The sequence below is a fragment of the Archocentrus centrarchus genome, chromosome 21 (assembly GCF_007364275.1).
Source record: "Archocentrus centrarchus isolate MPI-CPG fArcCen1 chromosome 21, fArcCen1, whole genome shotgun sequence".
NCBI classification, from domain to species: Eukaryota; Metazoa; Chordata; class Actinopteri; order Cichliformes; family Cichlidae; genus Archocentrus; species Archocentrus centrarchus.
In genome coordinates, this window is record NC_044366.1 from 34,473,086 (window position 1) to 34,615,150 (window position 142,065).

Consider the following 142,065-nt stretch of genomic DNA (forward strand, 5'->3'; position numbering starts at 1 on the left):
GCAGAGGTTCAGGTCCACAAGAAAAGATCAAGCAGCCATTTTCTTGGTTATTACATGCTGACTTTGTTTTATGCAGCAGTTCAGTGACCACTGCCTTTGTTAACAGAGCACATGACTCATTAAGTCACGTGAAAAGTTTGATCATTTTCACAAAAGTTGTTGCCTTTCTTGATACATTATGACAAGCAAACATTTGATCCTGAAACAGTGAATAATAATAATAAAGGTTGTATAGTATACTAAAATAAACAAAACTTCCCTAAATATATCCCAGCTATAAATCCATAAAATTAGGAGCTCTAATTTTAGCATATTAGCTCTGCCTTATAGAGAGATGTGAAACCAGTCTTGAAAACATCCAGGGTCTGCAGTTCTCTTTGCTGTTGAAGACTTTGCCATCATCGTGCCAACATCTAAAGAATTTTCTAAAATCCTCCACAGAAAAAGTTGTGAATATCTTGAATTGGAAATTGGACCTGAATGGGAAGCTGTGCTACAGGAAGTGTTTGCTGTTGGAAAAGAAACTGGATATATGCAGTGGAGCTGCTCAGCCAAAGTATCAGCAGAAATGACCAAGGCAGCTTCAGAAGAAGAACCTCACGAGAAGCATGGAGGTGGAAATAATCTGGCTTGGGGTTGCTTCACTACCTCAGGAACTGCATAGGTCGCAGACAGATTCAACTATTGCGTCTGTGTTATATTACAATGTTTGCAAGATGATGCCCGGGGAATGGTTAAGAAAGCAGGAGTGGAGGGTTAAGGAATGGCCTAGTAGTTGAAAGGAGGTAATAAAAGTGCTTTGTGCACAGTTAACGTAGTGCCAGTCCATTTACCGTTAACTTATACACTGTATGATATTTACCTTTTCCACAGAATAACATCTGTTGATGTTTTTGATGAATAAAAACTTCATTTTGGTTAAAGTCCTCTGCGATAGGCAGTTACATCAGCTGTGCACAAACACTTGACCAAACAGCTACATGAGTTATTAAACCCTGTGTTACAGCCTGTCGATATCAAAGAGCATCAAGAGTTTACTTGTCCAAATGTATTTAAAAAGCCAACAGTTTCCATGGAATATAAATTTTTTTTTACATGATAAGTTATTCGAAGGATAAGCTTAACATAGCCAGAAAAACCCTAACCCCTGAAAACTGACTTCTACGCAGGTAAACTCAGCAACCTGCTTTACTGCAGCTCCTTACCCAGTTGTATTCTTCGTGTCAGCAGGCGTATAAGCAGCAACACAGTACTGTGGTCTGTTTCACTGCAGCTCATGGAGCATGAGCATGCAGAGAGATCCTTCCTGCAGTCCTGGACATGTGTAGGAGGTCAGTGTCTCATTTAAAAACTTGCCTCTGGGGGGCAGTGATTCTCCACAGAGAACCTGAATCAGCAGTGACTGAGAACCAGTTTGCATCATCGGGTCAGGAATTAGGGCACCGTGGTATGGTGACAAACATAAGCACTCCAACATAAACTCACATCTTGAAGGCTCCAGTGAGTCAGAGTGTTATTAATAGACCCAAACAGCAGGCGCTGTCACCGTGTCTGCTGCTCACAGCCAATTATGAAGCTCTGCAGGTGTGCCCACCCAACCACACATGCAACCAATATCAGCCACTTCTTCTATTCTGCAACCTTTGCTCTCTCTCCATTATTTGTTTTCTGCTTTGTGAAGCCTTTTCACAAGCACAGGGAGACACACACACACACACACACACACACACACACACACACACACACACACACACACACTCACACACACACACACACACAGAAAAACATGGAAATGTTATTAGGTCAGCTTCCTCCTGTGGCTATGACTCAGTATACCAGCTCTGTCACTGCCCCCCTGGAGTCTCTGGGAGAGCAGCAGGAACAAGAGGATGGAGAGAAGTAGGGGGTAAGAAAGAGGTTATTACAAAACACGGCGGACTCATTCAGAACATACAGTAGCCTTGCACATGCACTTCAGCACAGGGCTAAATAACCCTGTGTTTCTCTTTATATCCTGTCAACTCTAAAGACACCACCAGCTGTTAAGCTTCAACATTTAGCCATGTTCAACCTACCTGCTTTCCTGAAAGGCCAAAATAAACATTCAAAATGTCTCTCTATTCATAAGTTGCCTCCTTCCACCTTCAAATACTGCAGCTGTTGGAGGTGGAAATGAAAATGTTCAGCTTAGCGGCCTTGGATTACGATCGCACGTCAATCCAGCAGAACTAATCTATTTTTTTAGTAATCATTTCTATGTCATCACAAACAAAAATGAAGGAAACTGTTGTTGAAGGGTACCTAAAATATTACGCTTTTCTCTGTCTTTTATATATATATTTTTTTTTTCCTCTTTGCATGGTTCTGTATGACAGAATATCAGACAGGATATCTCTAATATGATCAACTGAGGCACAGAAGCTCCGCCCACCTGCTGCTCAAATCTGCAACGGCCAGCTGATCAGAAGAAAGTGAAACGACTTGTTTCAGACAGAATGAATTGAAAGGCTGCAGCAAGGTCCATTAAAAGACAAATAAGGATTATTTTGAAGTGTAATTGATGTAAAGCAACTCTAGCAGAGTTCTAGAATTAAAAACTTGGAGCTGGAAATGAGCATTACCAGGTCCACTTTAAGACATGTGACCCTTAGAAAAAGCTTGATTTAAGGGTATCTGGAATCATGTTAGTTTGGTCCCGTGTGCTGCTTGGCCTCACCTCTGTGGAGTTTGGTTAACACACAGCATTACCAGAAGAAAGTACAAAAGCAGAGTTTAAGAACAAGTACCAGCACACACTAATACTCAAAGACAGAAGAATACCATCACTGAGGCAACTATGAGCAGCCCCTGCCACACATCATATTTGTTTAGTTGATTCCTTTTACTACTGAGTTGTGGAGTTAATTCTATTGTTAAGTTAAACAGTCTCTGTTTATTATTGTAATTTAAAACTATTATTGCTACATCAATACAGTAGACTCCATGAAAGCTGCAGGAACCCGTTCTTCCTGCATGGACTCTGAGCTTTCATCACACCACATGTCAGTATAGTGAGGTGGTAACAAGATCCACCCACGACTACAGCAGACATGTAGTACTACAGTATCAACACACACACACACATCCTCTCCAATTACCGCACCAAGCCCTCTCCAGACAGATCTGACAGTCCCACAGGCCGTGGTGTGGAGATAACAAGAACCTGTGTGTGAGCGTCTGGTGTCTTCTTTGCACAAATACAGAAGTCAGAAGGGGAAATGTGTGAGTGTGCTCAGAGTTACGAGGGCTTCTAGTAAGTGCATTAATCCTCAAACAGGCCTGATAAGGCCTACAGAGCTTAAGAGATTGGAGTCTGGAAAGAAGTGATAGATAAATCACACAAATGTTTGGATGGATTTGACCTGCAACCTTTCCACACTCCCAAACCTCATTAATAACTCCTCATATATGAGATAAGGTCCTTTTTCTACATCTGAAACTCATTTTGTTCAAAAGCTTTGAAGAAATTTCGCTGGCACGGCTATGCTTTTTTTAGGATGGAGAACAAGCCAGAAAAGGGAAACTTCAACCATTCAGATGAAGGAAAACTGTTACTGATCACAACAGTACCCGTCCATCATGTTAGTATATACTCTACTTGATCTGCGGTCATCCTAACAGGATTAAACCTCTAGTTTTCAATAATAAGCAACTGCAATCTTTTCTGCAGCTACATCTAAAAACAAAAGTACCATCAATTTTTGTGACTGTCATAAAAAGTCTAGACTCTCCACCTGTGAGGGTTTCTCCACCTGTTATTGCACCTTTCCACCATTCGCAATCTCGCTGCCTTCCCGAGGGATAAGCCAATGTAGCGGCTCTACAGTCAGCTCTACATTCACTCTGTTCCACAACTTCACCTCTCAAATGAAACACCAGTAACGTGGCCGTAATCATTAGTGGCCCTACTGTCACAAACTACTAATGAGGTGTCTTTGATTTCCTCTCTAGTGAGGAAACAACTGCTGATTTTAAATGCTGAATTACACTCTCAGAAAATTAAGCAGGAGCCAAAAAAGTTCCCATGTGGAGTGTCTTGTCTTCCACTGTAGACATTCATGAGCATCTCTGTAGGCTGGAACTTCAGAACTCACCATAAGGCTTTAGTCTAGTTACTTACTGCGCTGTATAAAGGAATACACAGTCTCATCTTTTGCTTTTCACACCCAGGTTTTTCATTTTTTCTGTCTCTTCATCTCTGCTATCCCCTGTAATTACTCTTTCCACTCCCTTTTCATCTTTGGCAGTGTGTTGGACCCGGGGTGTGGGGGGTGGGCAGGTGGGTGTCAGATGCGTCCGTTGCCGTGTGTGCTGCTTCGGCGGCCGGACAGTGGGTGGGAGGAGTAGTGCAGCTCGGCTGTGGAGAAATTGGAGGATGAGGAATTGGAGGAAGAGGAGGAGGAGGTGAGTCCACAGGCTTCACAGGCCAGTGCCAGCTGTCTCAGAGCATCCAGGGAATCCATCTTCGCCCCTCGTAACAGATCGCTCTGGCCCTGCAGCACAAAGAAAGACGTGAGTCGGACTCACACCTGCAAAGTAATGAACTTCAATTAAAGCAAAAGGTAGCATTTAAATCTGTTTTATTGTTCTCTGGGAGGTACGTGTGCAGGAGGTGTTCTTCTTGTATTTAAGAATTTAAAGCTGATATAATCTGCTCATTTCACGCTCCGTATGTTTATTCTTGGACTCTGCTATCGTGGCTCTTCATGATTCCCAGGTCAAAAGAAATCCTCATTTATCTTGTACAGGGCACTGGTGCAGCTGCTCAGTTCAGCTCTATCTGAACCAAGCTGCCTTGTGGCTCAGTCGCAGTAAAAATAGGAAAGCTGCCTCCTCACAACTAGGAAAATTTGGTGGTTGCTCAGTGATTGCACTGAATTTTTTTTGTATTCGACAAACAAAGGCAAAAAATGGCACACGGACATGCCCTCAACTGCACCCTCAAACTCTGGGACCACCTTTGCATTTACACAGGTTGTATGGTGAGAGCCAACCAGCATGGTCCAAATGACTGCAATCACTCTCAGACAGACTGGTGGAAGTCTGCAAATAATTGCCATCTAATTTATAAATGCAGAGAGTCAATATGAGTCTGCACGATGAGCGTAATTGCATTTCTCTGCAATAGGGGACTTGACTGGTTATATTCTGATTATATTAATATATAAAGCGAGGTGCTTGTGTCATTTTGCAGTTAAATCGTGTCCTGCAGCAAACACATCACCGTTACTGGAGGTATGTCTGAATTTCTGTTTCACATCTGGCTGGACTTTGAACGTGAATTCCTGTGCATGTAAATGGCAGCAGATTTGTCATTTTCTCCAGTTTATCACAGTTGATCACCAGATTATCACAAACTGCATGTAACTGCCAACCTGACTACATTCAACCACAAAGAAATGGCAGTAACCAAATAAGACTCTGCCTTTTGCCATTTTATTGCCATCTTAATGCACCAAAATCACTTTGAAGACAGCAAATGACTTCAAGTGGTTGCAAACCTGGCCCCCATTTCAAAGAAAGCAATATGGCAAGTTCATTGCACATGGCTGCAAAAGTTTGGTTTGTCTTCCCTACTGTGACTGTAGCATCTCTTCCTCTCCCTTTAAGTCAACTTTCTTCTGATTGGCTGTTTCTCACTGACATCATGCAGAACTGACACAGAACCAAGCAGAACTCAAACTGACATATTTTAATTGTTCTAAGACTTAAAATTTTAATATTAAGGGTATGGCTACTTTCATTGACAGTTGGGCACCAGACAAAGCTAACTCTCCAGCTCATCCAAATATGGTCACTTCCTGCTCCAGAAACCTTTTTTTTTTTTTATAAAAGAAGATGGCAGTAACCAAAATGTCAAACTGAGGCTTAAACATGGTAGTTCATGTTAGCATTGCTGCTGTGAGCAAAGCTAACATGATGATACGATGATTGATCAGGTCAGTGTGAGTTTTCATATAATTATGTGATATTCCCATACCTTGAGTACAGTAATGTTCCAGGTGAAACTCTCCACAGCTTTGTTAAGCTTCCGACCCTTCAGTCCTTCCTTCTCTCCAAGTCGAGAGAGATCCTCATGGAAGTCCATTCCTGTGAAACACACAACCAGGTGCTTTCCATCAATTCAGAGGCATACAGCAGTCATTTGGGAATCAATCAATCAAATTCAGGTGAACTATAGACGTCAAGCCTGAAGACAATTTCTCTCAGCTATCTTTAGACTCAGATAAAATGTCTAAGGGCCAGTTTCAGCGATGAGTGTGTTGTCATATACTGACATGTTTGCATAAAAGCAGAGCACCCTCCTTCATGACATTCACATTGACAGATAAAGGTCAGCAATCATCCACAGCTGTGGGAGGCTGTAAAAATACACTGGATTGCCTTTTCTTTTCACTGCGAAGGATGCACAGCTGTCCTGCTGTTAGAAAATCCGATACAAATGTAAGAACGTTTCAAACAGAGATACACTTCCATAGATACGTGTCTCAAGGGAACCCCATTTTGAAAAAGCCCAAATATTAGCTTGTCTTTGGTTCTTTCTAATCAGACATCCACACAGAGAGCGCTACAATCACCACATGCAAAGCTGTTTACTGACAGCCTCATTCTCTGAGGAGTCACCCTCATTAAGCCTTCCTGTTAGATGTTTCAGCCAGACTTGCTCATTTGATGATTTGTTAGAATTTGGGCATATCCTGTGCTACAGATGTTTTATTCATGAGAGCTGATCAAAACTACACTCACATCAGCCCATACAGCCTTTCATCCATCTCTGCATACTTTACCTTCCCTCTGCACCTGCGCGATCCTCTCCTGTACTCCATCTGCATTCTCAATCAGCTGTTTCTGGGCAGCAATCATCTGAACAAACGACAATTTCTGTGTTCAAACTTGCAGAACTTTTTTTTTTTTTTTAGACAAACAACAGGTATACTGTATATGGACAAAAGCAATAAATTTTATTTCTACAGCAGCTTTTTAAACCAAAGTTACAAGATGCATCACAAAATGTAAAAAAAAATAGCATCATTAAAACATTTAAAAATACATGAAATTAATAATGGTAATGATAATACAGTCTATAAAACAAGAGACAAAGAAGGCTAGAGTAAGAAGACAAACACAAAAGCTAATCTTACAGGTGGGTACAGTGACCTTTATAATGTTTGTGATAAAGACACAATTTTTGTAGAAAGTCTGCACTTCAATCACTGTGGTGGTGATTGAAGTGCAGAACTGTTTAAGAATTCCACCCATTTTTATCCACAGGCTCAAACTTAGTGGGACACCTGACTGACAAACAGCTTCAGGCCTGCTCCCCTGGTATCTCATGACAAATGAATCAGACGTAACATCTGAAGTTGATTCAAAGTTTTGAATTTGCATTTTATAGCTTTTCAATAATTTTAATGTCATTTTAAATATGAGGCCCAAAGTTAGTTAGTGCAAGTGAGGGAGGCTACAAACCCAAATAAAACCAGTCAGACAGTGAAAAACTTGTCCAAATCAACAGTCTGCTGCATTGTTAAAAAGAATGACTGCAACACCAAAAAGGCCTGAAAGAGCACAGAAGACTAAAGTGCATGATGGCAGAATTATTTCCATGGTTAAGAAAAACGGCTTCAAGTCCAGAAGACTCTTGAGGAGCCAGATGCGTCACTGTCAGAGTCTACAATCATGAGCTGCCTTCATGAATGGAAATCCAGAGGAATTACAACAAGGTGCTAAACTCTGATTACACTCAAAACCAGGAAGGTCAGATTAGACTTTGCCAGGAAACATCTGAAAGAGCTGCACAGTTCTGGAATAAATCTTTGGGCAGATGAAACCAAGGTTAACCTGTACCAGAATGATAAGAAGAGAAACGCATGGACGAGGAGAGAAACAACTCATGACCCAAAGCATGCCACACCATCTAACATGGTGGTGGTAATGTCATGGCATGGACATGCGTGGCTGCCAGTGGAACTGGATCACTAGTGTTTCTTGATGATGTGACTGATGATAGAAGCAGCAGCAGTGATTATGAAGTGTGCAGGGCTGTACTCTCTGCTCAGATTCAGCCAAATGCTGCTAAACTGATCAGAAATGCTAATGGATAACAACAAACTGCAAAAGCCACCCGAGAGTTTCTCAAGGTGAAGAAATGGGACATTCTTCAATGGCCAAGTTAGTCATCTGATCTCAGCCCAACACAGCATGCTTTTCTATTATTAAATACAAAACTGAATGCAGAAAGACCCACAAACAAGCAGCAGCTGAACGTGGCTGCAGTAAAGGTCTAGCAGAGCAACTCAAGGGAGGAAACTGCATTTGATGATATCCATGGGTTCTAGACTTCAGGCTGACACTGGCTGCAAAGTTTTATCATCCAGTTATTAAAGAGTTAAAATTTATGTTAATTTATGGGACTGTGTATTAAAATGGTTGTAATTGATAAACGGTTCATGCAGGAATTTTATAAAACCTCTCAAATTAAAGTTGAAAGTCTCCACTTCAATCACATATTGATTGTTGGCAAAACTACAAAAACTGTGTCTTTGTCCCAAACATCATGGAGGGTACTGGAAAAGTTCTTTAACGCTCCCACCCCCCGGACACCTACTAGGGGTAACCCTTGTTTCTCTTTTCTAAACTGAGTGGTTTCTGTCATATTTCAGGCCTGTTTCCAGAAAAAAATGGCTCTGTGTTAGTGAGGGTGATCTCTGCTTATACAGCTTACTAGGGCTACCCTTGGAAATACCTGTAGCCTATTCTAATGGTTGTCAAACCATGTCTTTATTGGCAAATTTTGTCTTTATGGGGGAAAGAGTTAAGATGGGGAACTGATTGTGCTGACCTAATGGCAAAAGGAAGTTTGTTCCACAGCGCTGGGGCTAAAACAGTAAATGCACGCTCTGCCTTTGGTTTACATCTGGGCTGTGGAACCTGTAACAATTATTGATTCTCCAATCTGAGGGGTCTGGGGTCAGTATACATTTTTAGGAGCTCTGAGATATAAAGTGAAGCCATGCCATGGAGTGATTTAAAAGTGATCAATAAAATCTGAAATTGGATCCTATAACTGATAGAAAACCAGAGTCTTTCTGCAAGTGTTTGTGACGAGCCTTGCTGTCATGTTTTGTACTAACACCTTATCCACTCAGTGAGGGTGTGGATAAGCTGTTCAACTATATTCATTCAGAAGTACTGGTCTGATCTACTGGACAGTATTTCTAAACAATCAAAGCAAGACTAAATTTTGGATGTGCTCGTTGAAATTGATGATGTCCACCTTTCTAGCAGATTGCCTTGAGTCAGTTATTAGTTGTCCAAGGTGGGGAGTGACACCACTAGAAATATGATCAGGACCAGTAACAAGGACTTCAGCTTTACTGGAGTTCAGGTGGAAGGAAAAAGTCACCCAGTCCTTAGTGGCAGTAAGACCAGAATACAGATTTGAATGAGACATGATGAGATAAGTGAGTGAAGTGAGTGGCCTTCTATCTGGGCCAACCTCATTTCTAAGTCTGTTGAGGAGAATGGTATTGTTACTTGTATCAAATGCTGCAGCCAGGTCTAATAAAATGAGAACAGTATAATTACCTGCATGGATTCAAATGTCATCAATAACGCTAACATTAGATGATTCAGTGAAAGCAACAGCTCCTTCACACGAAATTGGTGGACTTGAAGTTTAGATTTCTTCCATCAGCCTTTCTACATTCTCTTTTCAGGCTTTTATTCATCCAGGGCCTTCTGTTCAAAGGACGACACGGCCGAGCTTTTACAAGAGCTGCAAAGGAGAAGCACTGGGCTACCTACACACTACACTACAGGGGCTGTTCAACCATGAAAACCCACAGTGTTTGCACCTCATGTACTTGGTGACCCCGCTCTCTAACTTTGCGTGCTCTCCAACTTACTGCCACTTCGCGGCTGAGATGCTGTGGTTCCAAAATGCTTCCATTTTGCAAAAATACCACTTACAGTTGATCATAGACTATCTGCAAGGGAAGAAATTTCATGAACTGACTTGCTGCAGTGGTAGCATCCTATTACAGTGCCACACTCAAATTCAATGAGCTCTTTAGAAAAACCCATTCTTTCACAAATGTTTTGGAAAGCAGCCTGCATGGCTTGGTGTTGGATTTTATACACCTGCGGTAAAGGGACTAAAAACACCTGAATTCAAAGATTAAGGGGTGTGCCCTAATATTTTTTCATACAGCTTCAGGAGCTGGCCCATGCAGGATCTAAACTTTGCCTGATTTAAATTTGATCATTCTCTTCTTCCAGATCGTCTCCTCGTCCATCTCAGGGCTTCTTCCAGTTTAGCTGCTACTTTTAAATCACTTCCTCGAAGTCCCATTGTGACCACTAACTCTGTGCACTATGCACTCTGAGATTTCACCATGACCTTAAACTTGTGTTCTGAGGCTTCTGAGGAGGGTCTTTCAATGTAAATGACCTGAACTTTTCTGGGACTTTGCTCTCTTTCCAAAAGTTAAAAATCAGGTTAAACCGTAGCTGTTTTGACACATTGGAGGACATTTACAGTGTAACGGGAAAGAAAGGGACTTCCAGGGAGCAATCCAAATATAGCAGAATAAGGTCCAGAGATGCAGGAAAAGATAAGGGGAGCTTTATTTAGACGGGCAGCAGCATTATTATTACAATCCCTGGTTGTCTGGGGCCTTTCTGTGTGGAGTTTGGATGCTCTTCCTGCAGTAGGGTAGGCTTGCTCCCACAGTCCAAAGACAGTGGAGGAAGTCGCTAATAGGTTAATAGGATCTGTTTTGACCTGGCTAAGTCACCATGGTAACTCATGTTGAACACATAACCTGGTCGGGAGCAGGTTATGATCAGAGTTTTGGTTCAAAATTGGCTAGAAGCCAATCAATTTTCACTGATTCTTTTATTTACAGCATGATGGATGGATGGATGGATGGATGGATGGTTATTAAACAGTACCTTAATAAAACCACTAAATGAAGCACAAACTGTGGGTTGCATTGTCACAGGAATTTGCATGTATTAATTTGCTGATGCAGAAAATATATAATGTTTTTATATTTGATTCTTATCTGCTGCTAAGTCGGTTTAACACTGGGGGAATTGCAGCTACTAGAGCACAGATTAGAAAATTATTCATTACCAAGAATAACTATTCAATCAGCAAAATGAATTTCACCCTGGCAACAAACTAAGGCAATTCCCACATCTCCTTTATTAGGCCATGGGGCAGTAAACCTTTAATGTTTAAATACATCACCTTTAAAGTTTCTGAGCTCTACTGTACAGCTGTTATGCTAGAAATAAACAGCAGCACTGAAAGCACACTGACCATTAAAAGAATTAAAAGGTTTGTTTTATTGTTCTAGGTGCTAAATCCAGAGATTAATGATTTTCTGCAGCACTGATGTCTTATTTGCAGCAGTGCTGCATTTTACTATCATCATCATCTGATAACGTCTCTGATTGCATTAAGCTGCACTCGTTTGTGTCCTTATGAGGAGGTTTTTTTTGGAATTGGTTGTTCAGCCAGCCGGTCGTTGGTGGAGAGTAGCAGCTACGCTTCTGGCATTGGTTGCTTGTCACGTCCAAGTCGACTCTCAATCATTATCCTGATACTCATAAACTATATGCACAGGTCCCTCAGTTACTTACATACAGCACATACAGTAAGGTGTACTGTATGTACTATTTACGTCAATGTTCTGCTGGAAAACTTTGGGTCCTGGTATTCCTGTGGATGACACGTACCACCCACTTAAACAACGCTGCAAACCAAGCAGCTTGGGCTTACACATCACCTGGGAACACACTGACATCACTACACTCTAAATAGTGAAGATTGTGTTCAGCTAATTATGGTGGTAAGAGCTGTAACTATAGTCTCCCGTTTTAATTAGTCGAGTGTAAGTTTGTCTTAAATCAGTGGTAAAATAAAAGGAAGAAAAAGCCTGAATACAGGAGGAGAACGGGAGGTTACTGTGTGGTGACTAAGCCGCACGTGCGTGCATGTGTGCATGTGTGTGTGTGTGATGTTTGATTGGCGATCACACCAACTGTGGCATCATGATGCTGACCTGCTGGGTTTGCATTTGCCCGGTTCTGCTGCAAACATCATCAACTGCACTGACATGCATAAACAAGCACTCTGCTCTGAAATGTGTGTAGGAGTAAATAGCTGAGCACTGAAACAGGTGGGAAAGTCTCGTCCTGATCTGATGCAAGAGGAGACTGAGTAGGAGGTGTGCGTGCTTGCTTGCTTGAGAAGGTATGTGGGTGACTGTTCCATGTCACCACAGTTTCTGCATATTTAATGCCTACGGACAGTGTAAAAGTACGTAAGCAGGGGTGTGCACACTCAGTAATGCAGTGTTAGGAATCTGAAAACCAATCAGCAAACTGTGGAAAACTTTCTGATGCTCAAAACTTCAGCCAAAGGAGCAAAATTATCAAAAGCAGTCTTACTTATGAGTACTTTATGAATGAACCTATGAGCAAAGCAAAGCTCATGAATATACAGTACCAGTGAAATTTTTGGACACACTCACCCAGTCATGCCTCCATCTTGGCCTCCACCACCACCAGCATCTAGACTCCGGGGGGTCCTGCCTAATTCCTATCTCTACTGGGATTCCCTTCAATTCAATTCAATTCAATTTTATTTATATAGCGCCAAATCACAACAAACTTTCGCCTCAAGGCGCTTTGTATTATGGGTAAAGACCCTACAATAATACAGAGAAAACCCAACAGTCAAAACGACCCCCTATGAGCAGCACTTGGCGACAGTGGAAAGGAAAAACTCCCTTTTAACAGGAAGAAACCTCCAGCAGAACCAGGCTCAGGGAGGGGCAGTCATCTGCCGCGACCGGTTGGGCTGTGGGGAGAGATTAATCCTCGCAAAGCTGCTGGTCCAGACAACATCCCCGGGCGGGTGCTAAGGGACTGTGCAGATCAACTCTCTGGGGTGTTGACTTATATTTTCAACTCCTCCCTCATACAGGCAGCTGTCCCCATCTACTTGAAGACTGACACCATCATCCCGGTCCCCAAGAGCTCCACAGTGACAGGCCTGAATGACTATTGGCCAGTAGCTCTCACCCCAATAGTCATAAAGTGCTTTGAGAGACTGGTCATGGTCCACATCAAGGACACCATCAATGTCACTGTGGACCCACATCAATATGCATACCGAAAGAACTGGTCCACGGAGGACGTCATCTCCTCTGTGGTTCACACCGCCCTCACCCACCTGGAGTGTAAGGACTTGCACAGAATTCCACAGAAGCTGGTGCACAAATTGTTCACACTTGGACTGAGCTCCTCCCTTTGCAACTGGGCCCTGGACTCCTCCTCCCCCATCATCCTCAGCACTGGCTCCCCCCAGGGCTGTGTGCTGAGCCCTCTTCTGTTCACCCTGATCACATATGACTGCCCAGCAAAATACCCAGGCTATTATATTGTGAACTTTGCGGATGACACAGCAGTGGCTGGATGCATCACTAACAACGATGAGTCCGGCTACAGGCAGGAGGTGGAACACCTGGAGGATTGGTGCAGAGAGAACAATCTCTGCATCAATGTGGCAAAAACAAAGGAGATGATCGTGGACTTCAGAAGGGTCAGACACCCCCTCCTCCCCCTGAACATTGGAGGATCTGCAGTAGAAATGGTCCCCAGGTACAGTACAGGTACTTGGGTGTATACCTGAGTAATGACCTCACCTGGGGCAACAACAATTCCAGTCTGGTCAGGAAGGCACACCAGCACCTCTGCTTCCTCAGGAGGCTGAGGCGCACTGGACTCGGAAGCTCAGTCCTCTCCTCATTCTACAGATGTGTAGTGGAGAGCGTCCTGGGCTCCTGCATCACTGTGCGGCATGGAAGCTTCTCTGCAGAGAAGAAAGCTCTGTAGAGGGTGGTGAAGGCTGCTCAGAGGACTGTTGGAATCAGCTTCTCCACCACCAAAAACATTTACACCGCCAGATGCAGGAAAAGGGCCACCTGCATCCTGAAAGAGCCCATACACCCAGCACACACACTCTTTGTTCCACTCCCCTTCGACAGGAGGCTGAGGAGCATCACGAGCAGGACCACCAGACTGAGGAACAGCTTCTTCCCTGAAGCTGTAAGACTGTTGAACTCTGGTGGGGCTGTGGAGCTGCACTACTCTCCATCCATCAATCCTTGCACACACTAATGCTGCTGTTATTGCACAATCACCACTGCTGTGGCACCAAGTATCACAACCTTTACTCCATCTCAAACTGTTTATTTTACGTTTATATTTATTCAGTTATGTGTGTGTGTGTGTGTGTGTGTGTGTGTGTGTGTGTGTGTGTGTGTGTGTGTGTGTGTGTGTGTGTGTGTGTGTAGATGTATATTTTTCTTTTATATTGCTGTTACTTTTTATATTTATTCTTCTTTAAGGGCAACACTGGGACCTGAGAACAGAAATTTTGTTCCACTGCATGTAAATGTGATGAGAATGACAATAATGAATCCTTGGATCCTTTCAATTGGTCTGTTACATTTATGATGTCATTAACGCCTTCTGATTGGTGCGGGTGCTTGTTTTGGAAAAAAATAAAGAAAATTACGTAGACATTTAACCTTAAAGAGAGCCATGTTTGGGACTGACATGCCTGGTGCTGGTGACTGACAAACCATCAGGAAGAAGGTAAATTCATCACTGAACTCCAGCCCCAGCTTAAAGGCTTTATTCAGATTTGGACATGACTGATGATCAGAAGTCTTAAAACCAAATGGTACACAGTGATCTAATATAAAAATCTGTTTGATGATCTGAAACATGTAAGTTTAATGAATATGCAAAAAACTATAAAATCAGGAAGCGGGCAAATATTTTTCCACAGCACTACTTGTCTCAAACTCATAACCTCAGGCTTTAAGTGAAAATGTGAGCTACACTAACATGAAGAGCACAAGCTGACAGCCTAAAGGTACAAATAAGTCCATCTCAAAAGTATACCATCACAATTTGATTGGCCAGTTAGAATCATTTTCCTAGAGCGACATTAATTATGATGTAGTACACGGCAATATTTGCTTGCTGAGATTTCAGTTCATACTTCTGTTTTCCTTTAAAAGGGATGAAGGACAAAACACTGTGAAAAGATTACATCGCAGCTTTCACCAGACTTGCATGCTTGAACTTGGCATGAACAGCTGCGTGCAGGTACAAGAAGATGAAAACAAGATATGATATTATGGATGCTTGCTTTGTGGTTTTGGTCTTGTTGTGCACTTATTTTATAGAACAATGATAAGCACAAGGCAGGGATGAATACATCTTTCTTTTAATAAGGAAGTAAGGAGCATATTCAGGTAGTTTTAAAAATGAATTGTCTTTGTCTTACTGACCGTTTCATAAGCAGCGAGCAGTTTACGAGTTGGTTCTGAGAGGCTGGCCAGCGGCTCCAGACATGGATAGCCATCCTTCAGAACCATGGTGGCCCCCATAGTGCCCTCAGGACTCTGCAGCCTCGTGGCCAGGGTCTGGATGCACTGCTTCAGTTTGGCCACAGTGGGGAGCCCACACTGCTCTTTGAAACTGGCTGTGGTGCTCTGGAAATGGTGTGAAGGCAAACAGACAGAGAGGAGAGGGAAAATAGCGTTAGATCTGATGTACAGTTCCGGCTGTAAAATTAAGCTGGGAAAAGCCAAAAATGATGACACGCCCCACTCACTTCCCCCTCTATTCCCCTGTCATCCGCTGTCTCTCTTGTGAATTAAATCAATATGGCAGTCACTGCTGCCTTTAATCCAGTGAAATCAGCCTTAGCTTAAGCGCATTTGGCAAAAGAGGAGACAATATGGCATAAATCTGGAACAGGAAAATCAAAGCTTTTAGAATGTTTTTTTCAGCCACCGCAGGTGTGTCAGGATGCAGAACTGGGCTGGTTCATAGATTTGAGTGTGACAGAAAATAGGAGTCATTTGTTGAACTGCTATTCAGGGTCACTTCATAACAAAGGTAAAGGGTTTACTTCTGCATGCATAAGCACCAGAATATAAAGCCTCTGCTGTCTCCCCGAATGCTATTTGCCACTTGGCGCATCCCCAACTGGACTAGCAATTATCATGCCCCACCTGTGTGTAAGTGCATCCGCATGTCTGTGCATGTGACAGACACAGAGAAGCATGATGAATAATAACTGTGGCAGATGAGCCCACAGCTGGACTCATGGCAGAGAGACAGAGAAAAGGAGAGAGTTCACAACAGTGGGGGAAAGGACAATGAGATTGAAGCAGGAAGATTAAAAGCTGTTTCTGAATGAGTAAAAAGTGTTTCTGTGTAGGACTCGGTGTGTGTGTGTGTGTGTGTGCGTGGGTTTGTGTGGGAGGGTGTCTGACAGACTGACTGGGAGGGATTGGCTGATGAATGAGATGGCCGGGAATTTACTCTCTGATTTATGCTGAAAAACAATGACATTTTCAACCAGATGCTCATTTCTATTATTTAATTCACTAACCTACACTACATGGACAAAACTGTGTTGTCATTCAAACATTACACGCAAAGCAGACATTTTGTCACATCGTGGCAGGAAAATCATGCATGTATTCATGATGGCGGCATTTATCTTGGGCGCGCTGATGCATTCATCAGTAATGTTAGTGAATTTTATGTTAGTTTTAACCTGCAGTATCAGCAGGAACACAAAGGGAACACAACCCTAACGTATGAGCACACAGACTGTGTATAAAGGATGGATGTAGCCACCGTGACAGCACCTATTGGTTAGTGAAGTCCTGTTCAGGCTGTTTTTGCCATTACCTTCTTGGTATTTTGAAACCACGTACGGGGTTGGATCTAAGCCAATAAACATATCCGAGACTGGCACATCCACCTGTCTAATAAGGACCGTAATTAGCAAATTGAACTTCATGTTGTATTTAATATCCCTTGAAACTAGCAATTAAGACCGTAACATCATCTGGCAAGTATTTACTGTAGATCACACAGCAAAGTAAAGGAGGGGTGTTTGTCCTCAAACCTCTACAGAACTGCAAGTCTTTTTGTTTGGCTTCACTTTTCAGGCCCAGGAGTTACATCTTTTATATACAGTCTATGATTAAAAAGTAACATCATTAATTTTGAAATGTGTTTCTGTCCGTCAGCTAAACTTAAGTTTAATACTGCTGCTACATTTATTTCTCTTCCCTTCTGTTCTACTTCTCAAGCCTGGCTCACAGTTGCCATTTCAAGTCATCTGAACTAAGCAGTTAGGTGAACTGGTCCAGTTGAGGCCCAGTGTTGCCACACTGACAAAGTGAGTCAGATTTGGCATATTAAGGTCAACTATGGCCCACGTGTGCTAATATGAATTTGGACACAATATGCACCTTGTTCATGTTCAGCACCTGGGCTCGGGCCAGTGTGACTAGGCTGATTGTCGGTCATCATTCATGTAAAGTCAAGTCATGCCTTCTGGACTCATAGATTTGGCCTATTATTCAGCCAAACCATTTGTGGTATATGGTAAAAGTGCTGGATGACATTTAAGCCAGGGGCTCAACCTAAACACCTGGTTTTATGCACAGAGCTGCAATCTACAGGGACAAGAATGTCCCGGGGTTTCAAATCATATCTGGGCATATAATATATATTTACATCACAATATACCTCTCTAAAAACAGATCCACAGCAAAAAAGGATTCTTCTCTCATTGCCCACCGATACGTGTTGGTGTTCAGCAGTAAGCTGGTGGGAGCTGTGCGACCAGGTTCTATTTTTGCTGGTATTTATAGAAGCTTTATAATCCACCTCCACTCTTCTCACTGATTCCTTTGTCGCTGCCGCTTCCTCCTCATCCTCCTCCTCCTCCCCCACTCTCTTATTCACTCTACAGAGAAGTCTCAGGTAGAATCTAATTTCAGCACCTTCATGAAATCCTCTCCAGTTCACCCTTATAACCATCCTATCAACATAGGGTCAGTTCACAAGCCGCTCTCACCTCTGAGGGTGCCCAGTGATTTCTAGGCCAATATAAAGGACAGGAGTGGAATTGTTTATGCTGCTCAAAGCTCTTTCCAGGAACAACATCCTGGCTACTCTGGATAATTCATACTTACTAAAAAATAATATTGTGAATGGAAACTTTTGGTCTGCCATTTATCACACACTGGCAATCACGTCACATATATTATCCAAAGTCTGGCAATCCCAGTCCACTTGCAGTCTCACCTGAGCATCCTCCCGCAGGTCCGTCGCCTCTTTTAGGGGGGCACTGGCTGATTTAAAAGTCTCATCCACCACCTTGATGCCAGTGTGCCTCAATGTGACGTACTCTCTCCCCCGTCTCCCCACCCTCCGAACCGAAAGACCTCGCCGCTGGGCCTTCCCGCCTCCTCGCCGGTTGGTAATTGCCACGTGGACAAACAGGCTGGTGTGGGGTAAGGGGTCTCCTGCCAGGCCCAGCAGGGGCACATTACGGTAGCCAGGCTGAAGGCACTCGAAGGCCACGCTGTACTGGCCAATGAAATCATCTCCGATGTAGTCGTCATCCAATACCACAAAACGCAGCAAGGCCAGCTCGGGCATGTTTACCTGGAGAAAGGAAATGAACAGGAGAGATGAAATCCATTCTGCTGCTCACCAGAGCAAAAATAAAACCACGGCCAATGAACACTTCACAATGTACTGACCTACATTAACACAAAAACATACCTCGTCTGCCTCAAAAGACATTCAGGGGGAAAATCTGGGATAATTTCAATTCTATTATTCCACTCTAATTCTAGTTGTTGGTCCTTGCTCTTATTGAAACATGGTTTTTATTCATATTTGAGTAAGAAAAGAAGACAAAAAGTTACCTTCGTCTTCAGAGCATATTTCTGTTGTTTTGCAGACTAACTCAGCCTGAACCCTGGTTCTAACCCCACGCAATCTGAATCTGTCATTTTTGTATTTATTAAGCGTTTCTTCAGCGTCTTCAGAGAACATAGAAAAAAACTTTCTGACACACACAGTAAGAAGGGTTTTCACATTTTTTCCAGAAAAGCTCATTTTGGCCTTCACTAACATAATGTTCTGTTAGTTTCACCACCTAAGATGACTTAGACTTCAGGGGGTTAAAGAAACTGAACAACTACTAAAACTGAACTGTTCTGCCAACTGTGATTTTGAAGGCCAAGAATGAACCTGTTGTGTTCTTGTTTTTTTTTTTTTTCCCATATGCAAGTTTACCCTCTTAACATCCACCAGGCTGCCAGTGATCTGTTTAGGGTTAGGGGTATAGGGTTAATCTACCCATTTCATGGAAGTTTTACCTATAGGGTATACCCGAATGGAAAGTGCATGTTCGAGTTTGAGTTAGGGTTGGGATTAAGGTCATCATCAATGACAGCTGAGAGGACTACTATCAGAATATGTCATTTATTTATGCATTTATTCAACAGTGGCGTTCCATCAAGACATGCAGGGTGCTTACCGAGTGAAATCTAAAATCAGACATCAAAGTAGTGAGGTGAATGCAACCTTTGTTATGGCCAATGTAAAAGTTTTTGTGCAGAAACAGACGCTGCTGCCAACACCGACACCGGCCATGACAGTAGCTCGACTTTTCCTTCAAAACAGCCGAGCTAAAATTTTCACTTGACAAAATATTTTTTGCAGTGAAAATCAAGCTAAATCTAAATCAAAGCTACCGTTTGAAAAGCGAGAACTGTTGCAAAATGAGAACGGACGAATTAATGGCTGTGTCGGTCAGTATTATGCAGAAACCTCCAGAATCATCAATTGCACACTCCAGCTCCTGGATACAGTTTTGCTTCTGTTCAGTAAATGTATCTGTTTGAACCTTTAATGAGAGTCTTCTTACATCACTAAAGTTATCTGAAGTCAGATTGAAATAAATACCCATTAATAATGTTTACATCGATAGCACACCTCAGTTATTTGTACAGAAATGCACCAGCCTGCCGTCTGAGGAGACGCCGACACTCAGACAGCATTTAAATGTATCTGCATTATTTATTTGCTCCTGATTCAGAATCATTAATCAGCTCTTATTAGAGGTAAAAGATGCACGTCATTAAATGTTTACAACAGATGAAGACAGCCAGTTAGTCACAGTATTTGTCCGATGACGAGTTCCCCATTATAAAGCATCACTCAAAAAGCTACCGAAGCACAACATCGGCGTTAATTACACAACACAACAGAAGAGGCACCACGGTGATGCTGCAGAGGGGAGCTGTTTGAAATATTGCATTTCAGATCACACCTTCAGAGGACTTTCCTCTCCCCTCAGCTAATAAGGCTATAAACACGTGGCCATGCAAGCAAACACAGCCACACACACGCAGACGCAAATGAAGCTGCGAGCGTGTCTCTGAATATTCATTCGGTGTGGAGGGTAAATACTCTTCACAATAAAACATTATCAGCTTTATCTTGACAAGGCCTGGCACACTCAAACACAAGCTGCTGCATGCCTGTCTACCTCTGTTCATTGTTCTGTCCATCTTCCACACGATTGGAAGCCAGTCGTTATTAAAGGAAGACTGAGAGGGAAACAGGATTCCAAAGATTTTTCTGCTCTGCCTTTCCACTGATTTTCACTTGTTACCATTTTACTACTTTTCCACTTCCACTTGAAGGAAAACAAGAAACTGATGACTTGTATTGAACAAGAGTGTGTGCTGTTCTACGGTGCCTGCAGTTTCGACTATTCTGCCCTATATCATCTTTTACTTATCAAACAAGCACAAATTAAAAACATTGTAAGAAGAGTGTGAATAAACACTGACCAAAAGACATAGTTGAAGAAGCCATCCCTGATCAACTCCTGTCTGACTATAGTCACATACCTCAAAGTGAAAATGATCCACTTATTATGTAGTTAAAGCTGCTAAATGGGTCACTAAAGGCTAATCGCTGTTAGTGTGTCTTTAAATTCTCAACTAAGTCCTGGTATTTGTATCTCATTTATTATTATTATTCAGCTGAGTGTGTTATGTCAGAATGAAGTCACAACTATTTTGCTTTGCCAACTTTATTTGGCAAAGCAAAACAGAGTTGACCTCTATTATATACATTCCCAGGCCCTTGAGCATTACCCGAAAGCTTTTCTAATCTTAAGTTTCAAACATCAAACAGCCCTTTAAACCTTTAAGACTGCCCGAAATGTCTCCACTTGGTTGGTTTCAAAGCCAACATTTGTCCACAAAATGATAGCTAGATATGTACAGGCACATACACAGAAAAACAGACTATTTGTGTCACATTTATAGCAGAAAATAGCATCAGCCATTCCCTACAGTGAAGAAGAATAAGCTTGCCCCAAGCCTGTATGTGTGTGTGTGGGAGCATGCATGGTTGTAGACTGTGACACATGTAAAGCAGTCTTTTAGGTTCCACACCAGAACAGTCAGCTTAACACTCTCTAAAACCAACATAAGAAGCTAGTAATCACTCCTCAGGAAATAACTCATCTGCATAAACAAGAAATGAGCACCTAAAGATACACCTGAGATAAGCATCCCAAAATACAAGCACAGAGTCTGCTGATTGTTCGGCCTCTTTAGGATGTGAAGCTACAACTGAGACAGCTCAAATTATCTGTCACCCAGCTCACAGTAAGAGTAATGACTAAATGTCATGGCATCCAGAACCATAGCCGGAAGAACGGGTTGTTCACATGGCTGGTCTTCCACATGATGGAAATTTCTGCCCAGACATAAAAGGCACCAAAAAGTTCTGCAAAGCTATAATGAAGTTCTGCAGGAACACAGCAACAATCCACTCTTGGAAAACGCACATCTAGGGTAGCAAAGACGCATGCCCACCTCAGCTCATGGAAACATTTCCAAAACATCTTAAATTTCTTTAGATTTACTTTATTTTTGATTTCTAATTTTTTTTTTTGTCTGCTCTTTAGTAAAAGCAAATAATTCCGTTGTTTTATAACAGGCAAAAATACAGCAACACTCCACTGTTGTTAAAAGTCAGTTGGATTGTGCGTGTATGTGAGTGTGTGCTCAGTCACAACAACCATACATAATCATCCAGCTCAGGAGTAAACAAACTCAAGCAGTACTGTCAAGGCACAGATTCCCTAACAAATATTGAAATTACACTTTGCATATGTTTGGATTTGTGCTGTGTGTTCTGTCAGACATGTTTAATTGAAAAGTCTGTTATGATTGTTCTGCAGGCAACAAGGAATAAAATGCAGCAATAAAAATGCTCTTTTCTTCCACTCCTTGGTAAGAGCTTCTTCGCTGTTGAATGCCACAACAAATACAAGATGATTATTCATTTAGTTTGGGATTTACATCTATTCACCAGGCTTTCTCCCAATTCAGGGGGTACATCATTCGAAGGACTACCTGACAAAGATGCAGCATTTCGAGAAATCATAGAAGCCTCAGAAAATGCAACACAAGGTTCATGCAGACTAAAGCTCTTTCTTTTGAATGCAGCCGAATCAGTAGGTCATCAATACATTAGTTGATTAGCAAATACCAGCTGATAAATACCATATTCATGCTGCATTTCATTAACTTTTGCCTATTCTTTTCTGTAGTTTGCATTTTGTCCATTTTGTTGTCCTTGGTTTCTCTATGCTCTTCTTTTCTACCTTCTCTTTCCTCCCAACTCCCAATCAGTCCCTGCCTGAGCCTGGCCTCTTCCTGTTAAAATGGAGTCCCAATAAACACCGAATACCTTCTTATCAGATCGATTCCCTCTCAAATATATTGTTGGGTTTCCAGTATAGTTTAGAATTTTTGCGTTTTGAATTTCTAATTGTCATGCATCACCATCAGCTCTGACTGGCTCCAAATTCATTCTGCTGCCAAACAGCAACCTGATCATGAACCCCAAAAATTCTTTATAAAATAGTTTGACATATCCTTGTCTACGTAGTTCAAAAGATGTAGTTACTTAATTGGGTCAAAGACAGGAGGGCTGCCTTAATGTGAATAATTTACAAAAATGTGAGTCTGCTCTCATATGAGGGGAAAGGCTGCTGATGGATGAAAGAGCAGAGAACAAGTCACAAGGTCTGGGCTGCCCTTAGGCTTTGACTGCAACGTTATAAAGAATATACAGCACATCCTGCCTGTGTGTGCACTTGTTTATCTATCTTTGTGGGGACCGATGTAGTTTTTAGTCCTTAGGAGTTAGGGTTAAAAAAAAAAAAAAAGAACATTTTATTTTACTATAGATTAAAAAAAAATGAGTAAAAGAAAAGGTCCTTGAGGCCTTTTTAGACAGAGCAAAAATGTAATTAATGAGACAGATTTCACAGTTAAAACTAAGGGGTTTCTGATGACCTTGGTCAGAATAGAAACAGTGTTTAAACCAAGAACTCTTCTATAAGCCACCAATGAGCAACTACTACATAATAGTACAAAATCAAAACAACATTCAGAATCAAATCTCTAAAAACAATGAAAAACTGTAAATGAGTATTTTAATGCATTTACTGTCCTTCCTTTGAGTAAGACTTCCTCGAGAACATTTTCTTTGCAAAATGTAGAACTGCATGATTAGAGAGCTCAGCTACACAATGACCCAAACTGTTCCTGAATGTGTCTCTTCTGCTATGATCTGCGAGTTACTGTGTCTCAGTGATGGGAATAAAAGCACAAGTTTTATGCATAGACAAGCAGCACACTGTGTGTGTGTGTGTGTGTGTGTGTGTGTGTGTGTGTGTGTGTGTGTGTGTGTGTGTGTGTGTGTGTGTGTGTGTGTGTGTGTGTATCGAATGATAACTCTAATCCTGTTCACTGTGATCTCAACTTTCTCAGTTTTTCAGCAGTCTGCCTGTGGCTGAGCAGAACCGCTCAGTGACAGTTAATTCAATCAGCTTCAAACCAAATGCTCTTCTTCAAAGCCAGACAATATGGCACAGGACATTATGTCAGCTGAAGACTCAGTATCTGTGCCTGGATTATCCCCACAATGATGTGTCGATATTTCTTAAACAAAAAGCGGACACTGCATTCATTTATATTAAATGCATCCTGATAAAATCAGGAGAGTGTTTGAGCATCTGCTGCTCACAATATAAAACTAATGTCATATTTCAGACCTGGAATAAAGTAATCTTTATATGGAATCTATCAAGCTTTTCCTAATTTTTGTTTAAATAATGTTAAAATGTCATATTTTCATATTAAACATGGGCAAAGTTAAAAAAAAAAACATGTTATGTAAAAGCCAAAGCCAGATCATTACATGACACTGGATGCATCATGTGGTCAAGCAGGTGTGTCAAACAGTGAAGTTAAGGTGAGGGTAAGGTGTGTGTTCTGTGCTGTTACGCAGGTGGTTTGTAAGGTCTACAAGGCTGCATCTGGGCCCATCTTGCCCCTCAGCAGGCTTTTGGAAGCTGGCCAATCAGAAGTCTTAAAAAGCTTGCTGTGCAGTATGGATAACCGTCAGGTTTGACATTTATTTCAAATTTCTGAGACATGATTTTAAAAAATTACCATTGCTTTACAAAGTTTTTGCACTGCTTAATTTTTTAGAGTGTTTTGGAGTTACAATAACGTTGGAAATATTTTCTAACCATGTCGACACTCAACAACCGGTAATGACAGATGAAACATGCTTTGGGGTTGTTTACATTTATACAGTGCATTATTCTATGAGGTTCTTGCAGCTCTGACATCTAAAGCTGTGTTAGAGATTAAGCCTCTTCACATGCAGTTACTCCATCTGGCTGCATGGAGTATCCTATGAGGACTCAGGGTACTTCCAAACTTCAGTTATGAGGACCACAGCCCTCCTGGAGCACCAGGGCCTTAGAAAAGGTCATATACAATCATCCTGAATTTTGTCACACTACAAAATTCAGTCGTTTGATTTAATAAGTAACATTGTCCAGTTTCAATGCAAACAATGCATATTTAGAATGTGGCTAAAATGCAGACACTCACTTCTTTGAATTCCACTTAAAGTCCTCCAAGAGAGCGTCGGTGCAGCTGGTGCATTTTAGAGTAGTATCAGAAAAAATAATAACTTAGCAGGCAGGCAGAGAGCTTTTTGGTCACTTTTGATGATGAAATTTACGTCACTCATACCCAGTTGGACCCCAGCATGCTCATGGATGTGAAAACTATAAATGCACTTTGTCATTCTTAGTTATTGAGTGTATATAGTTGACAAAAAATATACATTTTAGAAATAAAATACAATAAAAGTGTTCAAAAAGTGATGAGTGTTTTAGATATTTTTCTTAAGCTTTATCTTATCCATTATCACCCATAATGATACTTTTAGTATCACAATAAATTACTGTCACAGCTGTGTAAGAAACTCTTAGTGAGTGTTTGAGTGCAGACAGCTGAGGCTGAGCTTTTCTTTAGAGCTCAGGAGGATAACTCCACTCAGCTCATGCAGTTGGAGCTTGTGTTCTTTCAGTATTCAAGACCGGTGACTGTCACAGCCTGAAGGACAAATGATTCAGACACATATGAGAGCATGCTTCAAAGGGCCGATACGCACTCTTAACCGAACACCACGACCTCACCTGTGAGTCTGATCGTGAGCCGCTGTGTTTGGATGCCAACTTGTGTGTTTGTGGGGGGGTGTAGGGTTTCTTGTGTGTTACATGGCATACTGCTCTCCAGTTCCCCGCACAGTCTTGTGTTACAGCCTCTAATGCTAATGAGACTCTGGCAGACGGGCCGTTTTAATAATCCTGTACACTGTAAGCATAAAGTCCTTGGTCAGTTTTGTCCAGTGACAAATCCAATAAAGTCTTTACCAGTGACAACAAAAAAGGAAAAGCCAGTCCTGCTGTGTGTAATTCACTGTGGACAGAAAGCAGGAAAAATGAAGCAAGAATTTAATCTCAGGTTCAGCTTTATTGCACAGCACAGTTTTACAGACAGCTACAGTATAACAAGTAAAATGCTGCTCCAGCTGCCTGCAGGTTTTAACAAACCTTTTTAATTTTATTTATACACTCCTGATCAAAACCTTAAGACCAGTTTAAAAAATTGCAAGAATTTGCATTTTGCACTATTGGATCTTAAGAAGGTTCTAAGTCGAGCTTCACGATGCTAAAAGAAGAAATCAGCGCAGGGGATTTTATGAAAACTGCATTTACACTCAAACGTGATTTTTTCAGCTGAGTTTAAGACCACAGCCTTCAAAAGCCGAAAGCTGTGCAAAAATTTGGATTCCATGTCATTTTCTGTCAAGTCTTTATACTGTCAAGACCTCCTGATGGCAAAAGCAAAAAAGCTCACTGACTTTGAACGTGGTTGGATTGTTGAGCTGCATAAGCACGGCCTCTCACAACGTGCTATCGCTGCTGGACGCAGTAAGACAGTCATTTTGCATTTTTTAAATGAACCTGAGGGTTATGGAACAAAAAAGTCAAGTGGTAGACCCAAAAAGATTTCACCAGCGCTGAGCCGCAGGATCCGATTGGCTGTCCATCAAGACACGGGACGATCCTCTACCCAAATTAAGGTCATTACTGGTGCTGACTGCAGCCCAATAACCATCAGACGGCATCTGCGAGGGAAGGGCTTCAGAAACAAAAAACGTCTTCAAAGGCCACAACTTCTTCAACGCAACAAAATTGCCTGTTTGGACTTTGCAAGGGTGCACCAAACATAGGACACTGAAAGGTGGAAGAAAGTTGTTTTCTCTGATGAGAAAAAATTTGACCTTGAGGGTCCTGATGGCTTCCAAGGGCGTCAAACAGCAGCTGGCTATGTGGAGATGTTGCAGCGGGCATCCCTCATGACTGAGGGCCCTCGTCTGTGTGGTAATATCTGGGTTTTTCAACAGGACAGTGCTGCAGTTCAGTTGCCTGCCTGACAAAGGACTTCTTCCAGGAGAATAACATCACTCTTTTGGACCATCCTGCATGTTCCCCTGATCTAAATCCGATTGAGAACATTTGGGGATGGATGGCAAGGGAAGTTTACAAAAATGGACATCAGTTCCAGACAGTGGATGCCCTTCGTGAAGCCATCTTCAACACTTGGAGCAACGTTCCCACTAGCCTCCTGGAAACACTGGCATCAAGCATGCCTAAACGATTGTTTGAAGTGATCAACAAGAATGGTGGAGCTACTCGTTACTGAGTCCTTTTTTTTGACACTTTGATTTCTGTTTTGAGGTTGTTTTCGGGTTTTTTTGAGCTACGGTCTTAAAATTTTGATCAGCTGAAAAAATCATGTTTGAGTGTAAACGCAGTTTTCAATAAATTCCCTGCTCAAAAGTTTTTGTCTCTTGTGCCGATTTCTTCTTTTAGCATTGTTAAGCTCTACTTAGAACCTTCTTAAGATCCAATAGTGCAAAATGCAAATTCTTGCAATTTTTTAACTGGTCTTAAGATTTTTATCAGGAGTGTATAGCTCCAAATCCCAAGTCACTCCAACGCGCTTTATATCATAAGGTAAAGACCTACAATAATACATGCAGCATCTTCTGACAGATGCTACACAGGAAATCAGAAAACTGCTCAAACTACAGTCAAACACATTTTCAGAATCCAGAACCAGATCATCAACATTCCCAGCACATCTGGCAGAAATACAGTTTATTTCTATAACCAGGTGTGATCCTTTTAGGTTCCAATTAAGATTATTTTCTAACCTGTTTGCCTGCCCTGACTCTCTAACATACCTATTTTTTCTGTTTCCCAGGGTTGTTAAAAACCACCTAAACTGTCACTCACTCACAAAATCAGCTGGTTCTCATTGGTTCCCACTTATCACAGTGGGAAAAAAGTATATAGTTCATCATCAAAAGAACTATTTGAAAACCTCCCATCACTCTGGACCTATCACTATCACACTCATGAAGGCAACACTGACCGAGATGAGTTTGTCTTTTTCGTTCAGTTTGTTCAGATTTTTGCGGCCACTATCACTTCACCAACACAACAGTGTACGAAAAACATAACAATTCAATCCAAACAACCTAATTCACGTGATTTTTCCTTTATTTTCAGCATCTGCATTGGAAGGTCAAGGTCAGGTCTGTGTGTGTTAAGACACTGATACTGATGTTGAAGATAATAGCACACATGCACCACTTTAGTTAAATGTAATAACAAAACATTTTGTCAAAACTGAGTTGCGACTACAGTCAGACTTTCACAAGCACTACCCTGCCCTTAGGTAAACTTGTAAAGCTTCATAACGTGGTGGCTGCATTTATCTATTATAAACATGGAATATAATCATTTTACATCTTAAAAGGCAGTTCATTCACCTCTACAGGCTTCTACAGTTCCTGGCAGTACGTGAGGTCATGGAGAAAAGTGGTCCTCTAATAATTCTGGGTAACCTTTCATTGCATTTAATTACCACGGCAACAGATTTTGTTTACAAAAACAAACCAACACTTCCACCCTCGCCAGTGTCGATGGAAGAGGAGGTTTCATGTTACTCTATCACTGAAGACCTGAGGGTAAGGCCAGTTTAAGTTGGCACAGATGTGTAGCCACATCAGCACGCTGATTTCCCTAAATGTCTGTCCATATTTATGATAAACGATGTCCAGCTGCACACCTGATGTAGATATACAGATGTTGACATACTCTATTTCTTTCTGAGCTCACTGTGAGTAGCAAAGAAAACAAACGTTGGTGTGAAGCATGATCTCTTGTCAATCACCAGAAGGAACTTTGTTCTGAGTGCCACCTGTTAAACTACCAGGATTATAACACTTTGTACAGTTGGTTTGTTTGCTTGACAACACTGAAGATCGGCTGACAACTGAAAATAAATAAATAAACAAAAGCGAGATGGAAATTACTTTTCCATCAGGCCCGGAGAATTAAAATAAAGGCGTGAAAACAGCCAAAGTTGCCCAAAGTAACACTCAGATGAAGGTATAATTTTAAATGTGACACAGGTACATCTCGCTTATGAACGTGAATTTGTGTCAGACAGCCAAATCCATCCATTCAAATCTCATTTTATGTCATTTTCTGCCAAACAGCCAGTGCAATTACTGTGTCTTGATTACAGGTATGCATACATTATGTCTGCAGGGAGCTACATGAGCATGCATATATGATGTGATCGAAGAGCAGATATCAGTGGTGACAACTTGTCATTATGGCTCAGACACACTAATGCAGGCCTCTGTCAGCAAAAGGTAGGAAAAAAGCCCCATCAGCAAGTCATCAAATGCCATCTCCTATAATAAATTTACTGCATGCATTAGTGTATTCATGGGAGCATCTCATTTAAATCTTGATGGTCTTAACCCTCCTTCAATTAAGCACTCCTCACTCTATTTGCATGCAGGTGCAAGCCCACACACGAGCAGACATAATCCTCTCCCAAATCACAAAAGACTCCTTTGCATTGTTGATATTTTCCTCTGTTCACTTCTATATCAATGTATAATCCAGCACACTTTAAAACACAGATTAAAAAGCAACTTTATGCAATAAAATCTGAGTCTGTACAGGGCCAGATTATTGGATGATTCTTGAGCCCGTGATGTCATGCTTTCTTTTCACTGTAATCTCACTGAACTGAAATCTCTGAATCATCCTGTGCTCCATTAAATGTCTCTAGGCTTCTTTTTTTTTTTTTTTTTTAGGAAAAAAACCACCCAAAAAAAACCGTGTCTACAAAATCAAAATAATATTATGCCGTCTGTGAACAGGATTATTTATTTATTATGAGGAGCTAAAATGCAGTTATGTAAATGGCTTAAGCAAACTACAGCTTTGTCGGTGTTTGCTGCATAGGCATTGCTGTGCACATTTAAATACAGCCAAATAAGACGGCCCATTATCCCAATGGTGCACCAAAATCTTAAAAGAAAAACACCACATAGAAAAGGTCGTTCCAACTATATTATTCCACGCAGCACAAAATGAAAAGACAACTTTCCCTGAAAAGTGTTTAGTGCCTAAATCCATCTTTGGGGGAAAAACATTAATTCACTAAGATTCACCAATTAATCTTACACACGTCTTTGAACTGCAGAAAGAAACTGCAGCAGTCAGAGAGAAGCACACAGGCACAGGGAGAACACACAAACACATAAACATGTTGGAGAGAGAGTTCCACTGTCAGATCCTACGCTGGTGCAGTGGGTGCTGGGTTCCTCCTGGTGCACAACAATGCCCGGCCTCATGTTTTTTGTTTGTTTGTTTGTTTTAAACCTTTATTTTACCAGGTAAAATGTTTTTTTGTTAAAATCATTTAAAAACATGACCATGTAGTAAGAGTATGCAGACAGTTCCTGGAGGATGAAGGAATTGATACCATCGACTGGCCCCCACACTCACCTGACCTCAGTGCAACAGAACACCAGGCTGCACCTCAGACTGTCCAGGAACTCAGAGATGCTCTGGTCCAGGTCTGGGAGGAGATCCTTGAGGACACCATCCATTGTCTGAACAGGAGCATGCCCTGATGTTGTGAGGCATGCATACAAGCACGTGGGGGCCACACAAACTACTGAGTACCAATTTGAGTTGCAATGAAATTTTGGCAAAATGGACCTGCTGCATCATTTTTTCACTTTGATTTTCAGGGTGTCTTTTGTTTAGACCTCTAAACAATGGAAAGTTACCACAAGGAAAACATGAAGTTGTGGCTGAAGTTGATTTGAAGTGTTTGTAGTAGCCTGAGACCTCTCACTTTTTAATCAAATTCAGACAAAAGGGGTCATATTTTAAAGCTTTTTCAAAACATCATTTAAATGACAGAAAAAAAAAAAATCACTTTTTACTTTTCATTTTTCAGCCAGTCTGAACTTCACTGAGATTTGTGGAAAAAATGTTGTTGCTGGGTGGGATTAGGTCCTGGCATTACTGCAGGTGTACGTAGTCCAAAACAGACTTGGGCCAAATATCAGCTAGATCAGATGGACTGAACGCAGCCCAGTTTTTTATGAAGCCAACCACATTTAGACCAGAACACTAGAACCAGAACAATGTCCACAGATGTCTGGTATCTCTGTAACATTATCTCTATGCATCATCTGTCTGTCCTGACATGAGTTAGTAATGTATGTTCATTTGAGGCACTATGCTGCAACTGCCCTGAAGAGCTCTGTGTGCCAGTCTAACTGCTTAGCAATAGAAAAAAAACAGTGAAAACACCAAGACTGAAATACAGTCCAATAGATATATTTCTTTATGGGGACTGTATTAATTATCTTACTATTATATAGTATATACTGTATTATTGACTAACATTATTATTATTAATGAAGCTGCACATTCAAGTTACCAAAACCACCAAAATCAGGGGCAACACTCCTAAACTCATCATACTCCCCAAAAATGCAGTAAATAGAGAGACCAGCAGCGGTTTCATACTGTAGTAACAGAACTTACTTGGAACTCGAACGTTTCATCAAACAGTGGGTCATCCTGGTTCTGAGCAGCAGTGCGTGTCCGCTGCTCAGCACAGTCAGCCGGTACTCCGTGCAGCTCCAGAACCACATATGGGTCAATAACTTCCCCCTTAGCCCCTGATCCCTGAGGCTTGGGTAGGTTATGGGCACTGATAACCTACAGAGTAAAACACAAAGCAGCTTATGTTAAATTTGCTTCTATTTTTGCCATTAAATGTATTTAGAAGGTTAAACAATGTAATGTAATATCATTTCAGCTACAATTAAACTTCAGAAACTAAAGACAATAAAGTGGGCCAAAATATTTCTGTTATGACACAATTCTATGACATGTCTCCTTATAATGTACCTTGTAAAAGTTTTATTTTTATTGTTTGGGGGTCGCCACAGCAGAGCATCTCCCTCCATCTCAACCTGTCCCTAGCATCCTCCTCTGTCACACCAACCCTCTGCGTGTCCTCCTTCACTACATCTACAAACCTCCTCTAAGGTTCTCCTCTTTTCCTCCTGCCTGGCAGCTCCATATTCAATATCCTTTGTCCCAGTATATCCACGATCCCTCCTCCGCACATGTCCAAATTATCTCAGTATTGCATCTCTAACTTTGTCTCCAAACTGCTCAACCTGAATGTAGTAATTTCTAATTCTGTCCATTCTGGTCACTCCCAGTGAAAATCTTAACATCTCCAGCTCAGCCTCCTGTCTCTAAACCATACATCACACCACGTCTCACTACCAGCTTGTAAAACCCTCTCTTTCACTCTTGCTGCTATCCTTCTGTCACAAATCCCCCCCGAGACTCGTCTCCAACTTCTACACATCTCTTGTGCAGTCTGTTGCTTTGGATGGTTTTAAACTCATCTACCTGCACTATCTCTACTCCTTTCCACCCGTCTCCCTCTCATTCACACGCATGAATTCTGTTTTGCTTCTACCGACTTTCATTTTTCATTTCCAGAGCATACCTCCATCTCTGCAGTCTCCCTACTCTCACTACAGATCAGTGTCATCTGCAAACATCACAGTCCACAGAGACTCCAGCCTGACTTCATCTTTCAGCCTGTCCATCACCACTGCACACAAGAAGGGTCCAGAGATGATCCCTGAATGAATAGTTTTTGATGTGTATCAAAATGTTTTTTTCTTTGTTCCCTGATTGCTGAGATTTATGAGAGGAATGTAATAAAAAGAAAAACATACATAACCTGATTGCTTAAGGTTAAAGTTAGGGTTGGGATTGGGGTCGTCACCTAAGAGGGTTAACACGACAAAATTAAAAACAGGATGTTGGGGAAAAACAGAGTAACATCTGGACCTTAATGCGAAGGGTTTGAGGTGGGACACCTGGCACACAGCCCTGCGTGTGGGCACTGAAATACGACACTTCATCCCGCATTACGGCAGGTCGGAGAACATAACCACAGCCTCCGTTCTGTGTGAAGCGACCTCGGTGAAGATCCAACATTGCGCTAGGGGTCTGCTGATTCAAGGCCACAAGCTGGACTCCTCCTTTCCAGTACCCTTGTGGGTTGGGGTTGCTGGAGTCCAGACGCACTGAGCTGGGTCGCACCCTGGTTAGGGTGCGTTTGGTAAACATAACAAGGTCCTCTGGACTTTCACTGGTCAGCCGCCCAGCTTCTCCTTCACCTAGAGAGCACAGTGTCCAGTAAGGCAGCTCGGGAGCCATTGGTGTGCTGGGAGAGGATGGGCTGCTGGGGGGAGACTGCTGCTGAGCCTGCTTGTGACTGGCTCTCTGGGCATAGAAGCTGCGACTGCCAGTTCGAGCAATGGCCACCAGGTCTGAAAGCTCTTTGTGGAGACGGAGCTTCCTGGGTTGAGAGGGTGGCGGCACCACCAAAACCACACCCAGTTCCTCCTCACCAGGAATGGTCATTCTCCTTCCCGCCAGAGGTCCCCCTCCTCCTATCTCTTCATCTTCCTCAGACACTTCCCCATCAGAGCCTTCATGGTCTGGAGGGAGTTTCTTCCCCACTATAACAATGCGTCCCTTGAGTTGTTCAGGTGAGGGTAAGGTTGTAGCTCGCCCTCCCAGGCTGACCGGCAGAGCTTCTGGAGTGTAAAGACGTGATCCAAACACTTTCTTCAAGTGCTGTGCCATGGTGCGCTGCTGGCCTGGAGAGCAACGGTGACACAGGTACAACAACAGAGGGTACTGAGAGGTCAGGAAGCCATATTTAATGACCACCTCCAGAGCAGAGCGGATAGTGACTGGTGCATGGTGGTGGTGATGGTGGTGATGATGATGATGGTGTCGGGGGATATCTGGCCCACAGTCGACCCCAAGCAATGGCTCCCCCTCTGGACCATCAGTGACTCCTAACTCCAGGCATCGGCAGCCAGCCTGCAAAGCCTTGATCAGTCCTCCAAGATCTGCTCTCCCATGAACCTGGTCATCCAACAGGTAGGAGCGATATGAGGTGCTGAGGGTGAAAAAAATCAACCATAAATCATACAACAATGCAAATCATGTCTTCATTTTAATATTGCTAACATTATATGGCTAAGTATGTCTAAACATTTGGCTGGTACTATATATATCCATACACACACACACACACACACACACACACACACACACACACACACACGTAAGACATTAGCCAATTGCAGTAAGGTGTGATGAAGAAAGGGGTGCCTAAGAGGCCTCATACAAGACTCACAGCCTTGGCTAACTGCTCAAAGAGGTCTACCAGAGAGGTAGAAGCTAGGTGAATAAATCAGATGTTCTCCACTGAACCATTCAAGGTGTACTCTCAGTGGCAGGGACACAGTATGGGACAACTGCCCCACCAAGGCTGGAGACAAAGCAAGAGCATATCATCACCCTCTTAAACTAATGGCCTAAGTCATTTTTAAACAAAAAGTTTTATTTTTGCCTAAATCATCATATTTTCAATGTTTGGTTCAGTTTTTTGTCTTTTCTGAGAAACCTGAAAAAAATGACATACTGTACGTCATTTTTTAAGGGGGTGATGATATAGGAGAAGGGTGCAACACATAATAACAATGCTCAGTGGCTAGCGGTAACCTCCCTGAACAGACGTCACAGTCACAAACATCCATGAAAGAGTCTCAAATATGAAGAGTTGGACAGCACCAGGCTCTGACATGATTCACACCTACACCACCTGGCAGCACAAATGAACCAGCTGCTAATGAATGAGATGCACCCAGAATGGTTGACCAAAGGCCAGACAGTCCTGACCCCCATCCAGCTACTGGCCTATAGCCTGCCTCCGCACAACATGGAAACTCCTGTCAGGCATCATAGCAGCTAAGATAAACAGGCACATAGCTCAATACATGAGTGGGATCCAGAAAGGAATTGGCAGAAATACCAGAGGAGCAAAACACCAGCTACTGATAGATAGAGCAGTCACTTGAGAGTGTAAGAACAAACTGACCAACCTATGCACCGCCTGGATTGATTACAAGAAAGCCTATGACTCGATGCAGCATACATGGATCCTGGAATGCTTAGAACTGTATGAGATCAACAGGACCCTAAGAGCCTTCATCAGGAATTCAATGGGCATGTGGAGAACAGCACTAGAGGCCAACTGCACAGGTCACCATCAAGTGTGGGATTTACCAAGGAGATGCTTTGTCCCTACTGCTGTTCTGAATAGGTCTGAACCCCCTCAGTCAGATCATCAACAAGACTGGCTACGGATACTGACTACGGAATAGTGCAACCATCAGCCATCTTCTGTACATGGATGACATTGATTCACTGATTCACACCACTAGGATCTACAGCAATGATATTGGAAAAGATTTATAGTGCCTGAGGTCTACCACACCAGGCAAGACCCCGGGTGTAGGCTGTGCAGAGATGGCCCTGAAACAATCTAGCACTTAACAGCAGGGTGCAATATGCTAGCAGGAAGGGCATACATGGAACGCCATAACCAAGTGGCCGGCATAGTATACAGGACCATCTGTGCAGAGTATGCCCTGGAAGAACTGAGGTCAAAATGGGATATGTCCCCAAAGGTGGTTAGATATGGCCAAGCTAAGATCCTGTCGGACTTCCAGATACAGACAGACAAACTGGTGATGGCTAACCAACCATGTACAGTAGTGGTGGACAAGCAGAGGAAGAAGACCGTAGTGATAGACAGTAGTAGTGACAGTATGTAGCAATACCAAGCAACAGTAACATCCGGAAGAAGAAACACAAGAAGCTCGAGAAATTCCAAGGGCTAGAGAAGATGAAAATGGTGAAGGTAACCGTGGTCCCGTGGTGATCGGAACACTCGGGGCAGTGACCCCCAAACTGGGAGAATGGCTCCAGCAGATTCCAGGAACAACATCAGAGATCTCTATCCAGAAGACCACAGTCCTCGGAACAGCTAAGGTACTGTGCAGGACCCACAAACTCCCAGGCATCTGGTAGAGGACCCGAGCTTGAAGGACAAACAAAGACTGCCTGCAGGGCCAGTGGGGAATTTCTTTTTCATAAACCGTTTTCACCACACCTACAGAAATTGTGTGCAAAATATCTTCCTTCTCTCCCGTACTGTGCACATATGAAGCTCTGCTGTTCTGCCATGCTATCATACACATAACGACAAATGTTACAGTGGATAAATGTAGGTAATACACCCATTCAAACAGACAAATGTTCAAATGTTGGTTTTGGTGGTGGCTTGCACTAAGCAGTGAGTAAACTGAGCCATCTGGCAGATTAACCCTTTAACGTTGGGGGATCGCCGCTGAAGCGTCGTTACCTGCCCTTACTAGCCACGAACAGCTGGTTAAGACATAGCGTATTGCTGCCGAGTCAGCTGATCAAAGGACCTCTGATTATGTGATCATTATGTGATCAAAGGAACTTTGATCAGCTGGCTTTTTACCTTAACTCCGCGACCGTTTGTCCTATCAGAAAAATTCAAACGGTTGCTGAAAGCTCAGAAATTGCACTTCACAGCCATGTAGGAGTATTACGGTATTTATTGCAGGAAGTCCACGAACGGCGGAACTTTTGAAGTACGCTGCGTCACAGCCAACACCTTCGCCGTTACAGGGTTAATGAACAGCCAACCTTGAAAAAGCAACCAGTGACCGAATTAATTCAGACCTATGTACAGACATTCTGTAACAGTGTAACAATTTGGCTCAAACTGTGTAAATGAAAACGTACAAAATATACACTATGATGTGGCCCACTTAACAACAGAGAATGCAACATTTTTCCTTTGAGTTAATCTATATGCACTATGCAACATTTTTTTCCACACACATTTTATAGGTTTTAGGTTATCAAGGCCCATTTCTAGATCATAAAGTTCAGAGACAGTTCATAAACAGCACCATAGACAAAGCTGGACTGTAAACTTCCTCAAACCGAACACAAAGTAAGACAGACCTGCTGTTAACATTAATCAAAACTCTGACACTATCCTGACAGAATACTCTTTTAATTTTTCTAAAAAAACAAATATGCAACTCCACAAAAATATATAGCAAGTATGTAAGCCCTATGGCGTTGGAAGTAATATTTACTTGCCCTTTCATCAGGTGTTTTGACCTGCTAATTTACACAGATCACACTGTTATTACACAAATGTACTGGCTATGTGCATTGTTAGAAGATCACCCACAAGCCCTTCTACAAACTAACCGAAATTGCAGCAACATGCCAATTTGCCCCTCTTGGTAAATCTGACACAAACTCTTCATAGTAATGTGGGTTTCTATCAATTCCATTGTGAGAAGGATTTTTAGCAAATAAAGCTTTTAAAGTCTTAACAAGTGAAATAAAATTTGGATGGTAGCTACAACATGGTAAATGTTTGGCTTTTGAAATTGAATCCGTTGTCATGAAATGCAGGAAGATTGGATCCAAATGCAGACCGCAGAGATGGACTAGAGATTAACAAAAAATGAGCCTTTATTGTGGCTGATGATGTCCAAAACACAAACTAAATAAAATCCACAAAGCACAGGAGAAAGCAATGGTGAACACAACAAAGAACACAGGCAAACTGAGGCTATAAATATACGAGGTAACAAGGGAAGTGGAAACAGGAGGGAAACTAAACACAACTGAACACAATAAAGGTAAACAACAAACAGGAAGCAAAAGTAAAGACTTTGCATGGGAAAAACAGGAAATAAATAGAAACACTGAACACAATAGAATTTAACACAAAGGACAAAGAGATGAGGGAGGGAGGGATTAACAATAATAAACAATAATAAACAATTAATAAGCACACAGGTGGAACTAAGAACTAAAGACTCCAAAAGACTAAAGAAATACATGAAAATAGATGAAAGTAACTCGTGAAATAAGAAACAAAGAGAATACTTGAATTTAAAAGTCCAGTCCAAGACCCTGGACCATGATAGATGTTTTCAGACAAGCTATTAACTCCAGTGGACACAGAGTAATGGTCTATTTCTGTTTTCTTCTTTTTGTGCTCTACGCAGCCTGGTTTCACTCGCAGAGACTGCCAAATATCTTTTCGAGGGTATCTGGTGACTGAAAAGTTGGCTTTTTTGGTTGAAAGTAAAATGTTTTAGGGACGTGTCAACAAAATATGTTACTTGTATTTGTTTTGTGCTAAAATGCACATTTAAACCCATTCTTTTTCGGGGGGGGCTCCTAATGGAGAGATTTTCGGTAGCACTGCATATATATAACAGCACAGATGACAGGTCACCTCATTAAGACCACAAATCATGTAATGCCCAGTTTTAACTGCAGTGTAGGAACTATTTATGGTCCTATTTTTTTTTCACTTATTTCTTGAATTGAACTTTGACCTTTGGCATTGGGTATTTTGACTACAATTCCTGTACAGCAACATCTCGACTTTAAAGTGCAGTAAACATAACATGCATTTTTTTAAGATGTCCTGTTGATCTGTCCAACACACCTGATATAGTAGTGGGAGAGAGGCATGTTCATATCCTGGCAAACCCCCAGTTGTTCTGGGTCAAGCAGCTGGCATTCTGGAGACTGCAGGTAGCGGGTGAATCCATCCAGGCCAAGCAGCCCTCTCTCCTTGCCCTGGGCAGATGGCTCATAGCGCTTCAGTAGCTCCCAGCAGCCCTCAGTTGTAGCCAGAGACAAACCCTGCTCTGTCTCCAAGAAGAGTCGGAGGTCCTGAGGGTCCAGATACTCACGGTCTTTGGACAGTTGCACCATTAGGAAGTAGACATCTGGCCGTGTGCAAAGCTCGCAGTAGGCCTCCTCGAATTCCTCACGGGTCACGTGGGAGGTCAGCTTTTCCTTGCTGCGCTGGATCTCTTTGAAACGTAGACGTACCTGAGGACAGACAGTTAACTGAGTAAGAACCTCAGTGAGTTAAAAGTTAGCCAACATTATGGCTCACTTGTTCAGTGAAGATGGCAAAGATGATGACACTTTAGGTATCTTTTTAGCAATAAGGATATTAAAGTGAGCCACATTAAATTATATAACACAATGTAGCCATCATTTCTGTCTACTCTGACTTCGTCAGTTTCCTGGGTTAGCCTGTGTGTCAGGAGAAGGTGATATAAGAGGCAGGAAAAGGGAGAAGTAGCTGCCCAGAAACCCAAAAGAGGAAAAGCAGAACGCAACAAATCCCTTGTCATGAGGGATTAAATGTTCTGTTGCTCCAATCACTGTTATTTGGAAACACATCACTTAGCTGTGATTGTAGCTGAATATGTCATTCTGACATGCAGCCATGATTACAGAGAGCTTAAATGATGATTTTCTATTTGTTTTTTTACAATATGTAAGGTCTGTTGATGCAATATATCTACGCAGCTCTGGTTTAGCATTATGGGTCTAAAATCTAGAGCAAATCATTATGACAGAACTCACAAGTTAGTAAGCTTTGTGTGACAGCCTCCTTCTAAACATCCTGTGCTGAGTGATTGAAATATCATCAGGCTCATTATTTTCTGTTTTATGATAACGGGAAATTCTGTCTATAGATTTAATGTACAGCACAAACACAGTAGAGCTGCAATTTTAGTGATCAGCAGCTATTTCTATCTGACATGACAGCTTTCTATAGTTTTGACCCTGACTGTCCTACTGATACAACCAACAGTTATGAAGCAATATTCATATTCTTGATTACCAAGAAAATTATACTCCAAATTTTCCTCTCTTTTTGCTGAGTTTTTGGTCTCCACCAACTGCTGAAGGAAATCTGGCTCTCGCGCTGCTCCAATAATGTCAAAAGGTACTCCCTAACAGTGTCTGTCTAGCTGGAGCTTATGCTCTGAAAGAAGAAAAATGCATCAAAACTTGCAGTTAATTTCCATAGAGCTGAGGGAAATTCAAATTCAGATTAGAATACATTTGTGCAGCTGGTGGTGCTTCATATTTAATACTGAAAATCTAGTTTTTATGGCATTACATAATTTTTTTTCACATATGCATCATTCACATCTGTTTGAAGCATATGCTTATGCATCACCTTGGCCTCCTTGATACCGAGGCACAGTTTACAGATGGTGGCGACTGCTACATCCTCTGACACAATCCCGTAACCATCTTCATCCACCAGGGAAAACTCTGCTGCCAGCCACTCACTCCTCATCTTGCTTCCCAGGCTTCCTTCGACTGCCACGCCCCCTTCACCTGGTCCTCCTCCTGCTCCACCTCCCCCAGCCCCTCCTATGATTGAAGGATGAGCCAACAGGTAGCGAAGACCTGTTACCCAGATGTTGGCCACATCTGCTGACAGTGCAACCAAGTCTAGAGACTATAAGCAGAGATGGATAATTAGTGGATGGGTGTAAACTAATGATTTTTTTCTGTATATATATTTTAATATGGGTGTTCTGACACTCTTTTTTTCAATCTTACCTGGTAGTCATCGCCATGTATGATAGAGAAGGCTGCTTCTTCAGCCAGATGTTCAGAGAGAGGGCCGTTGTGGAGGAAGGTCTCGGTGCTCTTCCCAGTACGGACCTCTCGAATGCTGGAAACGTCAAGCCGAGCCCGGTCCCCATCTTTCTTGGATGGCTCCCAGCGTAAGCAGCTCAGGTCTGGATCCAATGTGTAAAAACGGCAGTAAACCCTGGAATTGGGTCGGATCTTCTTCAGTTCACACCCTCCCTGCATGAATGCCAAACAGTCGGCTGCGCTGCTAACCTGGAAATTAAAAATCACCAAAAACACCTTAAAGTTCAATTGCAAATTTTTTTGGTTTGAGAAAGAATACTTTCAATTTATTGGCATATGCCCTATTAAATTGTCTCTGATGTCTATATTTGTTATGCTACCATTGCTCTCTCCGACCTTGGAAAGATTTGGGAAAAAGAGGAGTTTCGTAAACAGCATTGTAACAAAGAGCCTGAGCTGAGTTTTACATGAATCAGTATTTGAAGATTTATTTTAAGTCTGACTGGAACTTAAAGACATTCTCCATCTGGAATGACCACATTAGGCATTTCTATAGCCTCAGCCACACTACAGTAAAAATAGAATGGCAGCCTCTGTGCGACAAAGAAAAACCAGTGGTTGGCAAGTGACTGCATTAAATTTTTTGCTGTCTGGCACTGATTGCAAGTAGTTACAGCAACCAGCTGACCTGTGCAACTGCCATGCAACCCAGAGACAAGAGATTAAGGGAGACTGAGAGAAGCGTGTTTAGTGGGGCGCTCAGCAAATCACGTGACTTCCGAAGCCACCATTTGTATTTGACTGTTGCATTGCATTAGGGAAAGTGTATTTTGCATCGAGTGTCCAATAGTTTTGTGAATGTCTGTCAGTATGACCACCAAAGGTGCTCGATTTTGCTGTGCCATAAACTGCAGTAACAATAGCAAGACTTTGATTGACCCCAGGACAGGTCAGAAATACAGATTTCATTGATTTCCTACCAAGACAGAGGTGGACGATAAATGCTGTGAGTCACTGAGCCAGTGAGTGTGAATAGTTGAGTTCAATCTGATGATAAATATGGGAAAATAAGTGTCAGTGAATCCGAATAGGCGTTTGCTGACTTCTGTAATGTTTGTGAAACATGATTAAAATCCGGTAGGGTGAAATCAGGCCAGCTGGGTGACTGTGAGGAGTCCTAAATAGAAGCCCCCAGTACATCACCATCCTGTTCATGCCTTGAATCGTTTTTCCCCATTACTTTCCCCAGTAATGACACCCAGTTACGTCAATCGGAGGTGTCTAAAATTAATATTGAATCGTGTGTAACTTTGCCAAAACAATGTTGGACTCTGCAGTTTTCTCTGAGCCCCTCCCCAATCGGACCAGGAGTCACATGTTTAGCTGCATGTTTTCTACAATTATCCTTACATATTCTTATATATAGATAGATCTAGATATATTGGAAGTACCTCCCTTTCCATGTACACTGCATGTGCATTGTAAATGTATCGCGGTAGTGAAATTTGCATACATGCATAAACATACAGTCAGTAATATTAAGTCTTTAGAAAAGGTGATTATAGGAAATGTAATCGACACTCCCCTATGCGGTGTAGTATGACACTGTTCGTTAAAACATTTCCACGCTGGAGTTGGATTGGTCGGTTTCAGATCATTGTTAAAACTTTTTTTTTCTTTTTTATTTTCCCAGAGGCTTCCCTTGATTCTTTTCAATTCTTGATAACTGAGACAAGGAAAAAAATATGACCCAAATGAACTGTTTAGGTTGTGTTGCACAATAAACAATGCTTCCAGCAGTCAAACAAAGATGGCAGACACTGGTTATTGTTTGATGATGTCACACGCCCAGTGGCTCTGTCTCCTTTAACCTGTTGTCTCTCAGGGCAACCACTTTTGGTCATATAGAAGTTGCACAGGTAAGCTGGTGGGAGGAAACCTGTCTCGGTGCGACTCAGACTGACTGCCCTCACTCTTTGCACCTGGTATACATGTGACAGTTGCTGCTAGGAGCGTTTATTTATTTGGCACGAAAAGGGAAAATGTTAGACTTTGTCTCTGTGCTGTCATTCTTTACTCAGAGTAGAACCGAGCTCCTGCTCCACAATCATACTGATGTTTTACTGAAACCCCAGGTAACCCCAGGTATTTAAACTCATCTACCCTCACTATCTCTACTCCTTTCCACCCGTCTCCCTCTCATTCACACACACGCCTTTAACTCTCCAGAGCAGACCTCTCCAGGCTCTCTTCCACCTACTGCAGATCACAATGTCATCTGCAAACATCACAGAGACTCCTGCCTGACCTCATCTGTCAACCTGCGACTGCAAACAAGGAGGGGCTCGGAGCAGATCCCTGACGTAATCTCACCCCCACCATGAACCCATCTGTTACTGTCTCGCTTTCCTCATACATGTCATGCAACACTTTCACATACTTCTCTGCCACCCCCTGATTTTCTCGTGCAGGACCACAATTCCTCGGTTGGCACCCTATCGTCTGCTTGCTCTAGATCTACAAAGACACAGTGCAGCTCTTTCTGACCTTCTCCATCAACACTCTTAAAGCAAACATCACATCTGTGGTGCTCTTTCATGGCATGAAGCCATTATGCTGCTCACTGATCCTCACCTCTCTTCTTAAACTGGTTTCAACAACTCAACTGATGCGCTGTATTAAACACAGCAATCGAAAAGGTTTAACATTAAATCTTCTGCCCACTTAGCAAAATTTGGCCAGCTGTGCCTCCTAACTTCAATATTTAATATGAAATAATGTGAAAGCACAAAACAATGTCAGTTTAAAGAAATAATTAATATTACACTACAGTAGATTCCTAAGAAAAAAAATTTTTTTTCTGCTCTCCTACAGATTTGTCTGCAGCACATCTGATGTAGACGGCAACAGATTTGCTGCACATGGTCAATAATTTTGGTCACACGGTGGCATCCATCCCTTGTTTTCCCTAGCGTGACTGTAGCCTCACTTGAGCTAATCATATTTCCCTTTAAATTGCTGCTTAAATGATTTATAACTGATTTTGATCAGTTACAATTTACCTTCTTTTCAGAGGGCATGCTGCTGAATGACACCGTCTTCTTCCTGCCTCCGCCCACCTTCTGCACTGAGGGATCCTGGGGACAGACAAAGACAGACGGGCTGGAGGTCAACATGAGAAGCATCAACACGCAGGATTTGTACAGTCATGAAAAAGCAAATGAATTTAAAAATAGGGCTGGAGATGTTTGGGGAAAGTCCCGGTAATGTGATACTCTGGCATTTGCAAAATGCCAGGAAAATGTGGAATTAATAAAGTCTGTTTTCACGTCAACAGATGTGAGGCATGGCTTAAGAAAGACCTTAAATAAACTGGGCACAGTTTATATGTCTGTCTGCTTTCATTGCATGAAAGATGAAATTTCACAGCCATGAAGCTGGACACACCTATCAGTGAGGTGAAGATGATTATTGGATCGATATACAGTATTAATTAATGTATTCACAAGTAAAAGAAGTATTCTATAAAAGAGAATATGGACTGCAGTATTATATGGTTAATATGGTTAATGGTTAATAATGCCATATTACTATATGGCATTATTAACCTTTACGATCACATTCTAGAGGCTCTCTTTTTTGCAGAAAAGTGACTTATGAATCCTGGTTTTATATCTTAATTTGTAATTTTTTCTGGTAAACATGAGGGCACATAATAAAATACTGTTTCTGCCTTTTGTTACAGTGCACACACACACACACACACACAAACACACACACACACACACACACACACACACACACACACACACACACACACACACACACACACAAACCTGCTTCAAACCCTGCTGGGATTTCTACTTCCTGTCTCTGGCTTTGTGTCAGACTGATTGGCAGGTTCGGCCGTAAATGTCATTGTTAACTTTCATTAGAGCTGCTGCATGGAATTTTTAACAAAGGCCCCAACAAAAGCCTGTCACAGATTTCTAATGAGCTCTAACTGCTGTAGCTGAAATGACAGCAGTAATTGCAATTGACCGAATGCAGAATTGGCCACATCTCTCTTTATTGTGGTACTCAACTAGCAGACAGTGCTTCATTTGTAAACATACTATATACCGTGCTAATAGAGTAAATAACGTTTTAAATCAATATGGGAAATACACTCACCGAACACTTAGTTTGGCACGCCTGTTTGTTTACTCATTAAGTGAGCTTCGTGTAAACAACTATTTTTGTTGACCCTCTCTTGAGCGCCGCAGTGGCCGCTGACTTTCCACTTCCAGCCAGTCTTTTAAATAATAACTTGCAGGACTGCATGCAAGTATGTTTCCTAACCTGTACTTGGTTGAATTCTCCTACAAAATTTCTATTGGACCCAAATCTGGAATTTTATAGGCCAATTCATGAGCCTTTCCTTTTAGAACCACTCATTAGTAAATTTATTGGTGTGCTTAGAATGATTATCCTGCTGAAAGATTCACTTCTGATTCAGCTTCAACTTTCAGAATGAGGGCCTCACATTATGTCCAAGTACTGTTTTATGATACAGAATTCATAGTTAATCAAAAAACTGCCTTTTTCTTGAGACAGCACAGCAAACCCCAAACCATAAGATTTCCAGCACTGCTGAGCTTTTTAAATGCCTTGACAGATGCAAATGAGATGAATAACAATACATACACTATATCCCATTCTTAATCCACAGGCTTTAATATGATGTCGGCCCACTCTTTGCAGCTATAACAGCTTCAACTCTTCTGGGAAGGCTTTCCACAGGTTTAGGAGTGTTTATGGGAATTTTTGACCATTCTTCCAGAAGCACATTTGTGAGGTGAGACACTGATGTTGGATAAGAAGGCCTGGCTCACAGTCTCCACTCCAACTCATCCCGAAGGTGTTCATCAGGTTGAGGTCAGGACTCTGTGCAGGCCAGTCAAGTTCTTCCACACCAAACTCTCTCATCCATGTCTTTATGGAGCTGCTTTGTGCACTGGTGTGCAGTCATGTTGGAACAGGAAGGGGACATCCCCAAACTGTTCCCACAAAGTTGGGAGCTTGAAATTGTCCAAAATGTCTTGGTATGCTGAAGCATTAAGAGTTCCTCTCACTGGAACTAAGGGGCCGAGCCCAAATCCTGAACCCCCCACACCACCACCACCACCATAATCTCCCCTCCACCAAACTTTACACTTGGCACAGTGCAGTCAGACAGGTAGTGTTCTCCAGGCAACTACCAAACCCAGACTCATCCATCAGATCGCCAGATGGAGAAGTGTGATTCATCACTCCAGAGAACACGTCTCCACTGCTCTAGAGTCCAGTGTCAGCGTGCTTTACACCACTGCATCCGACACTTTCCATTGTGCTTGGTGATGTAAGGCTTGGATGCAGCTGCTCAGCCATGGAAACACATTCCATGAAGCTCTCTGCACACTGTTCTTGAGCTGATCTGAAGGCCACATGAAGTTTGGAGGTCTGTAGTGACTGACTCTGCAGAAAGTTGGTGACCTCTGTGCACTATGTGCCTCAACATCCGCTCTATAATTTTATGTGGCCTACCATTTCGTGGCCGAGTTATTGTCATTCCCAATCACTTCCACTTTGTTATAATCCCACTAACAGCTGACTGTGGAATATTTAATAGTGAGGAAATTTCATGAGTGGACTTGCTGCACAGGTATCATCCTATCATGGTACCACGCTGGAATTCACTGAGCTCCTGAGAGCGACCCATTTCACTAATGTTTGTAGAAGCGGTCTGCATGGCTAGGTGCTTGGTTTATACACCTGTTGACATGGAACTGACATGGTGACTGGAACACCTGAATTCAATGATTTAGATGGGTGAGTGAATATTTTTGGCAGTATAGTGTACTCATCAGCAACTGAACTGAACCTACTGACCCTAATTTTATGAAACTGAAGCTGTGGCAAATATCAAGGTGTAATTACACTCAATTTTATGTATTATTTCAGATTATCACTTTTATCTATAGGCACCATTTCAAAGAGGATTGTTATTTGCTTGTTCATACTCATACTCAAATATTAAAGTCATCAATTTACATAAGGAAGTATTTTTTCAAAATGATTATACCACACAATTTTTCTTTTAGTCCATCACACCTCCACCCCTCTTTATACTGTTATTTCAATACAGTTCATGCAAGAAACAGTACTAGTACTTGAGTACTTTTTTTTAGAATATTGCTCTGATTTTTAAAGATTTGTTGTATTGTTCTTGGTAGGAAAGAAACCTAAAAATAGTGAGGCCAGTGCACAACACAAAGATAATAACAGGACAAAGCCAGCAGTGATTACCTCTGAGAAAAGGAAGGGAGCGGAGCAGAAAAAGAGGAAGAGTTGAACATTGTTGCCTCGTCCTATTTGGTACACAAACACATATTGATTTCCAATTCCCACATTCGGACACCTCCCAGTACACAGAGATACATGGACAAGTAGCAAGGTCAGAGTTTTAAATGAGGCTTTATTCACTTTACTATACCACAGAATGTCTGTTTTATTAAGTTGGTCAGCAAGGCGGCCGGACAGAAGAGCTTACAGAAAGCAGGTCAGTGGGTATTTAGGTGGGCAGATCAGGGTGGGGAGTGGCCACAGACTGCATCTCTTTTTCTGTGTTAGTAATGCTCGGAGGCAGCATGGACCATTGGGAACACTGATGTTGGTGGCTGTCGCTACTAATCCGACATGTGCATGTTGCAAGACTGCATGTTTCCACTGTCACTTTGACATCTCACTGCATGACACACACAATGCCATCCAGGAAAGTAAGGCCACGTCCCTAAAAAAGCCTTTAATGCAGGACGTCCTGTTTGGCCTCAAAAGGGCATCTATCAGTTATAATCCACAGTCTGCATTAAGCTCTCTGGTTTGTTTGACTTCACCACACTTTTGAACTCAGATTTGATCACTCTCTCCATTGCTGACTAAGTGCCAGGGGAAAGAAAAAAAAAACCAGCACAGATGGAGAGAGAGTGCAGAGAAATGGAAATGGAACCAAAAGCTGGAGGCAAGAGGAGATGTAAGAAAGGTCAGGCTAGACAAATTAAGAGAATGGGTTGAAAATGAAAGGTTGGCCTTAAGTGGATATGCAAGAAACAAACAAAATAGAGAAAATGGTCTGTAAATTGTAGGTAAGCAGAAATAAAGTATTTGGTACAAAGAAGCAAAGATGAGAGATGAAAAGAGGAGTGTGATGCAACAAGTAGAGACAGAAAAGGCAAGCTAGTATAGGAGACAGGACCAATAGCATGAAATCATTAGGAAAACAGCTTATTCAGGTAACTAATGAAATAATCAGTAGGGTCATTTTAAATGCACATATAAGGAATGATTTTTGCTACCAGAGTCAATGCCACCTACTGGCCATTAGAAAGAATGCAGGTTTACACTACTTGCCTTTTCCAACCCAGAGGTTATGTTCATGTAGTCTACGGCTATGTCTGTTGTAAAGCAGCAGTTTAGTAATAATTATTGTCACAGTTTGGATATTTAGAGTAGGATTTCATCCTATGTAGTAATCATCAGTTGAAGAAGTTGTTCTTATAGCATGCAATATTATCAAACACCCAGAACATCCATGAGCACGAGGGCCTTCACAGAGGGAGGCTAATAGCTAGGGTAGATCTAATGTGTGCCTTAGTGGTCATGTTGTGTTACTGTGTGTGAATTCTAAATATGTGCAGTGTTGCATTTCCCTAAAATAATGGAAACTCTGGGGGAAGAGTAGATTCTGCTACAGTGCCTAAAAACAACCAAATAAATAAACTTTAACTGTATCATATTGGCAGCATTGCTCTGTAAGATTCATTTGTTTGTATATGTAATCCTGTTTGGACTGGATGTTGATGGTGGGTTAAATGTCACATCTCCTGCATGCTACAAGAATAATGTCAGCTCAGTGTGACACACACAAAACTGCTACTTAGCTGTGACTTTCCTTTTTGTAACACTGGGATGCTGTAGGCTACATATAAAGTAGATTTGGTACAATTCATTTTCCCAGTAATCTTGTCACTGGGTCTATGACTGGCTAAAGGCATTTACTCCATGCCAAACAACAACGGTCTTTCTAGCAAGGTTGCTCAATCTTCTTGCACTGAAAAAACTTGATAAGTCGAAGCGTGGTTTATTTTGAATGTGCCGTACTTAGAGATGATCACATAAATACTTACATTTAATTTAAAAGCACTTTACACAACCTTAGTTTTGCAAATGTTATAGTAAACTCAAAATATGAAATTAACAGTATCAGTACGCAGTATTAATGTTTTGTTAGAAGACAAAGATCACAGAGTTTGTTGCGTGTCTGTGCCCCCATACAGGAACACATTTGCACAACAACCCTGAACAAGAACACTACACTGTCCAAAAGTCATTAATCACTAAAGTCTCAGCCACGGGAGCCTGTTATTACAGTGTTCTTGGCTACACCAACACTGGAAACCACATGAAATATTCACAACTAAACACAACATGAGTGAAATCACAGCACTGCTAAATTAAAGATTTCAAATTAAACATGAACTGTCCCACACATGTACTACTCTATATACAGCAAGTAAACCTAAAACACTTGTACAAATGAAGTTAAATGCAATCAGTATAGAACAGATTTGCACTGGCAAGTGCAGAACCTGATGGGACTGGTGCTATATTTAGACTTTGATCCTTGTGGATGTGTAATGTGGTTGTGCAGTGTTTGTGTTAAGATTTCACTAGCAGCAGGTCACTATGACTGGGACCACTGTAGCAATTAATGGCTCCTTGTCAGCGTTCTTGTTCGGTTTTGGCTGTTCCAGTGTTGATAAAACCACCGTTCCTGTAACTGTGTGGTGTACGGGGCACAAGCAAGTCATTCACGTGGGGCTCAGAGTACAGCTGGTGCTGCTCCACATCGAAAGGCGCCAGTTGAGGTGTTTTGGGCATCTGACCAGGATGTCTCCTGAACGCATCCAGGCTAGGTGTTTTGGGCATGCCCAACTGGGAGGAGGCCCCGAGGCAAAAACACTGGAGAGATTATGTCTCCAGCTTAGTGTTCTCCCAGAAGAGCTGGAGGAGGTGGGTGGGGAGAGGCAGGTCTGGGTGTGCCTACTCTCCTCTGTGACTCACACCCAGAAGGATAGAAAATTAATGGATGTGACCCCTTACCAAAAACATTTATGTTAGGCTTCGTATATGGTTGATCAATAAGTTGATAATGAGAACTTACTCAGCCTCTCAATTTTGTGAGAATAAAAACTAAATGTTACTGTTTTTGGCTGAAAAATATATAAACATGGATCTGTGGCAATAACTATATTTTAACATTTTATAGCATTTAAAACAATGCAGTGATATGTGTGTATGAATGAAATAAAGGTGGGAGTTCTTTTTAATGCCAAACCACAGCAGTTGGATCTAATCAGCCGCTGCAACTTTACAAAAAAAAACAGGAGCTTTCATTCAGGTTCTCTTTCCTGCATCGTGACCTGTTAAATTACCTGAGATATTAAAACCTGTTTAAAACACTCAAATACACACAAAGTGCCATTCATCAGTCCCTATGCTGTGTCTGCACCCTGCTTCAGTGTTTCCATGTATTGACTAACTTGTTAGCCTCATGTATAAAGCTCTCTGTCACACACACACACACACACACACACACACACACACACACACACACACACACACACACACACAGGCACACAAACACCAACCAGACCAGACTAACACCTGGCAGTTGCATAAATCCAGCCCCAATCGGATGGCATGATCTGGCTAATGACCCCTCAGCACACTGGTAGTAGATTACCACAATAGATTACTGTGCCGCCAGCAGCAGCGGCGGCTTACATTCACTGCACCACAATTTGCTGTGTATCGCAGTTGGTGCAATGGCCCACAACTGTTCCAGTGTGCACTGACAAACACACACACACATTAAGACCTCGGGACAAACAGCACTAAGGCAGAAAGTCGGGTATTTGCGCTTAAACTCTTTCAGTGATTTTTCACCTGATCAACGAGCTCTGTGAATGCAAACGTAAAACTGACTGAAAATATTCTAGAAAGTCAGTTTATTTTACACAGTCGTGCATGCTGGAGACATCTTTTTTATAACTTGTTCCCTTTGAAAAATGTAATTTTAAATGGCCACAAAATATTGCAACTCCAAAAAAGCTGGGACTCTGTGTAAAATGTAAATAAAAACAGAATACAATGATCTGCAAATCTCATAAACCCAAATATTGCTCACAATGGAAAACACAGTGGTGTTCCATCAGGGCAAAGCAAGGCCACCAGTGCTTGTCTACCGAAATCGAAAAAAACTAGACATCAATTAAAACACAAGTGAAACACTCACTCTCCTTTATTTAAACAGCGTTCTGTCATAAATCACTGTCATCGTGAGCCATCAGTTAGCTATTGTTGCTGGAAGCTTGCCAGCGGTGAAATCTGTATGGGGTAGGCGATCTCACGGGCGTGTCCATGTCCCGTTAACAGTGGCTGGAGCTTGTCAAGCTGAGAGGCCAGCAGCTTGCAGCAGGTTGTTTGCACATGTGCATTGAGGATAAATCTCTGGTTTTTGAGGGGAGATTAGCGTGCTAGACGCTGCCTCTGCTTTCACTGCTCTGAGATCAGTTACAAGGTGCACTTAGTGTGGAAATAGAGTCAGCATTAGCAAGTAAATGAACATCCATTTATCATCGTGACAGATAAGTTTTCTCTTACTAACCACTTTAGGCAACTAATACGCCACCTTCACTTTTTATTAATATTTAATATTGGCAGTTAACCATGACAAGCCTTTTAATTCAGCTCTGATTTTTTAAAATAAATATATTTAATGTACTTTTTTTAAATCGAGATGTATGCCTGTGCTTCTGAGCTGATTAAACGCTGTTGTTATCCTCACGGGGCAGCCACTACAGATGATTACAGATGATGCATTACTGCAAACAGAATAGAAAGTGTTTAAAATGAGCTCAACCTTGAACATCTGCAGCAGTAATACTGATCCATGTAACATTTCTGCAGAATAAATACTTTCATCATTGATACTTTAATACGGTTTTATGCGTAATGAGGTGTTTTCATAGTATTTTATTGCTACTTTTGTTCTAAAAAAAAAATCTTCCAACACTCCTCATTGTCAGCTAATAATAAATAGTTATATAATCATAGTGGTAATAAAATTTTACAATTCTACAGACAGGAATGAGTGCACAGAGATAAAGATGTCCAGTCAGGCTGCCAGAGCAGTATGTTTTCATCTGCTCCAATTTGTCTTGGATAAGCTTTTATTTTAATTTTATTTTGGAGGGGACAGGGGGGGTATAGTCTGTTTAAATTTCTGTTATAGTCACCGCACGCCACTGAGAAAATAACTTATATCAACTGAGCAAAAGCATAATTTTAAGAAAAAAAATGGTAATTTTAAAAATGAATTGTGAATAACATGACAAAAAAGTTGGGCCATGTTTACCACCGTGTAGCATCCCCTCTTCTTTTAACGACAGTCTGTAAATGTCTGCCAGGTGAGGACAGCTCCTGCTGGGCTTCTGGGAGAGGAATGCTGTCCCATTCTTGTTTTGTTGTATTTCTCATGAAGTTTTCATGATTGGTGAAAGTCTGGACTGCAGGCAGGCCAGTTCAGCACCCAGACTCTTCTGCTATGAAGCCTTGCAGTTGTGATAGATGCAGTATGTGTCATGGGTCGGGGCGGGCGGCGTGGTTTGTGGGAGTGTCTGTCTTCCAGGTGATCCGTTGACACAGGCAGCTGTTTCCTGTTGTCATAGCAGCACCTGGGCACACACCTGTTCCTGATGGTCATCAAGGTCGGATGTATTTAGGAGGAGCTGAGACGCTGACCCACCACCACCAGATTGTTCAACCTCCCTGTGGTAAACCAAGCTGCTTTGCGTTTTGGAACACACTCTCGCTTACCCGTTATTTACTCTGTCGTTTCCTGTTGCTTCATCATCTCCACTCATGCAGCATCACCTTCCCTCGGAGCAGCGAAACTTCTTCTCAGCCCTCTGACCATCGCCTTTTCAGTTAGTTAATTCCTGCCTGACCCTGTTTGCTTTCTCTTTTCAGATTCCCCATGCTTGCCAGACTATTCACAGCCCCCGCCGGTTTTGTTTTTGTAATAAACCTTGTTTCTGGTGAACTGTTGCCTCTGCATCTGGGTCCATTTCCACCGGCTGACACGACAGAATGTGGTTTAGCCCTGAAAAGGGCATATGTTGCTCTAAAACCAGTATATACCTTTCAGCATTGATGGTGCCTTTCCACAGACACTGATGCACCCCCATCAGAGGTTTTTGAACTGAGCGCTGATAAGCTGGATAGTCTCTCTCTTCTTTAATCCATGTTTTCCAAAAAGAATTTCATATTTTGATTCATCTGACCACAGAACAGTTTTCCGCTTTGCCTCATGTTCACATGTAGGCTATGAAGCCACGTGAGGAGCAGCTGCTGATGTGTGACTTAACCAAGCATCGCTGCAGCACTCACCAGTCGTGCTTCATATGAAGCAAACAGTGGTTGGAAATAACTGATGTGGAAAAGCTGGGCTTTAAGCAGCTGGTTAAAAAGCTCGACCCAGTTACAACATCCCAGGTACAAAATATCTGTCAGTTTCACTTTCATTATGTGACAATATTGTGCAGGCTCTAAGAAGAGCTACAAGGTGAAGTTATTTAGTTAGTGGGCTACTAAAGGGTTAAGCAGCTATGTTAAATCCTAAAGTTTCCATTGCAAATGCAACCTTAGCCTGATTTTTGCTAAATTGTGCTCTGTGCACTGGCAGATCTCACTGAAAGATGATACCGTCAGAGTGCTGAGACAGAGATGGAGTCGGTGTGAAGGAGCAGAAAGAGTCCAAGAGGATAAAAATCTGATTAACACTTTGAGGGAGTCGTGCAAAAACCAAAATGATTAATTGATATCCATGACCAGAAGAGCCTGTGTTTGAGTCTGTGGGCGGGAGTGCGTACAGATATTTCAGTACATGCCCATGATTGTGTTTGGATGAGTCACACAATAAAAGCTGTTAGAGCTCTGATTCCTACAGTGTGCGGTATTATTTGTCGTTTCCTGCACAGTAAGGATTCTGTACTGTGCTGCAGACTGTGGCAAAAAAACACAGTCAGCTCCATTTTAATCATTATAAATGCCCCACTGTAATCTCTGACCGGTAAGAATAACAATGAGTCTGATAGAGCAGAAGTTTCAGGTCTTTCAGAGTGTTCTGCAGTGAAGAAAGAGGTTAGAACAATACCTGGGTACGTATTTACTGTACTTGATAAAAGGCAAACTGGAGTCTTTAGGTTTCTTTCATTGTATCATTTAAGTACTGCTCTCTGTTTTATGGACTTTTGGATGTCTTAGTGAGTAAAATTCATTTATACAGCACTTTCAAGACAAAGAACAAACACAAGATGCTTCGCAGAGGTATAAATAAAAGCCAGCCAATGCCAGAAAGGAAACTGGACACACTCAAACCCAGCAAAAGAACACAAATGTCTGTGTGAACAGATGAGTTTTAAGCTGCTTTTTAAAAGAGGCCACAGCAAGAGAGAGAGAGCGGTAAACTGTTCCAAAGTTTTGGAGCTGAGGTTGGGAAGCTGTAATCCTCCTTGGTCCTCAGACGGATACATGGAATCACAAGAAGAGAACCAAAGAACAACCTTTGCGGTTTAGCGGTGCAGCAAACTGTTCGAATGTCAGTTTTGAATTCTTGTTGTTTATTAAGCTTCAGTATTTGGAGTTTCTTTCCTCGTGTGTTTAATTCTCACTGATTTCCTCTCCATTCTTCCTGCTGTCTCATCTCTTTGTGTTTATGTCTTTGTCCTCTCGTGTTCCCTCGCCTCTGTCTTTGTGCTCGGTGTAGGTGTTACTTCACTTTGTCTCTGAGGTTGTTTCTCGTTTTACTTTGACTGATGGGATTCTCTTGTGCCTTCGCTGGGCTTTTCTCCTTTCCTGTATAACTGGCTTGATTACTCTCACTGTGTTCACTGTATGAATAGTCCTGTCCTCCTCCTTTGTCTCTTGTTGTGTGATCTGTGTATGTCTCTGTTTGGCTCATTGTGTGCAACCCTCTGATCTCCAGCCCTCCCGTGCGCCCTGTGATTTTTGAACTTTGGTTTTCCTTGGGTGAAATCTAATTACTGCGGACCTGCGTGTAATTGCAGGATGTCTTTTGTTGTAATGCGACATATTCTCTGATTTCCTGAATTAATATGGTTCCAGTAACCTGGACCCTTGTCCATCTTGGCTGTTGTTCACTGGCCTCCTGCTATTTGGGTGATTGTGAAGGGCAGCAGAGTTGATGGAGACATTTGAATGGAAGGCCTTTGCACCACAGGTCTGCACACAAAGAGACCATTAAGAGGGTCTGGCTGCTCTCTGGCTCTGTGCCTGTCCTAACAAAGACGATCTCTGATGGATTTCAACAACACTTTCTGCCTCACCTTGACTGATTCCCTCTGCACATACAAAAAGGCCTGCACAGTGCCACCCCCGCACACCAACGCGCAGTAAATAAAAGCCACCGATTAAAATAAATGTTAAACTGTGAGATGCTTGAATGCATCACGTGTTTGAGCACGGAAACACGAGTGTTTCAGACACGGATTCCATCTAAGCGGCGGCTTTGTGTTAATGTTCCTCAAACTGTTTGTCATGTGAAGTGCACTTTAAATACCTGAATAATTTCTGATAGGTCAAAGACACATGGCTGCTCTATTACGGTGCATCCTGATTACTGATTCCTCAAAGGCAGAAAAAATATAATTGTTAACTTTTCCATTCTGTATTTTTAGCATTATTGAGGAAGTGCCTGTCTTATTTTCTGTCCTGTCAAACTGACAGTGACTAAAGGATAATTAAATGATTAAACAATAATTTCAGCTTCATTTTTGTTGGCACATTGTTCATTAATGAGGCTACTGTGTCTCAGAAAGAGTCAGGAAAACAAGGAATTCACAAGCTGGAACAAAAATCATGAGCACCCTGCCGCTATTTGCTGTCACCCACGGACACAATTAACTGATTATTGGTTAACATGAACGACCAAGAGAAACTGTTATTTAATTTTCAGTCCCATCCAAGGCAGTGTCAGATATTCTCAGTGCACTAAATTAGCATCAGCACTTGAACTGCCATCTGAAGGTACATGTCTGTTGTATTTTGCTGTGCCAACACCCCTCCTGTCTCTGCCTTCTGCAAAACACAGCACACAAATTGAAGTATTGTGGCACCAGAGGACGTGCCAAACCCACCCAGACAGGCAGAACAGCAGCCTCTCCTTAAAGTCTAGACGATTTCCCCGTTTCACCCCTAAATCTGCCTCTCTCTGCCTTTTCTTTCCACCGCTGTGCCCGTGGTGCTTCATCTCCATTCCTTCAATTTCTCTTAACTCCTCCTGAGTCCCACCAGTGTTTGACCTTCTAAGCGATGTGCCTCCTCTCTCTCGCTTGTTGTTGATCACCTCTGGTTGTTTTATCCTCTCTGTCCTCATTTCTTGACCTATTCCATCACGTCCCTTTTTTCTGTTGCTTGCCCTTAATTCCTGCCCTTCTTTTGTCTTCCACCGTTGCTTCATCCAGACATTAGTGCTATCAAGGGAGGTCTGGAAGGGTCTTAAGGCAGTGGCCACAAGGGGCCCTTATCCAAAGCAATGACACACTTCCAAGTCAAGAAGAATTTGTTATGTAACAGCTTAAAGCTTCCCGGCTTGTCTGGTGGGCCTCGAAACCAGCTGATATCTACAAATGCGCACACACACTTACAGATAAACACACACACACACACACAGAGAAAGGGAGAGAGAGAGAGATATGAGGGACAAAAGATTAAGCTGGAGCTGAGATCAAGAAGATGGAGACGCGACAGAAGGAAAGGGAAAGGAGGAGGGAGAGAAAGAGGACAGACAGGCAGGAAAGACGAGAAAAGAGAAAATGGAAGAAAAAGAAGAGCAGAAAAATCCAGTCTTAACCCTGTAGGGGAACAGAATAAATGAAAGAAGTAAAAAATTAAAAGGAAAAATTAGAAGAGATGACCTCAAAGAAAGAAGTTAAGATAAAGATATGTAATAAACACAAAGAACATCCACATTTGAAAAAGAAAGAGAAGCAGTGAGCCACCTGAGTGCTCTATCCACAGAGACAGAAACATAACGATGGGAGCAGGAGCGAGGGATACAATTGGATGGCAGACTCTGAAACGATGATGTTAGGTAAATGGCTTGATGAATCTTTCAGAGAAACGAGGAGAGTGGGAAGATAAGAGGAGGAGGAGGAGGAAGAGGAGGGGAAGCTCATTTTGAATAATTGACTGTAAAGTCTACCCCACTAAGAAAGAAGGTGGTTTATCTGATGCATAATAAATCTGAACAATGCATGTGCACATGGATCACACATGTTATGTGAGACAGGGTGTTTGCATGTGCAGGTCTGTGTTTCTGTGGAAACCATCACAGTGAGAACATTTCAGGACAGATTTTCAAAAAGGCAGTTTGAGGCTTCTGGATGTCCTAAAGTGCAACAGGGGTCTAATAAAAATGTAATCCCAACCACAGATTGTATATAAAAAAGGACGACATGTCAGCTCTATGTGATCTCAAAATATTTAGATTGGTTGGAGCATAAGTCATAATCCATGGCAGCAGATTGGACATGAGCCAATCTAAACAAGTTCTCGGAAACTGTTTCGGTCACACTGATCTCCTCTGAGGAATTGAAATTTGAAATTCTTTTTGGAAAGCACGGACACTGCGTCCTCCAAACTAAAGAAGCGAGAAACCATCAGCGCTTGTTATCGGCACTCAGTTCAAAAACCTGCATCCATGATGGTATAATGGTGCATTAATGCCTGTACAATTGGCAGCTTGCACATCTGTAAAGGCACCATCAGTGCTGAAAGGTGTACACAGCAACACATGCTCCCAGATCTATTTCAGGGAAGTCCTTGAATATTTCAGCAAGACAATGTTAAACCGCAGCTATTATAATAGCTTGACTTTGTAGCAGAAGAGCCCGGGTGCTGAACTGGGCTGTCTGCAGTCCAGACTTCCACCAACAGAAAACATCTGGCACATCATGAAATTGAAAATATGACATAGACGACCCAGGACTGTTGAGCAGCTAAAATCACACATCAGACAAGAATGCTGCAACATTCCTCTCCCAACAGTCCAGCAACTGCTCTCCTCACTTCCCAGACATTTACAGGCTCATGTTAAAAGAAGAGGGGATGCTACACAGGGGTAAATATGGTTTATGAAATTTCATCTCAACATTTTTTGTAATGGGGTTGTAGAAGATCAGTGGTTCATAAATATATGTCATTTGTAGTTTTTCTACTCAGAAACATAAGTAGTATTAACAGGTTACAGTTGAGTATATGTTGCATGGCCCTATCTTCAAGTTCATGAGTTAAACATAAGGTCACCTGTTTATTTAGGACACATCAGGTGCATGAACAACTGTACTTCCTGTCATCTCTGTCCTTTTATGTAGTTTCAACTGGTCCAAGCTTGGTGTATTAAAATGCTTTGAATCCTAAGACTGTTGTGTTTATTCAGCTGCATTAAGAGGTTTCCTTTCATCCTAATATGGTTATGTCAGACTGGGACAGACTTGGCCCAGTTTGGTATGATGAGTTTTCCAAATCACATTCATACTCCGTCCATCAGTTACATGTACCCCTGACTTAAAGGCAAGTATGCTAATGAGAAGAAGAAAAAGTCAAGTCTGTAATTTAGATGGAGGAAAGTTACAAAAAGCCACTTTTTAAACACATATAGTAAAGGATATCATACTCCTTTAGGTAGGTGAATCACAACAACACTATCCATAAGTATCTTGTCTTGTCCTAATGCGTTTCTCCAGCTTTGTCATTGAGATGTTAAACCTTTAACAAAATAAGGTTAAAACAATCAGTTTTAAAATAGATTTAAGTCATTCAAAATTGCCGAATTACATATCACAACCTTAAACTCTGTACAAAACACAGGCGTGTCTTGAAGAAGTGCCTTGAACCTGCATTCTTTATTATTTCCAGCAGGGGGCTCTGGGCTGCAGAAAGAAGTCTGCTTGTGCAGAAACCTGTGAGAAAACAGCCCTTCATCTTCCTTCTCTATGCCTTAAACACTTTGCTGATGAATAAGCACATTGTATTACTTAATACACAAGTATTCATTAACAGGTATCATGCAGTTAATGAACAAAAACATCTTTTCATAGGGGATTTCCTAGAACTGAACCAGCCACTCCATGCTAGCCTGGCTCCACAGAGCACGTCTGCTTCAGTGGACTCACGTGCTTCAGGAGACCACAGGGTGGGAAACAAAGCTGACGGACAACTGTTGCACAGCTGGAACCATCAATCCTTCCACAGGTTCACCTGCATATTCTCTGTTTTTCTTCTTCCAGATAGAGCTTTAGATTGAGGGCTTTCTTTTAGTCTCTTTTAGCTCGAGCTGAACTAGACAGAAGATGAGTGTGAGCTGTTGGAGAGGCTTGATTTATAACGGGGGGGGGGGGGGGGGGGGGGGGTGAGAGCCTCATAGTAAAAGTGAATCAGAAAAAAATAATTATTTATTCCAATTTTTTCATAATCATCCAAAGCCAAAATTGTAACTGAAATTATGTTTCGATTAACTGCCTGGCCATGCCTCTGTGTGTGTGTGTGTGTGTGTGTGTGTGTGTGTGTGTGTGTGTGTGTGTGTGTGTGTACTAGAGGAAACTCCTAAAGCAGCAGAAATGTCTCCAGAAGACTCCACAGCAGACAGTCAAACACTGTCTGACAGACAAGTCCAGCACCGGCACAGACAGCAGTTATGCAACGCCCTCCAAAACCAGTGCACACACAGAGACATGTCAGAGCAGTGACTGGGCTGCACACACACACACACACACACACACACACACACACACACACACACTTATAGAAAACACTTGCTATTTCTAATTTAAATATGATGCCAGCTGCTGCCTAGCAACCCCAGGTGAAGGACTCTGGATGGGATAATGAAATTGAAATGTTCTTTTGTTGTGAACCATCTGAACCAGAACACAGGAGAAAAGTCATTTGTGTGTGTACTACTGTTGAGTGTACAACAACCCACCGTCACACCCATTTCCTGTGTGAGTGCCTGAGCCCGAGAGGATTTCCGCAACCAAACATGTGTATTTAGGTTGCACTAATGTGTGCTAAAAAAAAAAATCAACACTTTCAAACTAAAAAGTGTTTCTTCCCCACTACCACCAAGTGTTTGCTCAAGAGGCCATAGCTGTGTTTCCATTTCTTTATAAGGGCCTTACACTTTGAAAAGCCTAACTGCATATTACTGTTTGATGCTCTAGAAAGAAAACTGAATTGAACTGAGCTGAAACTCAAAGGTCTGAAACAACATATCTGCTTCGTGACCAGCCCTGTCCTCACGTCAGACTTACGTGGGTTCCCAGGGTCAGAGTCGGCTTTGTGCAGCTGTGGCTGAGCTTCTTTACACATCTGATAAAGGATTCCCTTGAGCTTTAAAACTGGCCCTCTCTGCAGTGTGAGCCCATTCATTTCATGTCTGAACATTAGTGTGCATTTCAGGTTATGAATGTGTGTTTTGTACAGCTGTATGTATTTTTTCCTACAGGCACAAATTCTACTGTACATATGAGTTACACCAACAAAGGTCTGGGACTCCGCCAAACTAAAGTTCATAAGCATTCCCTTCAAGGTCATCTTCTTGTGCACCTCCTGACTGCATGTTGTGGGGATGCTATTTTTAGATTCTTCTGTGGAAATCTTGTTGTTATTACTCACAACTGTGCATCTGATTTCATCACAGACATCCAACGTTCATGTCAAACTGTCCTGACTTTCACATCGAGGATCATCGCTCGTGATGGGACCTAGTTTATAGCTGTAGAAGCCACAGACAGCTCAATCAGATCAACACCCTTTTCATTTGTTTTAACATGAACACGGCTCTGTGTGAACGTAAGCATGAATAGTTGTGTTTTTCCTGAATCGTCTCAGGGAAAACACTGAGCGGTAATGGCTTACGGAAGTTTTTTGGCAACGCCACACACAACCACCACTCACCATCTGCCCCAATCACCAGATTTGGATCCCTGAAACTTCGCTCTGTTCTGCAAAAGGAAACTGAGGTTGAAGAAATGCTATTTTGACTGACAAAAGAAGATCCTGCTTTTCCGAGGTACATGTACAAGTAGTGAGAAGGACTTACCACACAGCGATCTAAAAATACCAACAGCACTGAAAGAGGTCTTGAGCTGGATGACCTTAAAGACCAGCCAAAGTGAAAGCTTTTGGTTTCTTTAGTTCAAACCTTGATGACTGCGCCTTTTACCTGTGATTCTGTACAATAACTTTAGGTCAAAACTATAACTAATAGGTCGAGTTGCACAGTGGTGCTGTGATCAGCACTGCTGCCACACAGCAAGAAGGTCCTGGGTTTGAATCGATGGGCTGGAATTTGTATGTTTAGGGTGTGAATGTGACTTTGAGTGGTTGTCCGTCCCTCTGTGTTAGCCCTGTGATACACTGGTGACCTGGCCAGGGTATAGCCCACCTTTTGCCCTATAAAACAGCTGGGATAGGTTCCAGCCCAACACCACCACCACCAACCTCAACCCCAAATTGGTTAAGTGGAAGAAAATAGATGGAGGTCAAACACCAGGCCAGCAGCCCTCTGTACACTGTGTGATGGAGCTTTGACTCAGCCTCCAGTACTGTGTGTGCATCCTGCAAGGAAGGAATGTCATGTTTTTGAAAAGGAGATGGTTATGAATTCTCTTTATATCAAAGCCTAAATTAAACAAGCGAGGCCTGTGAGGGTTTAGAATGAAAGAGTGAAATACATGGAAGCCAAGTGAGGCAGATGGATAGAAATTATGTAAAATGCAATAAACCCCAACATGACACAACAGGATTTCTTCACATCTGAGCCACTGTTGGATACGCAGCAACATATCAAACTGTACAGAGGAAGCGATTTTCAGCATTATAACTGAATTGCATCCTAAGCCCCATTTATAGGAACAAAAACATGTTTGTCTCTCTCCAAAACGCTCATCAGCTGGACACGAAAATTAAGCTAAACACACTAACTAAGCTATAAACCCAAAAACACGAGGGAGGTGAGGCACGGGAGGGTGAGCAGGAGAGTAATAAGACGACAACCTTACTGTTACACAAAGTAAAGGGGGGGTGGCCTTGAGAGAACTGAAGAGAAACAGGAAGCAGCTGGACTGAAAAACAGGCATAATAAGAGAACGACTGGGACGAAGGCATCAGGAGGAAACAAAGTGGCACCAGACTAATATTTCATTTTTAAAAGCATAGATATGTTTGACGAGTTTCGGACGTTTGATGAAGAATGAGGTGTCATTTTTTTCAGCTCTCATCCTGGACTGTGATGGAGGGCACAAGTGCCTCTTGTCCATGGTGGCCAAGGTTGTTCATTTTGGCCTTAAAGCGTGGAGGTGTTACTGATATATAGACATGGAGATGTTCTTCAGGTGGAGAATAAAAACAGCCTTGGGCTTATGGGTTTAAGGCACCATGGGTAGTTGTCTTGTATGTGTCACGCTCCTGGTTCAGTTTACCCAGCGTTTCTATTTATTTAAATCATCTATTTAATCCCTGGTTTGCTTCGTGTTTACACTGACTTCTTGTATTTTTCTTGAGTATATTTGTTCTATTCCTAGTTCCAGGTTGCATTAGTTTTATTCCTCCCTCTGTGTTCCTTCCTCTTGTGTCAAGTCTCCTGTGTTAAGTTTATTTGTGTGTCTGTGTCCATCCCTGCTCACATCCTGTTTTATTGTGGCTCTTGTGTGTTGTTTTAAGTTTTGCTTTCTGTGTCTCGTCCTCCCCAGCTGTCTCCACTTCCCCTAATCGCCCTTCTGTGTATTTATTCTCAGTCTCTCTTTTTGTCCTGTGTCGGAGTATCTGCTTATGTTCCAGTGCCTGTTCTCCTCCACCAGTGTCTCTTAGTTCCAGTGTGTTTCCTCTGGCTTTTCATTTCAGTGTATCTATTTCTCCGGTTCTAGATTTTGGCAGTTCTAGTTTTCACTTTCTTTTTTTTAATTTGTTTTATCCTTTTGGAATTACTTCCTCTTTGTTTTTACCAGCCTGACAAACAGTTCACATATTCTGATTGCCTGAGGTTAGTTAGGTTTACTAACGATGTGTCATGGTCCCGGGCGTGCGACCCTGTACTTCTTAATTTGATGACATTAACTGTCTGTCCCTTCATATAGTTTTAGAGACCTTCAACCAGGCTTTGCATCTAGTTTCCTAGAGCCCGTTTCAGGGGTGGGTTTTGTTTAATTCAGCAGGTTTCATCCGGGTCCGAGCCTGATGTTTAGCATTTGCCCAGAATTATCATTTAATGGGTAATCACAGGAAACAAATCGCTTAAAGAAAAAAAAGAGATGAAAGCAGCTCAAAGCTGCGTGCACTGCGTCAGGTATTAGGTAATAAGTGACAGCTGATGAATTGTTAGATGAATATAATGTACTGTATGTTCCTATTGAGCTAACAGCTGTCAAGAAAACCTGGAATATGAAAACTCACACTCCTACGATCATTCACACTCCTACACTTATAATACAGTCTCCTATAAGTGACCTAATAAAAGCATTAATTTATCTAACACCTGTGCTGTAATACATAAAAAAGAAAGTATGTTTGACATTACAGTTATCTTTACTGAATTTCAGAAATATTAAACCTCGAATTGGTATTGCTGTTTTGTTTGGTTGATTTTTAGAAAAGAAAAGAAAAAGTTTTCATGGGCGCCGTTGATGTGGAGCAGGCAGAATTTCCTCATGCTTGGAGAGTGTAAGAAAACACCATGGCCCCCCTGGCAAATTACAGCCTGGACCAGTTTTCACCAGAAAGCATAAACCTGACCCACTGCAGACAAGTCATTCAGGTGCTTTTAACAATGTTGAAGGCCTCTAAAACTATCTGTAGGGACAGGCAGTTAACGTAATCTAATCTACATTAGATTAGATTACATTAGTCTAAATGTAACGTAATTTAGTGTGGGTAACAGAGACAGCACTGGGAGCTGTCCAGTCAAGAGGTCAATACCACCCTGCTCCCCTCACACAAGAAGGAAAAATTTCTAATATGATTTTTTTAAGCAAAAAAATAAAAATAATTATTTCATAAATAGGGCAGCATGGTGGCGCAGTGGTTAGCACTGCTGCCTCACAGTTAGAATACCATCTGGAAGGCCTGGGTTCGATTCCACCTTGGCCCAGGCCTCTCCCTCTCTCTGTGTGGAGTTTGCATGTTCTCCCCGTGCTTACGTGGGTTTCCTCCGGGTACTCCGGTTTCCTCCCACATTCCAAAAGACATGCACTTACTGGGGTTAGGTTAATTGGCTACTCTAAATTGCCCATAGGTGTGACTGAGTGCGTGAATGTGAGTGTGAAAGGTTGTCTGTCACTCCGTGTTGGCCCTGCAACAGGCTGGCGACCTGTTCAGGGTGTACCCTGCCTCTCGCCCTATGACAGCTGGGATAGGCTCCAGCCCCCCCCGCGACCCTTAACAGGATGTGCGGAAGCGAATGGATGGATGGATGGATATTTCATAAATATTTTTGCTAAATAGAAAAATAACATATATTTAACATGTTGAATTTGTTTAATGATCCTGGGCCATAGGCCCAGTGCACCTTGTGTTCTTTGAGTTGTGTTGTTTAGTTATGAATTAGGATCTTAGTTTATCATTGTTTTCTGTTTAGTTATCTGTGTTTAGTTCCTGTTTCCCTCATGTTTTTCCCACGGTCTGTGTTCAGGTGTTATCCCTCTGGTGTCATGTCTGTGTTATGTCTTGGTTCCCATGTCCTCCTGTTTGGTTACTGTTCCTGTGTCTGTCTTGGTCTTTCTCTGTGTTGAGTTCCCTTCCCATTGTTTCCTTGTGCGTGGTATTTAGGTTCCCTCTGTGTTACGTTTATGTGTGCGTCATGGTTAGTCACTTCCTGTATTATTTTGACAGTCTCGTGTTCCTTGTGCTTTGTGTTTAGTTTTGCTTCCCCTTGTCTCATCAGTGTAATTGTGTTCAGCTGTGCTCCTCACCTGTTTCCCCTCCCCTCATCATCCCCTTGTGTATTTATTCTCTGCATTTCGCCTTGGTCCTTGTCGTGTTGTTGTTTGTTCTCCTGCTGTGTGCCTGTGTATTTGGTGTTTTGAGTTTAGTCTTTTGAGTTTATTTTGTGCTGGCTCCTGTCTGGTATTTTGTATCTCCTGAGTTCAATAAATAAATATTAAGTTTGACTTTAGTTTGGTCTCATGAGTCCTTCTTTGAGGTCCTGTGCCTTTCCTGCCACAGCAGCAAACATGACAATTTGCCTGTCTTCTCTGGATAATCATAAATGTTAGAGCCTCAAGGAAATGACAGAAAAGCACAGTGCTGGATTTGTTTTTAAAAAAATCTTAAATCTACAAAGAATACATACTCCTTCCAGACAAACATTAAAAAAGAAACTCTTAAATGAACACAGAAGATCAAAGTCAGCGTTTGAAGTTGGGACTTTCCCTCAAAGGCCACAAGGGGGTTACAGCGAGCCCCCGGGTTAAAAAATGAAGCAAACGCAGAAGTGCCAAAAACTGCAGTTCACAGAGGCTCGCTCCAAAAGTGAGTTAATACCATGAGACCTTGATATTAAAATGTATGGCTTTACGGCAGAAAGACAAAAACTTATTTTGTTCTCTGTAGCTATTTTATATAGCTTGTATTATATCAACGCTTAAAGCTAAGGATGCTACCTCTGAGTGAAAGGTGCACTGACCATAGATGATAACATGGACGTAGCGTGTGTGTCTGTCTGTGTGTCTGTCTGTCTTCAGAAACAACGGATGATGCCACAGTGGGCTCCATCCGTCGTTTACACCAGGGGTCCTCAAATCCAGGCCTCGAGGTCCGGTGTCCTGCAGGTTTTAGATGTGTCCCTGATCCAACACACCTGAGTCAAATATAGAAGTCATTAGCAGGACTCTGGAGAACTTGACTGCATACTGAGGAGGTAATTTGAATTTGAATTAGGTGTGTTGGATCAGGGACACATCTAAAACCTGCAGGACACCGGCCCTCGAGGCCTGGATTAAGATTTTAAGATTAAGATTAAGATAGTGTTTATTTGTCACATGCACAGTTATACACAGTACAATGCACAGTGAAATGTATTTTGTACCTGCAACCTTATATACACACACATATAAATAAGAAGAATAAAAATAAAAAAAAGTAATTCACACTATACACTATACTCTATATACTATACACTATACACACTTTTATAAATTATAATATTTACATTGTGCAATAATGGTCCAGTTAGGGCTCAGAGTTGAGCAGACGGATGGCTTGTGGGTAAAAACTCTTCTTCAACCTTTCAGTCTTAGTCCTCAGGCAGCGGTAACGCCGGCCTGATGGGAGCAGGGAGAAGAGAGAGTGTCCGGGGTGGCTGGGCTGTTTTAGGATCTTCATGGCCCTCAGCCTGCACTGCTTGGTGTAAATGTCCTGCAGGTTGGGGAGGGTGGTTCTGATGGTCCGTTCAGCTGAAAGAACCACCCTTTTTAGGGCCATGAAGTCCTGCTTGGTGCAGTTTCCCATCCAGGTGGTGATGCTCCCACGCATGATGCTCTCGATGGTGCAGGTGTAAAAGTTCCTGAGCACCTTGAGTGGGAGCTTGAAGTCTCTCAGCCGCCTGAGGAGGTAGAGACGCTGTCTGGCCTTCTTCACAGTGATGTTTATGTGATGAGTCCAGGACAGGTCCTGTGAGATGGTCACTCCCAGGAATTTGAAAGTGTCCACTCTTTCCACCTCAGCACCACTGATGACAAGTGGATGGTAGTCCCTCTGCTGCTTCCTGCTGAAGTCCACGATCAGTTCCTTCGTTTTGCTGACGTTGAGCAGGAGGTGGTTCTCCTGGCACCAGTTCTCCAGGCGGGAGACCTCTCTCCTGTAGGCTGTCTCCTCATTGTGAGAGATTAGTCCCACAACAGCAGTGTCGTCAGCAAACTTGATGATGACGTTGGACTCTGACGTGGCCTCGCAGTCATGGGTGTACAGTGAGCACACAGCCTTGGGGGGATCCAGTGTTGAGGGTGAGGGAGGATGAGGTGAGGTGACCCACTCGTACCACCTGTGGTCTGCTGGTCAGGAAGCTGTGAACCCACCTGCACAGGGATGGGCCCAGGCCCAGGTCCAGCAGCTTAGAGACCAGCCTGGAGGGAACTATGGTGTTGAATGCTGAGCTGTAATCTACAAACAGCACTCTCACATAGTTCCCCTTACCAGTGTCTATGTGTGAAAGGGTCTTGTGGAGGAGGAAGGATATGGCGTCATCTGTGGATCTGTCTGGCCGGTATGCAAACTGTAGTGGGTCGAGGGTGGTGGGCAGTGAGGAGGTGATGAATGTCTTGATGAGTCTCTCAAAACACTTCATCACCACAGAGGTGAGCGTTATGGGCCTGAAGTCATTGGGGCTGCTGGGGTGTGGTTTCTTTGGGACAGGGACTATGATGGACTTTTTAAAGCAGGTGGGAATCACACACAGTTTCAGTGAGAGGTTGAATATCAGTGTAAACACAGGTGCCAGCTGGTCAGCGCAGGTCTTAAGGACACGTCCACTAATACCGTCTGGTCCAGCCGCTTTCCTGGTGTTTACACGTCTAAACGCCCTCCTCACGTCGCGCTCCGTCACAGTGAGTGTCTCCGCCCCTCCGGCCGGGAGCGCAGCGGGATTTGAGGACCCCTGGTTTACACCGTCTGTGGTAGTGTCACTGCAGCAGCTGTAGCCAACAGCTGTCTGCTAGGACCCATCCACTAACTGAAGTCACTACACTGGACCTCTCTGTTGCCTTTGTGCCGTTGGTGCCTTTCAAGATGCTAATCCAATTCTCTGGCAAACAATATGGCTCTCTATGAGGTACATACCATTCAAGAAGTTTGTGCTTCACATTTGGTGAGTGAAAATTTTATATATATGCATATCTAACCTGCATGCATGTGTACATTGCAGTGGTATCAAAATTGCTTTGGCATTGTCGTGCACCAGGAAGAACCCAGGACCCACTGCACCAGCGTAGGGTCCGACAATGGTTCCAAGGATTTCATCCTGATACCTAATGGCAGTCAGGGTGCCGTTGTCTAGTCTGCAGAGGTCTGTGCATCCCTCCATGGTTATGCCTCCCCAGGCCATCACTGACCCATCACCATACTGTTTATGCTGAACGATGTGAGCACAGGGTCCACTAGAGGCCACCCTCATGAAGTCTGTTTCTGGCTGTTTGGTCAGAGATATTCACACCAGTGGCTGCTGGAGGTCGTTTTGTAGCTCTGCAGTGCTCATCCTGTTTCTCCTTACACAAAGGAGCAGATACTGGTCCTGCTGATGGGTTCAGATTAATATCCCAGAAGTTTAACTGGCTTGATGCTATACTCTAAATAAAAAGTGTTCCTATAATTGTTTTTTTTTTTTTTTTGAGATGTGTGTATGTTTGTCCTATGCAACAGAAAAGCTTCAAGGGTTACTGGTGATTCACTTTAACCCCTTCACTGATTCAGAGATAGGCAACCAGTCTGATGTCCACACAGAGGGTAAGACGCTCCCACAGGAGGCAAATATAGAGGTAAATATGATCCTTTTTGAAATATCCTGCCCAGGCATGCAGACATAATTGTGAATGATGTGTCACGTCCTCTCGTAGAGAAACCTTTCAAAGAGCACTTTTTGTTACTGAGCACAGCCAAAAATCAAGAGTCACGCTCATTATCATGAATTTACTCCCAGAGTCTGTGTGTGTGGGAATTAAACCAACCAGACAGTATTCCCATGTTGCTCTCCCCAGCAACACAAACACACACAGATATCCGGTGGGCTGCTGGGGTCAGTGTGTGTGTGTGTGTGTGTGTGTGTGTGTGTGTGTGTGTGCGGGCCTGTTGCTTACTATGGAAATGGTTTAAATGGATAATGGTAAAGTCAGTGTTTAGAGTCCTGCACATAACAGAGCTGCTGTTTATTTTAAATGTGTTTATATCTGTGTGTGCGTGTGTTTTCCTCCGCTTTGACCTTGCATCCTGCATTTGTCTCTCACGTATTTCTCTTCGTAAATACATTCATGTGTGCATGTATACTCGTTTCTATGCATAACGACTTCATTTTGTTACATAAGTGAATTATATTATGTAATGTTTGCTTTTTCCTCAAGGAAAAAACAACTGTGCCGTTTCACAGCGTGTGTCTGTTAGTATATATGTATGCGTTAGCTTAGCTAACCTCCGGCATTCACTTACAACCCCCAGGTGTTTTTTCTCTTTTGCTTCCACAAAACACACACCCACAAACCCACAAACGCACACACGCACGCACACACACACACCATCCTGCAGTGAGCACACGCTGGCAGCAGGGTGAGACAGTCACAGCTGGGCACTTCTTCTGTCTCTTACTTTCACTCTTTTCTATTTTTAATCATGCACACAGAACCTTAAGTCAGTCGCAATCAACACACATTGTATCATATTTCCCCTTTTCTCCCATATTTGCATCTCTGCTCACTAAATGTTAACTACACTACTACACTGCCCAGTCAAGATGACTTTTTTTTTCCCCTTTGGAGATATTTACTTTGTTGATCCAGTTTCACCTCCTTCAGATAAACCAGCATGCATATATTTAATGTTCAATAACAAGCAGATCTTGCAAGCACCTATTGTCTTCATATTTATCATTCTTATTATTTATACTTACCTGAAGGCCCTCACAATACTCCAAGTAGCAACTGTCCCAGGGTTGTTGCAAAAGGGACAGTTTATTCCTATTTCCATGTCCATATTTTTACTTTCAGTTTCCAATCCACAGTATTCCTGACTTCGTGCCATTACCCATAATTCATAGCGGAAGCCGGTAGTTTACTTCCGTTTGCGCTGCTGTTTATGGTTGCGGGCTTACACACTTGCCGTTCATTTAAACATTTTGACACTGCAGTTTCTTTTACCTGGCCTAAATGGTACCACATTGGAGGTGGATACATTGCAAGGATGTTTTAAAAAGCAGCGAGGTAACAGTGCCTCACCCGTCACTTGTGTAAATGACATGAAATTATGGCTTGAAGTCAGCTACATCCACATTATCAGTTACCCTGTTTTTTCCGAAGGTGTTGATGGCGAGGAATCGCGTAATTATAAGAGCACCAGATTACCTTCAAAGCAATAAAATCAATAAAGTAATGCTGAACAAACAAGGCAACGTTGTTTTCCTTAAAGCAGCTGTAGAGCAGTTGTCGTCTTGCTAACTGCTAAGTGTTTATATGAAGGCACACATTGTTTAAGCTTTGTGTAGGCTGTATACTGTAGTGTCACACTATAAATAAAATAACGTAAAGAAATAAGAGGCTGTACATTAAAGGACAACTTAAAACATAAGGAAAAAACACGGTAATAGGATGTGCAACTGGGTAGTATAATTTGGGAGGAAAAGAACAAATTTACAAAATAAAATAATTTGAAAAAATGGACAGACTGTAGTGACAACTGACAACAGCACAAGTTGAATCCTCGCTCGTGATCCAACTAATAAAGCTGCCTGTTACAGCACAAAGTAACCGAATTTTGTCATTAACTCTGGCTCTGACTTTGGGTAACCGGAAGTATAAAACCGAACAGTGGAAGTAGCAGTCTGTCATGGCAGCCTACGGGTGCTCTTCCAGAAACCTGTGGATACAGTAGCTTTTCATGATGTACAGTTCAAAATAATCTTTATTCGTCTTATATTGGGCCTTGGTGCATCCCCTTAGTTCATTTTCTGTCTGAAACAATCTATTTTTGCTGCTCCCACTTGTCAACTTTCTTCTGATTGGCTGCCCCCAGAAAACAGAAGTTTTGAACAGCAAGTGGGAGGGGATTCTGTGTTCAGCAGAAACGTTTTCTCCACAATGTCTCACGGTTCGAGCTGTTGCAGCATGCCTGTCTGTAATCTGGGGATCTCTGAGCTCCTGCAGAGATGTTTCACTGAAATCACATAAACGCTGATCTGCTCGTGCACTCGTGTCTTCCTGGCAACACCATGCGTGCCAATCTACAAAAATCAAGACATGACATGCTTTTTGGATTTTTGCGCCACACGTCACAAGTGTGCCAGCCAGTATAATAGATGGACCATTAAGGTTATCTGCTCTCACTTACATCACATAGAGCCAGGAAACAGGATATTTAGAGCAGTCTAAAGCCTGTTTTCAAAATACTGAATATACATATACAATACACATTTCGTTACTATGCAGTGAAGTACAGACAAATTATAATCCTTTCAGGTGAATTACATTATAGCAACTATTCTAACAGTTTATATAACAAAATAACAGGAACCCTGTAACACTGCAACTTGTACTTGTTGGGCTGCATTTTGCTCCACTGACCTATTTGAACTGACATTGTCCTGAGAAACCCCCAAATAGACTATTTACTCCATTCCACTCTGAAGGATCAAGTAGATCAAGTTGCATACTTGTAAACTTATCTTAAATACTTTTTCACGCAGATATTTTTTACTTGTTACGGTAGGAGAGGCACAGGTGGCAACATTGGCAATAGAGCAGTAATGAAAGCAAAGACTTCCTGCTAAGACAACACAGACCAGCCTGTCTGCACCCTTCAGGGATGACAGTCTCTCCAATCAGTGTTTCACTGTGTATGAGTGATTTAGAATTTCATGACACACTTCTGAACTTACCGGTCTACTAACCTCCAGCACACCTCCTTTCACTTCAGCCACTCAATTTTTCTCAGTCTTTCTCTGTCTCGCCTTCCCTCCCTCCACTGCCCTAAATTCTATTCAGGCAATAATGGAATGACATTTATCATAATCTGTTTCTTGCTTGCTGCATCTCTCCCTCCAGCTCTCTTGTTTCAGTTTTGCCACCCATTTATTCTTAGTCCACCACCAAATCCTTGTTCCTCCTCCCCCTTTCTCATCCATCCATCCATCCGTCCATCCATCCATCCATCCGTCCATCCATCCATCCCTCCATCCATCCATCCATCCATCCATCCACCCATCCACTCGTCCGTCCATCCATCCATCCATCCATCACTATGACTCTTTGCTTGTCATATGCTGTGGTTTAAGGTGCAGATACCTGCGGGAGATTAACTGAAAACATGGTATCTGTGTGATTAGCATTGCTTCGTATTGATGAAATCCAGTAGAACGCAAAAAGTGCTTTCATCCTTTAAGTCCTAAATAAAAGGCCCACAGGGTGTAGGTACAAACCAAAATGCTCTGAAACTCAAATTAAATATTTTTCTGGGAAAAAAAAAAAAAACTAATCAAGCAATCTGTGGATGAATGCTCTTTTACCCAAAGACTTTGCATTTTTGCATGAATTAGCTTTCCAGCATCACTTTGAGACAGGATGTTTCTAAGTTTAGAAATATTGCACAAATGCAGGAAATCAGTCCTAAATATTTAATATGTGCATTGAAAGACATATCTTGGTCAAAAATGAGATTTTTCACAATGTTACTGGAGGCCAAGGTAATGCAACCCAGAGTAAGTAACTGGTTAGACACCAAGTTTCAAAAATGTATAGGCCCAAATAAAATAACTTAAGTTTTATCTCAATTTAAAAGCAGGAAATTAGAGGTCATCCAGGCCTTTATGTCTTTAAGACATTCCTGCAGTTTAACTAATTGATGTGCATCATCTGGCTTCATGGACAGATAAAGCTGGGTATCATCTGCATAGCAATGAAAATGTATGCTATGCTTTCCAATAATACTGCCTAAGTGAAGCATGTATATTGTAAATAGAATTGGTCCTAGCACAGAACCCTGTGGAACTCCATAATTAACCTTAGTATGTGAAGAAGACTCCCCATTTACATGAACAAATTGGAGTCTATTAGATATGATTCAAACCACTGGAGGTTATACCTGTTTTGGTTGCCCACCTGGGGGCTTCAATACTAGTGATTTTGAGTATTAGATTCCCTGGCTCAGTTCAAATAGCGTTTTGGATTTTTTTTTTTTTTTAACTTTGTTTATTTAAAGCAAACAACAATAAAGGTTGAATTTGAGTTTAATTAATGGGTCCTGCGTACTGCGTTTGGGTCCGCCATTCACTGGCTTCACTGCTGCTTTAGACATTAAGTATATTAAGGGGTTAGAAATGTTCACTTAACTATATCCATGGAGCAAGTTTTACATCGCCATGGACTGAGAGGGTGTCGACCAAGAAAGAAGACCTTCCTCCAAAATCAGCACCTTCAAGCACCACTGAAATTTGCAGCTGCCCACATGGACAAGCCGAATGCCTTCTGGAGAAAGGTTTCATAGTCAAACAAGACAAAGATTGAGCTATCTAGCCACAATGGCAAGAGTAATGTCTGGAGGCATAAAAGTGAGGCTTTCAAACCTAAGAACACTGTACCAACTGTCAAGTATGGTAATGGCATGCTCTGGAGCTGTTTTGCTGCCTGTGGTACTGGTACATTACACAAAGTAGATAGACTAATGAAAGAGGACTACCTCCAAAATTTTAAACTTCACCTCAAATCAACAGCTAGACAGTTGATATTCGGACACAATTAGGTGTTCCAGCAGGACAAGGACCCCAAACCCACATCAAAGAAGAATTAAGAATTAAGCTTCAGGAATGGTCCTCCCAAATGAACTTTACCAATTCTGCCAAAAAAGAGAGGTCAAATATCCAGCCATAACTATGCCAGAAGCTTGTCAATTAGCTACCAAAAGCATCTGGTTGAGGTGCAACTTGCTAAGGAACGTTTAACCAAATATTAATGTATATATGTATATATTTGAGGTTGAATGTATACTCTTGTATTAGAGATTAGAGAAATCCTAAATAAACTCAAATTTGTGCACACAATTCTTGTTAAAGTCATTACAGATGTATGCTGTACAATCATTCCAGCCTGGAAAAAGAAGAGTTCAAAGAAATCATTAAAAGCCCAAAATTACCATGACATTAATACTCATGAAGAGTGTTATGACCCAAACTGTACGTACGCCTGCAACTACAGACTTACTCACAAATGTAAGCCTGTGCCTGAATCCACGATCAGTTTACAAGAAGCAGACTAATTTTCAGGGCTCCACATCATTATTTCACTGCAACAACTGAGCAGCCTTGAACTCATTAGCTATATATATGTCACATATCCATATGAAACAAATTGTTTCTTTTGTTACACAACACACACTCAGAAGATAATACATATATATAATGTATGTATGTGTGTTTGTATGTTTGTGTGTATGTGTGTTTATGTTCCCACTTTGTCCTTCTGTTACTTCTTTCCCACCTATCAGCTCCAGTATAGGCAAACTGTATAACAGCAATGTCAATGATACAACAAATAAAGAATCTAAAAATAAAGGAAGTAAAGACAGGACAGGTTATTAAAAAAAAGAAGAAGAAGAAGATAATGTTATATATAGAACCAAATGTTCTGTCTCCTTTAACACAGTCTCACAGGAAGGCTTGACTTTATATTTGTTATATTTGTGTTGGCACACATGAATATGTAGACAAACGGCTTCTATAATACCTTGATTTAATGTTACGATCGCAGCGTGTTGTGTGTATCAAGGGGTTAGAAGTGTTCATGTAACTATCTCCACAGAGACCAGGAGTCACTTCTTTAAATTATCATATTGTCTCCTGAGATAATATTTTTTGTCTGCATATTTAAATGTAAATGGCTTCATGAAAGCTCAGAACCTGAATAACATTCAATATCCTTCTGAGGATGAACACATGAAGGACCTGCGGGTTTTTTAACACAGTCTTTTTCAGTGATTTGCAGTCCCAGAATCACACACTGCAGCTCCCGCTAAAGGTTTCTGTCTCTTGTTTACTAGATTTATATGTTTGACTCACTGCACTGCCATTAATAAGAAGCTGCTTATATGATTTACTGTGTCAGACAGATTTATCAACTAAACTTATCTGCAAATTATAAAGTAGTAATACACATTCCTTAAATGTTACTATTATTAATTTAAACAGCTGCTTCTGTTGCTCAAATTCCAACATTCACCAAGCTAAAGTTAGCTATGCTAATGTTATAATGTTATGTAGCACTTAATGCTGTATTATTTAGGGTAATTTAAAAGTTAGCTGTTCTGCATTAAACATAACCTTAGCTCGTTTAGGCTAACATATGAGCTAATGATATCTTAAGATTAATATAACAGCTAACATTATTTTAGCTGGGCTAATATAAGGGCTCATATGAGACTCATATCTGAACAACAGTAAACTGCATTTTAAGTTTGTTAAGGATAACATAGCTAACAACAAAAAAAATCAGTGCCAAATCAAATACAGAGATACCTCTGCTGTGGCGACCCAGAACAAACAAGGAAGCAGCCGAAAGCAGCGATTATTTAAACTGAATATGCTCAAAAACAAGAATAAGAAGTAAGCACCGAGTGGGGAGACTGATGGTGGTGGACAATATCTCAAACATGTACTCTTAGAATGAAACGTCCTATTAAAAATGAAAAACTGTTGCCAATTTATGGTGTAGCTGTTAATTCCAGTGGCACTAAAAAGGAAGAGTTTCTTTCACCACACCAGATGCACAACAGAGGAAATGCTTTGGGTGCATTATTAATAATCTCCTGGGAACATGACATGATTCACAAAGTATGCAGTGTTTAGTGCCGTTAGCTCCGGGCTCTTACTTCATTGTGATTAGCACTAATAACAGGAAGGATTCAGTTATATTATTAGCCCACTACAATATGAAACAAATGTCGGTTGAGCTGCTGTCCGACTACTGCCACATTCACGGGGTGTTTTTTTGTTTTGTTTTGGTTTTGTTAAAGAGGCCCTGTTGGAAAAATTCACGTGAGCATTGTGTGCGATTTGTTGAAGGAATAATATGTTTGATTAATGGGCACAATTGTATGTAAATTATATCAATGCATTCAATTTTTACATTTGTAATGAGTTTAGTTTGTAACAGATCGGTTAGAAAAGTACTGAAAAGACCAATGCTAAAAAGTTTGGGGGTTTTTGGTGTTGCTTAGTTTAAATTACTGAATGACTGTAATTTCTGAGAGACTTATACTAAAGATAGAATTACACATTAAAAAACAAATGGGGTGTTGCTTGTATGCTTGCAGAAGTGTGAGTCTGTCCCCATCACGACTCTTAGTGTCACAGCTTTAGTTGCGGTCTCATTTTCTTCATCTCAGCATCAATCTGTGCTCTCCATCTCTGTGTCGAGTGTCTCACTTGAGAACTTCATACTGTTTTTTTGCTTCCACACAGCTATCATCTTTTTCTCCCACAAGCTTTGTATTGTTACCTGCCCCCCAAGTCGCTCTTCTCCCCACCCATCTCTCAGCTGGAAAGGACACACACTGAGCAGTAATGAGAGCACACACCAATGTCTGCAGGAGGCCAGCTTTCACAGGCCATCCTGGATCACTGTAACCATGGAAATAAGTGCCACTGCGGTGACACACACACTTGTACAGATGTGATGCTCTAGACTCCTCAGACGACAAATGGATTCATTCTGAGAAATCTTTACTGTAACCACTGTGGCACCACACCGCTCCACAGGGGCAGCTGGGACCACTGACAACACTCTGATGCCTTCAGGGACACAGATGCCAACAATAAATTACACACACTAACAGTAAGGATGTCATTTACACACTAACATTTTCCACATATCCCACCATAACATGTTTGATTTAAAGAACTAGTGAGCTACAAGACATAAAAGGCTAAATATAGTAAGTCCTGGTGTAAGAGGGGCTGAAACGAGAGAGCCCATTACCATCTGCCAGCTTTCTAGCATCGGTGATCAATAAACTAATAAACAACGGCAAAAACAAGTGGCTGCTCCCACCGGAAAAAAGCAAAGCAAAATCCACTAAAATTCTTCCAACTTCAAAGACCTGTATGTATGTATGTTATGTCATCCTGTTTTATTTTAATTAATTATAATACTGTTTTAAATTGCTATTTTTACCAGTTATTATACTGTTCATGTTTGGACTATATACACACATCAGCTCGCCAGTCACCTGTTACTTTAAGTTGTACTAACAAATCTGGGTTGAATCTGGAACCTTTCCAATTTGTAATCAATAAATAATGGCCCAGTTGTAGCTGAGGTCAGCACAGTAACACGCCCGTGTACACACGCAAGCATGATAACACAAACTGGCCCAAAAACAGGAAAGGCAGGCGATCTCAAGAGACGTGAGAGACTAAGTACTCCTTTGCTGAGTGTAAGGAGAGGCCTGTTTTTCCATTGTCACAACATGATCAGTGTTTACAATGACTGTAACGTGTGTCGTCATTTTGATGCCTGAATCTACACACCATTTACAGAGAACAGAGGCTTCAGGAAGTTGCTGTACAAGTTGCTTTTTTTTTTTTTCTTGGGTTCAAAAGCTGTATTTTTTTTACATGCAGCCAATATCGTGACAGTGCACTAGGCTGTATGTATCATAGCTACAGGTAGACTGCGCGTCACAGATCTTTCACTTTTTTTAATGACATGCCCCACATAACCGCAAGCCTCTCACAGCCTGTTTCATGTCCAGGGCGGTGAAACAGGCTGTGAGAGACTTGTACAAATATGTTCGAGAACAAAATTAAGAGTCATTATTTAGGTTTTACATGAGGATGTAATTTGGTTAGTCAGCCTAGTGCCAGCAGCTTGTGAATCAGGTTTTGTTTGGCTCGGTGGTACGATGCCTGAGCAGCTTCTTGTTGGCTGGCTCAGGGCTTCATGTGGACCAAAGTGTATTTGAAAAGGTTATGTGGGACACGCATACTATATGTGTCTGGCCCTGGATGTGATTCTTATTTGCCTCAGTGACACTGAGTTTTACACCATTACAATAACTGAGAAGCTAACAAGCTTGTAGAGTTCTCAAGTGGACAATAAATAACAAAGTTTACAGTGATGTCCAGAACCATCTGTTTAAATGACAATAAAAAAACAACTGACAATAGTGCCTGCTGTGTGGAGTACAGAACTACTGAGGCAGTTTTTTAAACGACATAAATTCAAGTAAAAGTTCACAAAGTCTGAAATTTACCTCAAAGGGTTTTATGTACTTTACATCATCATTTCACTTGCAATGAACAGATTTCACAGAGTTAAATTAGGCATGCTGCACTGGTTTGTAATATCACTTTATAGCTTAGGAGGCAACAGTGAGTCACTGTAGCTTCCAGCCTGCACTCAGTCCAGTTAGAGACCATGAACAGCTGGTTATAGCATATAGTTGATTGTATAACGTTACAGACAGTGCTGATGTGTTTGTTGTGTGGTGATACATAGTTCAGAGCAGTTACTGTTGCAGTCACACTCAGGAAAACAGCAATTGAAGACTAGAGCACAACAAAAAGTATTGCAATTCAATCTCTCTGCCTTTGAAATGGATGCTTTGAAACCAGTTCTGTTACCACTCACAACTTTGGTGCATCGAGATGCCGATAAAACAGCACAGAGTGGGTCTGCTATCAGCCTGCGACTGGACGGGGTCAAGTTGAAAATGATGTGCAATCTGTTTGTGATAAACTGTGACAGGATGTAATGTAATGTGAACTGGAAAATGCACATTTCTCCTAGAATGCACGCTGAAAAAACAAATATTGCCCATTTTATGGTCCACTGGTGTCTGTGGAGTGCCTGGTGGGCTATAGGGAGCAGTGCTGGTTGTACAGTCTGACAGCAGCAAGATTGCATAATAAAATGCTAAAAGCTTGGAAATACGAGGTCGGCCAACTATCTCAGTTTCCCTGACCTACATTTGCTGCTGCCACTGCTGCAGAAAAAAAACATCTGTCTTTATAGCGCTGCTGCAGTTCTGATAGAAACGAGTGGAAACGAGGGATGATGTGTAATTCTAACTCTGCTGTACCACGATCAGAACCTTCTAGTGGAAAACCAACGTCAGTACATGATTCTTCGTGCACATCTCCAAAAACTTTAATCAGTTCTTTGATGGCAGAGCTCTCCAGACGATGACAGTCTTACACGAGTGATCAAATCAGAAAATTGTCCGCCAACCACGTGTGATCACGATATGTATGAGCCCATTAAAAAAAGGGAATCCTGTGATTGAAGGTCTTAAATGTTGTGCTGCAGTTAGTAACACACTACAGTGCAGTTTTGATGCTGATTATTGGGAGCTATCAAAGTTAAAAAAAAGAAGAAGAAGAAAATGGGATCTGCTCCCGCAGTTTATTGAAAATTGAGTTTCTTTCCTGTTGCAGGTAAACTGCAGTCAGTGGGTATGAGGCTTACGCGCGCGGCTGCACAGCTAATGGTTTATTTCGTGGATGTAGTTGGTCACGCCTTTCCGAATTTCAATTACATCAGGTGAGAACACACAAGAGCACACAAACACACACTCGATCAGCCTCGTGCTGCTCTCAGGTGTGCAACAAGAGTATTTGCATTCAGTCCAGTTTCATGCTTTGCTGGTAGCTCTCTAACACGGCACTCAGATAAGACCTGACTTCTCTCAGCAGGTAATTGCACAAAACAGATAACTATTAAAAAAATAAATAAATATAAATACATGCATGCAAGCCTGCCCACAATTTCTGTGCACAAACAGCTCAAAGAAGGAAAAGTAGCCTGAAGGCATCTCTGTCACACACTCTCTCCCGCTTGCTTCATGTTATTGACTTTAACAAGATGTCTAGACAAGACATTCTCGAGCATCAAAAAATATGGCGACAAAGACACATATATAAATATACTGATATATAAATACAATTATAATCAAAAGGAAAAGCAGAGGAAATGGAGCCAGTCAGGATGCTAAATGTCTTCTTTAAGCCTCAAATGAAAGAATCTGTAACCTAAATAATATTTAGTTGTAGCTGGAGCCCAATTAATTAGCCAATACTTTCAATTTTATCTGTTACAGATAGCTCAATATTGGGCATATTGGTGTATATTTTGTAAGATCTAGGAGTGTCACAATAATGGTGATTTTAAAAATGAAATATTAATGTTGTGTTATTAATCCACACATGATAATATCTTGATAATAGCTTGAGTGTTTTTTTTTTAACCAAAATCACATAAAGTAGAAGTGCCTTTAAAATGCTTTAAAGAAGCAAAGATTTTCTAACACTGCTGTTGCTGCTTCACTGTAAGCCTGAGTATCTGAGGCATCTGCTCTCCATTTGCAACAGGCAAGACACCGAATGCAACATGTGTGAAGAGAAAACCCACTGTGAAAACGTACCATTCATCAGTGTGAGTCCAAACAGCTGAGAGGAAAGTATGCCAGACAGGGGCACTGAGAGAGCACTGAGACTAAAAAAGCCATGAGGGACACAATGGGAGCAGGACAGAGGAGCAATGAGTTGAAGACAGAAGAGGAGTGAGCGTACATTTCTACATTCATGGTGGAAGGCACTTGAAGCGAGCTGTACTGACAGGTGGGGATAGAGAGGACAGCTTTGTGCACAGGCTGATACAGAGAAGCGCTAAATAAATCAGCCAGCGCTGCGAGTAAGTGTGACTGAAATGTTTACGATATGCCAGCAGCAGGGACAGATGGGCCAAGAGAGGAGGAAGAGCGAGGGGAATCCTAACTGCCCATCAGCCCGCGACTGAATCTTTAAATGCTGCTTTAAATAGCCATGTCATCAGGTGTGTCACTATTTACAACCACTTCTTACTGAGGCCATAACAAACGTGCGTTAGCATTATCTATTAACTTAGTAAACCAACCCTTCATGCAAAAACATCAGAGCATGGCAGCGACCAAAACAAAGTTTTAAAATGTGAAATCTGAAAGCAGAGGGCTACATCCATCTTTTATGTATGCCATCACACAGGAGTGAATGTCACCATAACCTTTGACATGTGGTAGAATTAGCTGCACCAGCGAGGTAAACTGAAGCTCCGCTGCTCAGCTCAAACCGAGAATGCTGAAGTTAAAAGGTTTCACAGAGCAGTGACGTTCTGTTTGATGTGGGTTTATTACACAAAATATTAGTTTTGCATATATAAAAGCACTGGCTGATTCAACATGACACATCCTGTGAAGTAACATCAACAAACAACCTGCTGAGCAGAGCAAAAGTCAAGACACGGACAAATGGTTAAGCGGACAGCTTCTGGAATCGTATCAGGTGAAATTAATTTTAAATAAAAAACATGCACTCATCACGTGCATGAATGTCATGGTAATTTTGGGCTTTTACTGATTTCTTTGAACTGTAGGATGACTGTACAGCATACATCTGTAATGACTTTAAAAAACAAGAATTGGGTGCACAAGTTTGAATTTATTTTGGATTTGGTTTAATCCAGAGGATCAAAAGTACACATTCAAGTTCAAATATATGCAGTACATACACTTATTTAAATCTTGGTGGTGGTGCTGGATATTCTACAATTCTACCTTGACAAGGCCTATTAACTTTTCATTAGTGATCATGATTGACTACAGCTGGTAGTTTCTCGTTGTCAGCATAAAATGGATTTGTTTGACAGCTCTCATTGGATTAACCAATACTCGGAACAATGGGAAAGTCCAAGAACTCAGCGAAGATATAAGAGAACTATAGATTTACACAAATCAGGAAGATTTAGTGAAGTAATTTCTAAAGAGCCGCAGATTCCAAAATGACTAGTTCAAATGATTGTACACAAGTACATGTTTTTTGGTTGTATGACCACTTTGTCACCTTGAGATGAGAAAAAAAATGGTTAAGAGGGTCAAGAACAACCCAGGAAACACCAAGGCACAAGCCTGCCATGAACTGCAAAGTGCTAGAACACCAGCATTACTGGTGAAGCAAGTTTTACATTGCCATGGACTGAGAGGGTGCCAACCAAAAAAGAAGGTCCTGTTTTATGGTCAGACCATACAAAGATTGAACTATTTGGCCACAATGACAAGAGGTATGTTTGGAGGCAGGAAAAACCTAAGAACACTCTACTAACTGTATGGTAATGGCATGCTCTGGGCTGTTTTGCTGCCTGTGGCACTGGTACATAATGAAAGCATAATGAAAAAGAAGGACTACCTCCAACTTCACTTCAAATCAGCAGCTAGACAGCTGATATTTGGACACAACTGGGCATTATAGCAGCAAACTGGTTTTGAAATGGATAAAGCAGGCTAAGATTAAGCTCCAGGAATGGCATTGCCAAAGTCCTGACTTCAAGCCTATTAAAAATTTGTGGTAATCTGCTTAAAAGCCGGGTCTGTACCAGGAAACCAGACAATTTAAATAAACTGCCAGAAGCTTGCTGATGGCTACCAATTGGTATTGGTCTTAAAAATCCTACATCAGTTGAGCTATATTTACTGCAGCATCAACCTCATTTGGAGAGGAGCTGCCAAAGTGAGAAAATAAGATGCAGTGCGAGTATACTGCCCTTAATCGTGAAGGTAAAGTCACACACAAGCCGGATAATTACTTCTAATTGGTGACATTCTGTCACCAAGACTTGTGTTTAATCTGTGAATAGTGACCTTAACACCATGTGCCATCAGTGTTTAAATTTATCCCAATTAGTGACTCATATCTCTGTGGAGTCAAACCATGACAGGCTCAAAACAAAAGCATGCACGTGCATGATCTGCTTATGTCCACAGCTGGGAGATCATCAGGCTTTAATCATCTTAATAAACACTAGCTGATGGTTCCCACACATTTTGACTCATGACAAACTGTTAATAAAGGATTTTGAGGGCCCAGAAGAGTTTGCAGCATTCTGGAAGAAAAAAGCTAAAAACTAATCATTTGTTGACTCTTCAGATTTCTTCTGTATTCCACAATGAGAAAATCAATCATTCCATAAGTGTGACTCAGTTTGACAGCATTTTGAAGTCAGTGCTTATGGCTTCAGCGCCTTAGTGAATGATTCCCTTTAGTATTATAGTATTTTTTCTGTGCAATATATAAAACTTATCAGCTATGAAAAGCTACAAAATGCTGCTGTTTAATTCCTTTTAAACAGCAGTTGTACATACTGTCTACACCTACTGCAGCTTTTTCTTTTTAACATCAGAGACGGTGATATTCTTGGGAAGTTTTGACACCGAATCAAATCTGACAAACGGCTTAAAATGAAAAGTATTGTAAAAATATTAAATAATTACTTTTAAGTATTCTGGCGCCTTTGTTGAGCTCACTCTCTTCAATATTCTGGAGGCATTTTGTTAACTGTGCTGCACTGAATTTTAATCAGATGTGGGGGCTAAGGAGATGGCAGATCAAAGGATTTTCTAGTCAAGTAGTAGTCATTAGTTCAGCCAACTCCTGACTAGCTGACTCGTCCTCTTACATTCAATCATTTCTTTATTAATGTTTTTTTTTTTTTTCAGGGCTGCCATGGAAGCACCAAACCCTGCTGCTCCTTTAGCGGCAACTTGAGTCCCACTGATTTCATTGCTAAAACCTAACATTAAAAAGCATGTTTAGAGCACTGTACAAATAAAAGCCTTTTGTTTCTATTGAGACATTAACTTGCCTGCATTTTGAATGTGTTGGTTAGCAAGTGATTGCTGGATGTTTGTCTGTTGTTTGCATTTGACATCCCAGCTTGTCTGCAAACACTTTGTAACTAGTCTCAGAGTGGATGTGAAATCAAGAAAAATGTGACACAAACCGGAGACAGAAACTGTACATCTTCAAGGTGATAGTTGTGCACTTCTACTTTGAAAGCAAACATTCTACATTTCACTTGCCAAACAGTTAGGGAATACACATTTTTCCCTCACAGCCAGTGGCTGCATCATGTCCAAAATAATGGACTAAGTGACTAACTTAGCCATTTCCTAAAGCAAATAGCTAATCAGTCAAAACTTGGATCAACATTTACTCTGCTACTGGGGCGCCCCTGCTGAGAACATAAATTCCTACGGTATCTACTTTGAAAACACTGGGCATTTTTTTTGGAAACAGTGTGAGATTAATAAGCACTTATATGTCAGATGCTTGTAAAATGCCGACCTCCCACCCCACATGTGCACTCCCTGAATAGGAATAAGAAAGAAACTGAATGGAGGGATGGGATAACTCAGCTTTGTAGTAATCCTGTCAGACTTTGCAGCTGCAGATTATCTCTACAAAACCATGACAAATCATCAGTAAATACTCCTGAGGTCAAAGTGTCGCAGGAGAAAGGAGACTAATAGGATTGAAAAGTCACAGTCTGTTGTTGTACTTAGCCCACTGTCACACAGAGAGACCAACATATCAGGAAGGCTCACTAATATAGAAGCTCTAATGACAGAGCCTATTACAGTGGAGTGATGTGCAGCAAGTCCTGTTTGCATCTGAAATCATTCCAAGCCCCCAGATACTCTGAGCAATATGTCTGTCTGATTTGGTGTCAGATGAATTTCACTGGTGGATTAACCCTCATGTCTGTCAATCTGTCATGCAGGAAAACAAACAAATATACACTTTTAGATATACATCTACTGCACAGTGAGCTCCAACACTGTAGGGGTGCTTTAGGAGCCTCAATAACAAACCTGAACGACGCAGAGCGATAAAGAGACTGAAGCAAAAATAAATTCTGTCAGGATGCCGTGCCTGCTACCAAGCCTGGGAGCAAATGTGTACCAATGTGTGACAGATTTTATATAAAGATGGACGACACATCACCAAGTCCACATCTTGTAGAACACCAAAAAAATGGAAATGGGTGCAGCTATCTCACAGCGAATTGGGGAGGGCTTGGTGTTACCTCCTGAGAAAAGCAATGAGGCACTTATGGAACCACGTGATCTGAAGGCTGTTTTGAAAGAGCTAAACTAAACAGAAAAAATTATTTATGGTTGTTAATCTGAGCTGATGCTATGAAATTTCAGACAGACATTCACTTTCCCCAGAGGGAGAAGAGCTTTGTTGACCTTCTGATGTGTCCTGTTAGACTGTTACATTTGTGGTTTTTAGTAAAATATCTCAACACACGCACTGTTAAAAAAAAACACACCCACTGTGATTTCTACAGTGCCAGACGAACAACAAAACGTTACATTTTACACCATTTCATTGTTAATTAACAAAAACCTAAGTTAAAACACAGAAGCAGCCTGTGAAAAACAAAGTCCACCCCATGATTCAAGAGCTTGTAGAACCACATTTAGCAGCTTTACTTAAACTAACCTGAAGTGATCATTTTGTTCTTACTTCGTCACGCTGTCGCATCGTTCTGGAGGAACTTTGGTTTCTTTAACGTTGCTTCAGTTCACTGAGGTCTGCAGGCATTTATTTATGCACAGGGTTGAGGTCTGGATTTTGACTGGGCCATGAAAACACACTGATTCTTTTCTTTTTCCAGACATTCGGTTTGGATCATTTTCCTGTTACATTATCCAGTTTGGACCAAGCTTTAGCTGTCAAACAGATGGCCTCACATTTGATTCGAGGTATTCTAAAGTATAGAGAGGAGTTAATGGTCGACCTGTGGATGCAAAACGAGCCCAAATCAGCACCGCTCCACCACCGTGCTGACAGTTGGTAGGAGGTATGATATGCTGGTTTTCACCTAACGTAGTTTAGGGCCAAATATCTCCACTTGTGTCTTTTTTGTTCAGAGGACATTGTTCCTTCCTTGTGGTTTGCTCAGATGGAGCCCTTCCAAATAAGCCAAACTTGTTCAGTATTTTTTTCTGATTAAACTTCATGAACTTTAACATTTACTGTGCTGACTGAGGCCTGTAGAGTCTGAGCTGTAGCTCTTGGATTTCTTTTTTTCTTTCTTCTTTTTACATTTTCTCTAAAGTTTGCAAAGAGTTTCCTAGATCGTAGATAGCACACATGGTGCCCACTCGCTAATGGTAAATGCACCAGAATATTAGCTGCATTAATATTCATATGCATATATTTATTTATTTATTTTTAGATAAGACCTATAAAAATTTAGGGCTACAGTTCAAATATAAAAACAGCTTTCTACAGCTAATAAGCAAATGTTGCCAAAAATACCAAAATACCAAGCCAAAGCAGATCACAGAAACACTCCTGAACTTTTATTAGTCATTACCCAAGCTTTCCTATAACCCAACTAAGAGTGGAGTTAATGCTGGCTCATGATGCTAGACATTAGCATGAGAGCATGCTTGTGTTTGCATTTTGCTCACCAATATGGTTTTAAAAGCTTATATTGTGGAGGATGCTAATTTTCTAATAAATCATAGGGATTGTGTCATTTAATTCGACTAATTTGAAAAATAAAATAAAGTGTAAAACTGTAATTTCTCTCAATCAGATATTCGGATCGTATTGAATGTTGTCTGCAATAAGTTGCAATAAAACTGTGACATATCTCCACAAGGATTTAGTGGATTCAGTGCATTTTCTTCCGTTTCTTCCCTGTTCAGCTGAACCTTACCTGGGATAAGCTCAAGTCCAGCTGAACAGGAAGTTTAAAAGAAAAATTACTAAAGCATTGTGTGTGGCATGTGACAGCTCCACATAGTTGTCTGATGACTGGAGCTAGATAAACAACTGGATGAATGAAGGTATTTTTTCTTAGAATGATGAGGGAAAAAAAATATGTGCAACTTGAAGAAATCATTAGGAGAGAAATTATCTCAAACCTAATGTTGGCAATTATGACTTAATGGGAGAAAAGAAAAAGTTGACAGATGAACGAAAAAGAAAAAAGTGTGAGCTGTGCACACGGAAAGGCGAAGACTATTTAGGGAGCAAATAGACTCCTAATGATGCCTCCATCCCTGCAGCAGCAACAAAAAGCTGCAGAGGAGGAAAAGCTGTGTTGGGGAGAGCATCTCTTCATGCTTCAAGAGCAGTGATTATTTTAATTAGCCCCTGTTTAAATCTGAATAGAACCCCAAAGCTGAGCTTTGCAGCACAGACGTGTGTGTGAGTGTGTGTGTGTGTGTGTGTGTGTGTGTGTACAGGGGAAGTGTCCCACATGTCTTTCTGTCCTCAAGTGGAATCCCTGCTTTGCAAAAATCTGTTTATGTCTGGCTGCCTGTGCACCAGCTCCCCTTCTCACTGCATGCTCATTAACAAGGTATGATCAGCTTCTCCAGAAATGTCATAACCAAATCAGAGATGTAAGAAAATCATGTCTGGAAGTTAAGTTATGGATCAGTTTGAGAATGTTGATGCATGAGTCTAAATTAAAGTTATGAAACAACACATGGAATTATGCAGGGAACACAATATTTTCACTTCCTAAATCTTAAATGTGTTTGTCTGGATGGCAGTACAGTCTGCAAAGCTACCTGAATCAGCTTCATTAGGTCATCACCTAGAATGGGTCCTCATCTTGAGTAACTGTGTCTCTAAGACGCTCTTTTCATACCCAATCATGTTACTGACCTGTTACCAATTAACCCAAGAAGTTCATAAATCTGCAAAGAAAGCCTAAACCTACAAATTGTGGAACAATTTCAGAACAATGTCCCTTAATGTAAAATTGTAGAGACAGCAAATATTCCAATAACTACAGTATATAATATCATCAAAACATTCTGGGAATCTGGAGAAATCTCTGTGCACACGGTACAAGGCCCAACATCAACACTGGATGCCCGTGATCTTCAGGCCCTCAGACAGCACTATGTTGAAAACAGGCATGATCATGGAAATCACTGCATGGGCCCTATCTGTGAATACAGTTCACCCTGCCATCCACAAATCAGGATAATGCAAAGAAGAAGCCACATGTGAGCATGACGCAGAAACACTATCGTCTTCTTAAAATGGACTGAAGCAAAGTGGAAAACTGTTCTGTGGTCAGACAAATCAAAATTTCTCATTCTTTTTGGAAAACATGGACACCGTGTCCTCTGGACTAAAGAGAAGAGGGACCATCCAGCTCGTCATCAGCGCTTAGTTTAAACAGCCTGCATCTGTGATCGTATGGAGGTGCATCAGGGCCCATGGAATTGGCAGTCTCATGCTAACGTTCTCATGTTCACATTCTTGACTGTTGCTACACCCTAACAGACAGACCACCATTTTCGCTGCAGCCATGTTAATCTTTTATAGTATTTCACTTTTTCCCACTCTGGCTGAAAACTCCACTGAAACCATCCACCCCACACTTTCACTTCAGAGGACTGTATTCACAGCTGTGACCCTCCAAAAATCTGTTGACATAAAGAAATGGGTGTGTGCATTAGAAGAAGTCTAGGAGTCAGTATTTTTTCTCCTCCTTTTGGAAGCCAAGGAAACAGGCCACAGATGACCTCATTCAAGGCTACAGGTCATGGGTGACGTATATGAAAATGCGATTGGATAGACAGATCTGACTTTACCATTTAAGCTCAAGTTACTGTGACAAAGAGTGCCTGAAGAGGCTTACTGAGGAGGGTTTTTCACATATGTGAGATGTGTCCACTCCAACCAGTACATGGAGCACAGTGACCTCAGCATCTAAATCACTGCATGTGCAGGAGCATGAAATGAGCCAGCCTTACCCTTCAGACCTTAATATGTCTTTAATTCCCTTTTTCTAGAGACTTTGTGGAGTTTCCACTCTTAACAATTGTTAACAAGTTTTAATCTGTAGTTATCGTTGATCAAGAAAAGCATTTCCTGTAGTATCTTTCATTGTAAATCATCATAAACTGAAGGCTCTCTGGAGTTTTGGACTTTTCCTAAAGACTAGTTTAAAAACTTCATAAATGCTCACTAAACTAATTATATCCTTTTTGTATTTTGTAGAACATTTTTTAATCTAGGTCACACTCGATGCAGCTATTTAAAAAAATAATCATAAAATTATGATTGGTAACATTTATTTCAGCACCATCCAGGCGTGTGGGTATTAGTGGCTACTCCCCGAAACACTGTTTAGAGAATTCTGAAGTAGAGTCCGACTGATTCATCATCAGGCTGATATTAGCCATTTACCAGTCTATCAGTATCTGCAATTATAATGGGTGATAAATAAAAATTAAAACAGTAAAAATGACAATGTGTTGAGATTGCGTGGTTTGTCCACCAGAGGGCACCCAGCAACTTGTGGGACATCACAAACAAAACAACAGGCTGGTCCGAGCAGAGTTGAGCAGAGTGTAAATGAGTAATTAAATAACTACAGATAACAAAGTTAAAGTTATCTGTTTATGTTTTGTGCATCTGAAAGAAAAAAAAATTGGCCAATATCTTGGAATATCAGTATTGGTATCAGTCTTAAAAATCTTATACCGGTCAGACTCTAGTCTGGAGCCTTTGGTTCACAGGGGAAACTTTTACACAATGCACAAGAGAGGGGAAGAAGAGCGTGCAGGCAGGGTGGAGGAGATGAGTCGTGTCACTGCTGATTCCTGACAGAAGAGTTAGAGTGAAAAGAGGAAGTTTGGATTGGTTTGGATTTGCACATAAGTATTTGTTCTTATTCCATTCCATGAGTGTAAAGTCACTGCCTTATATATTTATTTTTACGTGGTCCTACAGAAGTCAGTTGTGTTTTCTCTGGCCTGACATCTGAACACTCCTATTACTGGAAGTTATCCAACATGATGCTTCTATGTAGCTGACACAACAGGAAGTTTTCTCACCATTCTTACCATATTCATTCATCTCACCATCTAGCTTTAAAAAAAATCATGTCTATTAAGTTTTAAACTATAAAATTTCATAATCTAAACTGAATTAACCTGAACAAAAACTTCTATTCGCTGATCCCACTAAATTACTGTTTGATGTTTTGCAGTGACTTACAAAGATACAGTACAAATTACACATGCTTTGTTTTTAACTTCACGCTGTGATGCAGTTAACGATCCCATATGTTGTCTTATAACTATAATACTACAGTTCATTCACACTGTTTGGTGTGTACTAAGAAATTCTCCCGTCAAGGGGAAGAAGGTGCCTGACCACAAATCAATTGTGGCATGATTTTAAACTTGCACGCATGAAGAAGAACTCTCTGAGGCTGAAGAAATAAAGCCATTGTGTGGGCACCCGGGTGGCTTAGTGGTGAAGCCGGTGACCACATATATATGCTGCGTTGCAGTGCGGGCGGCGCGGGTGCGAGTCCCGGCCTTTTGCCAATTTGCCCGTCCGCTGTATCTTTCCCCGTTTCCTGTCTCCCTCTACTGCTGATAAAAGCCACTGTGGGCAAAAAAAAGAAATAAAGCCATTGTGGAAGTGTTGAAAACTGCAGTAGCCTCTATGTCCGAGTAAATGAGGCTATAGCAATCGACTCCACAGCAACTGACTGCACACTCCAGCAACCACTCGCCAACAGCTTCAGTGGAAGCATGATGATGATGTGATCATGATGTTATTAGTCTGTTACTTAGACATATTAGCGCACACATTGTGTTTGTGCATTGCACCCATGCTGTTTATGGATTGCTAACTATGCTTGTTATGCTCTGTTGTTATTGTAAACCAGCTTTTCCTTTGCACTTTGTGAGTTTGTTTTTATCGACACACCAACTCAACTTTTAAAAAAAAGCAATATTTTAAGATTTCTTCTAAAATTTCCAGTGCTTTAATTGGGTCAGGCAGCTTGGGACCCGCAGGCTCAGGCGGCTCAAGAGCCGCCAGTTGCTGGGGCTCTGCAGGACCCACTAGATGATCAGGCTTCTTGAGCTGTGCAGGACCCACAGGATTCTCTGGCTCGGGCTGGATTAACAGGCTCAGGCTGGTGGGGCTTCTCTGGACAGGGCTGAGGATGCTCAGGATCAAGATACTCAGGGGCTGCAGCTCAGACAAAGTTAGTATTTTGTACATTTTCTTAAACTAACATATGTATCAACCAGCAAAATACTATTCTCTTCTCTGCTTTCAGTAAGACGTTAGGAACATAATGATACAAATAGGTAAAAAAAAAAAAAATCTAATAGCTAAAAATTGTGAAATGATTGAAATAGTCGTTACCATGAAATCTCATATTTAAATGTGTCTGAAAAAATGATTAACTGAAGTAATTCTCAGTTTAACCAGTAAGAACACGGATCATATTTCATTTTCAAATGTGTTTTCTCTGCATCCATACATAAAGCACACTTTTTATTTATTTTGCAGAATTACCGATGATTATTAATTAGCCTAAAATATATGGCAATCTTTGGTGTTACTAATTGACTGTAGTTAGTTAAGGCAACCTAGTTGTTGTAGCTGCAGGAGATGCTGGACAATAACAGCACTGTGCAGCTGCAGCAACAGCTCCACTGACAGTGGAAACAAATGCCCAAGCTACGGATCACAGATCCCAGACAGACCTCCACCTCAGAAATATGTGGAGGATTATGCCATTCCAATTGTAGAATGACGGCGCTGCGTCCTCCCGTCCTCAGAAGTCTGGACTCCTGAGTGAACTTGCCAGGTACAAACTAGCAAGTATACAAGTATGAACTTGGCATACTTGGTACTGAGAAAGGTCTTTCTTCTTCTATTAGCAAACGAGCTTCTTTGAGCTAATGTAGCAGCTAGCATATATGTTAACCAAGTAAATAAGCAAAGGCTGCTGGTGCTGGCTTTAAGGTTTATGGTGCTAAAACTGCTAAAATTAATTCATCTCTCTGTGTGTGTGTGTGTGTGTGTGTGTGTGTGTGTGTGTGTGTGTGTGTGTGTGTGTGTGTGTGTGTGTGTAATGTTAAGTAAAAGTAACAGACTGCTGCATTTAAATTAAGATGTAATTTTCAAAAAACTGATTAAAGATATCAAATGCTTCTTAAATACACAATGTTTGACCTTGTCTATTAACTTGTGTTCAGTTCTGTTTTCTTCATCGGCCTACTATTCAGTGAGTCAGTTTTTTTCTTCTAATAGGAAGTGAATCACCAGGAACATCAGTAAATTTCACCAATGTAACTATAACTACCCAGCAGCAAAATGTAATAATATCAAACACACTGAAACTAGAACAGAGAAGGATAAGTACTTTACAAAGTATGTATAACTGTAGAGAAAACAACAAGAGGAATCAACCTTAGGCAATATCAACACCTGGGGAAGAAAGAGGAAAGATGAAATGTTACTATTTGGGGCAACAACAACCTAACAGAAGCAGCAGGATGTTATTTTGTAAGGGAAAAAAGTAATATTGTGCCAGTATATTGCTGGGGGCTGACAAACGAGTGCTGCACAGCTTCTTTTGTTTGCACGTTTCTGCATATTCCACCTCTTGTTCCATTTCTTCTGCTCTTGCCTCTTTATACTTGCTCGCTCTATATAATGAGTCACAATGTGTGCCTTCACAAGCACCTGACTGTCCTTCTCTACCTGTGCCCAGCACACTGAATCTGCCACCCTTCATCTCATTTACCATTTTTCCTCTCTCTCTGTTCAAGGCTGAATAAAGCTGGTGACGAAGAGTTCAGTCATGAAGTAACAGAGAGTGCACCAGTGTAATAATAGAATCGTTTTAAAGATGGAAACCTTGACAAATATGAAAATATAAAGTCAATTGGAAAGCAGTGTTTTCATAGAGTACTAAATATTATAAAACAATCATAAAGAAACTTGTGAAAAAAAAAACATTAGAATGAAATAAAAATGTGTTCATTCAAAATAATTTTCCACAGTACTCCCACATTTGATTACTTAAAAGCACTCGGGCACAAAATGCTTGAATTTTTACTGTTCTGGCTCACAGACTGTATTTAAAAGATGGATGAAGGCTTCCAGGTCTGAAATTTCAAACCTGCTTTCTTTCTACTGGCCAGCAGGAGGCAACATCTGACTGCAAAAATTAGTGAGATGGCATAAAACTCTACTGGAAAATGACCTTATTGTGCAATTGATCTACGACCTCAGTAAGCAGGTGAGCTTACAGTCTCAAATGCTAGCTTTGTCATTTTGAATACAACATAAAGTTGATTTGTAAATTATGGTCCCGATTAGAGCAAAAAGGACGATAAAAGCAAAGTAGCTTTAGGGCAGGCCTACCTTGTGAGTGAAGTATTGCTTGGTTTCTACATCAAATCCAGCCATTGATCTTTATGTCTGGTTTTAAAACACTTAGCTGGGAACATCCAAAGTAGCTCCATAATGCAGGGGTAAACACATTTACCTAACAAACAAAAGATCCCCTGGGGGTTGTAGCTGGAGCCTATCCCAGCTGTCGTAGGGCAAAAGGCAGGATACACGCCGTACAGGTCGCCAGCCTGTCGCAGGGCTAACACAGAGAGACAGACAACCGTTCACGCCCACATTCACACCTATGGGCACTTTAGAACCACCAGTTAACCTAACCGCACTAACAGCCAAAAACATGTGCAAGGGTCCTGACACTGAGGATGTTATTGGTTAAATATAAGTTAAAGTTTCCATTTTCAGTAAACAATATAACATTTGTTTTTTTTTTACTCAAGGTGTGATTTTTTTTTTTTTTTGCTCACATTTTTTTTAAACAGAGGGACACACAGTATGTACAAGTTCTTATGTGAGCACTTTATACAACACGTTTGCACTCACACAAGCATACTGTTCTCCATCTAAGCGCTTTCTATCTAACATTCACACTCTGATGAACACATCAGGGTTCAATATCTTGCCCAAGGACACTTTGGCATGCAGACCGGAGCAGCCAGTGAGCAAATTACCGACCTTCTGATTAGCAGATGACCTGCTCCACCTCCTGAGCTTCAGCCACCCCTATATCACTGCATCTTTTTGCAAACAAAAAAAAAGAGCAAAAAGAGAGCAACTTAGATTGATCAGACAGACTCAACCACGATTCCAAATGAATTATGTTAACTGCTTGACCAGTAAACAAAAATCTGATTGCCAAGTTTACTACGTCGACTTAAAAGATGACATTTCGACTGCCCTCGGAACTGTGATAGCAGTTTCAAAGAATCTTATAACTTTTTGTAAACCTGCAACTGATCTGAACTTCAAAAATGTGGGTCAACAGACAGAGGAGGGACAGATGCTGGTGTGATGTACAAATCATTTGTCCCCAAAGGACATGGAGAGAAAGATGATTAGTCCAGTAATCCTGTTATTGACCAATGATGGCCGCTGCCAAGAATCACAACCAAGCAGCCAGCACAGTTCTCACCTGGCAGTGCGTTCTAGGGCAGCACAATATTATCTCATTGCCTGATGTGTTTTAACAGTCTGTTCTAGTACAAGATTATTCAAAGCAATGTAATCTCTCTTAATGAAAGTCAAAATTATGAGTCAATTAGTCAGAGAAGGGTATAAGGACACGGCGTGCTGCATCAACTGAAAATGCCTTCGACTGTACAGAAGAAATCTCTTCTCCGTGGTGAATTTTGAACATCTTTGTTAGTTTTCTCAGGTAGTGAGCTGAATATGTGCAGTATGAATCCTTCTCCACAAAGATGCAAACCTGAGGGTGAAGCATGTCTAGAGAATGATTTGCCACCTCTCCTTGGTTGGACTGGAGTTGGTGCACGTACACCCTCTTACTACCAAATGTCTCTGTGGGTTTCATACACTCATTCTCTCTCCAGTTTGTCTCCTTACATAATGACTGCCACTAATCTCACTCTCAGATTCATTAGTAAACTGGACTTTTTTCCTCTCTCATTGTCTGACTCACATCACTGTGAAATGCTGGTATGCCCACCCAAAAGCATCCGGCCTTGTTTTCCCTCCTGAGAAGTTGTTCAGAGACACTAATCATCCACTGAGACTACTACTTTGGATGGGGTGTTTGTTGATTACAGTCTTGCATTCTTAATTAGAAAATTGTGTATGTAAACCTGATGAAGTTTTATCTTCCTATGTCTCAGTGAACGAAGATTGATGTAGTGATTTTTTGTTGGTGTGCACACTTCTGATCTGCTCATTTGTGCTTTGGATATGGTTGATCCAGTGCCATGATGTGCCCCTTTAGGAATCTTCAGTCTTGCCATGGCCTGATGCTGAGAAAGCTCCCTGTTACTCTGAATAACAAATTGCCTTCTGATGCTTTCACTTGGTTTGGATGCTACACTACAGGCAAAAGTACTGGCCACATATCTTAAAGTATGAATTCAGGTGTTTTCGATACCGTTGTATATGTATTTAAAACATTTTAAAATCAAGCACCAAACCATCCAATCTGGCTTTGTGAAAGAATGGGTCATTCTAACTGCAAGTAGTATTTATTGCAGAGTGGACATGTTTAGGAACCACAGCCACGCAGCCACAAAGTGGCAGACCACATAAAGTTAAGGAGCAGGGTTGCCAAATGCTGCGGCACACAGTGAGTAAAAGTTGCCAACGCTCTGCTGATTCAATCACTGCAGACTTCCAAACCTCGTCTGGCACTAACATCAGCACCAAACTGTGCACCGGGAGATTTATGGCATGGCCAAGCAGCTCCTGTAGGTGGCCCAGTACTTATGTCCATATAGTGTATGTTTCCCAGTATCACAATGCTACTTGCTACTAGCAATGCTCTCTGAGGAAATTATGATTCTGTGGTGGTAGCGCTTTGGTAATCTACTGGCAGCTACAGACTGCCCGTCTATCTGGGGGCAGTGTCAAAAATATGTGATACAGCAGGTCTGTGGGCTACTCTGCAGTCACTCCCTTCCCTGTTCCGGCTCACTTGTCAGCCAATCAGCATTTAACCAATGTACAGCATCATCCATGTCAAGCAATGTCCAGTTGGGATTTTGGAGGATTCCACAGGAGCACGTTTGTATTGTTTGAAAACCCCTCTCCATAGACTCTCCAAACTGACAGAACTGCAATAACATAAATTAAACATTAGAAATTTGAGGTGGATCCAAGTGAACAATAGCTGCCACTTGACTTACTTGAACATGCTTTTGATGAGTCAATCAAACCAATTTGAGTGTCATTTAAACAAAGATTCAAGAATAAAACTCAAAGAAATCTGACTTTAAGTTTGAAGTAGCTAACATAGTGACATTAATCTGCCTCAGTTTGATTGCTGACTCAAGCCTTCATTATACTTTGCTGCAGACACGGGCACGGACAGCTGGAGGCGCCACGGTCGAGTAGTCATTCCTCTTATACTTCTTTGAAGTTTGCCTATGTGGTTAGTGCATTGAAATGTAAATTTTTCCACAGATGAGTCCACAGGCAGGCAGATCCACGCAGACCCTTCCCCTCACTGCTGCATCACGAAATTCTGACCCAAGCGGACCACAGTAGACCCAGGCAGAGTAGCAGGCAGGGAAAGCATAATCAAGGCTTTAGAAATAGAGCAAAATCTTAACTATTTCTTACTCGTTTACATGTCAGAATTTCTTGTTTATAAATATTTCTAAATACTTATATTTACTGCATTTTTAGTTTTACATGGGTGCCTCCTAGGTGAGCTCTTGCAGGCATGTCCTACTGGGAAGACTTCCTGGAGCAGCTCCAAGACACGCTGGAGAGATTATATCTCTCGGCTAGCTTGGGAGCACATCAGTGTTCCCCGGATGAGTTACAGGAGGTGGTCTGGGCTCCTCTGCTTAGACTGCTGCCCCTCCAACCCAGACTCAGATAAGTGGCAGAAGATGGATGGATGGATGGATGGATGGATGGATGGATGGGCCACAGTGTATATGAACTTACAGGCAGTAGCAGATTAGCTTGTCATAAAGCTGCAGATTTAGTTGTTTACCCCGATTCCTATCTTAATGCCAAACTAATCTTCAACCATCAGCAAAGAGCTAGCCAACATCCACAAATGGACCCACCACAGTGCTAGGCAAGGGTGGACCTGTCAAGACAATTCCCAGAATCTTGGATTTGAGAGGCTGTAGTGATGAAGGAACATGTTTATCCTAAGAACTGCTTGATCTCAATGCTATCCATCCCAAAGCAAATTGATCCACAGCACTGGATTGCCAACACATTTCTTCAGTATTTATTCACACACAGTTGTGTTTCCATTATTTAAAAGGACTCTAGAGAGAACCATAACCCTAACACTTAAACCTTGTCTTCAACTTAAAATCAATTATTTAGATTATGGGGACTTTCTCTATGTCCCAAAAAACTAAATGAATGATGAACCTGTGTAAACAGTGGTAAGTCACTATAAAATGAGTACTACAAGTCAATACCACACCCACAGAGCGGGGAAGGGGTAAATTGGGATATGGGGGGAGTTTGTCATTTGTGGTTACCATGGCAGCAGGTGTATCTGCTGCCAGGGATCTCTACTAGTCCAAGTGAAGTCACAGAGGCCAATCCTGGCAGCTGCACAGCATTCCTCCTCTCTGAAAAAGCTTAAACATGTCCTGCAAACATAAACTCACTGACAGACACTCACTCATACATGCCTACACACAAAAGCTCACAACCACCTGACGTCTGTTTATTCAACTGCAACTATGACAGCGACAAACATGTCGCAAGCTCAAACACACACACACACACAACAAGACATAAATTTCTGGTAAATCAGGACACACCCACTGTCTTTGTAAAACAGCATGTCAGCTGGAGCGAACACACTGATAATGCAGCCCTGCAGAAAACATGCTAAAGAGCAAGCGAGGCTACACGAAAGATGGGAACTGCAATCCAGGAGCAGTTCACAGTTTTTTTCCAAACTGAGTCCACGTGAATGAGCTGGTCTGAGATCAGTTGAAAGGCGGTTCACATGAAGAAAGTTCATGGCGGTGCATCATGATAACATCACAAGCAACATTCCAGCAAAGAAAACAGGAGACAAATTTTAATGTTCTCTTGTTCTGAATTGTGAACGATAAATGTCTCTCAATGTTCTCTGACAGTGAACTGCATATGTTTGGGGTTTTAACTGTATCAGACAAAGTAAGTATGCCTGATTGGGAAATGTAAGGTTTTATGGTCTTATCACATTAAACACTATCATCGCTGCCTTTAACAGCCTTTAGCACCGAGCGCATCACCGCCGACATATCTGATCAAACATGCTTTGAATTACCGTAATTATGCGACTGTCTGTCCTACTGGAAAAATTCAAACACTTTCTGAAAGCTGAGAAATTGCGCTTCACACCCAACATAGGGTTACTGCAGTACTTGTTGCCAGAAGTCCGCAAATGGCGAGATGTTGGATGTCAGGAGGTAGAGCAGGTCACCCACTGATCAGAAGGTCGGCGGTTCAGTTCCTGGCTGCTCCAGGCTGCATGCCAACGTATCCTTGGGCAAGATACTTAACACCAAGTTGCTCTCTGACACAAACATTGGAGTATGAATGTGTGTGAATGTTAGATAATAAAAGCACTTAACTTAGTTAATCATGGAAGTGCTTGTATGAATGGGTGTTAATGGGGTAAATGTAAACGGTTGTATAAGTGCTTTAAGCGCTCAGACAGAGCAGAAAAGCGCTATATCAGAACTAGTCCATTTACTATGTTACGTTGTGTCGCCGACATGTTCGGTGTTAAAGGGTTAACTAATAAAATAATCAATAGATTACTCAATAGTAAAAATAATAATTAGTTACAGAATCAATAGGACGTAATACCTATCATGGAGATAGATCAGTGTTTTCTTATATAACTTTTGTGTGTGCGGTTCCAAAGCTCCAAAAAAGATAAGATTAGCTTAGCATAAAGATAGGAAACTGAAATTTGCAGCTTTTAGGTTTGGTAATCTGCTGTATTGGCTGTACATTAGCTTAATTTTGTACAAAACGTCATTTATCAAAGTCATCTTTGATTTGTTATTTTCAAGCTTTCAGTTTTACATCATAAAAATAGGAATTGTGTTTGTGGGGCTTAAACAAAACCTTTGTGCTTTAATGTTTTGGACAATATTGGATAATATATGTTGTCTATGTTATCTTGTTATCCTGAAAGCCCTTACATAAAAATATGAACGTTAGAGCCCAACCAATATGGAATTTTTTAAGCAATACTAAAATCAATATTTGGTGATTTAAAAATCCAGTATTCTAATGTATTAGCCAAAGATAAACACATTTTGATGTCTAGTCATTTATTTACTTGTTTATGCCGCCCAACTCTGCTTGGATCAGCTGATTGTGCCCTCTAGTGGACAAATTATGCAACGTTAACACTCGTAACACGACTAAAGGGTGTGTCCCCCCCCCCAGCACGTCTTTACTTTTTTTAATTTTCACTTATCAGCTGTTATCAGCCCACTGATAAACAGAGGTGGCAAAAGTACAGACATTTTGTACTTCAGTAAAATTACAAGAACTTGTGTTAAAAAATACCTAAAAATTTCAAGTACTGGTTCAACACCTTTACTTAAGTAAAAGTAAAAAGTACAGGCTCTGAATGTACTCAAAGTACTCTTTGGAGGATGTTTCTACCAGCTATTCTTGTATAAAGCTAACTGAACCTCATTATATATTACTGTAATATAAAATAAAACATGAGAATACAAAAGTTATTCCAATCTAAATTTTAATCCTAATGAATGCACTCAGCTTGAATCTGTTATGTAGGACACAAACTGTGAAAGGGAATTTAAACAAAGCTCTATTCTCTGAGTCCTCTATAGTAGAGGGTGACTGTGTCTCCACCTAAACACCAACATGAGGATACTCAGGGGTTACAGTGGGATTCAGAAGGTGGAGGAACCCTAAGATCAGCTGTAGTGGCTCTGCATGGGGAGAAGAATCACAGCTTTCTATTGTGAGCTGCAGTAAATGATGTTGGTGTGCAGGCTGTGATCAGCTGACCTGCTGCTGCTGCTCTGAGGTTTACTGCTCTGTGTGGATGAACTGAGTCTCAGCATCATCAGCTTTGATTCAAACTCATCTCTGCTACACTTCATGTAACCTGTAACACAGGAACACAGCCTCTGTGCACCAACACAGAGCTTTACTGTAAATACAGTACAGCAAGCTGATCTGTTTATCCTGCACTAAACTGCAGTATTTTCATACAATCTTTGAATTACACAAAGTTAGTGTACCTCAGTTTGTTTTCCCTTTAAATCTAACCTCTCTTCTTCCTCTCCTGTCCTCTTCCTTACATCTTTCACCATCTCTGAGTGAACTTCTCTCTCTTTGCTCTCCCTGGAAATACAGCAGCTCTTCTTTTAGCTCGCAGACACACTGTGTGACAAACTGCACACACTTTGTGTGTGACTGCTGATATTTGTTGAGCATTTAGAAACGCTGCATTTAAAATTACCTACCACACATTACTCCCTTTAGCTCGCTCCTCTTCTATAGCGCTCGCTAAGATGCTGGAAGTACAGAAAAGCACAACTACGGACATCTGCACTCAGTCCAGCCCACTGTAACCCCTGATTATAGCACTATAAATGATACATAAATTACATGGTTTTACCTCTTTAATCTCTTTGTATGCAATAAGCCCCGGTGATGGAGGATACACCAGTAGGATCGTCTCTTATGTGTTATTGTTCCTCCATTTAGGTTCAGATCATTTGATGTTTGATGGTGCTGTGTCCAGAAATAAAAACTTCTTTAACGCGTTAAACCTAAAGTAACGAGTTTGTTTTGAAAATGTAAGGAGTAGAAAGTACAGATATTTGTGTAAAAATGTAGGGAGTAAAAGTAAAGTAGTCAGAAAAATAAATACTCAAGTAAACTACATATACCTGAAAAATCTACTTTAGTACAGTAACGAAGTACAATTTATCAGCCGAGGTGGGAAGTAACGAAGTACTTGTACTTCGTTACTTCCCATAAATTGGTCAGGCTTTAATGGATGTATAGCTACTATGACGTGCATCATGACACATTCATTGGTGAACTCTCAATGTGAAGCCTACAGCTTTCTGTCATGGCCATCATGGGGTTTTGAAACCAGACATGATGAATGAACCAGGGTGAACCCTGCCTCTTGCCCAGTGTCAGCTGGGACAGGCTCCAGCCCCCCTGCGACCCTGAAAAGGATAAGCGGATGAAGCTGAACGGATGGACGGACATGATGAATGAGGGTTGGATCTGGAGGGGCACGGTCAGTCACAAGGTTGGCTTGCCCATGAGTCTACCTCACTTTGTCATCCTTTATAAATTCAATGGGAACCATAGTTTATAAAATGAAAATCATGGACAAAATATGACTTGAAACTAGTGGCTGAGATCTGCTGAGCTCACAGAGCAATGGAGTTGAAGGTTGTTTTCCCATAAACTTCTATATAACTGGACTTCTTTTTAAAAATCAGAGACTTTACCCTCTGCTGGCCATTAGAAAGAATGCAGGTTCACTCTCTCATTAGCTTCACTTTTCACACCTGAAATCTACGTCCCTCTCCTACATACACTTTATGGTTTGGGCCGATTTAGCAATTAATGCTATTTTATACGTGCTTACAGATCAAAACATGGACAGAGCCATAGCATCCAGTCAGTCCAAGTTTGTGCACATGCTTTATTGCATTTTGCTTGTAGTACGAGTACATTAGTATTGTGGTGGAATTTCAGTGGTAGTGGTACTTTGGTGGCGGTTGTGGGGAGGGGCAAGCACAGTGAGAAAATGGCCTGTGTGTGTGTGTGTGTGTGTGTGTGTGTGTGTGTGTGTGTGTGTGTGTGTGTGTGTGTGTGTGTGTGTGTGTGTGTGTGTGCGCACTGCCCTCCAGGCTGAAGCCCAACACAGCAAAACAAGCCGACATGCAGTCTCTAGAGTTTTCAGATACATCCACCCTGAGGTTAACACCGCACACTGTTGAGCTCACACACACACACACACACACACAGCATCTGCCTGGATGAGTCTCATTTTCCTTCTGCGCTCCTTTTTCAGTATTTCCCCTCACGTTTAGTCCTTGGTGCTTCACTTTCTACAGCCCGTCGAAGCACACGGAGCAGTTCTCTGCTTCTGTCTCAGTTCTCTGCTTCTGTCTCAGTTCCCCTCTACTCTCCTCACTTCCTGACATTTCATCTCCCTCCTTGTTCCTCACGGTTTCACAGGGAAAACTCAAAAAGACTGACAGTGACAGAAAGACGGCCGTGCACGTGAGAGATGTGTTTATGCGCGTGGATGCAGGCAGAGAGGTTTAAACAGGAAGTGATTTGTAGATATAAACAGCTCTTCTCTCTCCTTGCCCACAGTCCCCCTGCATGGCACCCACTCAAGTCTGAACTACTCTGTTTTCAGTTATTCAAATCTAAAATCCTCTTCATGCTCTGGTGTTTACGGTTCCAGCACCAGAGACCTTGCCACCTCTGCAGTGAAGGTCACAGTTTAAATCCCACATTGGTCGCATTAACTCAGACAACTAACATGAACACCCTCTCACACGCATTAAGTGAATGCCTCTTTTTTCCGCGTCAGTCTAGCTCTTATTTGTACCTCCAAGAAAGGCGTAAAGTCTTACACAAAGACTTAAATCCTTCTTGGCTCCAGTAAATCTGTTAAAATCAAATCAGGATTACAGTGAGACACCTCCTGGTTTCCACTAGAATAGCTCTGCATGAGACACAAGTATGCACGTTAATCTTTTACTGACCCTTTATGCAGCCTTTCAGCTCTATGTCTCTTTCTTTGCTGTTTTAGCGCCTGACTATTTCAGACCCGCCCTCTGCAAAAGACCACTTTCTTCAGATTGGCCATCTTCTGGAAGCCTTCTGAGGGGCAGCACTCATTGCTTGTGAGCTGTATTACCTGAACTTCCAACAAGACTGAGGTATGATTATTGCTCCTCCTGAAATATACTCCCAAATTTCCATTTGCTCATTTGCAAAGTCCAGTGTTTGGAATCTGAGTGTAATCTCAGGGTTTAGATTCACATGTAAAGTCTATCTCATGTTCCTGTTTCTTTCATTTAAGGAACATTTCTAAGTTTCAAGCTACAGTCTCCTCGGCTGAACTGGAGAAAACAGTTTATGCATTCGTCCCATCACGGCTAGATTTTCATAATGCCCTATTTACGGGCTCTTTCATGCCTCCAAGTGATGCAAAATGCTGCAGCCAGGCTCTTTAGATGTTCTACCAAGCAAGCTCTCACTGCTCCTATTTTATACTCTTTAAACAGGATCCCAGTTGATCTTAGAAATTCTTTTAAAATTCTCATACTTGGATACAGAGCACCAAATCATCTCGCTCCAGACTATTTATCTCAGCTTCTTGTTAAACACGCTGCTGCTGGCAGTCTCCGTTCACGGGCTCAAAATGAATTAGTTGTTCCTCATACAAGATTGAAGACTAGGACGGACAGAGCCCTTCAGTCTGTGACACCCAGACTTTGGACCAGTCTACCACTCCAGTTACATTTGGCTGACTCTGCAGACACCTTCAAAAAGCAGTTTAAAGCGTTTCTGTTTAACCAGGGCCTTCCATTTGATTATTGGGTTATTATCAGTTTATTATTGTTTTATTTTTAAACCTGTTTTTAACATGGCTTACATTACTAAAAACTACATTTATTTTCTATTTTCTGTGATTATTCCTAGTTTTTACTTTTTGTTATACAGTGCTTTGTGACTTTGTGAAAAGTGCTCTATTAAAAAGTATTTATTTACTTAATAGGCATGCTGTGCTTTTAGGAGATATCACTGACAAGCTGAATGCTGATTTTTAAAAGCAGTCAGAAGCTTGTGCGTTTTTCTGACAGGTGTTACTTTTACATGTGATTACCTAAATAATTAAAACCCTGATAATAATTAAATTAAATTAATAATTAAAACCAGCAGTTAACACTAGCATCGTTCAGTAAGGACAGGTTCGGTTTGTTTCACACAGCGAAAAACTGCAGTACAGAAGTTAAAATATGCAGATGAACTGTTAACAAGACAAAAGTATTTCTTAGCCGATCGATGGATAAGAAATCAATGGACTAATTGATAGACTACTCGATTACTAAAATAATCAATAGCTGCAGCCCTATTTCATTATACCACTGTATATAGTCAGATGAGAAAAACTTATTTGTTTATAACAACAGTAATGTCAGTATGGTGGGTGATAATCACCAAAAAACAAATGCCTTTGACTTGTAATTGTAAGAGACATTTAAATGACGTAGTACATGAATCAATTCTTTGGTCAATAATTTAAGATCCCACACGTAATGCACATTATGCCCTACAGGATTCATATCTTTATTTACCTGAAGGCTGATCATTTAACCTTAAATGCTGCCTTCATAATATTTACTATAATATTTCATATTATAGTATATTATTTATATAATAAAGGAATGATTAATAACATCCACAAAGCCTTTAAAATTAAAAATAAATGTTTACATAAAATTTAGCAGTACTTGTCTTCAGCTTCACTGAAATGAACTGTGAAGCCGTGTGTGTGATATTTAAGGACTGTACTTCTAATTTCTCATTCCGTATTCGATGGTGACTCGAACAAAATTACTGTGACCGTTGAGTTATGTAAGGGCGATGTACATTGAACATGACACTTTCGCATCACGTTCGCATGAAATATATATGAAAATCAAAATAACTGGGATTTATAATCAATCTTTTTTAAAAACATCTAGATGTTAATAATTGCTGTAAGTGTGATGATCCATGCAAAGCTTCGTTCAGATTTACCCGCCCGTTAAGGAGGAGATAGAGAACACACAAACAGAACCACACACTACCATCATCGAGGTGGCTGTGGCTCAGGAGGTAGAGCAGGTCATCTACTAATCGAAAGGTTGGTTCATGGTTTGATTCCTGGCTGCTCCAGTCTGCATGCCAGAGTATCCTTGGGCAAGATACTGAACACAGAGTTGCGCTCAGATGCAACCACTGGAGTGTGGATTTGTGTTAATGTTAGATAGAAAGCACTTTGATATAGAAAACAGTGTTAATGTGAATGAAAACATGCTGTATAGAGTAGAAAAGTGCTATATGGGAACTAGTCTGTTTACACTCAGATATATGTACACAAATACACTCATGAGTGCGTCCAAACTTTTGACTGGTACTATATATTATATAGAAAAAAGGTCCCCTGGTGCATTAAAATTAGTCATACCAGTCTACAAAGCAAAAAGATCTTTTTTTAATTTGACCTTAATATTTTATCTTAAAATATGTGTAACCTTGTGAAATACAAACAGAAGTGACTACACGCCATCTATTTGTAGCTTTATCATAGCATTAGCTAAAGCTAACTGAACCTTTTGCATTTCTTGTATTTGAAAAAATAATCATTCTGATGCACCAGCATGTTGGAAACTGACATAATTAATGCACAAGCTAAATTTAATAACAAAAAGAAAGCACTGGATAAGGTTGTGCTGCTGAATGTCTACTAGCCTAGTTTAGCAGAGTGGCTAACTGCAATCCTATACCTATATAATACCTATATCACTACTGAAATTTTATTTGAGATGCCTTTAAATTATATATTTAAACTAACAGCTGTCAACAGCTTCTGGCACCCCTTTCAGCAGCAATTATGTCAATCAAAGAAAAGATGCCTTGCACCCATTTGCACACTGCACCACAGCCTTTAATCAGACTGAAGTCCATCCACTGAAATGGCCTTTGCAGAATGAGAATTCTTCTTTTAACTCCTTGATTATTTTGCTGGAATGCTTTGGGCCATTTTCTTGATGAATGACCCATTTTCAGCCCAGCTTCAAATCCACGTCCAGTAACATGAAGGATTTCTTCATGAGTCTCAGAATTCATGGTTCCTTTAAATAAAGAAAATCAGGCGTAGTATTGGCCAATAGTGTTGCTGTTAGAAGGTTCTTTTGGTTGTAATCAGTGAAGGCTTTTCATCAAATATGGTGGTTTTAGTTGTAACAAAACTGTTCCACTGTTGCCTCGTCTATCCAGAGATTACAGAAAGCTTTGAAATTTTCCAAATTGACACAGGAAGCTTCTGTTTTTAATTATTATTTTTTTTAAAAAGAGGCTAGCAGCTTTCCTATGTTAAGTCCATTTAATTTGCTCTTCACTTGTGAAGCTTGCACATGTATCTAAGATGCACCAAGATAGGTGAGCAGATATGATGTTACAGTATGGCTGTTATGGCTTTTACCTGATTTATTAGCTTTGTTGTACTTGTGCAGATGTATGTGTAGACTCATAGTAGATGGAGCTCATCTCTTTCAGAGATGACTTTATAGCTTTCTTTACTAATGTGTTGAGACTTAAGTGCTCTCACTTCCCTTTTTCTGACATCCTCTGAGACCCCTTTTCCTCTCACAAGGTTCACCTTTTCTAAAAAATGTTTCATTTGATTGGTCTGTATGACAGACTGTTTTTAGATCAAGTTACACCCTAGCTGGGCACTGGTATGGCTCACTGGGTTGAGCAGGTGACTGATGTGCCATAAGGCTACAGCAGAGGCCCAGGTTTGAGTCCACCCCAAGGCTATTTATGAGTGTCTTTCTCCCAGCCTTCCTGCTTTCTCTCTTTTATCCTATCTCAATAAAGGCTAAAAAAAAAAGTTATGTTCAACTTGAGTCCAGACTTCAGCTGACCAGTGAAGCTTGGCGTACAGTTACTAAGGCCCAACTACTACCAGGCCTTTTGATACCGATATGTGGTGAATTAAATTTTTTTATGTGTAGTTATTTATTGACTCATTTATGCCCCGCCTGACCCTGCTAGTATCAGCTAGTTGTGTGTTACCAACGGGGAAGTTGCAGAACGCCCTCTGCTGTATGACCTATACAACATCTACACTCATAGCAAAGTTGAATAATAGACAGTATCGGCCTGCTGATAAATCAGTCTAACAGTTACCTTTTCTACCTACACAAGAACTAAGTGTTGTTTTCAGCTTTTTAACTAATGCCTCTAAAGAACTACTGTAACTGTTGTTAAACTGTATGTAAAAATAAGAAAATCAAAACAAAAGAAGTCTGATTGCTCAAGCATACCTTAGAGAAATGGATCTGTTATTTTCACACAATACTTCACTGTAAAGCAGACACTATAACACATTCTTACAAAATACATCATCAGGTGTTTTTTTAACTACAGATTTTCTCATTATCCTCTGAGGTGAAGAGATGTAACTTTTGCCGCCTCTGTTTTTGAATGCTCCAAGGCCGAGAGGCCAAGAAATGATAACAATAACAAGTGTGTGTACAGAGCCACATGTGCTTTCACTCTCACTCACACCAACTCCTGACCGGCAGCTGTGATGAGGTCTGTTCTCAGAGAGATGTGGCACCAGTAGCTGAATGATACTGGAAGACAGAGGGCCCTTAGTGGTTACCAACTGATCACACACAGACACACATAACTACAGGGAATGCTTTGTCATTACTCTTGATGGGTTTCCAGGAGTACAGCGCAAACAAATCATTGTTCGCTTCTCGACACAGCAGGAGGTGGCAGAAAATTAGAGCAAAGTGAGAACAATAATGCCTTGGAAAACAACAAAAATCAACATGATGGCAAATGGAAGAAAGTTCCTGGGACTGGTAGGTTTAAGATGCAGATGGATGAGGGAAAGAGGCAGAGCGGGATAATGGATAAGGCACATTCCTGTGCACTTTTAAACTTTTATGATTTCACCTCATTATGATTTTAAAAGGTCTCTTTAAAGGGGAGCTATTATTATTTCCAGCTCTATGTTTTTATTATGATTTTCCACTATAGTAATGTTGCATAATTCACAGTTTAAAAGAATTCCTCTCCTGACCCTTTATGCAGTCCCTCCTTTATAACTTCTCTCTGAAACAAGCCATTTTAGCTACTGTCTCTTTAAGAGCCTCCTCCTTAAAAGCTCACTCTTTTGTCTGATTGGCCAGTTTCCGGAAGCTTGCCAAGGTGAGGATCCTGTGCTTTGTATATTATATGGATATGGTGCCCCTGAAGCAGATGACAGTATAAAATAAGTCAAAGCATATTTGGTCACCCTTAATTAGTCAGACTGAAACCTGTGGTTATATTCAGTCAGAACTTGGATGCTTGCTTGGATGCAGCTGCTCGGCCATGGAAACCATTCCAAACTGCTTACATACTGTTCTTGAGCTAATATGAAGGCCACAAGAAGTTTGGAGGTCTGTAGTGATTGATTCTGCAGAAAGGCTGTGATTTTACATGGCCTGCGACTTTGTGGCTGAGTTACTGTCGTTCCCAATCGCTTCCACTTTGTTCTAATCCCACTATTTACTCAGGTTATTGTTTTCCATCCATTCACTTCTGCTTATCCTGTTCAGGGTCGCGAGGGGGATGGAGCCTATCCCAGCTGATATAGGGAGAGAGGAAGGGTACACCCTGTACAGGTCGCCAGCCTGTCGCAGGGCTAACACAGATAGACAGACAACCATTCACACCTATCAGTGTGAATGGTGTGTCTATGGGCAATTTAGAGTGACCAGTGAACCTAAGCCCAGTAACTGCATGTCTTTGGACTGTGGGAGTACCCGGAGGAAACCCACGCAGTCACAGGGAGAACATGCAAAGGCCAAGGTGGAATGAAACCCAGACCTTCTAGATGGCATTCTAGCTGTGAGGGAGCAGTGCTAACCACCACGCCAACGTGGGAAGGGGCAAAGAGTTTTTACAGCACTGCATGTGAATTACGCATTCTCCTGTGTAATGCATTATCACTGGAGGTACACTGTATTGCCAAAAATATGAAGTTATAGAGCATGGTCGCTGATTGCTGAGGCCCATAGTGAGTAAAAGTAGAATAAAGCACATTATGTATATTGGTCATTTTATTGATGTAATATTATAACAAGTTTCTGCTCATCTGCTACAGAAGTGAATTGTTCATTTGTTTCAGACACATCCACAGTCGGGTTAATATCTCCATCAAGACGTTTGTGGAAAAGATTTAGTTAATAAATCGATTCCCGTCTCACTCCTGAAACATCCATGACATCCGAGAAACTCGGTGGCTCCTGGAAACGCTGCAGTAATTCTACACACAGACAACATGTGAGACAACGAGGCGCTACGCTCACAACACAGCAGCAACAGACACGGCGAGAGACGGTGTCCTTCAGCCCTCCAACAGCGAGCAGTCAGCCAACACGCAGGCCTGTCAGAGAGACATCCAACCAAGTCTTCCCCTGAGCCCCATCCTGAAAACCTGTGTGTGTGTGTGTGTGTGTGTGTGTGTGTGTGTGTGTGTGTGTGTGTGTGTGTGTGTGTGTGTGTGTGTGTGTGTGTGTGTGTGTGTTTTCATTCATTGTTAATCCTACACCCCGCTCCCCAACCCGACTGGCATTTCTACCACAGAGTGCATGTTTTGCCTTCTGCTCTGTTACACAGTAATACTGTAAGCTAATTGCTGATGGTTTGCTGAGGAAAATTAATATTACAGCCTGAGCCTAATGCATTTAACTTGATTGAGATTAACGTCCCTTTTGCTCACTCTTCATGCATGATGAAGCAGCGTCGGGCAGCCGCTCCAGCTCCAGTGACTACAACCTGAATTGCAACTCACGAATGAGTGAAAACGCGCCCGAACGATGAGGGCAGAACAGTTACAGAATTTCAAGCAGTTTCGGTTTGCATTTGGGAGTCGTTCTGCTGCCTTTTTGGGCAGCTGGTTGTTGGTTGTCTTTTCCAAAGACACTCTGGGCTTCACCCAATTTTGCAACTCAATTTGTATTAGCTAGAAAATAAATAAAAAGTCATTAACAAATAGTTTGTGCATTTTACACCATCCTGCATTGCATCTCTGTGCCCCTCCACCCTTAAGAAGCACCAGAGGGCTTTCCTCTAAGGCCTTTCACATACAATTATTTTCTTATTAAACATTAGGAGGAGGACAAGCTATTTCTGGCTACAAGGGTCAAGAGGTGATTGGCTGCTGGAAGGTTTTCAGGGTTTGGATAGACATGAAACTCCCGCGGACAGATTATGAGAAGAGAAGATGAACAACAGCAGTTCAGAGATAACAGACACACAATTGTGTAATCCTGTCAGTTATGACTCCAAAAGAGCACTGAGGTGAGAAGCATTTGACCAGCACAGACCACAACACTTGCAGTTGCTGAAAAGAAAAAAAAAAACTAACTGTTGTTGCAATCACGCATGAGCTCTCAAGGTCTGCTAGAGTCCTCTGATAACTTGACAAAAGCTAAGAAAAACAGTGTTTTGGGGGGGCAGCCAAGTGGCCTAATAAAGGGGTCGCATACCATATTACTGCAACGTTCAGACCACTGTTAGTTTCATCAACAAAAAATACTGCTAGTTATTTCACAACATAATTAAAAAACTAAGGAAATACTGAATTTCAGCACCAACACTATGACAGAGAAATGGGAGAAATGAACTCACCGGGTTAAAGAGATCTATTTCAAAAAGATCTCAGTGGCAGGTGGGTGGGGCTGTGTGTGTGCGAGACAACCACACTGGGAATATCTGCTCTCTATGACATCACACAGAGCCAAAGGTAGAAAAAAATAGTCTGAAACAGTCTTAATGTGGAACCAACAAGTCCTGACAAGCATCAGTATGTGGCAGGTAGGGAGTGAGAACAGGTTGAATACTGACCCATTTCCACTAACCTCCACACAGACTAGAATAACAAGGTTTTTTTTTGAATGTATATAAAAATTTGATGAAAATGTGAAAATGACTTAAAAATTTTAAAAAGACTAAACAAAGCTCAGGTACCAAAATACACACTGGTCCAGGGACCTTTTTGCTGGTCATTCCCACAATCTCCCCTTCCTCCCCGTCTGCACTCGGTGTTCTCACACCTGATGCTATAAACTGATCCTGTGCAGCCAAATATTGTTTGAAACCCATAAGCATTGTCAAAGCTATTAAATATGTAAGGTATGATGGAGAAATTGTGCATAAAAATTATAAATTTGATGAAACTGTTTGATCATTACAAAGCTTAGGTTATGCTACTTATGTTTTAATGTTCAACAACCTTAAATCTTCTTAGGCGACAACACAGTGATATAAAGACCCCGGCCGTCAGCTGCACTCAAGGTCTTAAGCTAAAGGTGCAATTGCTACATCAGTGCGAGAGTTTGGACAAGGACTGCCTTAATTGCCTGTGTGGGTGTGTGTGTGTGTGTGAGGGTGTGTGTTTTCATGGGGTGTTTTGTCATGACAGGGGTGTGTGTGTGTGTGTGTGTGTGTGTGTGTGTGTGTGTGTGTGTGTGTGTGTGTGTGTGTGTGTGTGTGTGTGTGTGTGTGTGTGTTGGAGGCACATGTGAGAATGTGTTGTCATAGTAATGTGAGATGTGAGGGAAGCAGCCGCGTCCTTTCCCTTCATTTTAGCTGAAGGTAAAGGGTAACGTCTTTCAAGTAAAGAGCTCTGCTGGTTCAATCTCCGGAGATGATGTTTTTGTGTGTAGAAGGCAAAAAAAAATGTAAATTGACTCCTTAGTTCTTCATTTTGAACCATGTCACTATGAACACAATGTCACTAAGGTTTTGTATTTATAAGCTGAAAGTCAAATGAATTCCTTTGACCATGGCTGGAACACAGAAAACAAGTCTAACAGCCCTAGCCCAGAACATATCCTGGACCCATTACAGACAATAAATTCATAATCGGAAAACAGTGACTGCAAAAAAGAGTGAGCCGAGAAATAAAAACTAACTTATGAGCATCAAAAATCCAGCCACAAAAATTAGCAGCCTCACTCCAATCAAGAGGACAAGACCTATCCTACACCCAGAAAATGTCACTTAAAATCCAGATGTTAGCCCCAACTGGTCATAGATACAGAAGGAGTTTTTGCATCTCTTTGTGGTCATTTTTGTGGGGTCTGTTTTGAGTCTCTGTGGTGGTTTTGAGTCGCGTGGTCAGCTTTAGTGTCTCTGTGGTTTTGTTCATCTTTGCCTTTAAACAAAAAGATCCTGATTCATAACTCGTTTGGTTGCCTGTGTGTGTGATTTCCAATAAAGTAACACAACAACCCCTGAATACAGTTAATGTATAATAACTGTTATAGTCCACAGTTATATGTGGTTTATGGTTTTCCTACTGCAAATAGAAGGAATGTCACTTTTATATTAACTGGGCATGTAACCCTGCAACTTTTCTTATTTCCAGGGAATGTGGCGAGGCTTTTCCTCTCAAAAACAGACCAACAACGAGCATTTTGAATCAGAGGAAGTCTGGAATTTTTTTTGTGTGTGTGCCAACTATCAGGCCTTGACGGTTATTGATATCCTGATCCATTTCCATTAATTCTGAGAGGTATTACAGTGGCGGTCACCGACATCACGCCTCCCATCCGTCCATCTTTTTATCTACGTCTTCCCCAGCGGCTGTCAAAGGACTCTCTGTTCAGCTGGGTCTTCCAGATGGGGCTGACTCTCTGCCTGTATACATCCCTGATGACAGCCAGAATTGTCGCCGTCCCATGTGACTTGACTGCTGACATGAAATATGGGAATGACCTGATAGCATCAGATGCGCAACGGACTCAGAAGGTCATAAACCTCAGAGTCTGTCTTTAATGTCACCAACATCAGGAGAGGACTTGAGTACAAACACAATACAAAAACTGGGAGTAGCAGCAAAACGCTGCGTTCAAGAGCTGAAAGCAGTCATTTTGCGGGAAAAAAAAATTTCCCTGTAACTCTGTCAATCCATGTATTAAAATGTGTGAGATACTAATGATGATGCAGTGTTGATACATCTCCAAAAGTGATTCATAGTGCACATTTAGAGACGCACTAGCACTAAGTCGCTTGACCTTATTTAGTTATAAAAACATGTTGCCAGCAGAAGTGAAATTATAGAACTGCTTCTTTGTTAAATGTTTTGGGGACTTTTTAGCCTTTCTTGGGATGAGACTATGGAGAGAAGGGCAGGAGAGAGCAGGGGGAAGGCATGCAGTGAACAGCCTCCAGGCAGATTTGAACCCAGGCTTCTGCGATAGCCTCACAGTATATGTGTCACCCGCTCAACCCAATGAGCTCCACCAGTGATGTGGAAGCTACAAAATTACAGCGACATTTGATCTAATTTAATACTTTCTTCTATTTTGAATTTTTAATACAGCAGGAGAAGCAGCTTAGGATTGGACTTGAGTAGGTCTGTCACTTAATGTGCTTCTTAGCCGGTGAGGTGTGTGCTGAGGTGGAGAGGATCCTACTGAGCAGATATGTTAGACGTCCCTCAAACATGATCCTCCTCACTCAGCTCCTCAGGATGGTTTTAGTGACCTGCAACCTGAGCACAGGTGAAGCTTGAAACGCATGTCAGATGTCAGAGGACCTGTAGGTGAGGAGGCCTTTTCAGAGTAAGCCAAGAGGAGTCTGAGTTTAAAGATGTGCATAGACCCAGGTTACATTTATTTACAGTGTGAGCCAGAGAACCATCATTCTTTTACCCTTGAGGTGCTTTCAGTTGCATGATACTCTCCCTGAAACTGCCTTTAAATCGTGTCTCCTTTGCTCAGCTGATGTGTTATCAAATGATAAAGACGGACATTGTAAAAATTTAACTGATGAACATGTCACGCACCTAAAGAGACGCAAAACATTAGGCATTATGAGCTGGATGCGTGCCGTGAAATGCGTGGGTGATGGCATAGATCCGCGTCATGAAAATTATTTGATGACGCTGGCAAGGTGCAGCGGACCCTGGCGTCACAGGGACTGGAAAGTCATCGTATTTAAAACAAAGCTGTAAATTTTGAATCTCAATATTTATTCCTCCAGCTCCTGAAGAGGTGTGTCACTTGTTGAGTTGTTGAGCCATTTCACAACACTAAATTAATCAAAGTGGATCCAAACGGATCCGGTCAGCTTCTGCTGTTCAGGTTCATGCGCCCATGAGGGGAATGGGTCAAACTGAGCCAGAACAAGTAAACAATAAATAAATCAACACCACGCCGGGTTGGGATTTCACTACCTTAATGATACTGCTCCGGCGAGGTGCCGCCTTCACCGACTCCAGCAGGACGGTATCAGTGTCTTGTCCTCCGCCGCCGCCGCCGGGGAGGATGACACCGCTGCGCCGACCGCGGGGCGCTCTCGGTGGAATGTAGTCGGGCGGTCCGTCGCTGCACAGCCCATCTCCACATCCATCACGCTCAGACATGTCGACGAGGATAAAGAGGACTTGATTTGAAACAAGCGAGAGAGGAAAATTTAATCACCTCGTCGGCTCTGACCCGAATAAAGTTTGCCTCTGCTGCGCCTGGATGCCATTTAAAGGCGAAACGAGTTCTGTCTTCACTGGAGCACCGACAGCTCAGCAGCCGCTGTCAGCCTGGAGGAAACTAACCACCCCAATTTCCTTAATTATGAACCGACTCTCACAGTCGCTGAGCACAAATCCGTGTTGACTTCAAGCTGTTAGTCGGAGCTGATCTCCACAGTCCATCCACGCTCCGCTCACATCGCTCCAATCAGAGAATCACATGCGGGTACGGACAGACTTGGAGGAAAACTGGACTGGTGCGCTCCCCAGAGACGCGCAACAAGTCTTCGCCGTCTCTGTCTCTTCTTCGAAGAGGCCACTACATCAGGACGCGCGTAAAACCTCGGTGCGCGATGAGAGGCGCTGAGAGCGATTTTCTGCTGGTGGAAAGAAAATGTTCGAAAACAATCCAGAGTACACTGTGTCGCTGTTACACCCGAAACCCTGCTCCTTTCTTCCCAGAACACGCCGATGTCAAAGTGCAGAGAGGAGCGAACTTGAGCTGCGGCGGGCGGCAAGTACAAACAATACCCGCCTCGGAGCGCTTCGCTCTGACCAAACACAGGCGCGCCGGCTGTCTCAGCTGCACTCAGGGCAACAACAGCCGACTTTTGATGAGGACAGGGAACACAACTGACAGTCGCGCCGCCTTTCTCCCGCGAACCCCTCCCTTCATCGCTTGCACCCGGCTCCTCCCACACGCTGGCCAAAAAAGCACGAATGACGCGCGGAGCAGCCAATGCGCGCGGCAGCTGGGGAGACTGGAGCCAGTCAGAACCTCCGATAGGTTGGACGATCGCGTTCAAGGGACCGAGAGAGCCTCCTAACGCTTGGCGGGGCGGACTTGACAGTATATTATGTAGGATAATGTTTGCGTTTCCCAGCTGAGCCTAAATTTAAAACATTTAAACTTAGCAACTACTGATGTGCTGAACTGAAACGTTTATGCTTGGTTACAGGATGAACTGATATTAGTCAAGTTTTCAAAACAGATGAATGAAGATGATGGCTCGAGCTAAACGGTTGTTTTGGTGTTTTTCTTTCGTGCATCACAACAAGCCACAAATAGATAAATGACTGATAAAAGTAAATATTCGGTTCAGCTCTAATATGAAGAACAAATATCCTGTACCTAATGCTGTTAGACATCATAAACTACATGTATAAGAAGTGCCACTGAGAGGAATCAGGCAAAATAGGGGATTTCCCATCAAAACAAAACGTTTCATCAAACTATCCAGGATCAGTGGCAAACTCATCTTCTGCTTTTCATAGTCAGACAACTGAGAACTGAGACATCTGCACTGACCTGTAACCTCTGACCTTTTAGTAGTGTCCAGTGGGGCTGATTAAGAGTGACAGGCAACCAGTAATGACTGGTGCAGAGGTGTAATAAAAGTGTGATACATTACTCATTCATTACAGCGGCAGCATCATCCGGGCAGGTCAGAGATCAGGGTCAATAAGGCAGCAGCAGCAGGGATTTAGTGTTTGCTCAGTAACATATAAACTAAACAGGGTGGACTGATGCAGACAAGCATTTTTTTTGTAGATGCCATAAATTCAATCATATAACACCAAATTACAACAACAGTCGCCTCAATATTGTAAGTTAAAGACCCTTCAATAATACAGAGAAAATCACAACAATCAAAATGACCCCACTATGCCATCATCCACGCACTTGGTGACAGTGGGAGGGGAAAAGCAGCAGCCTAGGCCTATTACAGTGTTACTAAGGGAGGATTCAGTGCCACCTGGCCCAGCCCTAACTATAAGCTTGATCAAAGCTTTTGAAAGAGCAACAAACTGTTTTTTCCAGGCTAAATGAAGATCTTCTAAGTTAGTTAGATGCTATTTCCTCTCCAGCTTCAAGCTGCACATTTGTGAGTTATTCCAGGGAAGCAAGCACAGAAAGTATGTGGAAAGATGGATGCAAAATAGCCATTCCAAAGTATTCATTTTCTTAATGACCTGTACAGGATGCACCTCACCCTGTACAGGTCATTAGTCCGTCACAGTGCTAACACGGAGAGACAAACTGGCACACAGTCATACACTGTTTTTGGCCTGTGGGAGGAAGTTGAGCCCCAGCCGACCACAATATTCAAAGCAGGTGAGAGGTGCTGTGAGGAGGCAGTGTTAACCATCTGACTACCGTCTGCCTGGCTGTGAACCATGGTTTCAGAAACGTTTGTTGCACATTTTCCAAAAATCGAAAACTCAAATCTCTCATTCATAAAGATATTCACAGCCTTTGTTGTGGTGATGAACTGTGGTGCGTCCTGTTTGCATTAATAATCCCGGAGCTGTTTCTATAACTTTACTGGAGCAGACAACTACATGTGCATATAAGAACTGCAGGCAGGAAGTCAAATTCTTCATAGTTTTGTTCTTTATTTAATGATTACTTGTGTAACTTAAAGACAAAAATCATCCAGTTGGAAAGTTAAAAGATTACCAGTTTGTTATACTTTATAAACAAAATATATTTTTAAAAAAAATCTAAAAAAAAAAAACCCCAAAAACATAAATAAAAGCCTTCAGGTGGCAATTTTTAAAAAGGGAGGGACATCAATATCTGATGATGTTCTATTCATGCAACAGCTGTTCAGACCTTTAATTAACAACTAAATACAAACCTTTAGGAGGCACTAAAGGGACAGTCAGGAGATCTTAAGTTTTCATTTCATTAAAAACAAAGTCAAACATCATTTTGGGAAAAGCCAAGAGATCATCAGAGTCTATGGAATTCATTCTCTGGGAAACAAGAATATCTGTGCAACATTTGAGGCCTATCAGCACAACACAAACCTAACATAAACCACTCGGAGGTGCTGAAGAAAAGACCATCAGAGTGCAAAATGCAAAATTTCATGGATGTCCATCTAACTGTTTTTTGAAACAGTTTGTTAAAAACAGAAATGCAAAGCAAAGGGATTATCAGTCTCTATTGGATTCATTTGCTAGTGGTTCCATAGTATACACATCATTTAGCTGGCATGTGAAAGATCCCTGGTTCAGTCCTGGGAGGAGACACGAATCCCTTTGGGATTGTGTCAGGAAAGGCATCTGGTGTAAAATATCTGCCAACTCAAACATCTGGAGCTACGCCCCCCTCATCATGAATGTCATTAAATCCATAGTGCTACTCAATCAGTTGTAGATATTCCATAGTCAACACTGTTATTCCAAGAGACCAAAAATCCCAGTTTTAAATGACAATCCATCTATCACCCACTTCAGGGTCACGGGGGCACTGGAGCCTATCCCAGCTGCCATAGGGCGAGAGGCAGGGTACATCCTGTACAGGTCACCAGACTGTCACAGGGCTAACACAGAGAGACAGACAACCATTGACATTCACACCTATGGGCAATTTAGAATCACTGGTTAACCTTACCCCACTAACTGCATGTCTTTGGACTGTGGGGGGAAACCGGAGCACCCAGAGAGAACCCATGTAGACACGGGGAGAACATGCAAACTCCACGCAGAAAGACCTGATGGTGGATTCAAACCCAGCACCTTCTTGCTTGAGGTAACAGTGCTAACCACCGTGCCGCCATGCTGTTCTTTAAATAAATAATGTTGAATTAGATTCACTTTAAATCCAGATGCATCCTGTGCCTCAGCTGAATTCTACAGAAAGATGTTTACGACTGTAAGTGAAGTTGAACTTAAATGAAAAGGTGTTGGGCCTAATGGTTACTGTGAGCCACTGCCATTATACATCATCAAGCAACGTTGCTGTTTGAGCAAATCCTGCAGAGTGAATATACATTTAATGCCGTTGTGAAATAATATACCTTTATTCTACAAAGCCAGCATGAAAGAGTCCTAAATCCCTGCTGAACGTCAGCACCCGTCTCATATAGTGGAAACACTTTGAAGCTAGTCGAGATTTGGCTTAAACTCACTGAATCCCCTGAATTATTATTTGAAGGTGTTCCCAGCTGAGTAGGTGTGTGTGTGTGTGTGTGTGGGGCTGGACCTTTAGCCACACAGCTGTGGAATGTGGTCTGTGGGTGAGGCCTATTAGCGCATAAAGCTCACCGGTGGCACCTCACTGCTGGTATGTGTGCGAGCTGCTCAGAGAAGGAAGGAATTTGCCGTTTGTTTATATTTTCTCGTCGTAGGAGAAGAACCACAAAGATGAACATGAACATGAACATTAAGTGCATCCCAAGGAAACTGATGACTTATTTAACACATTCAAAGGAAACGTTTGCTAACAATGCCTGAAGGTTATATACTCAAATGATGCAAAAAACTGACACTTTGTAGTAATTTTGATCATTAACATCAGTGTAAAAGTATATCACATGGGATGAGTACACCCCTACACTTCAAATCTATAATAGCACTCAAAGGCATGTGCGAGGTGTCAGTGATTAGACCTTGCAGAATTTAAACTAGGAATTCTGCAACATATCAGAGGCTGCTTGAACATAATGTGACACTATCTGTCTGAAAACTGTTGATTTGCACGCAGTCTTTTTATCCGGATAATGATCCTAAGCTGACCAGCAAATCCACCAAGGAATGGCTCAGAAAGAATAAACGGAGGCTTATTGAATGGCTCAGTAAAAGCCTGGATTTTAATACTGTTGAAAGGCCGTGGGTGATTTTAAGTAGTCGATCTATAGAAGGAAGCCCTTCAAATATCTTGCAGCTGAAGGAACTGTGCATGAAAGAGTGGCAGCGATGGAGCCTTGCCCATCTTAAAAGTTCACTGTGCCTGCTCTGCTGAATTCTACAGACGTAAAATGAAGTCATATACTTTGGTAATGAAAGTGTTAAACACATTGGAAATAAGTCATTGCAGTTACAACCCAGCTCAAGTTAATGATTCGGTAAGTGATGGCATACTGCGTCTGCAGCAGGTAACTGGCATGACTGAGGATAGTAGGACCAGACGATGGAGAGTGACCTGTACCCCAATGATCTGGAAGCCAATGAGCCTCTACAAGTCAGATATGTGATTTGTCTCGTGCTTTAACGCTAGCTGCAGTTTAAAGGGGTTAAAGTAACACAAACACTTGTTCACAGTGCACTTCAGGGAGCACAGATGATTTTTTCACACCACATGGGCCTGTCACCCAGTCCACTCCCTTCAGATGGCAGTTACTGAGAGCTTATCCACTGCTGTGATCTGTAGAATCCCTCCATCTCCATCACTCTGCTTCCTCAGTAATATTACAGAACTTTACAGAACTCATATCTACCTATCACCAATAAAATTATATTTTTAAACTGGAAATCAAAAGGATCACTACAGTGTTGAGGAAATTATGTACTCGCTGGCAGTAAATGGACTGGTTCATGTAGAGCGCTTTTCTACTCGAGCACTCAGGGTGCTTTATACAACACGCCTCATTCACACACAAGCAGCTTTTTCCACCTCTAAGTGCCTTCTATTTAACATTCACACACACAAATGCACACTCTGATAAATGCATCTGGAGGGCATCAAGAAGAGGAAGTGAGTGAAGGCAGAGGCAAGGATTAAATGATGGAAGCTGAAGAAGGAAGAATGTTGCACAGTGTTCAGGGAGGAGTTGAGAGACAGGTGCTGGGTGGTGGGGAAGAGTTACCAGATGACAATACGGTGTTTGGTGTATCCTCTGTACAAGAGAAAGAGGACAAGGAGACTTGGTGGCGAAATGAGAAAGTAAGAAAATGTGGGATAGTCAGGGGGATAAAGAGAGTAGGCAGGAGTGGTGGGAGGCTAGGAGTACAGCAAAGAGAGAGAGATGGCAAAGGCAAAAGAAAAAGGCTGATAGTAAATTGAATGTGAAGCTGGATACTGAGGAAGGAGAAAGTGATTAGCTATGCAGAGGATGTACAGCAGGCTAGGGTGGTTAAGCATAAAGATGGAAATATACTAGTGAGTGAAGAGAGAGTGTTGAGAAGATGGAAGGAGTACTTTGAGGAGCTGATGAATGTAAAAAAAAAACATGAGAATGAGAGGAGGAGAGATGGAGGAAAGTTAGTGAAACGGGGAAATTAGTGAGGAGAAAGTGAGGGCACCTATGAAGAGTGGAAAGGTGGTTGGTCCTGATGACATACCTGTGGAGGTATGGAGACATGTAGGAGAGAGGGCAGTGGACGTTTTAGCCAGACTGCTTGACATAATCTTGTAGAGTGAGAGGATGCCACAGGAATGGAGAAAAGGTGTACTGATACCAATATTCAAGAAAAGGGTGATGTACAGAACTGAAGTAAGTACAGAGGGATACAGCTGATGGGCCAGACCATGAAGATATGGGAAAGAGTTGTTGAAGCTATGCTGAGAAGAGAGGTGAGCAGCAGTGAGCAGCAGCATTTAATGATAGTGAAAAAAAACAAGAAACAGAATAGGACAAAATGTTCCAAAGGTAGAACAAAATGAAGAGTGACAAAAGTGTCCCTTTTTGTTATTAACTGTCTGTGCACTGCTGTAATGACCTTATCATTAATTCCTTAATATTCAGAGCAAGCTCTATCACACAAAAGACACAGAAACAAAAAGGTAAAATACAAAAACATTTTTCAAAAGATTAGGTTGCAGAAAATTTCTTGTTCTCTGTCATTTTAAAGGATACAGAAAGAAGACACAATCAGCTCTGAAAATATTAATCAGATGATTTTAAATGGTGATGAAGATTCACCTCTTCTTCTGAGCCACTGGCAGGATGCAGTAGTGGTGATTCAGGTTCAGTCAGATATTCCTTCTGTCTGTGCCATAATCACAGAAATAATTTCAGGAGCGATTTCCTCATTTCATTCACAGCTGTCTGGGAGCAGTGGCAGGAAATCCTGCAAATTTTTCCTAATATGGATGTTGCATATGTGGATGATTCCCTTCTGATTTAAACAGTTGCTCTCTAAAAGTAATGAGTGAGCATCTAAGCGATCTTGTAAACACACATGTTAACCACACCTTGTGCTTCAGGGGTGGGTTCCTACCTCTGCTCCCACCCTGCAGTCCTGCACACCTGGCATTAATGAACTCTGTGGGCTAATTAAGGGAAAGAAGACCCTCAGTCAATGCCTGATAGTCAGTCTGGACACAGTTAGTGAAGTTGTCTCCTTCTATTAGAATGTTTCCTGCAGCTCTGTGCCTTCACCTCACCTGTTTGTTCTCCTCTGCTCAGAAATCCGGCACTGTCTCCGAGTGAGTTACTGAGTTTCCCTGTGAAGAGGCTTATATGTGGACCTGTCTGTATTGGAGCCTTGAAGTCAAAATCTTGCCTTAGCTTCACCCTGAATAGAACTGTTAACTTTTATTATAAGTCTGAGACTTACGTCACCTAAAACACAGCAACTAAACTATGTGGATAGGTCTTCACATATCCTCTGCTAGAACCTCTAAACAAACCTACAAGACCATATAGCATGCATATAGTTTCAGTACAGCTGCCTGTACAGTGGGTGCATGTGCTTGAGTGTGTGAGGCCCATTTGGAACAGCCTTTGTCCTGTAAAGTTAGTTCAATGGAGAGTTTTGTATTGTATAAGTTGTAAGTCAGGGCTTTTAGTCATTTTGAAGGTGTTTAAACATGTCTGTGTCCAGAAGGTTTGATCTGGGTACAGAGATATTACTCCCATTTTGCAGCTGGGAAGGAAATCGAATCATCAGTTTTTAACACAGATTTAAAAATTGTTACCCATATAGGCATTTCTAAGTTCAGTTGATTAGGATTGAATCTTCCCTGTATGGTGGACTTCAACTGTGGTTATTCAAGAAATTTAATGTTGCTGATTCCATATTTTGATTATATGTTCTTGGAATGAGTTTTTCTCTTGAATAACTAGATTTTTTTTTTTAATCCCATGACAGAAAATTCAATACTTTCTTTTTCTGGCAAATATCTGGATTGTTCCAAATGAGTGTTTAGTTTATATGGGATAAGTGAAGACTTATTAGGATGTCTGGTAGGTGGTTATGCTAAGGTTTTTAAAGCAGTTATGACGCTTATTACTGGTGCTAATGAAAGGCAGATCGGAGATTTTTACTTTTCCACAGAGTGCTTGTTCTAAGTCCAGGGCTGTCTAACAAGCTTGAGTTGAACAATTTTGAAACACACAACAATCACTTGACTAAAAAGTAGTGATGAAAGTTTGGTAGTTCTAGACCACCATTGTGTTTTGGCTTTTGTAGAGTTTTTAAACTTATTTGTGATGGTGTGTGTTTCCATAAAAATTCTGAAATGTTTGTCTGGTGACTTAAACTATGCAACAGAGGGTTTGTTAGGCATCAGTGAGAACAGATAATTGATTTTAGGCAGAATCATCATGCCCTATCGTTTTTAGTAGAGGTGTGTCATTCAAGTCTGAGAGCCTTGGAAAAATTTACACTTAAATATTTAATGTTGGCTGACTGTAGAGGAGTGGTGGAGGTGATCTGAAAATTACAATTCAGAGGCAGAATTGTTGATTTACTCCAGGTGATGAAGTAATCTAATATAGATGAGAACTTATCTAAGTGAGATTGTTTTCAGAAGAGAGGTTTGTGAGTTCCCATTGTAAAGTAATACATCATCAGCATATAAGCTTATCTTATAGTCTGTATTTTCAGTTCCTTTAATATCTACATTTTGTCAGATTGCTGCTGCTAGTGGCTCAATGAAGATGACAAAAAGTGAGGAGGAACGCGGGCAGACCTGCCTGGTGTAACTCTGCATACTGAAGCTTTGGGAACTAAGATTGCTCTAACACATGCATTTGGAGAGTTGTATAGTGTTTGGATCCAGTCTATGAAAGATGAACCAAATACAAAGTTGTGTAAAACTACTAATAGACATTTCCAGTTTACCCGGTCAAAAAAGGTAGGTGCTAGTGTAGGCCAAAATTCTTTGTAAAACTCTGCTGGAAAACCATCTGGACCTGGGGATTTATTATTTGGAAGATGGAATTCAAACACTGAAAGAGGTGAATCCAGAGCCACAACCTGTTGATCGTTTAGTTCTGATAGATTCACATTGTTAAGAAATTCTTCAGTGGCAGCATCAGATGGATTGGTCTGTGACGAGTATAAAGTTTCAAAAGTCTTTTATTAAAAAGATGTATTTATTGTGGCTCATGAATTAAGAGTCCCAGTGCAAAATTGAAACAATTGCTGTTTCTTTCAATGAATGATACGCTACAGGACCTGACATGGAGTTCCCTGCTTTAGGCAACAAAAGTACTTTGGTTTGAATTGGGGGGGGGGGGGGGGGGGGGGGGGGTAATAAGGAATGAAAACTGTAGGCTAGGCTAGGCTGCTGGGGGGTTCCCATAATGCACTGTTTCTTTTCATTCACCTTATTTACTCTGTTTATACTTCACTCTGTATTTAATCATTAATTATTATTAATCTCTGGCTCTCTTCCACAGCATGTCTTTTGTCCTGTCTCTCCCCTCAGCCCCACCGGTTGCGGCAGATGACAGCCCCTCCCATTGTCACCAAATGTTTGCTCATAGGGGGTCATTGGGTTGGGTTTTTTCTGTATTATTGTAGGGTCTTTGCCTTGAATTGAACTGAATTGAATTTAATTGAATTGAACTGAACTGACTGTTTCTTACTGTGAGCTGGGTTGTAATTCATGCAATAAGTGCTTCAAGATGATACAAAGTCACTTGTGGAGTGGAGATTCATTCAGCTTCTGGTTTGTTTCAGACAGTTTGATATTTAAATATGAGCACACTCACTGTTGCTACAAGTTGCCAAATAAGTTTCGAGAAGAGGTGACAGTTAAATTTGTGGTTTGGATCCCAGGCTGAAACTTTGCAAAGAACACTCTGACTTCAGTCCAGAGTGTTCCTCTGCTGAAACTCGTGCCTTCGTGCTATGCTGCCACAACGGTGTGAGAAAGTCAGAGCAAAGGCCTCTTGCAGATGTGTAAAATGTTGGTCAGCATACGGGTGCATACTGTTCTCGTCAGGACCTTGAAAAACAAACTCCTGATGCCGAGAAACATCATTATTCTAAAAGCTCCCTCTGTGTCATGGAAACTCTGTCTTTGGATACATTCACTCTCTCCAGTGTCTCACTTTCCTTTTGGGCTTTATCAGATCTCATTAAACATGCTATGAGTTGCTACTCTCCCTTTGTTTATGCTGCCATTAATCACACAGACAGCTATAAAAACATTTAGCTCTAATACAGGCTGCAATAATCCCCCACCTGGGTGGCTGATCAGCCTTAATCCCTCAGTTTTAAATACTTTTACACCAGCTGAGTGAATGTTAAGCCAAAAGCAATCATTACATTGCAATCAGCTTGTTAGTTATTATCAACAACGTCCACACTTTAATTCAGAAGCATTCCAATTTAGTTTGTGGCAAAAAAAAAAAAACTTCGGGGGTGTGTGTCTGTGTTTGCAGCTGTCTCCATGCAGCAGTGAGTACATTTACTCAAGCGCAGATTCCGGTGCTCTTTATCTGGCAGCTGCAGTTCCACATGCAAAATAAAGTCCCTAAAAGATATGGTATGTTATTATAAATCCGAACAGAGAAGAAAGAATGAGTCGAGGGGTTGATAAGCTGAATTAGCAGAAACCGTTTTTGACATTTATTTTTAAGAATGAATTGTGAAGTGTCAGAGCTCTCCCGGTTTTCAGATGTAGAGAAGTAACGTATCAGATGAGCATCAAAAGGAAACAAGTGATAAGGTAATATTTGGCTGCAACTCTACAACCCATGGACACAACTATGTTTTAAATCTTTAGTATTCATTTGTATTATCCTTTCTTGCAAAGATCACACCAAAAGAGTGTAAAGGGACCCAGAGGTAACCGCAAAACTGTTTTTTTTTTCTTGTTAAATACACTTTCTCATATGTCCACTATAAAAGAGACACTGAGTAAAATGTATGAATGGAAGAACACTGAAATGCCATCAAAATTGCAATGATGCATGATGGAGGAAACATGACGGTTTATTGTTGCTTTGCATTCTCAGAGCCTGGATGTGATCACTGAGGGTGGAACAAATTCCAAAATGTAGATTTTTGACGGGAGAATTTCTGGGCAGCAATCCACCTGAAGAGTAGGAGACATTAGGTGATGAACAAGCCGCAGCCTCTGAAAATCAAGCAGATGCCAAACTGCCAAAAAACTGCAGTTCCTCTAATGGCCACTTCAGGCTGGCTCCAAAAAATGACCAGACTGTTAGAGTACCCAACTACAGAGCATGTTTACAGCCTGGTACAATAGATAGTTTTTGACCCCTTGGTCCCTTTGTTACGAGTGTAGTGTACATAGCAATGTTGCTGCTTTTTTTCAGCTGGAGTCACCACCTGTCTACTAGGCCTCGCATCTGCTAATCATCACTGGAATAGACCACTCGACCATGGTTAGTGAATGGTTACTGAATGAAATTGAATGATCTGATTGAATAACATGGCTTGGTGTGAGGTAAACCCTGTATAATAACTTTGTGCTTCACTTGTGGTGCCTGAAAATTCTAGTTTTTTAGTCTGTTGGCAACTATGTCTGTGTGTCAGTGCACCCACACAGTTTATGAGTATAGATAACTACAGTGCTTGTTAGTATTAACTGATAACTCTGTGGTCTAAATATGGTCAATTCTGGCTCCAAAAAACCAGCATGGCAGCAGCAGAAACACTAACACTGAGGCTCCAATATGCAGAGTCCAGAAACCAGTGGGTTACAGCACAGATCAAATATGTCAGAATGCTCGAAGCACAGGTCGAGGAGGAGGATTAGCTGCAATCTTCAATTCCAGCTTATTAATTAATCAAAGACCCAGACAAAGTTTTCATTCTTTTGAAAGCCTGACTCTTAGTCTTGTCCATCCTAATTGGGAAAATCAAAAACCTGTTTTATTTGTTATTATCTATCGTCCACCTGGTCCCTACTCAGAGTTTCTGTCTGATTTCTCAGACTTTTTATCTGATTTAGTGCTCAGTTCAGATAAAATAATTATAGTGGGTGATTTTAACATCCATGTAGATGCTGAGAATGACAGCCTCAACACTGCATTTAATCTATTGTTAGATTCAATTGGCTTCTCTCAAAATGTAAAGGAGCCCACCCACCACTTTAATCATACTCTGGATCTTGTCCTAACATATGGCATAGAAACTGAAGACTTAACAGTATTCCCTGAAAGCCCCCTCCTGTCTGATCATTTCTTAGTAACATTTACATTTACTTTAATGGATTACACAGCAGTGGGGAATAAGTTTTATTACAGTAGAAGTCTTTCTGAAAGTGCTGTAACTAAGTTTAAGGATCTAATTCCTTCATTATTATGCTCTTCAGTGCCATGTGCCAACACAGTGCAGAGCAGCTACCTAAACTCTGCTCCCAGTGAGGTCGATTATCTCGTCAATAGTTTTACATCCTCACTGCGTATAACTTTGGATACTGTGGCTCCTCTGAAAAGGAAAGCTTCAAATCAGAAGTGCCTGACTCCGTGGTATAATTCACAAACGCACAGCTTAAAGCAGATAACCCGAAAGCTGGAGAGGGAATGGCGTCTCACTAAATTAGAAGATGCTCATTTAGCCTGGAAAAAGAGTTTGTTGCTCTATAAAAAAGCCCTCCGTAAAGCTAGGACATCTTAATACTCATCATTAATTGAAGAAAATAAGAACAACCCCAGGTTTCTTTTCAGCACTGTAGCCAGGCTGACAAAGAGTCAGAGCTCTGTAGAGCCGAGTATTCCTTTCACTTTAACTAGTAGTGACTTCATGGATTTCTTTACAAATAAAATTTTAGACATTAGAGAAAAAATTATTCATAACCATCTCAAAGATTATTCTTCATGTTCGGCTGTTTTCAGCACTGCTGGTATTTGTTTAGACTCTTTTGCTCCAGTTGATCTTTTAGAGTTAACTTCAATAGTTACTTCCTCCAAACCAGCAACATGTTTGTTAGATCCCATTCCTACTAGACTGTTCAAAGAAGTCTTTCCAATTATTGATGCTTCAATCTTAAAAATGATCAATCAGTCTTTATTAGTTGGCTATGTACCACAGACCTTCAAGGTGGCTGTAATTAAACCTCTACTTAAAAAGCCATCACTTGACCCAGCTGTCTTAGCTAATTATAGGCCAATCTCCAACCTTCCTTTTCTCTCAAAGATTCTTGAAAGAGTAGTTGTAAAACAGCTAACTGATCATCTGCAGAGGAACGGTTTATTTGAAGAGTTTCAGTCAGGTTTCAGAATTCATCACAGTACAGAAACAGCATTAGTGAAGGTTACAAATGATCTTCTTAGAGCCTCTGACAGTGGACTCATCTCTGTTCTTGTCCTGTTGGACCTCAGTGCAGCTTTTGATACTGTTGACCATGACATTTTATTACAGAGATTAGAGCTTGCTATAGGTATTAAAGGTACTGCACTGCAGTGGTTTGAATCATATTTATCTCATAGACTCCAATTTGTTCATGTAAATGGGGAGTCTTCTTCACACACTAAGATTAATTATGGAGTTCCACAGGGTTCTGTGCTAGGACCAATTTTATTTACATTATACATGCTTCCCTTAGGCAGTATTATTAGAAAGCACTGCATCAATTTTCATTGTTATGCAGATGATACTCAGCTTTACCTATCAATGAAGCCAGATGACACACATCAATTAGTTAAACTGCAGGAATGTCTTAAAGATATTAAGGCCTGGATGACCTCTAATTTCCTGCTTCTAAATTCAGATAAAACTGAAATTCTTGTTCTCGGCCCCACAAATCTTAGAAACATGGTGTCTAACCAGATACTTACTCTGGATGGCATTACTTTGGCCTCCAGTAACACTGTGAGAAATCTTGGAGTCATTTTTGACCAGGATATGTCCTTCAATGCACATATTAAACAAATATGTAGGACCGCTTTTTTGCATTTGCGCAATATTTCTAAAATTAGAAACATCCTTTCTCAGAGTGATGCTGAAAAGCTCATTCATGCATTTATTACTTCTAGGCTGGATTATTGTAATTCATTATTATCAGGCTGTCCTAAAAGCTTCCTGAAAAGCCTTCAGCTGATCCAAAATGCTGCAGCTAGAGTCCTGACAGGGACTAGAAAGAGAGAGCATATTTCTCCCATATTGGCTTCTCTTCATTGGCTCCCTGTTAAATCTAGAATAGAATTTAAAATTCTTCTCCTCACATACAAGGTCTTGAATAATCAGGCACCATCTTATCTCAAAGACCTCATAGTACCATATCACCCCAACAGAACACTTCGCTCTCAGACTGCTGGCTTACTTGTGGTTCCTAGGATACTTAAGAGTAGAATGGGAGGCAGAGCCTTCAGCTTTCAGGCGCCTCTTCTGTGGAACCAGCTTCCAGCTTGGATTCGGGAGACAGACACCCTCTCTATTTTTAAGATTAGGTTTCTTCTCATTCACCTTATTTACTTTGTTTATACTCCACTCTGCATTTAATCATTAATTGATATTAATCTCTGGCTCTCTTCCACAGCATGTCTTTCTCTCCCCTCAGCCCAACCGGTCGCGGCAGATGACTGCCCCTCCCTGAGCCTGGTTCTGCTGGAGGTTTCTTCCTGTTAAAAGGGAGTTTTTCCTTTCCACTGTCGCCAAGTGCTTGCTCATAGGGGGTCGTTTTGACTGTTGGGTTTTCTCTGTATTATTGTAGGGTCTTTACCCACAATACAAAGCGCCTTGAGGCGACAGTTTGTTGTGATTTGGCGCTATATAAATAAAATTGAATTGAATTGAATTGAATCGAAAGGAGCCAGTTGAGGTGGCTCGGGCATCTGATTAGGATGCCTCCTGGCCGCCTCCTGGGTGAGGTGTTCCGGGCATGTCCCACCGGGAAGAGGCCCCGTGGTAGACCCAGGACACGCTGGAGAGATTATGTATCTCGGCTGGCCTGGGAATGCCTTGGGGTCCCTCCGGATGAGCTGGAGGAGGTGGCTGGGGAGAGGGAAGCCTGGGCTTCTCTGCTTAGGCTTCTGCCCCCGCGACCCGGCCCCGGATAAGCGGAAGAAAATGGATGGATGGATGGATGGATGAATTGAATTGAATTGAAATATAGTATATAGATCAGAATCTGACTCACTGAAACAAACAGACAATTATTCCTCATCAAAACCCATCTGAGATGCTGTGGCATGAGCTAAGGAAGACCATTCAATAATTACATCACAAAAATATTGTTTTGAAGGAAGACTGGTCCAAAATCCTCATGCCTGTATGTCTTGTAAGCAAGACAGTGGGAGGGTAAAAACTCCCTGTTAACAGGAAGGAACCTTCAGCAGAACCAGGCTCAGGGAGGGGCAGTGATCTGCTGAGAGAAGAGAGACAGGACAAAAGACATGTCTGTCTGTCTGTCTGTGTGTTATTTTAGACTTGTAAAAGTAATTAATCACACCACATTTTATGTATGATTGAAAAACTCTTGGTCATATTAAAGAGTTCACTACTTTTTTCTATCTACCATATTTTCATGTCTTTCTTTTGTTGGGTGGGGTTTATATTGCATTGTGAAAACACAAAATGTATACAAAAGACAGACATAGACATCATGACATCTCCAACTGGGTTTAAAGGCCGATCTTTGAAGCATTTTGGCCACCATCATGTTGGGTTTTTGGAACCAGAAGTGACCGTATTTGTATGAAGGCTTCGAGTGCTGTGTGTTCTGACAAGTGTTAAAAATGCTTTTTAATGCTGTAAAATTGGGCCTTTTAACACAGGAGTCTGTGGTGATTGACCCATCTTGGAGCTAGCCTCATGTGGACAGTAGTGCTTGTGGTTTTTGGTATTTCTGCAATGGCTTCATTTATCAACCCCAGCAGCTGCTGCTTGACTGCAGCCGTATTAATTGCTGGCTAATCATTATAGTTTGATTTAGTGTTTGAGGCGTATTGTTGCCCGGCTGTATTGTTACACAGATTATGATGGGTCTTATTACATAACAATGACATTGAGCACATAACAAGGCAAAATGTGTGTGCAAAGTCCTGCTGCTGTCATCATCTGTTCCATCAGCCATAAAGATGACTGAGTCAGCTCCAGAAGTAGCACCCAGGACATCACATGACCTCATGGATGTTTGGCCCGATGTGCTAGAAGGGTTTGGATCAGTCACTTCCTGTCTTTTCCGCATTTTTGACTCTCTGTTTCTTTATTTATTATTTTCAAAATGGTCTCATGTCCATTATGTTTCTAGATTATCTTTATATATTGGCAAATTGCAGTCTAGCCATCATGTTTTTGCTGTTAAGAGGTTTAAATCTTGCAGTAAACCCTCCAGATGTCTTACTTTTTGCTGCTACATCTTCTTTGCTGTCTACATTGGCCTTGATGTCTTAGTATTTTTCTGTCATCATCTGCAGTAGTTTTTTTCTTGCTGATGTACTTGACATATCCATTTCCTGTCCTGTTCTCATCTTCTTCAAGGCATACTGTTCTTCTGTGATAGCTAGTTCCTTGCTCTTGCTTTCTGGCTCCAGTTATAATCTCAGCAGATGAAAAGAAATCTGTGCGAACAATTCAAGCTCCAGCTCCACCTGTCAGTCAGGAGTTAACTCACTTTTATGCAGCCTGAAGTGGAAGCATGGCCATGTAACAGGTGTTTGTGTAAGGGGATAAGAGTATTTTAAGACCTTAAAGTCAAGCCTGGTAAATATGTATTGTTTTGTTGCTAAAGTTTTGGAAATCTGTGAAGATCTGGTGGTGATCTGAACAAACAAGGACATAAACATTTATATATAGATTTGTTAGCTTAAAATATAAATAGATGTAAAGCCTTATTAGTAAAGAAACAAACATCATTTTCCAAGTTTTCTCTAATATTCTATTGTGCTGTGTATGCTGCGAGGTGTGTGGGGGAGGATCCGTGTGTCAAAGCCTTCCGGATGCTCCGTTTGCCTGTAAAGAGGAGACAGAAGAACAGGTGTTGAGAACTGAACTTCTGCAGGTCTCAGGGTGTTTTGCAAATCTGTCTCTCTCTGTCTCCTGGGTCAGAGTGACAAAAGCTTCTCACACCTGCACTACAGAACACTCTGTTTTCTCTCTCAGTAACAAAAATCTCCTTTTTCAGATGTCTTAATCTCTTTTTTCTGTTTACTTTGCAATGAAAACAGGAGCTTTGTGAGCCAGATTTTAAGATGTTTTTTACTTGTAAGCCAAGCATCTCTTAAGATTAATTACAACTTTGCGATTAATACAGATCATCTTGAATTAAGGATAAGTGGGTTGATCAAACAGGCCTGTGTGAGTAGCACTTGCAAGAGTGGGGAGGAAGAGCTCCCTTTTTAAAGGAAGAGACCTCCAGCAGAGTGTAACCCAAACTGGATGCTTTAATAACTTTGGGGACAGAAGGAGAGATGTACCAGACAAGCTAAGGTGAGCTGGATGACTCATAATGTAGCAATAGGTCAGACATATATTGCCTCTGACCAGTAATTTAGTAACCAGCTGCAACATTATCAATCAATTTTCCGACAGACTGGAAGCCAGTTTAAGACCTGACAGCTGGATTAGTACCACCCACGGCAAAACTTATGGACTCGCCCCAATTTTTTTTATCTTGTAGTAAATGAACAAATCACAGCTATGATACTGAACTATTCTTGTTTAATAGCTGGACATTCCAGCTTCATGAAACATACCTCAAAAAAAATTATTGTATTTTTTGCATATAATAATGAATCCGTGTTGAGGAAAAAAATTGAATCAGATAAAAACACAGTTAGTGCTTTGTCGGACCACCTCAGACTTTCATAACTGCCTGAATTCTTTGGACTTCACTAATTAAAAACGATACTCTCCATCATGCCGGTCAGAGGTCACAGATCAGCTTTCAAGGATGCAGCCGTACTGTGGATCATTTTCTTCAGTTTACAACACTAATTTTCAGTTGGGTTGAGATCCAGACTTTTTGCTGGCCATCTCACTGAGGTGATGTGCCTTTCCTGAGGAAAAGCTTTAGCACTCTGGTATGTGGTAAAATGCATCATCATCCTGAAAAACCACTTCTTCATCACTGAGCCTGCTTTCCATCAGTGGAATTATGAAAGTGTGCACCTGTGCACTTAGAGTTGACGTAATGACTGCCATCTCTGCTGGACCTCTATGAAAGCCCAAATCACAAATGACTGAGCAAATTAGTTTTTTTTTTCCTTTGGGCAGTCATGCATCTTCTATGTTTCACAGCACCGGCACCAGGTAAAAGGTCCTCATCTAATGCAAATTCATCAGTGAAAATCTTTTTCCACCAATCATCTGCAGTCCACCATTTCTTCTCTCAGCTCCTTTTGACCTTGCTTCCTTCTATTTAAGTATTATTGCTGGGTTTTGTTTGGCTTTTCTGGACATAAATCTTCCATTCAGCTCATTTGTTACAATTCCGTCACAAACACTGACGACTGGCATTTATTTTTCATTCGTTTTGTTGTGCATTTTTCAGATGTCAAAGGTTTATTACTTTGACGTCTTCCATATATTTGTATATTTTTATTTTCTCAATCTTCCACTTTTATTTGTATTTCCCCCAAAGGTGAGACACAGCTGATTGCAAACGCCAGCGTCTTTTCATTCAGCCCTTTTATTTCATTTACTACATAGTAAAAAAAACTGAATATCCTCCAACTGTGGTGGTTACATTTTTTTGTTTGTTTGTTTGTTTGCCAGGGGTTGTGTGAGCTACCTTCATCTTAGTTACTGACTTAGCTGCAGCTGTCTGATCCACTTCTCAGAGACCTGTAAACCACCCATTAATTACAGCAGTCGAATCAACTGAAGATAAACACTAAGTGTTTTCAGCTCCTGCTGAGACATGGGTCTTTCAGTGTCACAGTCCCTGGTTTCCAACTTTTCCTTCCTTTCCTCCTCTTTCCTTTGTTTCTCTCTTGCTCTTTCCACTCTCCTTCTCTCTCATTCCACTGGTGTGACTGTGTCTGAGTGGGCAGGTCTTACTGTCTCTGTGAGGGCCTTCAGGAATCATGTAGTCCTACCAGTTCCTGCTAAATCTTTGGCTGGCACACCTGCACTTCTTAAGCTCAGTATCCACCTGTGTATTTAAAGAAGGCCTCAGCCTTCCACTCTTCACCAGTAATAACACATTCAGGCTCTGATAGTTTCTTTGTTTGACTTACCTTGTATTTTTTCTTTGTCACAGATTTGGAACAATTGCCAAAGCCATCACTGTCTGCCCACTCCATTGTCAGCCCAGCTGCCCTTGCTCCATGATTCCTTCCTTCTCTTACATTATGCACCTAAATCTCTTAAACTTGTCCCCGACTCTGAGCCTGTTTCTGAGTCCACCAGGCTTGTTCTGATTATGACATTTAATTCTCAGAACCTTGAGGTGACAGTAGGTCATCTTTGTAATTGTTCAGCCTAACTGGTAAAATTCAAGTTTTGTCCAGACTGAGATTTCTGGCTTTGTTAGTGGTCATTAATTAACCTGAGCACTGACCCTTGAAGCATTCTTTCTGCCTCTCAAAGGTTACTACTTCAGTTTTATTTAGTGGGAGAAAAAGGCCAAAATACAAGCTAAATATTAATAACATGCAAAAGTGGCATGCAAATTCACACTGTGAAAAAGACATCCTCATGAGAATCCTCCGGCAACCTGAGCTCATAGCAGCATAACCATAAAGATGGTTCAGGGTCACCTGATCCAATCCAAACTGCAAGCTTTATCAAAAAGGAAAGTTTGAAACCTAATCTTAAAACAAAAGAGCGTGTCTTTTTCCTGAAGCCAAGCTCGTTCTACATGAGAGGAGCCTGATAGCTGAAGGCTCCACCTCCTATTTTACTCCAGAATCCACAAGTAATCCTGCAGCCTGAGCACAAATGTCTCTACTGGGACAATGTGACTCTATGAGGTCTTTGATGATGGGACTGGATCATTTGTATGAGAGGAGAAGGATTTTAAATCCAATTCTGGATTCAAGAGGGAAGCTAATAAACTGTTTTTGTGTACACAGACGCCACTTCCATCTGAGGAGCCACAACTGTAAGGATTAAGGATGTAACAGAGATCCTTCTTTGTTTTGTCCTTATCAGGGAGAATATCTCCCATTGATTTGAAGGCCATGATGAAACCAGAAGCTTACAGACAAATTCATACAGCTACTGTGTTGCAAGTATCCCATAATGAATCAGGTGTTGTTAAACAGTAGCATAAATCGTGATATAAAGCTGAAACAAAAAGTCTGCAGCCACAGTGAAAATAACTTCATTTGAACCTTGAAATAATCAGAAGGTTTGAAGGCTGTCGAGTCTAAGGAGGGCCAACAGGACAGAGAATGATACTACCAGACATAAAACTCTATTAGGTTGTTGGCTACGCCAAATCAACTCCACTCTGACAAAGAAAAAATACCATTAAGTCGTGCTCCATTTCTGTGAAGGACTCATACTGCAGCAGAATAATGAGTCCACACACCTCACAGCTTTGAAGGACTTCTTGAAGTCCAAATAAGATCGAGGAGTGCTGGTTGTCATGGATTTTTGTATAATTTGCTTTAACAGATTCACTATGTCAGTGTATCAAAGATCAACAGGAGAAATTCATCCAGTGAACATGTGAAGTTTAACAACTCACTGACATTCATCAAAGAAGTGAAAGTAGGCATCAAAGTGGAAATCAGCTTGTCCTAAATACAAAAGATCATCACTGAGGAATTTTTATAAGCTGTTTTTATCCGGAATGAATGAAGCAGCTAGTGTTTCATTCATAAGGGCTGTACATGCTTCCTTCTTCAGAATAATGGCTAAATAAATATATAAAGCAAATAAATAAGTAAATAAATGAACAAATAAATATAGATGAAAAGCTCATGAAAGTTACTGAAGTCTTGTAGTCTTGAATACTTGTAGTGCCTGTAAAAAACATAACACCTAGAATAACATAGAATTAATTTTATAATAAGTACATTTTTTTGACACTAGGTGGAGCCATCAAATCAGCCTCCAAATCACAGTAGCTGCTCTCTTTAACTTTGGGGAAATGATACTTTCCACCAGCACAAAATTAAATCATTTGTACTTTGAGTGTATATTTTTGTGGTATCTGCTGCTTTATTGTAAATCTCAAGTCATCCATTAGATAATATTACAGTTTACACAAGTACTGATCCTTTTTGAAAATGATGATTGCGTGCACTTTAAACCCGGATAAGTTGAATCTACTTAAAAAAAAAACAAGGTAACTCGTTGCCTTAAATATTTTAAGTAATGAGCATCAGTTGAATAAGTGCAGTGGACTATGTTCAGTGTACTTGAGGCCCTTTTGGAATGGAATGAAAGATCGAAGTTGAATGTACTAATAACGGTAAAACCTGATGATATTAAGTTGTTTGAACTCAAACACATAATTACAATAAGATAGACCATCAAAAAGTACAGTCTACTCAGCATTAATAAGTAATGTTGCGAAATGACAGATACTGTATTTAAGTAATATAAACTCAGTTTATTTCAGTAGGAGCTGCTGATTGGACTTAAAACTCATATTACTAATAAGCTAGTATTCACTACACAATATTAGATCATACACGATAATAACATACAAAATAATGTCTGTCCTAATTATGGGATTATTAGGAGGAAGACATTAATGCTATAAATGTTTAATGTACTGCTGTACAGACTGTTCACTTCCTTCCTGTATTCCAGTCTGTGATTAGTGTCAGAGGACCCCAGGTTTCCTTCTCAGCACGTCCTGACTGGGTGGAGCTCCTGAATGGCAGTGGTTTCCTGCTGGAGGCTCAGACAGACCTAAAATATTCAGAGTTATTTTCACCCCAGACCGCTGTGCATATGGTCGTTGTGTGTTTTTGCTGTGCTCAAGTTATTTTCATGTGTTTCTGGTGCATTTTTCTGTTAATGATTTTTGTAACAGAGGCAGAGGTATTGTCATTTGCAAGTTAATTGTTTTGATTTTGAAGAAACAATTAGTTAAGACTTGATCCGACCCCTGAGTGAGCTGAGCATCCTAATTCATCTGTATCATGGGACTGGTAGAAGTGTTATTTGTTGCAGTGGGTAAAAATGAATATCCATGTGGTGCACGAGTGAGCCAAAAATAAGACCACAGAGAGGACAGGAGGAGCTCGTGTCTGTGATAAAACCAGCCACTGATTTAGCCAATGATTGGCTGAGAGAGGCCTCTTCCTGATCACTGTTCCCGACATTAGATCAGTGTTTATATCCTACTCATAAATGCTAAATGATGCAACTTCGATCAGAGTTTTACCCAGAATAGAACAGTTTATAAACATTAAATATCCATATATATTTTAGGATTTCTACAGCTGTCTTCCTTTCTTCTTATAATGCCTCTCATCCAACAAGCTGCTTCCTTCCTTTGTCTCCTTCCTTTCATTCAGTTCAGTCCAAACAACAGTTAGCATGACTGCAAAAATCATCCAGGAAGGAAAACAGGAACATTATCAACTTGTACTACGCCACAATTTCATTTATTAATCGGTGTCTTCTAATCCTATCATGGTCTGTATTAATTGTTTCATAGAAAACTATGTCATGCAAAGATGCGTGTCAGACAGTTTAAGATACATGAAGGTTCTGAAAGTCTAAATGATGATGTTGCCACAGTTTTATTACATTTTTTAAAATATTGTTACACTTTTACCATCAGCTTTGCTGCTGTGGAATTCTCTCAGAGGTTTCAGTTCAGGTCTCTCTTCTGATGCCTTCAGTGTTGCTCATGTTGTTGGGACTTAAAATGGATACACAGTTACCATGAAGGGACTTGATTTCCTTTACTGCCAAGACACCGGTCCCTTTAGGTAAATTAATGATTATTATTATTATTATTATAAGTGGACATGAAGCACTAGATATATTAAGCCTAATTTGCACCACGGAGCCCTACTCTAAAAATGGTTACCAATTTACGGCTGTCTGTGAAGCTGGATTTTAAAAAATCCATTCATCCATCCACTTCCGCTCATCCTGTTCAGGGTCGCAGGGGGGCTGGAGCCTATCCCAGCTGTCATAGGGCAAGAGGCAGGGTACACCCTGAACAGGTCGCCAACCTGTTGCAGGGCCAACACAGAGAGACAAACAACCTTTCACACTCACGCGCTCATTCACACCTATGGGCAATTTAGATTAGCCAATTAACCTAACCCCAGTAAGTGCATGTCTTTGGAATGTGGGAGGAAACCAGAGTACCCAGAGGAAACCCACACAAGCACGGGGAGAACATGCAGACTCCACACAGAGAGAGGGAGAGGCCTGGGCCAAGGTGGAATCAAACCCAGACCTTTCAGATGTTATTGTAACTGTGAGGCAGCAGTGCTAACCACTGCGCCACCGTGCTGCCGATTTAAAAAAAAAAAAAAAATTTTTAATTTAAAAAATAAGTGTTTTAATTTACAGGTTTTAGAGCATGTGTAGCGCCATCTTGTCTGAGGGCAGAACATCAGATCGGGAGGTTTGTTGGTTGCTGCCAGAGCTTGACTCACTCAGTAATATTACTGCATTAGGTTATGTTAGCTAATTAGTGACAGAATCAATATCCCAATGGAAAACAAGGAAACTAAAAAAGCACTAAAGACTGCCCACTCTCATTCTTTGTCTCATTGTTGGCTGGCTGCACTGAAACAGGAGAAATCACCTGTTAATACTGGAGTTTGTACAGCACTGCCTGGATAACTCGAGTAATCACAATTTTTGTTTCTGTTTTTGTAAAATTGTACCACTATAAGTACAGAATCAGTTATGAAAGGGTCCCCTGGAGGAAACTCAAGACTTCATCATAGGGCTGTCTCTGACTCTTGCTTTCCACAGCTGGTATCTTGAACTATTGCATTTAAAAAAAAAAAGAGTTTTTTATTCTTGTACCTCCTACACTGTGTAGCCTTTTATAGTGTCCACTCCTTCATGTACACATACAAGTGTTCTGCACTTGTATGTGTACATGTGCAGAACACATGACAAACTACAACAACAAAACCGAGATTCTATTGATTCACAAATTGATTTACAAATACAGCAATAAGCATTTTTACTGTTTTGAGCATTTTTGTAAACATTTTAATTATTTGTTGATGTTTTCAGCATTGGGGTCATTAGTCAAAGAAGTACAGATGTACTGGGTTTTGGTATTCAGAGACACTAAATCCTTCTAATTAGCACAAACTGCACTGAAAGGAGGGAAAAATAATTAAACAGAGTTTGAGTTACAAGTTCATGTTTTTCAGGTCAAATTCAGGTGTTGGAGACGTGATCCGGCTTAAAACTGTCAAACACAAAGAGCAGTAGCGCTTTAGAAAAATGTCGTTCCGTCACTAATGAGGGTGCCTCCTGTGCATCAGTCTGCTGCTCTGTACTCCTGATGGTCTTAAGTAGAAATCAGAGTGACAGAGGTCTAAGGTCAGCACTGTTGTGGGGGTCACTGGCTCAGTCTTGCAGTGTGATGCTCTGCTGCCCTCCAGCACTGCTCCAGGTGCTTTTAATTAGCACAAAAACACGACGTGACGGCAGTCAGGCTTCGAGTTTCAGATATCTCAAATGAAGAGTGTGAATCTGTACAGTCTGACAAGACCATGCTGGTCAGTGGGCTCTGATTAAATTACACGCTGAGAACTCAGTGAAAGGAGAAGGGCAGATGGCTGATTGAGGGGGGGGGGGCGCTCTGTGATTGTGTACTTGGCTCTGGGCACTGCACAGTGTCTTGGAGACATTGGTGAAGAGCAGGTGATGTGGAATATTTCCTTCACTCAGTGTTCCCTCAGTTAATGTTGAGTGATCAGATTATTCACAGTGTGGCGCACTGAAACCCTAAACTGTTGGCACAGACTGTGAGACAGCTGCCCTTTAGGTGGTGTCAGAGGCTTCATAATAGTTGTCATAATAGCTGAGGCAAGCTGCATGAAGAACCTCACCTTATCTCTCCTGAGTCGGGAACCCCAGCTCTGTTTCCCAGTCAGCTTGCCCAACCCCCACCCCATGCAATATGAGCTGCCGACCTCAGGACATATGAATGAAGTGTTTCTGTCTTTGTGTCTAAGTATCTGACATGCTGGGTACCTGCTTAAAGAATCTGACAAACAGCTGAATATGATTTCGTCTATCAGTGAGTGGCATTAGTCATTGTAAAGGTCACTTTGGAAGAAGGTTATCACTACAGTATATGACCAGTCACTCAGAGAGACCGGCTGCTGAGATACATTTTGCACAAATGAAGAAGAAACCATGATATTCATGAAAAGAGAAGACAGGCTAAATATATATTACAGGCTGCCAAAGCAGCAGTGTGTGAGTATCCATGAGAGGAAAAATGCTGTATGCAGTATAAAAAAGTACTGTGTGAATGGACTGAAGTCAATTTGAAGCCAGGCAAAAATAATGCTGTCAGTTTATAGACTTCCCAGCATCACTGCCCATTATTAAGACACACAAAGCTCTACTTTAATGGTGTACCAGTTAGAATTATAGTTAACATGTTCATTAGATGTACTCCTGGGTGCCTTTTTGTTCAGTTTCAACAGGGATGATAAACAGTCAGCAGGTGTAGGTCTTCAGTGCTCTCTGTGGAGATTCAGATATACAGCTGTAAAAGAATGGATTTGCTTCGAATTTCTTGCAGGCACCAAGTAATAAAATGAATTTTGTCCACTTATGGATCTGTTATTGATGCTGAACAAGGGAAGCTGAAGGGAAACTTTTTACAATCTGCACGCTGAGGTCAGACCTTCCAGCTATGGTAATTTTTTCAAAAAATTGAGTGGTCAGTCAGCGCTGATTGCATTCAGACGTGCAACATAAGTTTCCTTGAAGATGTACCCCACTAGGAAATTTACCTACCTCTGTGACACTGAAAACCAGAGGTGGGAAGTACAAGTAATTCATTACTGTACTCATGTAAAATTTTCAGATATCTGTTCTTTACTTGAGTATTTATTTTTCTTGCAGCTTGTTTACTTTTACTTCATACAGTAACCTGTTTGAACCTAAAGGAGGGAACAATAACACATAAAAGATAATCCTATTGTGTGTCCATCACCTACATGAAAAGGTCTCTCTTGTCTTCTGGTGCCATCCGTCATGCCTGTGACTGCAGTTTTGATGAGTCTGTCATTCTGCATTCTCGTGATAGGGCCAAAGATCTCAAGTGTCCGCTTCATAATCATTTGCATGCTCAAACTTGGATCCTGTTAAGAACTTCCATACCATTTAATCTTTAGTATTCTACAGCAACAATGCATTTCAAACACTTCCAGGCATCTAATATCCAAATTTCATTAGTATCCAGGTTTCAGAAGCATGAAGTAGAACACTGAATAAACTGGAGTTGAGAAGTCTCAGTTTAATGTAAATGCTGATGTCCTTGCTCTGCCAGACCTTGTGGGCTAACACGCACCTGCATCTGATCTCTTTTGTGCAGTTGTTATCACAGGTGATGAGACTTCCTAAGTAGATGAAGCTTTTCAACTGGTTTATTGTTAACTGAGGTAATCCTGTTCTGCTCTTCTTTGCCAAACACCTTAACTTTGTTTGGGGTTTTTTGGCATTTCAGTTTGCATGTTTTGTGGAATTCTTTCAGTGAAGGTTATAAAAAAGGCAGGACAAAGTGGGTCCCCTTGCCTGCTTCCCACTTCCTGTCTGAACCATGTACCAATGTCATTTCCAAGACAGGCAGCTGCTTTTGCACTGTGACACATTTCTTTCAGTATGTCGATCAGCTTTAATTCAGTACCAAACAACTTTAAGACAGTCCAGATGACTTTATGGTTGATTGAGTCAAAAGCCTTTTAAAAGTCAAATTGTTGTAAATTCCTTTGTTCAGTTTGCTGACTGTTGTTTCTGCCAATAATAATCAAGATCTGTTTGATCAATTTTTAAATATCTGTATGTTGAAGTTTTTCCATATTGTGAGGCATCCTGCAAACAAATTGAAGTATAAATTTCTGTTACTCAAAGGTTGCATGAAAAAAACAGGCAGCTTAGAGGAGGCTACACTGGATAGGTTGTAGCACATTGGACAAGTGATGAGAAGCTGTCGTGTTCACGGTCTGTTAGGTTACATCAGGGGTAGTAGAGATCAATTTAAATTTAAGCTGATGATGCTGATTAGTCACTCACTGAATTCAACCTTTTATACTACAGGCTGGAAATCAGCCATGATAGCTCATGTAACATCTGCTGTTGACTTCAGCTGGCTAAATCCACAAAGACCGGCAGCACAGGTCAGCTGGTCACAGCCTGTACATAATCTGCTTGTGCTCACAGTAAAAATCTGTGTGACGTATTTCGAAGTGATGATTTTCACCATGCTGCACCACCTGCCAAATCTCCCTTCATCCCCAGACAGCAAATTGTATTCCCTTTGTCTCTGCATGTGTTCTATATAATACACTGCTCAAAAAAATGATAGGGAAACACATCAGATCACAATGGGAAATAAATCATGCTGGACATCATTACTGACATGGGCTGAGTAATGTCTTAGGAAAAGGATGCCACGTGGTTTGAAAGTTAATCAAAATTATCAACCTACAGAGGCTGAATTTAAAGACACCCTGAAAATCAAAGTGAAAAAATGATCTGGCGGGCTAGTCCATTTAGCTGACATTTCATTACAGCAACTCAAAATGGTACTCAGTGGTTTTTATGGCCCCCACATGCTCCTAATGAGACAACGGAGGGGGTCCTGGAGGATCTCCTCGCAGATCTGGACCACTGAGCTCCTGGACAGTCTGAGGTGCAACCTGCCAGTGTCAGATGGGCCGAAACATAACGTTCCAGAGGTGTTGGATTTAGGTGAGGTGAGCGTGGGAGCCAGTCAGAGATATCAATGCCTTCATCCTCCAGAAACAGCCTGCGTACTCTCATCACGTGAGTCCAGGCATTGTCGTGCAATGGCACGTATTGATGTGCAATTTCCATGCAAAACTAGTGAAAAAAACAAAAAAGATGAGGGGAAAATGTTAGTGTCCTCCACCTGTAAAACCATTCCTGTTTTGGGGGTTGTCTCATTGTCGCCCCTCTGGTGCACCTGTTGTTAATTTCATTAACACCAAAGCAGCTGACAAGAAGACATAAACCTAAAATTTGAGCTGAGATTTGAGCCAACCAAACATAGAACTTTTACTTTGAGGGTTTTATCCTCAAGATATTTATATTTATAGTCCTACTATGATCTGGCAACCAAGAATGTTTAAAAAAAATTTTGTACCAGCCCACCCCGTACACCCTGACCCATGATGGAGCTCAAGGGAAGGTTATGGGACCATTTATCAAATGACTTGTCTAGTGGGAGCATGAATAGCTGGGTGAAATTTCATAGCTGTCCTTTCCGTTTTGGACCAACCAACATCATCAAAATTCACTGAAGGTCACTGAGGGCTGAATTGGGTCGTGAAATCAGCCTTCTGCCACCGCTGTGGCACCACCTCAAACATTCTAGTCTTCGTGTTATCTGATCTCTTGTGGGGGGGTTTTAGCCTAAGTAAACACAGAAACACCAGATCTTCTGCTTCTGCAGAGCACCATCACAACAACCATCTCCAACAAAAATCTATGAAATGAAGCCAATGGCATTTAAACTTTTTCCTTTTCATTTTACAGCTGAAGTGCTGAGGGAAACTGCCAAAAGGGTATTTGGTGTATTCTCAAGACAGAGGACAGAAACAAGAAGATTTGGTGGTGGAATTAGGAATTACAGGAACATATTCAAAAGAGAAGGTTAGCAAAGTGGGGTAGTCAGGGAGAGGAGGAAGCTAGACAGGAGTACTGGGAGGCTAGGCATACAGCAAAGAGTAGTGGCACGAACAAAAGAAAAGGTTTATAGTGAATTGTATGTGAGGCTGCACAATCGGGAAGGAGATAAGGACTTGTATCAATTAGCTAGGCAGAGAGATTGAGCTGGAAAGGATGTGCATCAATAGATCAAAAGTGATCATCAATAGAGATAGAAATGTACTAACAAGTGAAGAGGGAGTGTTGAGAAGATGGAAGGAGTACTTT

The 142,065-nt window shown here is 41.4% G+C and overlaps 1 protein-coding gene across 1 annotated transcript; it reads right to left on the minus strand.

The window, feature by feature from the left end:
- Positions 1-2,339: 2,339 nt before the first annotated feature.
- plcl1 (phospholipase C like 1) lies at positions 2,340-113,745 on the minus strand. The gene is made up of 12 exons (XM_030757754.1): positions 112,867-113,745; positions 43,315-43,389; positions 40,214-40,501; positions 39,822-40,109; positions 38,280-38,671; positions 32,687-33,812; positions 31,352-31,528; positions 18,247-18,609; positions 15,420-15,623; positions 6,828-6,903; positions 6,020-6,129; positions 2,340-4,532 (listed from the first exon to the last, which is right to left on the minus strand). The coding sequence occupies exons 1-12, from the start codon at positions 113,053-113,055 to the stop codon at positions 4,326-4,328; spliced, it is 3,495 nt and encodes a 1,164-aa protein (XP_030613614.1). The 5' UTR covers positions 113,056-113,745; the 3' UTR covers positions 2,340-4,325.
- Between the last annotated feature and the right edge of the window lie 28,320 nt (positions 113,746-142,065).

What these genes read in the sequence shown, in the direction of transcription:
- plcl1 (XM_030757754.1), bottom strand. Translation starts at nt 113,055, where the DNA reads ATGTCTGAGCGTGATGGATGTGGAGATGGGCTGTGCAGCGACGGACCG. An exon ending in TACATGGCGATGACTACCAG is followed by an intron (nt 40,110 to 40,213) that starts GTAAGATTGAAA and finishes CTCTGCTTATAG; the next exon opens with TCTCTAGACTTGGTTGCACT. An exon ending in ACCTGCGGGAGGATGCTCAG is followed by an intron (nt 15,624 to 18,246) that starts GTGAGACTGCAA and finishes CACCATTTCCAG; the next exon opens with AGCACCACAGCCAGTTTCAA.